This window comes from Budorcas taxicolor, chromosome 10 (genome assembly GCF_023091745.1).
Source record: "Budorcas taxicolor isolate Tak-1 chromosome 10, Takin1.1, whole genome shotgun sequence".
Lineage (NCBI taxonomy): Eukaryota > Metazoa > Chordata > Mammalia > Artiodactyla > Bovidae > Budorcas > Budorcas taxicolor.
Genome location: NC_068919.1, coordinates 5,625,730 through 5,769,610, shown reverse-complemented (window position 1 = coordinate 5,769,610; position 143,881 = coordinate 5,625,730). Strand labels below are relative to the sequence as shown.

At 49.5% G+C, this 143,881-nt stretch overlaps 1 protein-coding gene across 1 annotated transcript; it reads left to right on the top strand.

Moving 5' to 3' along the window:
* The first annotated feature begins 99,110 nt into the window (after nucleotides 1–99,110).
* HRH2 (histamine receptor H2) lies at nucleotides 99,111–101,356 on the top strand. Its single transcript, XM_052647259.1, has 2 exons — nucleotides 99,111–100,186; nucleotides 101,320–101,356. Exons 1-2 carry the CDS (start codon nucleotides 99,111–99,113, stop codon nucleotides 101,354–101,356), a joined length of 1,113 nt encoding a protein of 370 aa, XP_052503219.1.
* The last annotated feature ends 42,525 nt before the right edge of the window (nucleotides 101,357–143,881 follow it).

Sequence of the window (143,881 nt, the reverse complement as noted above, 5' to 3'; positions counted from 1 at the left end):
CAGTCCTCCTGGTTCAAATCCCTCTCACTGCAGGTTCAGTCACTGGTGCTGGGGGAGGGAAAGTGATTGCACAGAATCACCCAGCAAGTGGCAGACACTAAGTGTGACTTCTGGCCACTGCCCCCAAGTCCTTTGCAAATTCCCTTGGTCACCTCCAGCCATAAATCTTCCCAGGCTCCAGTTTCTGAACTGGGCTGAGAAGTGGCCCCAACTTGAGAAATCACGGGGCACACAACCACTAAAATTCCCTTTTACTGATTTGCAACAACTGACACCAAAAAACGGACTAATTCACACACGGTGAGAATGCAGCATGCACACCCGCAGTGGAGCGCAGCCTCCGTGGCAGACATTGCTAATCAAACCCTGCTCTGCTTCCCACTGATTCCCAACCCAGCTCTCCAGGCAGCCGATTAGGAAAGCATCATCACTTACATGAAAGCTTTTTCCTGCATACACATTTAACTCTGCCAGCTGTTACCATCAGTCGAGCAGTTAAGGAGTGAAATAATAAAGAGAAAAAGAGCTAATATTGAGGACAAATCATAAAAAGCCAAAAGAGATCCGAAGCAGTGCCCAAGCACTGAGTGTGTGGCAGCCACGCCACACTCAGCAGCAAATGCGGGTTTCAGACTTGATGGCTGCTGCTTGTATAGGGCCCTCTGTCACTCCCTCCACAAGAGGAAATCGGCTCGGGTTAACTTTAGCAGGTTACTTTAGCAGGAGACGGGAATCCGTCGGCACGCTCATGCTGGAGTGGGCCTGGCTTTGAGGCGGGGGCTTAGAGGGTGTCATCTGATGCTTCCTCAGCCTCTTTTCTCTCAGGCCTGCTTTCCCCCATGCTGGCGCCCTTCCCAGGCAGAACTGCCCTTTGAAGGGACAAGTTGGCCCAGGCGACATCCCCACAGCTCCCAGCCAGGGAGAAGAATGTCCTCTTTCCCCCATGGTTTCCAATCAAGTTCTCAATACAGGCTCTCGTTGGGCCACCCTGGAGCACTGCGCCTGTGGAAAGCATGCCCAGCAAAGGAAAGTGATGATAGCAGAAGCAGGAGGGATAGACACCATGAAAACTGATAGCATTTAGACAGCATGAAACTGGGATCACCCATTACGATAATAACTGCCCACATAAAGGGGAGGAACCAGCCTCAGAGAGTGAGCTCGGCCCGGGGTGGAAGGGAGGAGGGGAAGCTGGCATGAGCACTCTCTTCCCCAGGCTCGCTGTCAGTCCCTCCCCTTCTCCGCTGCTAACTGAAATAGACAGTTAAGGGAAGATCCCTCTGTGCAGCCCAGGGCTAACCGTGCGGCAGGAGATGCTCAGTGGCCCCCAACTGCCTTTGATAGAGAGCCCTGTAGGGGCCAGCAGCCTCCTGATGAAAGAGCTTCTGCTCACTTTCTGCCTCCCCTGGACAGCCCAGGGGAGCAGACTCAGGCTCCCACTCCCAACTGCACGGCTCGTGTAATGCCCGCACTCCCAAACTGAAGTGTTCAGAAGGCCCTGGAGAGACTGCTGAAATGCAGAGTCCTTGGTCCCACCTAGAGAGCTTGATTCTGCCGTTCTGCAACCCGGGCTAGGAGTGGACAGTTTAAACACATTCCCCAGGAAGTCTCTGTGCCACCCTTTGAGAGAAACACTGGTAAAATGGGGTTTGGAGTGCAATAGCTGCGGCATTCAGTAGATACTCAGAAAAGGGTAGCTTAAGGCTCTGGCAGCTTAAGGCTGTCTGACAACACTGCCCAGGGTGCCAATGAAGATGAAGTCTCATATGCGACAGACCGACAGCACCAAACCTGACCTGGAGAACCGCCCGACGGCCATGGCCGCCAAGCCCTTCTCCCAGCGGCCGGCAGGGCTGGGCCAGGAGTGGACACTATTCCAGGAGATCTGGGCCCATCAACTCCTCCCTCAGAAAAGCTGGAGCTCAAAGTCACACAGCCTGCAAGTAACCCAAATGGGTGGAGCAAACTGGGCTTTAAAAAAAGGGGGTTGTCAGACTTTCTGAGTTTGTCTTTTTTTAAGAGAGTCCAGAAATGTCAAATCTTTATAGTATTAAAATATCTGCTCATGTTTTTGAAACATTCCAAATTGTCAAGAGTAGCCAAACTACATCTACAAACCACAGTGTAAGTATCTAATTTAGGTGTGGTCATTGACTCACTTCTGGCCAATTGAAATCTGGTGTGGTCAATAGAAGTGTTATGTGGGTCTTGCTGGAAGTTTTTCTTTAAAAGGAATCCTTCTCTTCCTCACTCCAGGTGCTTGGAATACAGAAATACTGGCTGGAGCTTCAGCAATCATATTAGACACTGAGATGACTTTGCAGTTGGAAGCATGCCAAGGATGACAGATGGTGACTGCAGCCATGAAATTAAAAGACGCTTACTCCTTGGAAGAAAAGTTATGAGCAACCTAGATAGCATGTTCAAAAGCAGAGACATTACTTTGCCAACAAAGGTCTGTCTAGTCAAGGCTATGGTTTTTCCAGTGGTCATATATGGATGCGAGAGTTGGACTGTGAAGAAAACTGAGCACCGAAGAATTGATGCTTTTGAACTGTGGTGTTGGAGAAGACTCTTGAGAGTCCCTTGGAATGCAAGATCCAACCCATCCATTCTAAAGGAGATCAGCCCTCAATGTTCTTTGGAAGGAATGATGCTAAAGCTGAAACTCCAGTACCTGGGCCACCTCATGCGAAGAGTTGACTCATTGGAAAAGACTCTGACGCTGGGAGGGATTGGGGGCAGGAGGAGAAGGGGACGACAGGATGAGATGGCTGGATGGCATCACCAACTCGATGGACGTGAGTCTGAGTGAACTCCGGGAGTTGGTGATGGACAGGGAGGCCTGGCGTGCTGTGATTCATGGGGTCGCAAAGAGTCGGACAGGACTGAGCGACTGAACTGAACTGAACTGAAGAATGACAGAGCAGAAAAATAGCAGTCTGAGTTTTTTATGACATTGAGAAGCTGTCATGCTAGATCTGAGCTTCTGAATTTTATACTTCTATTTCTTATGTATTTTATCTCAGTTATATGCAGCCAAACTTAATCCCCTACCCTCTTCCTAATTTAGATGAGTCCTGGCCATTCTGCTTACCCCTGGGTTTCATAAGAGGACCCTAGATCTTTCTAGTTAAACTCCCCTTAGTTGGACTAGTTTGGATAGGATTTTATCCCTTGGAAACCAAACATACTTTCTTTGCTGTGTCTCTATTCCCATCCCCATTCTTTACTTACCACCACTAGCCATCATTTTCAAATTAAACAAGTGTTAAAGGATCACTTCTTAACAGGCAAAATCATGACTTTCATACAAATGCAAAATGAATTTGTGTCAAAGATATGATTTAGTTGATTAATCATGAGGGAACGAGGAAGATATCAAAACAGGTTCAAGGAGAATCCAAGGAGCAGACTTAAATTGGCAATCAGGAGCGCTGCCATGAGTTTGTTGGTGGATGCAAACCCGCCTTCTCTGTGACAGAAATCAATTGCGTCTCCACAGCAAAATCCACTTGCATCCATGTGGACAGGAATCATTTGCTTTACTGTCTGTTTTCTACAGCTTACAGAGATATAAAATAACTCAATCAAAGACCATGAAGGGCACAGACCCTACAGAATCAGAAAGCCCCAAAGGGTCTCCCAGACACAGTTTCTAAACCTAACAACAGTCATTTTCCGAGCGTCCCTGGCTACTGAAGAATAGAGAATGCCATGTGTCTTCCCAGGGTCACCCTCCTCTAACCCCTTCCTCTGTGCCCTTGACTTTCCTGCCTCAAAAATACCTACAGAAGTTTCTCAGCTGAACTGGACTTTGAAGGAGAAGCAGGAGTTTAGTGGGCAGAGAAGGTTCTAGATTAATGGGGGTGCTCGTGGAAACGCCTGAGCCAAGACAATTGTGCTCAGTCATGCCCAGCAGTTTGCAACCCCACGGACGAGAGCCCGCCAGGCTCCTCTGTCCGTGGACTTCTCCAGGCAAGAACACTGGAGTGGGTTGCCATTTCCTCCTCCAGGGGATCTCCCTAACCCAGGGAAGAAACCTGCACTGCAGGAGGATTCTTTATCCTCTGAGCCATCGCCTGAGGAGCAGTTGAAAGTGGTGATGACCAGCTTCTATCCTAAATTTCCTGAATTTGTTGTGTTTACAGAACTGGCCCAGTGTTTTTACTGGGACTGTGCAGGGCGTACGAGGTGAGGAGACGGTTAGCTGCTGATGGAGATGTGAGAGTGAGCCTCCTCGCTGCCCCTGGCCACACACACACACCCGCCACAGCGCTTGCCTCCCCTGGGTGCCATCACCACTAACTCTGAATGTCTGGTTTGCAAATACCCACACGGTACATAGATCTCATGGTTTCCCTGAGAGCAGTTGGTAGAGAATCCGCCTGCAAGGCAGGAGACCCTGGTTCAATACCTGGGTTGGGAAGATCCCCAGGAGAAGGGAAAGGCTACCCTCTCCAGGATTTGTGGGCTTCCTTTGTGTCTCAGCTGGTAAAGAATCCACCTGCAATGTGGGAGACCTGGGTTTGATCACTGGGTTGGGAAGATCCCCAGGAGAAGGGAAAGGCTACCCACTCCTGTATTCTGGCCTCGAGAATTCCACAGACTGTATAGTCCTGGGGGTGGCAAAGAGCTGGACACGACTGAGTGACGTTCACTTTCACTTCCACTTTTTACCCAGATCTCACCGCCTGCACCCTGTCTCGCCACCTCCACTGCCTCTCTTCTCTGTTTCCTCTTTGCTGTGAGAGTCACGAGGGACCTGCTATCTACGTTTGTGGTTTCCATCCTCCTCTTCACCTTAAAGCCACTGTGGTCAGGCTTTTGCCCCAGCCCTCTGCTAGCTGTTCTGCCACGGTCAACACCGTCCACACGGCCAGATCCACACTTCTCCTCCTCCATCTGCCCCTTGACAGACGGGCGTTGTGCATCCCCCACCTCCCGCGATGCTCTGCTCTCCCCGTCCCCTTACCTCTGGTCTCTCCTCTCAGCCTCCTTTGCTCTCCCTTCCCTCTTCTGAACGTCCCTGGTGCCCAGGGCTCAGCTTCTTTTCTACCAACATTCTTTCCTGTGGAGCTGTCAGCCTGAAGGCTTTAAATGTCTCAGTGTCTTTCAACTCCCAAGTTCACATCTTCCAAACACTTTGCTGAACTCTGACCTCTTTTTCTAAACGTCCACTCAACAGCTCCACCTGACTACCTAGAAGACAAACCCAATCTGTCTAACCGTAGCTCAGATCTTCCCTCAAAACCCCATTCACAGCCTTCCCTGCCTCCCTTTGCACTCACCCTCATCTTCCATCAGCTCAACCACGACCTTGGAGCCATCCCTGACTTCGTACTGCTGGTCACGTTCCTCGGATCCAGCTGTCAGAGAATCCTAGTGCTTCGCTCGAAATCGACGCAGGGTTCCACAACTTCTTGCCCTAGGGCCACAATCTTTGACTTGAATCTTCAGCAGTGTCTAAGGCGCCCGCCTGCCATTGCCTTGGAACCTACACAGCACTCATTCAACACGGTGACCACGGTGAGTCTTTTCAAACACAGCCAGGCCTCAGAGCTGTCTCCAGCTGGGTTCCAGATGGCACAACAAAGCAAGTATGTCAATAAAGTGAGTCACATGAGCTTTTTAAAAGGTTTCCTGGTGCATATAAAAGTTATGCTTGCACCGTCTTGAAGTCTATTGCGCTTGGTGGCTCAGACGGTTAAGACTCCACCTGCAATGCAGGAGATCTGGGTTCAATCCCTGATTGGGAAGATTCCCTGGAGAGGGAAATGCCAGCCCACTCCAGTATTCTTGTCTGAAGTCTATTAAGTGTGCATACGTCTAAAAAATGCAAAGCGCATACCTTAATGAAAAGTACCTTATTACTAAAAAAATACTTATCATCATCTGAGTCTCCAGTGAGTCCTAATCTTTTTGCAATGTGAAATCAAAGATCACAGGTCACCATAATAAATGTAATAACAATGAAAAAGTCTGAAATATTTCGAGAATTACCAAAATGTGACACGGGGTCAGGAAGTAAGCAAACGCTGTCAGAAAAATGGCGTCAAGAGACTTGCTCACCGCACGTTTGCCACAAACCTTCAACTTGTAAAACACATAGCATCTGGGAAGCACAAAAAAAGCAAAATGCAGTAAAAGGAGGTCTGCCTGTATAAGTCTGATTGATGTCGTTTTTCAGCTTAAAACTAAATTCCGAAGAGCTCCCCTTGCACTCAAAGAAAACTCAGTCTAATTGTAGCGCTACCAGGCCCACGAAGGGCTCCCCAGGTGGCGCTAGTGGTCAACAACCCATCTGCACTGGGCTCTGTGGATTCCATCGCTGGGGGTCGGGAAGATCGCTGGGGGTCGGGAAGATCCCTGGAGCAGGAAATGGCAACCCTCCAGTGCTCTTGCCTGAAGAACCCCATGGACAGAGGAGCCTGGCGGGCTGCAGTCCACGGGGTCGCTAAGTCACAAAGAAGACGGAGCGTCTGAGCATGCAGGCCCATGAAATCTGTGCCCTTTCTGAGGCCCTCTGGGCCAGGCGCCCTCTCCTCGCACCCTTGCTGCAGCAGCCAGCTGTGCCGCTGCCCCTTCCGAGGGCCCCTGCTCTCCCTTGGCGTCTGCGTCTCAGGGCCGTCCTCCCCGGATATCCACAAGCGATGCCCTTCCTCCTTCAAGTCCCCGCTCAAGCGTCTGCGTCGCTGACCTCCCTGATTTACGGTGGATTTTTCTGCTTGTGGTCTTTATTTCCCCAGGGTAGAACATAGGCTCCCATGAGGGCAGGGATCTTTGCTTTGTTCATTGATTTACCCCAGTGACTCAAACAGCGCCTGGCACGGAGCAGTCATTCAATGAATAGTCGTTACCGAATCGCTCCGCGTCAGGCCGCGAGCCAGCCACATTCCACTGCGATCCAGTTTCAAGGCTAAGCACTCCTGCTAGGGACCGCTGAGGCAGAGAGGCGGGGCGCCAGGACGCTGGAGGGACTTGCCCAAGGACAGGAGTAAATGCCAGCCCAGAAGCTGCCCCGAGTCTGGTTGGAGTCCAGGGCAGAGACGCTGCCACGCTGCAGGCAGAGAGCCCAGTGCCAGACCGGAAGGGCGCTGCGTGCCCAGCTGATGAGGCTGGATGTTGTCTAGGCCAGGCGTTCTCCCCCTTTCACAAGCATCAGAATCATCTGGGGAGGCTGATAAACACAGAGTTTTGAGTACCATCCCCGAGTCTCTGAGTCAGTAGAACTGGAATGGAGTCAAGAAGATGCTTTCTGGGGACGACCCTGGTGGTCCAGTGCCTAAGACTCCTCACTTCAGCGCATGGAGCCCAGGTTCGATTCCTGGTCAGGGAACTAGATCCTGCATGCCACAACTGAAGATCTCGTGTGCCACAACTAAGACCCAGTGGAGCCAAATAAATAAATGAATATTTTTTTAAAAAAAGAATGCACTTTTTTAACCTGTTCCTGGGTGATGCTGCAGCTGCTCTGGGGACCTCAACCCAAGAACCGCTGGTTAGGCCCTGAGAACCACAGAGGGGCTTTCATCAGGAGAGGTGGAAAGGGCCGTGGGCAGGCTGGATGGGAAGGAAGCACCCCTTGCCAGGGGCAAGACCAAGCTGCAGGCAGAAGTGGAGCGGAGGGTGGCCAGGCTGAAGCCCCAAGCCCCCTTAGGCCCCCTCCTCCAGCTGATGACTACATCTCCTAAGAAGAAGAGGCAGCCTCCTGGCTCCTCGCTCACTTGAAATTTCAATTATCTGCCAGAGCGTGATTGCCACAGCCACCCCCACTAGAGGCGGGTGTGAGACAAGCCAAATAACTCCAAAACACATGATTTCAGCAAAAAAAGAATCACAGTCTCCCTGGCAGCGCCTTGGCAGCAGAGTGGCGATGAACCCAGAGGCAGTGGAGGGAGAGGCAGGCAGGGGCCCTGTAACCGCCCCGGGACTGCGCCGCCTCACGTGTCAGATAAGTTACCCAAGAACTGCTCAGGAGTGTCTGCCCCGCCTGGGCCCTGGGGGCTGAGGACTCGAAACGGGCCTTCCCTGCGGGCATCGGAGGGACCAGATCTATCTGCCATCCCAGGGTGTGAAGTGCGTACTGGAGACTTCACTAATAGTTGTGTGGCTATTCAGAAGTGAAAAATGTATAACTAGCACATTCAATCTGTGCTGTTATGGAGAACTACTTCTTACAGTGGAGCTACACAAGTTGTTTGTTTTTTTTTTTTTAAGAGAATTGATCTCATGAAACTGTTAATTAAGCCATGCTGCTGCTACTGCTGCTGCTGCTAAGTCACTTCAGTCGTGTCCAACTCTGTGAGACCCCATAGATGGCAGCCCACCAGGCTCCCCCATCCCTGGGATTCTCTAGGCAAGAACACTGGAGTGGGTTGCCATTTCCTTCTCCAATTAAGCCATGGGTATCCAGCAATTCTATAATGCTTACTCACTATTCATGGATGAATTCATCAAAGTTTTATAGTAATCCTACAAGGTAGGTGCCATGATTATATCTATTTTACAGATGGAGAAAACAGAGGTACAGAGTGATTAGTCTGCCCAGTAGGGAGTAGAGGGGAGCTGAGATCTAGATTCTGTGCTCATAACAGCCTCTTGGTGACATAGGCAGGATGTGATGCTGTTCTCTGGACAATGTTCATCCGAACACTGATGGTTAGGAAGCACCCAGCAGTCATCCTTCCTGCCTCAGCCATTGTACGACTTCAGTTCAGTTCAGTCACTCAGTCAAGTTCAACTCTTTGCAACCCCATGGACTGTAGCACGCCAGGATTTCCTGTCCATCATCAACTCCTGGAGCTTACTCAAACTCATGTCCATCGAGTCGGTGATGCCATCCAACCATCTCATCCTCTGTTGTCCCCTTCTCCTCCCGCCTTCAATCTTTCCAGCAACAGAGCCTTTTCAAATGAGTCAGTTCTTCACATCAGGTGGCCAAAGTATTGGAGTTTCAGCTTCAGCATCAGTCCTTCCAATGAATATTCAGGACTGATTTCCTTTAGGATGGACTGGTAGGAGCTCCTTGCTGTTCAAGGGACTCTCAAAAGTCTTCTCCAAGACCACAGTTCAAAAGCATCAATTCTTTGGTACTCGGCCTTCTTATAGTCCAATTCTTGCATCCATACATGACTACTAGAAACACCGTAGCTTTGACTAGACGGACCTTTGTAGGCAAAGTAATGTCTCTGCTTTTTAGTATGCTGTCTAGGTTGTTCATAACTTTTCTTCCAAGGAGCAAGCATCTTTTAATTTCATGGCTGCCATCACCATCTGCAGTGATTTTGGAGCCCCCTAAGATAAAGTCTGTCACTGTTTCCACTGTTTCCCCATGTATTTGCCATGAAGTGATGGGACCAGATGCCATAATCTTAGTTTTCTGAATGTTGATTTTTAAGCCAACTTTTTCACTCTCCTCTTTCAGTTTCATCAAGAGGCTCTTTAATTCTTCTTCACTTTCTGCCATAAGGGTGGTGTCATCTGCATACCTGAGGTTATTGATATTTCTCCCAGCAATCTTGATTCCAGCTTGTGCTTCATCCAACCCAGCATTTCACATGATGTACTCTGCATATAAGTTAAATAAGCAGGGTGACAGTATACCACCTTGATGTACTCCTTTCTGGATTTGGAACCAGTCTGTTGTTCCATGTCCAGTTCTAACTATTGCTTCTTGACCTGCATACAGATTTTCCAGGAGGCAGGTGAGGTGGTCTGGTATTCCCATCTCTTTCAGAATTTTCCACAGTTTGTTGTGATCCACAGAGTCAAAGGCTTTGGCATAGTCAAGAAAGCAGAAGGAAGTAGATGTTTTTCTGGAACTCTCTCGCTTTTTCAATGATCCAATGGATGTTGACAATTTGATCTCTTGTTCCTTTGCCTTTTCTAAATCCAGCTTGAACCTCTGGAAGTTCACAGTTCACGTACTGTTGAAGCCTGGCTTGGAGAATTTTGAGCATTACTTCCTAGCGTGTGAGATGAGTGCAATTGTGTGGTAGTTTGAGCATTCTTTGGCGTTGCCTTTCTTTGGGATTGATTTTCAAAGTGTACCAAAGCAGTGATACAGGACGCATGATGTAAAGAGCTGCCTGTAACCCTACCAATCACTCACCAAGCCTCGTGAGAGGACAGAGACAGACTGCATCTGTTTGTTCCAAATGTGAAGGGCCTGTGGTCTGTCTCGAAAGCCCCTCCTTTCTGTGGGTGGGCAGAGAGGAGCCTGTCCCTGAGGGGTGGGGGTGGGAGGTGGAGTGAAGCAGGAGGGGGCAGCAGGCACAGCAGGGTGGAGACCTGGCCTAGGGAGACTTCAGGCCATGATAGGAGTCTTCAGTCCCACAGACTGGATGTGATTTGGAATCTTCCAGGTCCTAGGCTCCCAGCCCTCATACACAAGAGCCTTCCCTTTTTATAATAAATATTTAAAGTGAATCCGAAATTTGTGTAACTGGCAAATCCATGTTGCTATGGAGAGTTCTCTTTTAAGCTAAATTTGCTTAAGTCTTTTTAAAAAAGTGTTCCCTTTACTATCTTGGAGTTTTTAGGTAGTAAAACATACCAACATACATGATTTTAATATATATGCACGTATATATGAAAGCTCCCACCCTTAGCATAAAGGAAAATAATTCATAATTCAATAGCACAGATTTCAGTATGTCGGTGCTCTGGCCTGACAACATTAGATGAGGTAGTGAAGGGACAGACAGTGAGACACTGGCTCCTATTTATTCATATAATGTATTAATTTGTCTTAAAGAAGAACAAGGCACGATACCTGATGCAAAAAGGCATAAGAAGCCCAGGAGAATGAAGAGCCAGAGGCTGAGTGGACCCTACATTAAAAACCAGCATCAGGGTTAGTATAAACAGATCTAGCTTATTCACAAGTGATAAGAGAAAGGGAAGTAACCTGAACTGAAGTGTGCTGACTATGTCAAGGCAAATAGAGAACAGCCTCACAGAGAAGTTGGGCCTTCTCTACAAGAGTGGCGTCCAGATAATTCCTGCGGTGTGACCTACGACAGGGCAGCCCAGAGTACCCCAGAAAACATATCTCTTGCCCTGAAAGTTCAGTACCTCCTGAGGCACACAGCCAGGCTCGAGGACTGTGTCCTTGGAGGAAAGACAGGACGTAGCATCTAGATGGAGAAAACTGATAGCAACAACGCTAGAGGCTTTAGAAAGTCCATGTGGTCAACCGAAAACTCTATCATCATAAAAATGGAAAACAATAAGCAACCCCCAAATAAATACATCTAATGTGTAACTTTCAGAACACGAATCTCTTATCATTAGGACAAGAGAAAATATTAAATTATTTTGAATAGCCAGAATTTTGAATATTTTGGAAACTTTTAGTTATGAAATTTAGCGAGAGTTCTGCGTGTCACATAGCACCACTGATTTAATACAGCTTTGTTCTAGAAAGATGCAAGGTTTGTTCAAGAAAGATGCAAGAAGTGATTGCTTTTACAGACTGTTGTAAGCCCTTTTCAACTAGTAAATATGGAGTTGTAAACTCGGTGGTAGAAGATGAGTTGGATGTATATAAGAGAGAAATATTGAAAAGCAGAGACATCACTTTGCCGACTAAGGTCCGTCTAGTCAAGGCTATGGTTTATCCAGTGGTCGTGTATGGATGTGAGAGTTGGACTGTGAAGAAAGCTGAGTGCTGAAGAATTGATGCTTTTGAACTGTGGTGTTGGAGAAGACTCTTTAGTTCCCCTTGGACTGCAAGGAGATCCAACCAGTCCATTCTGAAGGAGATCAGCCCTGGGATTTCTTTGGAAGGACTGATGCTAAAGCTGAAACTCCAGTACTTGGGCCACCTCATGTGAAGAGCTGACTCACTGGAAAAGACTGTGATGCTGGGAGGGATTGGGGGCAGGAAGAAAAGGGGATGACAGAGGATGAGATGTCTGGATGGCATCACGGACTCGATGGACGTGAGTCTGAGTGAACTCCGGGAGATGGTGATGGGCAGGGAGGCCTGGCGTTCTGCGATTCATGAGATCACAGAGTCGGACACGACTGAGCGACTGAACTGAACTGAACTGAACTGAAGAGAGAAATTGGTTATAGTCATACCACCCTGAAGGCACCAGATCTCAGAAGCTAAGCTGGAGCGGGCCTGGTTAGTGTTTGAGTGGGAGAATTGGTCAATAATCTCAAGACAGAATGTTTCTTCTATTTAAGCCTCTCTCACTGTAAAAACCCTTTTTTTCCCCCTAAATTACTGGGATTTCATGCAACGTCTTGTAAAAAACTTGTCCTTTAAACTATTGAAGCATTCTTGATTGCATTTGTGTTCTTTAGCCCGGGGAGATGTTTTAAAGCCTGGAGAGATGCAGACAGCTCTTCCTTGTGCCTTGCTCTGCAGGACCGCCCCACCCGGAACAGGGCTCAGGCATTCTGGCCCCCTCCCCGACACGCCAGCGGCATGCACGGTTCTTGGGACAATAAAAATCGCTGCTCTCCATTTCCAAAATGCCCCCCTAGCGGGTGTTATCAATCAGGGAAGAATCCCAGATCTATACCGTAAAGGGAAGCTTCTCATCTCTGGCTTTATTAAGTCCCTACTTTGTGCCTGGTTCTCAGGGACTCCTCACAGCAGACTTGGAAGACCATTTCACTATCCCCATTTTTACACATAAAGAAATGAAAATGCAGGGGGATAAAGGGACGTGGCCAAGGTCACCCATCTGGTGAGGACTTGGCTGTGTTACACCGCTGTCCTCATTTGTCAGACAACTGGGAAGCAAACACTCAGTAAGTATTTATGGAATAGGAGTACAAAGAACAGCCTGGGAGATCTGTCTGGGCAGTTTTCTTCATTCTAGCACCCAATCCAGGATCTTTCTGAAATGTGTAAACTAAAAAATGAACTTCCTGAGTCTGATAAATCATGGAATAAGAATTCCTATTAAAGACTGTAGAGATTAAACAAGATCCACATTTTGAAAGCACTTGGCATAGAATACTTTCATCCCTTCCTGCCCTCTTTACTCCACTCTCACCCTTCAAGGTCAAGATAAAAATTCACCTTAATGAAAAAGAGCCTGCCCTTGACTGCAGCATTTCACAGATGATGAAAGCACTTCCATATACGTGATCTCGGTTGGTCTTCTGATAATTCCAAGCGTTCAAAGAGTTGGTTTTGAGCCCCCACCAGATATCCAGGGACACCAGCTCAGGCAGGAAGCCGGATCCCAGTTCTTAGCCCCTCTCAGAGTCTCTCACATTTCCTCCTCCCAGTCTGCAAGGATTCTGCTTGATTAGCATTGCAAGCAGGTCTTTGGCTAAGCCCAGCCCTGCACAATCTGGGCTTGGGTGAAAATTTCACTGCAACCAGCTTTGCTGGAATACTTCCCTTCAAGCTTACATTGGCTCTTCAAGGAACTTTTCATCTCCCCACCTGGAAATACCTTGAAGATGCTCTGAAAGCTCCTCTCTAGAGGGTTTTCTCAGCAGAACCCTTTCCAGCCTCCTTCCCTTGGGGAGGCAGGTGGGAGCCACCTCACATCCTATTTTAAGGAGAAGTGACTGGTAAACAGAGGGCAGGAGCTGGAGAGGGCAGGACCAGAGTCAAAGCTGCTCTTGTCTGGAGCTGAGATGGAGTCCACCTGCCCGCCAGATGTGACGTCCAGCATCTGAGATGGGGAAGGGATGGCAAGTTAGAAATGGTGGAAATAAGGGCAAAACACAGCCTCCAGCAGCCACTTGGCTATCTTTTGGAGAACATTTGCATGGGAGGGACGTAGGTGGGCAGGAGCCAGGGACTGCCAGTCCTTCTCACAACGAACCACTGTCCCTGATGCTGCTGAATTCAGCCACGTGGTGGGAGAGGGCCGGAGAGGGGATGGTGAGCCATGTCCAGAGCAGCGCCTGCAGCAGCAGGGGCAGAGGCAGGGTGAGGTCTCCTGAGTCATCAGAGGAGGCATGCTTTCCTCCAGAATCCCAGCCTGGACTCTTCCTAACGCATGCCCCAGCAGCCCTGGCCCAGCCAAGGCTGTGCTTTTGTTGTTGTTGTTCACGCCACAGAAAAATTCAGGGCAAGAGAGAACACAATTTGTGACTGAGCTGCAGGGAAGGGGTGGGTCCATTCTGCAAACAGGATCTTCCCAGCTCAGTCCTTCCCAAGTGCTAGATCCCAAGTACCTCAGACCAGATCCAGTACCTGTAATAGCTGCTTAGAAAGTACTTGTTTACAGAGCAAAGAAGGAAAAGAAAACAGAAAGACCACCTTTTTCTGTCTGGTCAGCCTTTCCCATTGTGTTTGTAGTAGGCTATGAAATGCATGAATTTCAAGTATATATTCTCTTACTACTTTGCAAAAGCCAGCAGAACTGAACTTTTAACTAGAGATTTTGTGCTTTAAACGAGTTTAAAATATCTTTGCAGAGACTGCAATGGATAAACCCTTAAGAAATGCTAAAATTTCCAGCCCTTTGAGGCGTTAACTCTTAGAAATGTTTACTTAAAAGGGAAAAAAATTCCCAGTGAATTAATGGATCCAGGCCTTCTTCGTCAGTGTCTGCTCATTTAAAAAGAGAAGTAGTCTTGCAAAAGAAAGGAAAAAGGATCCATTGTCATACTGACCCAGCCTCAACTGGATCCAGACAGCAAGGAATGGGAAATGAGAACCATGTTAAACCATGCCAGCAGGCTGCAGTCAGCAAACGGAGAGGGAGACAGGGGTGAGGGGGGTGGCGGGCGGAGTGAGGAGATGCAACGTGACAAATGAGCATGTTTCCTCAAAAACAAAAAGTTGCTTTTAAAAACAGAGAGAGAGAGCAGGAAAGCCTTAGACGGGTTCTAGGATAACTCATTGACCGATGGTTACAGTGTGATCCATGCCATACTCGGCCCGTTGGAGCGTGTCTGGCTTCTGCTTTCCTGTTGTGTTTGGTTGCTTGCTTGTTTTGCCACACCATGTGGCTTGTGGGATCTTAGATCCCAAAGCAGGGATCAAAACCGAGCCCACGACAGTGAAAGCCCAAGTCTTAGCCACTGAACCTCCAGGGAATTCCCATAGCACGTGTTTTTAATGAAGGAAGAGGGAGGCAGTCACTCACGAAGACAGCAACACTCATTTCTTTAGGGAGTGGAAAAATCTTAGCTATTACAGTGATATGTGGTCTCTAAAAGCCTGCAGTATATAAAGAAATATACAGTCATCTGTGGTATTCAAATTTCATGGAGTGGGATGGGAAGCGTTTTGATTGGTGGAGGGAGGTCTTAAACAAGGGGGCCATGATAAAAAAAAAAAAAGGTTTGCAAACACACTTACTGTGAAGTACAGCTCTGTGTGGCAACGGGAAATAGTGACAATGTAGTGAGTGTCTGATGAAGTATTAACTGATATTAAGTATTAAGTGATAGTGGTATTGTGGTTACATTTTTAGAGTCCTCATCTTTCAGAGACAACAGCTGACAGAGTGACAGACAAAACTGAGACTAGGAGAGACGAAGACAGAGATCAGCACCCGAGATAACAGAGGAGAGTTTCATTGGTGTTTCTCAGAGCAGTAGAACTTTCCTGTTGTGTTTGGGGACCCGCTAACTAGTTAGTGGGCCATGGATCAAACTCAGCCCATAGTATGTTTTATTTGACTCTGGCAGTGTTTTAAAATTATTTGAGCCAACAGTTTCAAATAAGGGATTTCACTTCCCGTTTCCAGCTTCTTTTGAGAAACCAGACTCTGGCATTTGGACCTGAGCCCTTAAACAGAGCCTCTGTTCTTCTGGAAAAGCCACCCCGGATCATACTGGAAATATCCATGCTCACAGTCTCTTCCCTTCCCGTCTTTCCCTTCCCTGCCTGCCCTCAGTGTGTGGAAATCATATCAGGAGCAATGGCCACTGACCCCTGTTCACCAAAGGCAGGCCAGGCAGAATTTAGCCATATGGTCTCAATCAAAGCAGGAGGTAGGTGCTAGGTCATCTTTATTTTACAGATGATGACAAAGGCTCAGAGAGGTTCAGCAACTCACTCAAGGACACACAGCTGTGTAAAACTTCTCCTTTGATTCCAAAGGCTGTGCTCTCGTTTGTCATACCAGCTGCTGCCTCTTTCAGGTCACACAACACAGCGGCTCAGTCTCCCAGACCCTTGGGCAGTCCTGCTCTGGGGTGGGAAGGCGGGGGTCAACCCAGCTCCCGCAAGGACCTGACCCAGCCTGACTGGTTCCCTGGCACGAGTGCACCTACCATATTTGACACCCAGAATGGATCCGTTTTTGCCTCTTTTCCCTCTCTATGAGGGAGGTATTCCATTATAATAATCTGAAATAAAATAATATTGTAAAGTGAAATCTGTGAAGCCCTATTCTGAGGTCGTAGGGCAATATTTCCAGAATAAGCCAAGCTCCATAGCATCCGTGGTCAGGAGGCATTTTGTCTGCCATGAACCATCCGGTCCCTAACCAGCCAGCTCCCATCCCCACATAAGGCAAGGTGGGCACCAAGAGAGCTCTGACCAATGACTTAACACCACCCTTCCCCACAGGAGTTTTCTTTGTCTCGAGACTATGAAAACTGGCCTCAAGCCCCTGAAAGAGGTCAGCCCTCCCTGGGCTGTCAGGAAGTCGGCCTGCTGTCTTGGCCGTGCCCCCTCCCTCACTACCTTTAGTTCTCAATAAATTCTTTCTCTTCTAAAATACTCTGTGTCTGGAAATTCTTTTCCATTTGAGCTTGGACTGCCTCAACAGAATTGACATATTTCATGTATAAACTGAAATTTGCACTATCAAAAGAAAATATTACACCTCACAGTTGGTATTTCATTCTACTGCTTTAAATTTTAAACATAAAGACAAGCTCTAAGTAGCCACTTGGAATGAAGGAATTGAAGAAACTCAAGTTCAGTTTCTTAGTCTTTGGGGTTGCTGTGCTTCTACTTATTTCAAATCTAATGCCCAAACATGGGAATACACAGCAACATTAACCCCTCCCAGAGTGAACTTGACCAGTTCCAAATCGGTATGAACTTCTTTTCCAAACGAGAGCTTAAAGCTGAGCCTGAGTGTATGGGGAGTTCTCAGAATTAATTTGCATGTAGAATGATATACTTTTAAAGAATATATAATAAAAAGGTGCTAACAGGAAGCCAACATGTATTATTAAAACTCTCAACAAGGACAAAGCCAAGTACCTAGAACTTACATCAACAAATGTATTTTTAGGGAATAATATTTTACCACTAACATTATTTAGAATGTCAGCCATAAGGTGATAATAAAGGCATTGTCCAGTTCTCAGACAATGTACCCCTTATCGCCTGCCTGGTCAGCCCCTCCAGGACATGCTTGCTTGAGTCCAGCAGGGACCCGCGGGGCTGCCCCCTGAAGTAACAGAATGGGGGAAAGCCCAAAATCTGTTGTCAAATTTGGTACCTCAAGTGAAAGTTCTTTATAAGCCAGGCAGTAGCATTCTCAGCTGTGCTTCTGAAAGGCACAAGCTTTCCAGAAGGCTCTAGCATAGTCTGAAGGGGCGTATCTCCTGCTTACTGAGCACTGGGCTCTACGCTCGGGGGACTCCCACAACCTCCTCCTCGAGTTTAAGAATTTGTCAGAACAACTCATGCACCCGTGTGCTCAGTCATGTCTGACTCTTTGTGACCCCATGCCCTATAGCCTGCCAGACTCTGTCCACGGGATTTCCCCAGGCAAGAATACTGGAGTGGGTTGCCATTTCCTCCTCTGGGGAATCTTCCCGGCCCAGGAATCGAACCCTCGTCTCTTGCACCTCACATCTTGGCAGGCGGGTTCTTTATCACTAGCACCACCTGGGAGGCTCACAGACTTCAGGAAAGTGCTTTACTGACTAGTTGCTGCTGCCGCTGCCAAGTCACTTCAGTCGTGTCCGACTGTGTGACCCCATAGAAGGCAGCCCACCAGGCTCCCCTGTCCCTGGGATTCTCCAGGCAAGAACATTGGAATGGGTTGTCATTTCCTTCTCCAATGCATGAAAGTGAAGTCGCTCAGTCGTGTCTGACCCTCAGCTCACTATAAAAAGATATACCTCAGGATCAGACAGATGGACGAGGTCCATGGAAGAAGGGCTGAGGGAGGGGCCGGGAGCTTCTGCGGTCTCTCTGGACATTCTACCCACCAGGCTCCTCAATGTGCTCACCCACTCAGAACTCTGCTGTTCAGGGGATTTTATGGAGGTCTCATTCCACAGGCACTAAATTATTGGCCATTAGTAGTTAACTCAGTCTTCTGCCCGTCAGCCTTCCCCAGAGGTTAAGGGAGAAGCTGAATGTTCAGACCCTTTAAATCGTGCTCTGGTCTTTCAGCAACCATCCTCTTCCGGAAGCTATTTAGGCACCCCCAGACAGCAGTCATTACATACAAAAGACAACCTTTTTAATGAAATAGAGTTGATTTACAACATTGTGCTAGTTTCAGATGTGCAGAATGATGACTAGGGTTTGGCTTTTTTTTTACACATTATATTCCGTTACAGATTATTACAAGGTAAACTCCGGGAGTTGGTGATGGACTGGGAGGCCTGGCGTGCTGCAGTCCATGGGGTCGTAAAGAGTCGGACACGACGGAGCGACTGAACTGAACTGAACTGAACTGTAGAGCACGGGTATAATTCCCTGTGCCATACAGTAAATCCGTGTTGTTCATCTTTTTTTGTATTGTTGAGACCAGCTCGACAAGCAGGGTTTCCGAAAGGGCGATACAGCGAGAGAATGAGAAACGAGACACAAGAATTCAGAGAAAAGCAAGGACCAGGGAACCAACACCGCTCCAAGGTGAAGGTGCCGAGACTATCCCAGCCAGCTTTATTATACTTTCAGCCACAAATGAAAGAATATGCGGGGAGTTAAACTGTAACTCACGTGGCCTTCAGGGCCAAAGAACAAAATGATCATTAACCACTGAGTAATTAGGAAACGGTAATCAATAACAAATTGGTAACTAAGACTAACATTCTTATCTATAGATTTTCCACCAGATACGTAAAACATGTGACTCTGAGATGCCAGTTGAGGAACAGTCTGGGGTCGGTCTTCCGACCCCAGGATCATATCTTGTTTTCAAGATTATGAACTGTTCCCTCTGGACTTGTCCCAAGAGTCTCATGCCTTATAGCATCCAGTGTATCAATAATTATAAACTTCTTTTGCGGCTCTTGGTGGGGCCTGCTTTTCTTCTATTCTTCCTGTCTCCCACAATGTATAGTGGTTTGTATCTGATAATGCCATACTCCTGATTTGTCTCTCTCCCACTTCACTGTCCCCTTTGGTGACCATAAGTTTGTTTTCTCTGTTTTTGTATATAGATTCATTTGTATTATTAAAAACATTCTTGCCACTCCCAAATGTTCCAAGGGTTTTAGGAGCTCTGTGGTGGGAACAAGGGACAAAGTGCAAATATACAGTTGTCACAATCGGCCACTTCTATACCATCGCATTTAATGTCTTCCTCATTATAATTCTGGGAGGTGGATACCACCATCTCCTACCGATGATTAGGAAACAGAAGCTCAGAGAGGTTAGCAAACTGGCCCAAGGCATCACAGCCAAGCCAGGATGCCAATCCAAGCCCTGGACATTGCTAAGTCTTCTGGATCCAAAGAAGGGAGGGCTTTACCCTGCTTGGCGTGGGGTGAAAAGGAGACAGGTCCTGTCTGTGCATTGCCCTGAAGCCAGGGTCGTGAGAATCCAGTCCCAGACGGAGCAGGGCCTGTGGACCCTTGGGGAGAAGTCACCGGGAAACTTGAGCGACAAGGAGGGAAGATGGGTGTGCCTGCCTGTTCTTGCTTATTTAAGGGACGTGTTAGCAGCTGAGTAAAAGAGGGATCAAAGCGACCTTGTGCTTTGGGGCATGCAGCCAGGCCGCTTCCAGACCAAGTTAGAATGTGCCTCGGGGGTCCAGCTGGCAAACAGCCAGGGAGACAGACCAAGCGATCAGCCCTGGGGAGACAGAGCGACAGGGGGCAGGCCTGCATCCCTATTTCAGGCTTTGAAAGCTAAAGCTGAGAGAGGCAAAAATGACTTGACCAAGGTCACGTAGGCCCCAAGTACCTGAGTCAGGTGCTGAACCCCCGTCCACGTGACTGCGTGGTCAGTGGCAAGTCCACAGCCTGGGGCTGCCCCGGGAGGAACGGAAGGCTCCGGGGACCAGATTTCTTCCTCAGAAGCCACAGACTCTTATCTCTCACAGCAAGAAGTTCCCAGAGCAGTGATGGCCCTGCAGCCGCTGCCTACGACATTTTCTATTCTGAGCGCAGGGTATGCAATTAGCATAAATCTGAATACATTTCTCATTTCTAACAGGAAATAGAAATACATGAGGAAAGAGATTAAAAAGCTCATGTTAACTAGTGAAGCTCTGTGTCAGCCCTCTTGAGATTCTACCTTACTTTCCTCCTTCTGCCTAAGGAGCCCATTCTCAACAAACGCCCTGTAACAGACTCCTCTTTATCCTCAAGGCCCAGCTGAAAGGTCCTGTCTGTGGTAGAGCTTTGGTGGAGCCTCCAGGGCAGAGCTGATGGCTTTTCTCCTCACACCTCCCTGGACTGTGATAGCCTCCTCACACCCTACTCCCTGTCTTCACCACCTGAGGCTGCCTCAAGTCCATGCACCTCAGGGGACTGGCTGGACTGAAAAGCCCTAGAAAGTTCTCTTAGAGCTGCAGGTGCCTCGGTGCTCTGTCTGCAAACCCCAGCTTCAAACAGAGGAACCCCACACCCCAAAAGCCGTCAGGCTGACTTCAGACCTGTTTGCACCACTTCCTTCTGACTTTGTGGCGTGCTCTGAGCGTCTGTCAAGCTCAAAGCTGCTCTCTACCAAAGCACCAAGGACACAGCTCTGTCTCAACACCAGGCCAGTGGTTAGCTGCAAAGGGCCTGCCGCAGAGTCCCCAGTTATCCCGAATATGCCCCGAATAAAATTCAAATGGCAGATCCCTGGAGATCCCTGGGCCTCCGGGGATCTGAGCTGGGCCTACTCTTGGATATTTAAATAAAAATAGCCCATACCTCGCATCTTAGACAGCTACATTTCTCCTAGGCAGCCTTTGCTCTTATCTCTGGTTTCCTCTGCGTTCTCACCCTCCACACTGTCTTTGCCTCCCTGCACCACCCCACGCTGGACTCAGGCCTGATAGCTTCACTTCCCCCAAATTACCACAAGCACAAGGTTCTGTGTGTAACAGATTTCCACTCAAAGTTTAGGAGGCGGGAAGGTTGGTTATTGCACATCACTCAGTGCAGGTCACAGCTTTAACTTGAATATCATCTTAAAACCCCACCAAGAGGAGTCTTTCACTGGCCACTTGGACCCTTTGATACTAGGTGCTTGCTTCTTAATATTTTCCAGGTCTTTGCCTTCCAAGGCAGCCCCTCAGGCCCTCATTTTCCATTTTAAATCTCCCCTCAACTAGGAGACTTCAGCTCTCTACTCCCTAATCTATTAGAGGCTCAAGGAACACTCACAGGCCATCCAAGGGCCTTCCACACCTGGGGACCGTCCTTGAGCTGCATGGAGAGAATGCAAGTCATTGATTTAACCATTCCTCTTCCTGTGACCAAATTCCAGGTCAGGGGCCTCATCTAGGAATAAAGGAAATCTCAGGGCTTGTATGTTGCTATTTTTCCTTCCGGTTCATCTCACCAGTCTCATTTTCCCAGAACCCAGGATGGATGATGAAAAAGAGAAGAAATGAATGGATGGATGATGACACAGCACACAAATCAAGAGAAGGGCAGGAGGGAGCAAGGGAACACTTTGGAGTTGGAGTTGGCTGTGAATTTACTGATAACCACACATTTCTGGAAGGGTCCAGTCATGTGAAAAAGCACCTGTCTCTCTGGTATGGATCAGATCATCTAAATGGTCATTGTGGTCAACTGCATTCACCCCTGTCCTGCACCGCATGAACAGAATATACATCCTTAACCCATGGACTTGGACTTGGCCATGTGACTTGCTTTGACCAATGGAACCTGAGTGGAGTGGACAGTGTGGCCATCCTAAGCCGAGGATTTACGATGTGTTGCCTGTTTGTGTTCTTGCTCTCACGCTTTCAGTGCTGGCTGTGAGAAGAACTCATTCTGGGAAGATCAAGAATTGGAAACACGTGGAGCAGATTTGAATCCAAACCCAGCTGAGTCACAGCTGACCTAAATATCATGGAGTGAAACATAACCATTTATTGACTGCAAGCCACTGAGTTTGGGGGGAGGTTGTTTGTTCCCAGTACTCACTAACTAACATGGACATCTAGTTCAACCTCTGCCCCAATGCCTAGTTCTACCACTTGGAAAACAAGCCTCAGTTTACGTACCTCCAGTGGTGGGGAGCTCACTACCTTACAAGGCTGCTTAAACCCATCTCTCGATAGTTAGATCCCAACCCACCTCCACCACTTGAGTTCACCTGTTAGTCCTAGCTCCTTCTGTTCTTCCTTCCTGGCCTCACAAAGCAAGACCACCCCGGTACAGCAGAGACTGTGTGGCAGAGCCCGAAGCAGCATGGTGTTGCAGCCCCACCCCCTACCTCCTTAGACCTCCCACCGTTCCTACACAACAAGGTCCCCTGTGCCTTCCCCTTCCTACCTGCTCGCCTTGCCAACTGTCTTCCACAAATGCAGAGACTGGAACTGACCACTGCACAGTAGCCAGTTGGCCAGGCCCTCGTTTCTATTGGTCTAGACAGTTCCTGAGGTTATTGATATTTCTCCCGGCAATCTTGATTCCAGCTTGTGTTTCTTCCAGTCCAGCATTTCTCATGATGTACTCTGCATATAAGTTAAATAAGCAGGGTGGCAATATACAGCCTTGACGTACTCCTTTTCCTATTTGGAACCAGTCTGTTGTTCCATGACCAGTTCTAACTGTTGCTTTCTGACCTGCATATAGATTTCTCAAAGGCAGGTTAGATGGTCTGGTATTCCCATCTCTTTCAGAATTTTCCACAGTTTCTTGTGATCCACACAGTCAAAGGCTTTGGCATAGTCAATAAAACAGAAATAGATGTTTTTCTGGAACTCTCTTGCTTTTTCCATGATCCAGTGGATGTTGGCAATTTGATCTCTGGTTCCTCTGCCTTTTCTAAAGCCAGCTTGAGCATCAGGGAGTTCACGGTTCACGTATTGCTGAAGCCTGGCTTGGTGAATTTTGAGCACTACTTTACTAGCATATGAGATGAGTGCAATTGTGTGGTAGTTTGAGCATTCTTTGGCATTACGTTTCTTTGGGATTGGAATGAAAACTGACCTTTTCCAGTCCTGTGGCCACTGCTGAGTTTTCCAAATTTGCTGGCATATTGAGTGCAGCACTTTCACAGCATCATCTTTGAGGATTTGAAAGAGCTCAACTGGAATTCCATCACCTCCACTAGCTTTGTTCGTAGTGATGCTTTCTAAGGCCCACTTGACTTCACATTCCAAGATGTCTGGCTCTAGTACATCATGAGAAACGCTGGACTGGAAGAAACACAAGCTGGAATCAAGATTGCTGGGAGAAATATCAATAACCTCAGATATGCAGATGATACCACCCTTATGGCAGAAAGTGAAGAGGAGCTAAAAAGCCTCTTGATGAAAGTGAAAGAGGAGAGCGAAAAAGTTGGCTAAAACTCAACATTCAGAAAACGAAGATCATGGCATCTGGTCCCATAACTTCATGGGAAATAGATGGGGAAACAGTGGAAACAGTGTCAGACTTTATTTTTGGGCTCCAAAATCACTGCAGATGGTGACTACATCCATGAAATTGGAAGACACTTACTCCTTGGAAGAAAAGTTATGACCAACCTAGACAGTATATTCAAAAGCAGAGACATTACTTTGCCGACTAAGGTCCATCTAGTCAAGGCTATGGTTTTTCCTGTAGTCATGTATGGATGTGAGAGTTGGACTGTGAAGAAGGCTGAGCGCCAAAGAATTGATGCTTTTGAACTGTGGTGTTGGAGAAGACTCTTGAGAGTCTCTTGGACTGCAAGGAGATCCAACCAGTCCATTCTGAAGGAGATCAACCCTGGGATTTCTATGGAAGGAATGATGCTAAAGCTGAAGCTCCAGTACTTTGGCCACCTCATGCAAAGAGTTGACTCATTGGAAAAGACTCTGATGCTGGGAGGGATTGGAGGCGGGAGGAGAAGGGGACGACCCAGGATGAGATGGCTTGATGGCATCACGGACTCGATGGATGTGAGTGTGTGTGAACTCCGGGAGTTGGTCATGGACAGGGAGGCCTGGCGTGCTGTGATTCATGGGGTCACAAAGAGTCGGACACGACTGAGTGACTGAACTGAACTGAACTGAGACAGTTCCTTCCTGGGAGCTACCTGGTTAGAAGCAGACTCAAGCTGGACAGACCCAGGGGCAAATCCCAGACCTGCTGTGTCATCTTGAACACACCACTTCATTCTTGGAACCTCAATGTTCTCATCTGTATAATAAGGACAATACTTGCCTCTACCTTATAAAACCAGTAATATGCACCATACACACTTAGCGCAGTGCATAAAAAGCACTCAATCAGGTCAGTAGTTGCCCAATATGCTACTGGAGATCACTGGATAAATAACTCCAGAAAGAATGAAGAGATGGAACCAAAGCAAAACAATACCCAGTTGTGGATGTGATTGGTGATGGAAGTAAAGCCCAATGCTGTAAAGAGCAATATTGCATAGGAACCTGGAATGTTAGGTCCATGAATCAAGGCAAATTGGAAGTGGTCAAACAGGAGATGGCAAGAGTGAACATCAACATTCTAGGAATCAGCGAACTAAGATGAACTGGAATGGGTGAATTTAACTCAGATGACCATTATATCTATTACTGCGGGCAGGAATCCCTTAGAAGAAATGGAGTAGCCATCATAGTCAACAAAAGAGTCAAAAATGCAGTACTTGGATGCAATCTCAAAACGACAGAATGATCTCTGTTCATTTTCAAGGCAAACCATTCATTATCACAGTAATCCAAGTCTATGCCCCAACCAGTAATGCTGAAGAAGCTGAAGTTGAACAGTTCTATGAAGACCTACAAAACCTTTGAGAACCAATAGCCAAAAAAGATGTCTTTTTCATTATAGGGGACTGGAATGCAAAAGTAGGAAGTCAAGAAATACCTAGAGTAACAGGAAAATTTGGCCTTGGAATATAGAATGAAGCAGGGCAAAGGCTAATAGAGTTTTGCCAAGAGAATGCACTGGTCATAGCAAATATCATCTTCCAACAACACAAAAAAAGACTCTACACGTGGACATCGCCAAATGGCCAACACTGAAATCAGATTGATTATATTCTTTGCAGCCAAAGATGGAGAAGTTCTATACAGTCAGCAAAAACAAGACCGGGAGCTGACTGTGGCTCAGATCATGAACTCCTTATTGCCAAATTCGGACTTAAATTGAAGAAAGCAGGGAAAACCACTAGACCATTCAAGTATAACCTAAATCAAATCCCTTGTGATTATACTGTGGAAGTGAAAAATAGATTCAAGGGATTAGATCTGATAGACAGATTGCCTGAAGAACTATGGATGGAGGTTCATGACATTGTACAGGAGGCAGTGATCAAGACCTTCCCCAAGAAAAAAAAAATGCAAAAAGGCAAAATGGTTGTCTGAGGAGGCCTTACAAATAGCTGAGAAAGAAGAGAAGCAAAAGCAAAGGAGAAAAGGAAAGATACAAGCATCTGAATGCAGAGTTCCAAAGAATAGCAAGGAGAGATGAGAAAGCTTTCCTCAGTGATCGGTCCAAAGAAATAAAGCAAAACAATAGAATAGGAAAGACTAGAGATCTCTTCAAGAAAATTAGAGATCCCAAAGGAACATCTCATGCAAAGATGGGCACAATAAAGGATAGAAATGTAGGGACCTAACAGAAGCAGAAGATATTAAGAAGAGGTGGCAAGAATACACGGAACTATACAGCAAAGATCTTCATGACCCAGATAATCATGATGGTGTGATCACTCACCTACAGCCAGACATCCTGGAATGTGAGGTCAAGTTGGCCTTAAGAAGCATCACAATGAACAAAGCTAGTGGAGGTGATGGAATTCCAGTTGAGTTATGTCAAATCTTCAAAGATGATAGTGTGAAAGTGCTGCACTCAATATGTCAGCAAATTTGGAAACTCAGCAGTGGCCACAGGACTGGAGAAGGTCAGTTTTCATTTCGATCTCAAAGAAAGGCAATGCCAAAGAATGCTCAAACTACCGCACCATTGCACTCCTCTCACACGCTAACAAAGCAATGTTCAAAATTCTCCAAGCCAGGCTTCAACAATATGTGAACTTCCAGATGTTCAAGCTGGATTTAGAAAAGGCAAAGGAACAAGAGTTCAGATTGCCAACATCTGCTGGATCTTGGAAAAAGCAAGAGAGTTCCAGAAAAACATCTATTTCTGCTTTATTGACTATGCCAAAGCCTTTGACTGTGTGGATCACAACCAATTGTGGAAAATACTTCAAGAAATGTCAACACCAGACCACCTCACCTGCCTCCTGAGAAATCTGTATGCAGGTCAAGAAGCAACAGTTACAACTGCACATGGAACAACAGACTGGTTCCAAATCGGTAAAGGAGTAGGTCAAGGCTGTATACTGTCACCCTGCTTTTTAACGTATATGCAGAGTACATCATGTGAAATGCTGGGCTGGATGAAGCACAAGCTGGAATCAAGACTGCCGGGAGAAATATCAATAACCTCAGATATGCAGATGACACCACCCATATGGCAGAAAGTGAAGAGGAACTAAAGAGACTCTTGATGAAAGTGAAAGAAGAGAGTGAAAAAGTTGGCTTAAAACTCAACATTCAGAAAACGAAGATCATGGCATCTGGTCCCATCACTTCATGGCAAATAGATGGGGAAACAGTGGAAACAGTGTCAGACTTTATTTTTGGGGCTCCGAAATCACTGCAGATGGTGATTGCAGCCATGAAACTAAAAGACACTTACTCCTTGGAAGAAAAGTTATGACCAACCTAGGCAGCATATTAAAAAAGCAGAGACATTACTTTGCCAACAAAGGTCCATATAGTCAAAGCTATGGTGTTTATAGTAGTCACATATGGATGTGAGAGTTGGACTGTAAAGAAAGCTGAGCACCAAAGAATTGATGCTTATGAACTGTGGTGTTGGAGAAGACTCTTGAGAGTCCCTTGGACTGCAACCATTCCATCCTAAAGGAAATCAGTCCTGAATATTCATTGGAAGGACTGATGCTGAAGCTGAAACTCCAACACTTTGGCCACCTGATGTGAAGAACTGACTCATTTGAAAAGACCCTGAGGCTGGGAAAGATTGAAGGTGGGAGGAGAAGTGGACAACAGAGGATGAGATGGTTGAATGGCATCACTGACTTAAAGAAGATGAGTCTGATTAAACTCCAGGAGTTGGTGATGGACAGGGAGGCCTGGAGTGCTGCAGTCCATGGGATCACAAAGAGCCTGACACGACTGTGGGACTGAACTGAACTGAACACTCTTCTGCAGAGATGTTCAACTTTCCATGAGACAAGTGCTACCTCTCACCTTCCTCACCCCGTCCTGAGGAAGGAAGCAGAGGCAAAAGCATGGAAGAGCCTTTGGGGCCATGCAAACCAGTCTTGGATCCCACCGTTGTCTCTCACCGGTGTGCAACTGTGGGTCAACACATTCACCTTCCATCTTGCATCTTTGGGATGTGAAAGGATTTTTTTTAACAACTTTATTGACATATAATTCACATTCCATAGAATTTGCCTTTAAGGTATACCATTCAGTGGCTTCAAGGATATTCAGAGAGCTTCGTATCCATCACCACAATCAATTTTAGAACATCTTCATCAAAACATTACATCAAAAAGCAACCCTTCCCTCCTTAGCCATCAAGACCAATCCACCTGGATCTCCTGGCTACTACTAGGCTACTTTGTGTCTCTGTGGGTTTGCCTATGAATCCTGCCTTTTATGACTGGTTCATTTCCTTATATTAATGCTTTCAGGATGCATCCCTGTCATGTGGAGAATTTTTTTTAATTATCAATCTGGACTTTTTCACATGCCACTTTCGTTTCTAGGAATCAATATTAACCCTATCAGCCCACATGGATACTAAAGGCCATTATTTTCCATCCTTTCTCATTCAGTCCTCGTAGCAAACCTATGACGGGCTTGGAATGTCTTGCTGATGGGAAAACAGAGACTCCCTAAGTGAGGATGCAAGGAATTCTTAGAAAGGATGCTCCCTGCTTGCCTACTTCGTGGTACTCTGACTGCAGCAGGCAGCATCTCCAGAGTCCCCAGATGATGCTCCAGCAGACTCATCTACAAAACCTCCCAGGCCCCAGACTCTGGGCTCTGGACCTCTGGGCCAGGATTCCAAACCACACTGAGACATTTTATATGCTAATGTCCTTTACTGGGCTTTTATTGGTATTTTTAAACAGCCCAGGACTATAAAACTCTTAAAATAAAATGGGAAATTTCAGCGGCATTGGGTGTGGAATGATTTCTTGGGTTATGACACGAAAGGAACACACAACAAATGTAAAAATAGTTACATGGGACTAGATCAAAATTTAAAACTGCACAGAGTGAAAGGACAACATAGAAGGAGAAAACTGTTACACGTCCTGTATTGGATAAGGGCTTAATATCAGAATGCATGGAGAGCTAATAGAACTCCACAACAACAACAAACTCAGCCCAGTTTAAAAAATGGGCAAAGGATTTGAACAGATATTCCTTCAAAGAATACAATTTAGAATGAAATCTTGCCATTTGCTACAGTATGAATGCACCTTGAGAATATTGTTCTACATGAAAGAAGCCAAAGACAAATATTACATTGTTTCTCTAAAAGACAAAGCAAACGAACAGAGGAAAACAAAACTCATAGATACAGAAAACAGAATGACAGTCGCCGGGGGCAGGGGTGATATGGGGAGATGCAGAGAGCCAGTAGGCATAAGCTTCCTCCCGTTATAACATTAAAAAGTCACAGGGATGTGTTGTATTAATACAAAAGTAGGATTCCGAGCAAATAAAAGGTAAAAGAATATGTTTTTAAAAGAAGATATACAAATGGCCAGCAAGCATATGAAAAGATGCTCAACATCACTAAAATGCAAATCGAAACCACGATAACACTTCACATCCATTGTGATGACTACTATCAAAAATAAGCAAATAGGTATTAGCAAAGATGTGGAGGAACTGGAACCTTTGTGCACTGTTGGTAGGGATGTAAAATGGTACAATGGCTGTGGCAAGCAGTGGTGGGGGGGTGCCTTAGAGCACTAAAAATAGAATTACCATATGATCTAGCAATTTCACTTTTGAGTGTGTACCCACAGGAACTGAGAGCAGGACCTCAAAGACATATTAGTACAGCCAAGATCATAGCAGCAATATTGACAGTAACCAAAAGGTGGAAGACACCCAGATGTTTATTGATGGATAGATAGACAAGCAAAATGTGGTGTACACATACAGGGAATTCAAGCCTTAGAAAGGGAAAGAAAGTGAAAGTGACTTCGCTCAGTCATGTCCAACTCTTCGCGACCCCATGGACTATATCCTACCAGGCTCCTCTGTCCATGGAATTTTCCAGGCAAGAGTACTGGGGTGGGTCGCCATCTCCTTCTCCAGGGGATCTTCCCAACATAGGGATGGAACCCAGGTCTCCCGCACTGCAGGCAGATGCTTTACCCTCTGAGCCACCAGGGAAGGAAATTCTGACACCTGCTACAACACAGATGAGCCTTGAAAACATTCCACTAATTGAAATAAGTCAGTTACAAAAAGACAAATACTGCCTGATTCCGCTTACATGAGGAAGAGTAGTCAGAGTCCTAAGACAGAAAATAGAATGATGGTTTCCAGGGGCTGGAGAAGGGAGAAGTGGGGAGCTGTTGACCGGTACAAAGTTTGTTTTTCACAACCGTGTGAATGTGCTTAATCCTGCCGAACTGTACACTTTAAAATGGTATGATGTTCAGTTTCATGCTATGTGTATTTTAACCACAATTAAAAGCAGAAGTGCGTGAACGAATAAACGAATGAATGAAAAGAGCCCAGAGTCTTCCAAATTTCCCGAAGGCCACAGTCCTGCAAACTCCAAGAAGACCCAAATGGGTTCCCAGCTGGGGAGAAGGAGTCCCTCCCATCCCCTGGTGGAGGGAAAGTTGTTTTTAGGCAGGAAAAGTTTTAGGCTGGTAAGTTGGTTTTTGGGGTTTCCCTGGTAGTGAAGTGAAAGTCTCTCAATCATGTCCGACTCTTTGCTACCCCAAGGACTATACAGTCTATGGACTTCTCCAGGCCAGAATACTGGAGTGGGTAGCCGTTCCCTTCTACAGGAATCTCATCAACCCAGGGACTGAACCTGGGTCTCCCGTATTACAGGCGGATTCTTTACCAGCTGAGCCACCAGGGAAGCCCAAGAATACTGGAGTGGGTAGCCTATCCCTTCTCCAGCGGATCTTCTGGACCCAGGAATCAACCAACTGAGCTATCAGGGAAACCCCCAACTGTCAGCTTGAAACATGGTTAATATGCTGGATCTTTTATGAAATCAGGCTTCCCTGATAGCTCAGTTGGTAAAGAATCCACCTGCAATGCGGGAGACCCTGGTTCGATTCCCAGGTTGGGAAGTTCTCCTGGAAAAGGGAAAGGCTACCCACTCCAGTATTCTTGGGCTTCCCTGGTGGCTCAGATGGTAAAGAATCCACCTGCGATGCTCGATCCCTGGGTTGGGAAGATCCCATGGAAGAGGGTATGGCAACCCACTCCCATATGCTTGCCTGGAGAATCCCATGGACAGAGGAGGCTGGCGGGCTACAATCCATGGGATCACAAAGAGTCAGACATGACCAAGCACACCGCACATTGTTCTTAGGCAGGTACAGAGTCTGCTATAGCTAACACCCTTTGGCCCAGGCCTGGGAAGGCGGCACAGGGCTAGGGACAATAGGAGGGTCCTCACACCTCCGTTAGCACACAAAGCACTCACACGCACTCATCAGATTCATTTTGCAGAATGCTGCTTAGATGACAGTTTTCCAGATAAGTAAAGAGGCTTGTTCAAGGTCACACAGCTAGTAAGCCATAGAGTAAGTCCTCAAGCCCACACTCCTTTTCCAAGCCTGTGCTCTTTCCTCAACCTCTCAGCAACGTGCCCCAGGGCCTGAGTGATGCTACCAGCTCTCTCAAAAAAGCTCTCAATATAATCTCTCCTCCCAGGCCTTCATCCTCCTCTTACAGAAAATGAAAGTTCCAGGGTTAAAATGTCTGAGCATGTCACTCATTCAGTCCTTCAGCAGGTAGCAGTGACAGCATTCTGCACTCCAGGGACTTCCCTGGCCCTGAGGATGCAGCAGGAATCAGGTGGATCAGGCCCCTGGCTTCAGGCAGCTCACAGACAATAAGCATCTAAACAAATGCGAGACCCCTAGAGTACAAGTGCCCCAAAAGACAAGGCCAAGGGTAAAGCATGTAAACAAATGGGAGACCTCTAGAGCACCAGTGCCCCAAAAGACAAGGCCAAGGGTATCTGGGGAAGACTGCATTTAAGGGCAGTGGGAGAAAGCAGGGCGGCTTCCCTCGTGTGTGTGTGTGTGTGTGTGTGACCCCATGGACTATAGCCTTACCAGGTTCCTCTGTCCATGGGATTCTCCAGGCCAGAATACTGGAGTGAGTTGCCATTTCCTTCTCCAGGGGAGGGCTTCCCTCACAGCTCAGTTGGTAAAGAATTCGCCCGCAATGTGGGAGATCCCGGTTCGATTCCTGGGTCTGGAAGATCTGCTGGAGAAGGGATAGACTACCCACTCCAGTATCCGGGCCTGGAGAATTCTGTGGACTGTATAACCCAAGGGGTGGCAAAGAGGAGGACATGACTAGCAACTTTCACTTTCACTTTCTCCAGGGGATCTTCCCAACCCAGGGATGGAACCTGCTGCTACTGCTACTGCTAAGTCGCTTCAGTCATGTCCAACTCTGTGCAACCCCATAGACAGCAGCCCACCAGGCTCCCCGTCCCTGGGATTCTCCAGGCAAGAACACTGGAGTGGGTCGCCATTTCCTTCTCCAAGGCATGAAAGTGAAAAGTGAACGTGAGGTCGCTCAGTTGTGTCCGACTCTTGGTGACCCCATGGACTGCAGCCCATCAGACTCCTCCGTCCATGGGATTTTCCAGGCTAGAGTACTGGAGTGGGATGGAACCTGGGTCTCCTGCATTGCAGGCAGATTCTTTACCACCTGAGCCACCAGGGAAGCCCCTAGCCGCTCAGCGGGAAGCCTCCACTGGCTGGTAAAAATCTGCCAGCAATGAAGGAGACCCGGGTTCCATCCCTGGGTCTGGAAGATCCCCTGAAGATGGAAATGGCTACCCACGCCAGTATCCTTGCCTGAGAATAAACTGAAGGAGGAAACAGACAGCGCTGGACTCCGTCTTAGGCCAGGCTGTGAACATTAGGCTACCCGCATGGTTACCCTCCCAGTGGACTCTGAACTTTGTGCCCAGTGTCTATAGAAATGGCATACCAGTGGAAAACCAGACCCCCAGATAAAAGAGCCTCAGCACTTGGACTCTCCGTTGCCCAAAAGAATATGCTAATTATCTCCGTAACAGAACAAAGTGGTAAATTCCATTACGTTGATCGGAATATGACCACAGGCCTGTTGACAAATAGCCACGGTTCATCTAGTCCTGTGACACATGAATCATGGGCTACCTCTGATCGTATCTCTCTTTTACCTTGTCCAGACTAGTTTCAAGGAATTTGGGGAGGTGGGTTTGAGCACGTACACTTAGGGTATATAAGGTTTTCAGAAAAACTGGTCGGGGTCCTTGGCTAAGAGGAGACCCTGCCTTGGGCCCGCCGGTGTAATAAGCTGCACGCCACTATCTGCATTGTCCTTCTGAGGGAGTTTGTTTCCCGGAAGGCACGGCTACAGCAAAACAGTAACAGCAGAGCAAACAGGCCTCCTAGAAAAAAGTGGCATTCCAGTTGAAAATTAGAAACTCGAAAGGAGCCAGCCGTTAAAGAGCAGCAGAGAACACTCCAGGCCTAAATAGTGCAAAAGTGGTGGGAATAAACGTGCCCTTTCTCAGGAAAACAGCGAGGAGGCCAGCATGGCTGGAGGGTGGTGAGCAAGAGGCGGGCGGGTAGGAGACGGGTGGGGCGGGAGGCAGGAGGCAGGTGCGAGGGTGGGAAGCCAGGGAGCGGGGTTCGGATTCTGTTCCGGTGAGGAGTGCCTTGAGCCAGCGACAAGAAGAGAAGAGCAGCCTGGCCCTGGTGTGCGCTGTGGACTCCAGAGGGCTGTGCCCTTGTGAGCTGGGACACCCTCACTCTTCCGGGCCCCCTTCTGTGCCAAGGGAAGGGTCTGTCTCCCAGGGGCTCTTTTTCCCCCTTCAGGTCTGTCCTGATTCTCTGGACAAACGGACACACCTCGGAGCTAAGCAGCGATGGTCGCCCCTCTCATTTTCTTCCCTGTTTATGTTTCCCAGCCCCGACGGGCTCTGGGCCTGGGTTCACCTTTCCCAGGAGCTCCCTGTCTGAGCCTCTAGTGGGCAGGCAAGGGTGACCTTCACCGTCGGAGCAGTGCAGCCAGGGCTGAGCGCTACTCTGGGCCGAAAAGGCTGGAAGGCAGAGATCAGTGAGGAGGCTCCAGAAAAGGGGGAAATTCATGCTAAGTAGAACCTGGAGAATGCCTGGGGAAACCTCGGCCTGGAGAGAAAAAGCAACTGAATTAGATTCAGGTTGTACAGCAAGTTAACTCCTGCAGGACGTTCTTCCACCACACCCGGTAATCTGATGGTCCTGGTGCATAGCAATAATAATAATGACAATAATGACTGCAGTATAGCTATTGGTGATAATCATTAAGCTCTCAGCCAGACACTGGCTGAAGGCATTTACATGTTCAACTTTTATGCTTTTCGCAGCAACAGTACGAGGTAGGAGCTACTAGATACACAATTTCTAGAGGACAGAGACAAAGAGATTTAGCCACTGGATCGGCTTCAGACTCACACCTGTTGCCTCCAGAACCCCAGTCTTTCTTTTTACAGAAGTATAGTTGATTTATAAAGTTCTGTTAGTTTCCAGTATACAGCAAAGTGATTCAATTATAAATATATATTATATATATATGTGTTCTTTTTCAGATTCTTTTCCACTATAGAGTATTTTAAGATATTGAATGTTAATTCCCTGTGCTATCCAATAGGTCCTCGTTGTTTATCTATTATATCTGTTAATCCCAAGCTCCTAATGTATCCCTCCCCATTCCTTTCCCTTTGATAACCATCGTTTGTTTTCTATGTCTATGAGTCTTTTTCTATGTTGTATATAGACTCATTTGAATTATTCTTTAAGACTCCGCATGTAATTGATATCACATGGTAGTTGTCTTTGTCTGACTCCACTCAGTATGACAATCTCTAGCTCCATCCACGCTGCTGCAGACCACAGACTTTATTCTTCTTTATGGCTAATATTCTATCACACAGTGTGTCTGTATGTTTGTGTGTATGTCGCATCTTCTTTATCTATTCATCTACCGATGGGCGCTTAGGTTGCTTCCGTATCTTAGCTATCGTAAATAGCACTGCTATGAACATTGGGATGCATGTATCTTTCCAAATTTGAGTTTTCCTTTTTTCCAGAAAATTACTCAGGAGTGGGATTGCTGGATCATAAGTAGCTCTTCTTTAGTTTTGTGAGGACTCTCCATACTGTTCTCCATAGTGGCTGTACCAATTTACATTCCCACCAACAGTATAGGAGCAGGGCCCCAGTCTTACCAACTGCACTACCAAATGAAGGCTCAGAGCAGGGAAACCCCTTGCCCACGGCCACCCCAGCTCACTCACTCTCACGCTGCAGTCACTGCCAGTCACTGTCCTCCAAAGGGGCTGTCATATGCCTTTTTATATTGATGGCACCAAAAATACCGGTTGAACAAATTTTGCCTAACTGTTGCAGATTCATTCAGTACATACAGGGGCAAGAGAAAGACATCTCAGGAAGGAGGCAGATGGAACAAGCCCAGCTAGTGGTCGTAGTAGAAAGCGCATGGGCTTTCTGAGAAGTCACAGCTCATCTGTGGGATATTCAGCAAGTCATTTAGACACACTCAGCATCTGTTTCCTTATCTAGAAAAATTAGGATACAACTCACAGCCTCACAGAGCATGGACTAACTCAACTGATGGGCATAGAGTAGGATGTGGCCGCTTTTTTCTGCAAAGGGCCAGGTAATAAATGTTCTCAGCTTTGTGAGCCATAGAGTCTCTGTCACAGCTTCTTCATTGCTTTTGTGGTGCAAAAGTAGTCATGGACAGCACCTACTCACAAAGACAGGCAGCAGGCTGATTGGCCCGCAGGCCATGGTCTCCTGATACGAAGCGCCCAGCCGAGACGGGGCACACACGGAGCTGGGTATGGCTTTCATGGGCCCCAGGAACTTGTGCCTTTCTGGATCTCTTCCACCATAATAAAATTTTGTGAGGACTGGAAATTTTCTTTTTAATGTGAATTTTTTTTCCTTATGACTTTAAAATAAACTATTTTCATAGGATAGGATACCAAAATTATTATTGTGGGCCCTTGGCATTGTGCTTATGTGCCTAATGGATGAGTCAGCAGTTGGCAGGCCACAGGCACTTAGCAACTGGGACCTCCCCTCCCACCCTCTTTTCTTTGCTGATTGGGACTGTATCTTTGTTGTCTAGAAGTGCACAAGAAAATGTCAGAGACTGGGTGGCTTAAATCACACAAATTTATTTTCTCCTGGTTCTGGAGGCTAGACATGCGAGATCAAGGGGTCAGCATGGTAAGATGTTAGTGAGGCTTTTCTTCCTGGCTACAGACAGCCACCGTCTCACTGTGTGCTCACATGACCTTTTTTTAGTATGAAGGAGAAGGGCTGGGGAGAGAGAGAGAAGCAGCTCTCTGATGTCTCTCCTTATAAGGCAACTAACCTTATCAGATCAGGGCCCCACCCTGATTACCTGGTCTAACCTTAATTAGTTCCTTAGTGGCGGAATCTCCAAATACACCCACACTCTCGGTTAGAGTTTCGACATACAAATGGGAGTGGGGAGACAAATGTTTAGTCCTTAACAGCCTGAAATTGGGCAAAAGGGAAGGACAGCTTTTATGAGCTCAGGCTTTGCAGTAAGGTCAACTGGGTGTTAGATCCTGGTGCACCCTCCCTGGCATTTATCAGAGAAATCATTTCCCTTTTTCTGTCCCCAAGTTCTTCTTCTACAAAATGGGGATAACTTCTATGTCATTGGGCCGTTGTGGGATATGTAGCAAGCATTCAACAGAGACTCACACTTGGTAAGCACACAATCAATGTTAGTGACAGTGAGCCAAGTGCTGACCCATTCATCAGGCACAGCACATGGGGCCCACAATACTTTCAGTGTCCCATGACAATAGTTTAATTTACTTTAAAATCATAACACACACACACACACAAACACAAAAATTTCATATTGAGAAAAGAACATTTCTAGGGTCTGCAGTATTCTACTATGTTAGAAAGTGAAACGAAAATCACTGTCATGTCCGAGTCTTTTGGACCCCATGGACTGTAGCCCGCCAGGCTCCTCTGTCCATGGGGATTTTCCAGGTCAGAATAGTGGAGTGGGTAGCTGTTCCCTTCTCCAGGGGATCTTCCCAACCCAGGGATCGAGCTCAGGTCTCCTGCATTGCAAGCCTATTCATTACTGTCTGAGCCACCAGGAAGAGACCCATAAAGGCGCAAGTTCCTAGGGCCCACAGAAGTCACAGACAGTGCCGTGTGTGCCTGGTCCTGACTAGGCGCTGTGTATCGGAGGTCAGCAAACCATGGCCCACAGGCCAAGTCAGCCTTCTCCCTGTTTTTGTAAATATGTATTGTCTATGATTACTTGTGTACTACAGAAGCTGTTGAGAAGCTGTAACCGGGACTGTATGGCTCACAAAGCTGAGAAACTTATTACCTGGTCCTTTGCAGAAAAAAAATGGCCACCTCCCACTTTACATCCGTCAGTTGAGTTACTCCATGCCCTGCGATGGTGGTGATGCTGTTTGTAGTGAAGGTGAAGGGATGCATATGAACATAGTGGTGATGATGTTGATAAGGCTCATCTTATTAAAAAAAAAAACAGAACAGAGTGATTGGATGGCCGCAGTGGCTGGGAATTTTCAGCTGAGCATAAATCCTTGCCATCACCAGGGCAAGGAAGACCCACGTGAAGGAGTGGATCCTAGCATTCCTGGGTGGGGACTCAGACGCACTGAATCCCTTTCTCTGGGCTCCTTGCACACAACCTTTCTGTTCAAACTCTTCATCCAGTTGAACTAATACTTGTGGCCCCATTTACACCCTGACACCAATTCTCTGAGATCAGCTGGATGTTTTGCAGCTAGTGTCGTGCCCACAGGTCTAAGATCTCTTCTGTAAGACTGCCTCCACTTGAGATGCCAGCCACCAGTCTCAGGAGCCACCCACACTTCTCACTGGCTGACTATAAATTTCCAGGTTCCCATGGCTCCCAGAGGCTTGATAATTCTTTAGAATGACTCACAGAATGCACTGAAAGTGCTATACTTATGATTACAGTTTTATTTTAAAGGATACAGATCAGCACCAGCCAAGTGAAGAGACACATAGGACGAGGTCTGAAGAGAAGGATGCAGAGCTTTTTCATCCTCTGTGGAATAGAGACACATCGCCCTCCCAGAACACCAATATATTCACCAATCAGGAAGCTCCACCGTGCCACGGTGTCAGAGTTTCTACTGGGTTTCCTTAGGCAGGCATGACTGAGTGAATCATCGGCCACATAACTGATCTCAGTCTGCAACCCCTCCCCTCCTTTGAAGTCAGGCTGGCCCGAAGTTCCAACCCTGGTCGCAAAGAGTCGGACACAACTGAGCGACTGAACTAAACTGAACTGAACTGAATGATAGATTTACCATGATATTGAATGGTTTGCCTTGGAAACGAACAGAGATCGTTCTGTCAAAGAAGCTGAAGTTGAACGGTTCTATGAAGACCTACAAGACCTTTTAGAACTAACACCCAAGAAAGATGTCCTTTTCATTATAGGGGACTGGAATGCAAAAGTAGAAAGTCAAGAAACACCTGGAGTAACAGGCAAATTTGGCCTTGGAGTACAGAATGAAGCAGGGCAAAGGCTAATAGAGTTTTGCCAAGAGAATGCACTGGTCATAGCAGACACCCTCTTCCAACAACACAAGAGAAGACTCTACACATGGACATCACCAGATGGTCAACACTGAAATCAGATTGATTATATTCTTCACAGCCAAAGATGGAGAAGCTCTATACAGTCAGCAGAAACAAGACTGGGAGCTGACTGTGGCTCAGATCATGAACTCCTTATTGCCAAATTCAGACTTAAATTGAAGAAAGTAGGGAAAAACCACTAGACCATTCAGGTATGACCTAAATCAAATCCCTTACGATTATACAGTGGAAGTGAGAAATAGATTTAAGGGACTAGATCTGATAGACAGAGTGCCTGATGAACTATGGACGGAAGTTTGTGACATTGCACAGGAGACAGGGATCAAGACCATCCCCAAGAAAAAGAAATGCAAAAAAGTAAAATGGCTGTCTGAGGAGGCCTTACAAATAGCTGTGAAAAGAAGAGAAGTGAAAAACAAAGGAGAAAAGGAAAGATATACACATTTGAATGCAGAGTTCCAAAGAATAGCAAGGAGAGATAAGAAAAACTTCCTCAGTGATCAGTGCAAAGAAACAGGGGAAAACAAAGAATGGGAAAACCTAGATATCTCTTCAAGAAAATTAGAGATACCAAGGGAACATTTTTTTCAAAGATGGGCTCAATAAAGGACAGAAATTGGATGGACCTAACAGAAGCAGAAGATATTAAGAAGAGGTGGCAAGAATATAGAGAAGAACTGTACCAAAAAGACCTTCACGACCCAGATAATCATGATGGTGTGCTCACTCACCTAGAGCCAGACATCCTGAAATGTGAAGTCAAGTGGGCCTTAGGAAGCATCACTACGAGCAAAGCTAGTGGAAGTGATGGAATTACAGTTGAGCTGTTTCAAATCCTGAAAGATGATGCTGTGAAAGTGCTGCACTCAATATGCCAGCAACTTTGGAAAACTCAGAAGTGGCCACAGGACTGGAAAAGGTCAGTTTTCATTCCAATCCCAAAGAAAGGCAATGCCAAAGAATGCTCAAACTACCGCACAATTGCACTCATCCCTCACGCTAGTAAAGTAATGCTCAAAATTCACCAAGCCAGGCTTCAGCAATACATGAATATGAACTTCCAGATGTTGAAGCTGGCTTTAGAAAAGGCAGAGGAACCAGAGATCAAACTGCCAACATCCACTGGATCATGGAAAAAGGAAAAGAGTTCCAGAAAAACATCCATTTCTGCTTTATTGACTATGCCAAAGCCTTTGACTGTGTGGATCACAAGAAACTGTGGAAAATTCTGAAAGAGATGGGAATACCAGACCACCTAATCTGCCTCTTGAGAAATCTGTATGCAGGTCAGGAAGCAACAGTTAGAACTGGACATGGAACAACAGACTGGTTCCAAATAGGAAAAGGAGTACGTCAAGGCTGTATATTGCCACCCTGCTTATTTAACTTATATGCAGAGTATATCATGAGAAATGCTGGGCTGGAGGAAGCACAAGCTGGAATCAAGATTGCTGGGAGAAATATCAATAACCTCAGATATGCAGATGACACCACCCTTAGGGCAGAAGTGAAGAACTAAAGAGCCTCTTGATGAAAGTGAAAGAAGAGAGTGAAAAAGTTGGCTTAAAGCTCAGCATTCAAAAGCTAAGATCATGGCACCTGGTCCCATCACTTCATGGAAAATAGATGGGGAAACAGGAGAAACAGTGTCAGACTTTATTTCAGGGGGCTCTGAAATCACTGCAGATGGTGATTGCAGCCATGAAACTAAAAGATGCTTACTCCTTGGAAGGAAAGTTAAGACCAACCTAGATAGCATATTAAAAAGCAGAGACATTACTTTGCCAACAAAGGTCCATCTAGTTAAGGCTATGGTGTTTCCAGTGGTCATGTATGGATGTGAGAGTTGGACTAGAAAGAAAGCTGAGCACCAAAGAACTGATGCTTTTGAACTGTGGTGTTGGAGAAGACTCTTGAGAGTCCGTTGGACTGCAAGGAGATCCAACCAGTCCATCCTAAAGGAGGTCAATCCTGAGTGTTCATTGGAAGGACTGATGCTGAAGATGAAACTCTGATACTTTGGCCACTTGATGCCAAGAGCTGACTCATTTGAAAAGACCCTGATCCTGGGAAAGATTGAAGGCAGGAGGAGAAGGGGACAGCAGAGGATGAGATGGTTAGATGGCATCACCAACTTAATGGACATGAGTTTGGGTAAATGCCGGGAGTTGGTGATGGACAGGGAGGCCTGGCGTGCTGCAGTCCACGGGGTCGCGGAGAGTCAGACAGGACTGCAGGGCTGAGCTGAACTGAACGATAAGTTTGACCTTTCAGGTGACCAGTCCCCATCCTGAGGCTGCTAGGGTCCCACTGTGATCTCTTCATTAGCACAACAAAGACACTACTAGCATTCAGGAAACTTTAAAGGTTTTTAGAGATCCACAGCAGGATGAAAACCAGATATATTCTTTGTTGCACCCATCTCCCTTGCGAAGCACCTCCTCCTCTGCCTCTCCAAAGCCTTGATTGAGTTCCCAGGCTCTTCACTTTCTGTTCTCAGCCGGGGAGACATCTTGCCTGTGGAAGTGACCTCTGCAGGGGCTGAGCCCATCTTTCAACCATGCGTGCTCATCCTGCTCACCTCGAGGTAACCAAGGGCCCTCCCTAAAACTCCTTTTGACCTGGATCCTGAGCTGCACACCTAAACCCCACTTCCCCAGCTGAGGCTGGGATTCCTCACTTGCTTATGTCATTTCCTGGATCTGCTCAGATTCTCTATCTCAACCGACCATCACCCAAGAGCTCTCTTATTTAAAGTTAATTTTTATTGGTGTATAGTTGTTTTACAATGCTGTGCTAATTTCTACTATACAGCAAAGTGAATTAGCTATATATATACATATACCTCTTCTTTTTTGAATTATTTTTCCATTTAGGTCACCACAGAGCATGGAGTAGGGTTCCCTGAGCTATTAATATATAGTAGGTTCTCTTGCTGTGCTTTCTTAGCTCATTCCAACTTCAGACCCTGAGATTACCTAGTTTTCAAGAGAAGCCTAGAATTCTGGCTTGAAATGAGTCCTAAAAAGACATTAAATCCGATTGCCAATAGCACATTCCCAGTTTTGCCATTTCTTAGTTGGATGACCTTGAGCAAGTCACTTCAAGCCCAGAAGGTTACATTTCCTTATCTGGAAAAGAGAAAAATAATTCTCCATTAGTCAGGATTTGGCTAGGATTTGCCACAATGACAAATGCTTCCTCACATAACAAAGATGCTTCCTCACTCACAGCACAGCTTTGTCCCATAACTGTATCATATAGAGCACATGGTCTCCAGGGCCATCAGGGCAGAGGAAATAAAGGGGATGGAGGAGGTACGCTGGCTCTCAGTTGTCCTGACCCAGGGTGACCCACATCTACTTTGCTCACAAGCTCCCAGCCCGCAGTTGTCATGTGGCTCCCACATACCTGCAGGGATTGCTGGAGGATGTCTATGTGCTATTTGGCAGGTGCCCACAATCTCTCCACAAGCTCTTTGACTCAGTGGGAGGTGGGGGAAATGAAGAAAGCTCATGTGTGTGAAAACTCCAGCCACAGAGCAAGTGATTGCTTATCAGTTTCCTGATTCCACAAAGGGCTCTGTTTGGCTTGGTGAACCCTTTGGTCCTGATAAGACATGTGGGTCCTGTTTGTGCTGTTTCACCGTACAACCTCCTGGCTTACAGGCTGCCAGGACAGGACAGGTCCTAGTGATCTGGGGGCTGGGGCTGTTCATTCCGGGCTGGGATAAGCCTTGCAAAGATGACCACCTTACTTCTCCCAGCCCCTCACCTCCACCCTCACCCTGGGATCAGAGATCCTAATTTCCTCAAATCAATGACAGAGACAGAGCTTATCTCAAATATCACTGACGTCTACCTTGGCAATCAAAGATCGAGAACAGTCTGACTGAGTGCTGTCACTTCTTAGCTTAGTCTGTAGCTGTAACCAAACTGGTTAGTAGAATGGAGTGAGTGATGTGGAGTCGAGACAGCATTTGCAATAACCGCAAAAATAGCAGCAGACATTTATTGAGTATTTAGTGTATGCCAGGCTCCTGGCCGAGAATTTTATGAGAATCATCTCACTGAACTCTCAATATCTCTGTGACGAAGATCCTATTGTCCCCATTTGATAAGTGGAAAGATGAAAAACTGTCCCTGTGTTACAGCTGGTCGGTGGCAGAGCCAAGATCTGTCAGATTCCATGGCCTAAGAGATAGATGCCCCAGCTCCATGCCTAGGATCAAACAGGCTTTGCTGCTTACCAATGGTAAGCACATTTACCAAATGCAAAGGATTTCCAATGCCTAGGGTATATGAGGATTAAATTAATTCATCTTTCAGCAACTGTTTACAAGTGCATGCCAAGTCTAAGGACCTGGCTAGGTTCTGAGGTTGAGGAGATGGGTCAGGTGAGGCATTCTTAAAAAGCTCATGGTTCAAGATATTGTTAATTCCCAAAGAGCAAGAGAGAGGCCTTGGGAGAATGCGAAGGAGGAGTGTGAAAGTTGGAGACAGGAAGAGAAAAGATGAAGAAGGGCTGAGCCCTGATGGGCGGATAGGCATCAGGAAGCTAAGACAGAAGGGCACTACAGGCAGAAAACGGTGCGTGCGATGGCAGAGAGGCATGAAAGGACATTGTCTGGGAACTGCAAATGGGCTCTTCATTGTTGGAACATAAAATCTAGGATGGGGACAGGGGGATACTGTTAGGGGATGCAACTAGAGAGGTCGCTGGGGCCATCCTCATTCACCCATTTATTCATGCATCCAAGGGCTATCCACTGAGCATCAGAGGATTCCAGGTGCTGTGAGAGGCACTGGAGATCCAACAGAGATCTTTAAGCAGAGCTTGAAGTGTACAGGAGGGACATACGCAAGACACCAGCAGGTGAGTGAATGAGACGGTTTCAGAGGGACACAAGCAAGGGCAAGGGTCTTCAATGCCAGGCCAAGGCGGGGGCACAAAAGAGTTGTAGGCAGAGGACAAACGAGGTGAGATCTATATTTTGGAAGCTCACTCCATGCAAGAGGGGAGGCTGGTGTACCACCTGGGCAGACACCCCCAGCCCCGGGCTGGGCACATGGTGGGTGCTCAGATCAGGCTAGGATCTCACTGTGTTGCACTTCTGGATCTGGGGCCTATACCCCTCCCTGCCTGGCTTCTTTGTCCCCAAGGACATCTGGGAGATGCCTTCTAGTCACCCCGCTGGCTCTGTGCCCAGTGAGGACAGTACAGAAGGGCCATCTTGATAAGCGTCAGAGCTTCAGCTCTGGCCCCGGGAGGAGGAGACAGCCTGGGTCCCTTGTGTCCCCTTGCCGAGGATTCAGCCACCTCTCCCCAGGGCCTCATCCATCCCCTGAAAGGATGGGGGACAGGGATGCGAAAACCAAGAGCCTTGAGCTCAACCCTTGTCTCCACCTCTGACTTGCTGTGTGTCCCAGGCAGATTGCTTCTCCACTGTGTTTCCTTCTTAGCAAAACAGGGACAGTATCCAGCTTCCCACCTCAACAGGCCTGTGATGGGAACAGGAGTAACAAGCCATTTGCTCCTCAACTAAGTACTTCCTGGGGCTCTCCATGTCAGACACCAGGAGGGTGGGGGGCAGTGGTGCAGCCCACAGAACCAGAAGAATAAGTCACTCCTTTCACTGGGCGCTGCCCAGGACCCATGTTCTGCTCTAATAATATTACATGGATTTGCTTCATTTAATGTGCACAGCAACCCCATGAGGTGGCTCCACTCCTCAGCCTCATTTAACAGACTAGGAAAATAAGGCAGAAAGAAGCTGTAAAACTTCTCCTGGGACAGGTCTACAAAAAGCAGCAAACTAGGATATGAACTTGGTCTGAGTTCAGAGACCATCCTCCTAGCCACTGGTCCACACTGCATCACTGCCCACGTGGGGCTCACAGCCGAGGTGAGGCCTGAAACGACTCAGAATCAGATGGAGAGTCACACAATGAAAAGCTGTGCAGTGTAAAGTCAGGAGACAGAGACAGGAGGAGTTGGCGGGATTGAGACCCAAAGGAGGCAGGTGCCTGGAGCGGGGCAGTGGGAGGGCAAGGCTTTAATTGTAGTGAGGAAGGGGGTGGGGTATGCGGAACTCAGCAGGGACTGCAGGCCAGAGGCCTCACGGGGAGTTTGCGCTTTCCACCAGGAGTGAAGAGCTGCTGGAGGGATGTAAGCAGATTGTGTTTTAAAAAGAATCTTCTAGATTTGAGGGACCGTGGGAAGACATGGGAAGGCCATTCATAGGACCCTGCAGTGACCCCAGTGAGGGAGTTTTGGCCTAGACAGATGTTGGCTTGGGGATGGGGAGGAGGCAACTTTGGGAGGATGTCAGTCAGTTCAGTCGCTCAGTCGTGTCTGACTCTTTGTGACCCCATGGACTGCAGCACACCAGGCTTTCTAGTCCATCACCAACTCCCGGAGCCTGCTCAAACTCATGTCCATCGAGTCAGTGATGCCATCCAACCATCTCATCCTCTGTCATCCCTTTCTCCTCCCACCTTCAATCTTTCCCAGCATCAGGGTCTTTTCAAATGAGTCGGCCCTTTGCATCAGCTGGCCAAAGTATTGGAGTTTCAGCTTCAGCATCAGTCCTTCCAATGAATATTCAGGACTGATTTCCCTTAGGATGGACTGGTTGGATCTCCTTGCAGTCCAAGGGACTCTCAAGAGTCTTCTCCAACACCACAGTTCAAAAGCATCAGTTCTTCTCAGCTTTCTTTATAGTCCAACTCTCACATCCATACATGACCACTGGAAACACCATAGCTTTGACTAGATGGACCTTTGTTGGCAAAGTAACATCTCTGCTTTTTAATATGCTGTCTAGGTTGTTCATAGTTTTTCTTCCAGGGAGCAAGCATCTTTTAATTTCATGGCTGCAGTCACCATCTGCAGTGATTTTGCAGCCCAAGAAAATGAAGTCTCTCACTATCTCCATTAGGAGGATATAGCTAAGCTGAATTAACAGGAATGGATAGTTGACAGAGGGTGATGGCAGGAAGCATGAATCATGGAGAAGCTTCAGGTCTCAGAGAACACCATCTCAACAGGCTGGTTCTCCAAGAAACAAAGACTGTAAGAGTCATTATGAAATGCCCAGCTGGAGAAAGAAGGCTCAGATAGACTCAGCAGACAGGAAGCCCTGACTCCACCCCCAAACTGGCCATGTGACTTAGGACTAATCTCTTTACCTTCCTGACCCTTAATTTCCATCTTCCAAAAGTAGAGATGTAAACACCCACCTCACAGAACTGTGGGGTTCACAAAGGTGACAGCTCCTGCCATTTGGGTTTAGAATCACAACATATCCTTTCATCAAGAGGCTTTTTAGTTCCTCTTCACTTTCTGCCATAAAGGTGGTGTCATCTGCATATCTGAGGTTATTGATATTTCTCCCAGCAATCTTGATTCCAGCTTGTGTTTCTTCCAGTCCAGCGTTTCTCATGATGTCCTCTGCATATAAGTTAAATAAGCAGAGTGACAATATACAGCCTTGACGTACTCCTTTTCCTATTTGGAACCAGTCTGTTGTTCCATGTCCAGTTCTAACTCTTGCTTCCTAGCCTGCATACAGATTTCTCAAGAGGCGGATTAGGTGGTCTTGTATTCCCATCTCTTTCAGAATTTTCCACAGTTTCTTGTGATCCACACAGTCAAAGGCTTTGGCATAGTCAATAAAGCAGAAATGGATGTTTTTCTAGAACTCTCTTGCTTTTTCCATGATCCAGTGGATGTTGGCAAAAAGCCTCTTGATGAAAGTAAAAGAGGAGAGTGAAAAAGTTGGCTTAAAGCTCAACATCCAGAAAATGAAGATCATGGCATCCGGTCCCATCACTTCATGGGAAATAGATGGGGAAACAGTGGAAACAGTGTCAGACTTTATTTTTGAGCACTCCAAAATCACTGCAGATGGTGATTGCAGCCATGAAATTAAAAGACACTTACTCCTTGGAAGAAAGGTTATGAGCAACCTAGATAGCATATTCAAAAGCAGAGACATTACTTTGCCGACTAAGGTCCATCTAGTCAAGGCTATGGTTTTTCCAGTAGTCATGTATGGATGTGAGAGTTGGACTGTGAAGAAGGCTGAGTGCCGAAGAATTGATGCTTTTGAGCTGTGGGGTTGGAGAAGACTCTTGAGAGTCCCTTGGACTGCAAGGAGATCCAACCAGTCCATTCTGAAGGAGATCAACCCAGGGATGTCTTTGGAAGGATGATGCTAAAGCTGAAACTCCAGTACTTTGGCCACCTCATGAGAAGAGTTGACTCACTGGAAAAGACTTCGATGCTGGGAGGGATTGGGGGCAGGAGGAGAAGGGGACGACAGAGGATGAGATGGCTGGATGGCATCACTGACTCGATGAACATGAGTTTGAATGAACTCTGGGAGTTGGTGATGGACAGGGAGGCCTGGCATGCTGCGATTCATGGGATCACAAAGAGTCAGACACGACTGAGTGACTGAACTGAACTGAACGTATTGGAGGATGTATCAAATTCTACGTTGCAAAATGTTACATACGCAGTCTCTGTAATCCTCCTATCAGTCCAGTGAGGTAAGCAAAGTTATTCCCTTCATTTCTCAGTAAAGAAATGGAGGATCAGAGAGGTTAAGGGTTTGCCCAAGGTTATGCAGTGGCTAAAAGAAGAGGTAGGATTTAAGCCCAGAAAGATCTTGTTTCAAAGCCTGTGTGTTTCATCATCACACTAGGCAGCATTAGTTGGGATGAGGTCAGTGGCAAGTAACAAAGCGGAGACAAAGGGGCTTGTACAGTGGGGGTTTGTTACTTCTGCATATCAAGGAATCTAGTCATAAGTGATTCCAAGCTGGAGGCGGTAGTTCAATCATGTCATCAAGGACCCACATGCCTCCCAGCTTCCGAATCTATCCCTACCATTCTATCACCAGTATCTTCACTCACGCTTGCAATACGGCTGCCACAGCTCCAAGTATCATAAAGGTATCCCAGGAAAGAAGGGAGATGACATAAAGGGAGTGTTCTTTCTTCATCACGAAAGAAAAAAATGTCCTCAGAAACTTTATTTCTCATTGGCCGGAAATAGGTCACAAACAGCCCTAAACCAATCTGCGGTAAAAGAAAGGAGAGATAACATCACGCAGCAGATTTCAAGAGTGTCTGCATATTCTTGTCACTCTTCTCATCAAGAAGCGGGGTTCCCTGGAATCTGAGCCAACTTTAGGAACTTCTTCACCAATAGAACATGGCATAAATGACATCGTATGACTTCGGAGGCTAGGTTATAAAAGGAGGTTCATTTTCTACTCAGTTCACTGGAGCCTGTGTGCTGGAATCCTTATTACATCAGTCCTACCATGAGGCTGCCGTATTGTGAAGAGGCCCAACTAGCCGCCGCCGAGATTCCACACAGAGAGGGCCTGTCTGAAGAGAGAGATGCCCGGCCGGCCCTAAGTGCGCCAGTCACACGCATGCATGTTCAGTCGCTTCAGCCATGTCCAACTCAACGTGACCCCATGGACTGTAGCTTGCCAGGCCCCTTCTCTCCATGGGATTCTCCTGGCAGGAAGACTGGAGTGGGTTGCCATGCCTTCCTCCAGGGGATCTTCCCTAACCAGGGGTGAAACCCACATCTCATAAGACTCCTTCACTGCCAGGCGGATCACTAGCGCCACCTGGGAAGCCCAATCCCTGATGTCTATCAACGTTTCTGAGATGAGGGATTGATAGCCCAACTCCGAGAATGCTAGGAGGTTTCTCACTGGCCACACATAGCCTGATGCTCTGATGGCTTGAGTGGTACAAGATTCACACGAGAGCTGGAAACATTAGTGTTTCTTGACACAGGTTCCTGTGTTATTAACACTCTCTGCCCTGCTGTGACAGCTGATTCAAACACTCAGTCAACTCTGAGAACTTTCCTGTGCCCACCAGTCCCTGGGCCCCGAGACAGAGAGAGGAAAATATAATGCTTGTGATGCCCTCGGGGAGCTCTCAGAGTCGGACGAGCCCAGAAATAACTTCCAAGTCAGAAAGTGTTTGATGTACACGAGAGAGTGCAACTCAAACGTGGAAGGAGTTCAGAGCCAAGCAGTCTCTTCTGAATTTTGGGAGGCAAGGGATGAGTGAGGAGGGGCCTTGCAGTCGTGGCGGCCGTGCAAAGCGCGGCAACTCTCCTGCCCACCTGTCCTCCTGTTCTTTCCCTCTCCCACTGCTTCCCCACTATGTAGCCTTCTTTCTGTTCTTGGAACTCCTTAAGCTCATTTCTGCCCTAGGACCTTTGCACTTGCAGTTTACGTTTGGGAAACAGGGAAACATGAAATCCATATCTAAGGAGTATAGAAATAAGGGAGAGAAGGGAGTAGGCCCTTGAATTGCCCTGCCTCTGGCAATGGGCTTCTCGTCCAACCTCAAGTGCTTCAGTTCAGGCCCATGGCCAGGGTTCCTGCACAGATAGCAGACCTACCTTGGCCCACAGCCACCCTGTATATGTCTGGCACTGTGTAGGGAGTTTTATAAACTTCCACTTGCCTCACAATAATCCTGTAAGGTGGCTTTTAACATCCCATTGTACAGATGAGAAGCTGGAGGTCTAGGGAGATGGATGAACGGTGTGCCCACTGATGCATGGCTCCCAAGGAGAAGAGGGTCAACCCCAGGGTCCACACTGTTCCTTCTGCAGGGTTTATCAGAAATAAGGGGGATCTTAGAACTACAGGCCTCAGAGTCACAAAGAAATCCTCCCCAAGCTTGAGTATTTCGGCTTGAATATTCACAACCACAAGGAACTCAGCCCATGAACTGCCGAATTCTCAGCTGGCGGATTTGGGAAAGAGCAGATCCAGGAAGAAGATCCTAGCAATGGACGGAAAGGCCTGGGAGTGGCACTCATGGGAGAGAGAACAGCTTTGATCTGAGCTTTGGGAACCTCTCCAGAGACAACAGGCATCTCCGCTGCAGTGGAGTTTGAAGGGCTGAAGGCCATGGAGAGCAGTGCAGACACATCGTCATCACAAACACTGGGTGTGGGATGCTGCTGGGAGACGACAGGCCACCTGCTCAGCAAGGCCAGGACAGGCAGGGACTGGACAAGGGGGCCGTCTTCTGGCCGCACCAGGCCCCCGAGGACGGCAGTTTGCGTGTGTCCTAGAAGCAAAGCCACTGTGCGACTGGTGTCCTCCTGTTGCAGATAAGATCAGTGGGTGAGGTCACAGGGGGGCCCATTGCTTGTTTAGTCTGGGGCCCTGGCAGCCACGTCAATCATTAGCTGGTAATTAGAGGCCTCCAGAAGCCGTGCCTTCTGCAGAGAGCAACCTGTGTCCAGCAAGTGCCCAAATACCCCTTCAACCTCCGCTGCAGGAATCTTGGTTCTGGTAGGCTCCCAGCTGTGGGCCTGAATAACTTTCTCCCCACATGCGCTGGAAGAGGGCAGATCATTCGAGCTCACAGTCACTGGATCAGAGAGGTTCCATCATGGCCCCTCAGGTGGCCTGATGCATCAGAAGTGTCTGGCTCTGGCCTCCCCTTGACCTGGGTTCAAATCTTGTTTTGAGTGGTTCCCTCTATCAATCAGAAGACGCATTGTCATGAGGGTGTTACTGCAAGAGCTCAATGGATGGTCATCTTCCCGATCCTTCAGTTACCTTTTACTGTTCAAAAAAAAGGTAGTAGGTGTTTTGAAAGAGACAAAACCTCACGCTGGCTATAGTCCTTCTAATCTAGTTACGGAAAGAGATGTCACAGACAGAGCCACAGTTGTGTGTCCATTCATAGGATTCTCATGGGAATGGGAATTCCACCAGGCAGTCTGGAGTGTTCTTTGATCATTCAGCAAACCGTTGCTGACCGTCCATCCTACATTCTCAGAGCTGGGCACACAAGATCGAAACACATGAGCCCTGCCAACAGAGACGCATCCCTGTGAATAAACAATTCCAGTCAACCCAGTAATCGCCATCCCCAACGCGTGGACCATTTTCAGTGGCAGCCCTGGAAAAGCAGTCCTGCCTGATGCTGCCTCTGGATGTAAATTGAAAACTCATGGTTCCTTCATCCCAAGAGTTTAGAATTTAGAACAGAAAGAGATGCATGGATAAAAATATCAATATAGCCAGATGATGGCATTCACAGATTCATGGGCCATTTTCAGCAGGAGCCCTGGAGAAGGAGTAGCTAATTCTGCCCAGAGGAGGTAAGCCAGGCTCCCCAGAACAGACAGGAACTGAAAGGTGGGAGACTTTCGAACATCCACAGCCTCCCTCCCGTCCTCCCGGGGCGTCCTGCCCCAGGGAACTCCTGGAGCCAGCTCCCGCCTCGCTCACTGGGCACCTTCCTCACTTCTGCTGCAGGGGGACCTCCAGGGCCGGGCTCTTCCACTGTTCCCCAAGGTGCCTACTGGCTCAGGCTTCCAGGAAGGTGCGGCCGAGTCAGCTTCTGTGCCCACAGAGGCTTTTTTTTTTTTTTAATTCACTTTTCTGGCTCTCAGTCTGCTTCAGGAAGCTGGTTACTCATACTCTCCACCCCCTCCAGAGTTCACAAACACACCAAAGATTACTTACCCTCCCCCTAAGAGCAAGTTCACAGCCTGTATGGTTAACTCATTGTACATCTTTTAGAGAAGAGAAAACAGAGCCTCAAAGCATAAAAAAAATGGCAGCGGTGGAGTGAACCCCAAGTCCAAAGCTTTGTCCAGCACAGCACACCTGCCACGCTTCCCACAAGAGATCAGTTAGGGACAGGCGGCTGTGAACTGGCCCCCAGTGCAAAGGATGAAAGGGCCACCATTTATTCAACAAATAGCTATGAAGCTCCTACTATGTGCCAGGCACGATCCTACACACTGACAATTTGTCAATAATCAAGACAGACAAATGTGAATTTCAGTGAAAAAGGAAAAGCAATAATTGACCATAAAAAGAGTAAATGGAACCATTTCAGAGCATAACATGTGCTATGAAGAAAAGTAAAACAGAGTAATAGGATAGAGAGTGATGGGAGGTGAGAGGGGAGACTTAATTAGACAGAGTGGGCAGAGAAGTCCTGACTGATGAAAAGTGTCCAGGCTTATGAAGAGCTCAGGCCAAGAAAGCAGCAGGTGCAAAGGCCCTGAGGTACAATGTGCAAAGTGTGCTGACAAAGCAGCCAGTGTGGCTGGAGCAGAGTGAGGAAGAGCCCGCAGGCTATGAGATGAAGGCAGAGAGGTAGATGGGACTCAGTCATATCAGTTCAGTTCAGTCGCTCAGCCGTGTCCGACTCTTTGCAACCCCATGAATCACAGCACGCCAGGCCTCCCTGTCCATCACCAACTCCCGGAGTTTACTCAAACTCATGTCCATTGAGTCAGTGATGCCATCCAACCATCTCATCCTCCATTGTCCCCTTCTCCTCCTGGCCTCAATCTTTTCCATAATCAGAGTCTTTTCCAATAATTCAGTTCTTTGCATCCGGTGGCCAAAGTATTGGAGTTTTATCTTCAGCATCAGTCCTTCCAACAAATATTCAGGACTGATTTCCTTTAGGATGGACTGGTTGGATCTCCTTGCAGTCCAAGGGACTCTCAAGAGTCTTCTCCAACACCACAGTTCAGAAGCATCAATTCTTCGGCACTGAGCTTTCTTTATAGTCCAACTCTCACACCCATACATGACCACTGGAAAAACCATAGCCTTGACTAGACGCACCTCTGTTGACAAAGTGATGTCTCTGCTTTTGAATATGCTGTCTAGGTTGGTCATAAGTTCCTTCCAAGGAGTAAGCGTCTTTCAGTTTCATGACTGCAGTCGCCACCTGCAGTGAGTTTGGAGCCCAGTCTCATAGAGCCTTCTCATTCGGGAAAGAAGCCAGGACTGACCACACAGAGAAAAGTCAGCTGAGCACTTGTCACAGAACTTAGGTGGACTGTCCACTTGCTGAGATAAGAAAGCAGGTTGCAAAGCCTGAGGTCCCAGTTATCCACTCGGTGGCCTAGAGTCTGTTTACTGGAGGCTGCCCGGCCTTCCAATAAATGCTACTACCTAGGGCTTCCCTGGTGGCTCAGACGGTAAAGAATTCCTTTACTGCAGGAGACCCAGGCTCAATCCCTGGGTTGGGGGGTTCTCCTGGAGAAGGGACTAGCTACCCACTCTGGTGTTCTTGCCTGGAGAAATCCACGGACAGAGGAGCCTGGTGGGCTACCATCCACGGGGTCACAAAGAGTTGGACACAACTGAGCAACTAACGGGCTTCCCTCGCGGCTCGTCTGGTAAAGAACCTGCCTGCAATGCGGGAGACCTGGCAAGGCACCGCTGTTGAACCCAGGTCTTGCACAGTCCTCTGGACACCTGTCTACTGCAGCAGCTTACTCTGGCTGGTCTGAGCCTTCCTGTTGATACCACAGATGTGCCTTCTGCTTGACACCAAATTTCAACTCCCCTGGGGAACATCCTCCACTCAGCTCTTCTTTCTAAGCACTATCCCAAGCATGGCAGTTGGATTCAGAGGGGCTTTCAGCCATGTGAACTCAGCTCCTCCCATAAACCCAGATTTCCTTTCCTTTACTATAAATTTCTATGAGGGTGACTAGCGTACGGGGTCTCTATGCGGTCAGGAGCATCACAATGAACTTTCCTAATTTTAAATATCAGAGGGCAGGGCAGGGCTTGAGGGTTTCGGTACCTTCTTTATCCAAAAGATCCTGGTATAATTTGTTTTGGAAAAGAAATTCATGTGAGCTTATTGTTGCCAAATCTTCCCCTTTTTACTCAGCAGAAGCCAGAATGTATTTCATGTGAAACTTTCAGACCTTAAAAATACCACAAAGGCTTGTCAATTACTAAAAAAAAGAAGATGCACTGTTAATAAATCATGATTTGATTTCTGTCATACAAACACATCATACACACATATATACATATACATGTGTGGTGTGACGCACATACACACACACACACATATACGTGTGTGTGTGTGTATTTTTCCAAATTTAGAAATCAGATTTTTTTTCTTTTATCAATGAGGAAGTGAAAACTGGCTCTGCTGTTGGCCAGACCCTGATGTTCCCATCTGAGTATAAATAATACTCAGTGTTCACAGAATACAGACTGAGTCCAGTGAGGCTGGACTCAGCCAGGGTCACGCCGCATCTGTGTTTTGAACATGGCAGAGAAAAAGCCATTCAGAACCACAAAAATAACTGAACACCCCCTCCTTTTATTAATGTGAATGATTCCTGCTTTTTTATTGTCTCCTTGGTAAAGCGTGTTAAGACACCCCGTGAGCGAACTGCCCTTGCTCCTTGACAATATCCAATCCAGAACCTGCTTCCTTAATCCCACCACAGAATCACCCAAGGCCAAAGTCTCTAAGAAAGCTTCTCAACCCCCACCGCCCCCCATCCCGCCTCGTGGTTCCTCTGGGCAACTCTCCCTTACCACTGCAAGATAAACAGACCTAGCTTTGACAACCTTTGACAGCCTACATTTTGCCCCTGGTGGTCTTTGGATGAGGCCCTTGATAATAGCTTATCTTCAGCACCTTTCCTTACCCATCACTAGGGTTATCAACCCCCCGTTCATGGCTGCTTTGGATGGCAACACCTATATTACTTCAAGCATTTTTTTTTTTAACTTAAAATTTTTTTTAGCTGCACTGAGTCTTTGCTCCAGCACATGGGATTCTTTAGCTGTGGTGTTCTCTCTAGTGTTGGCATCCAGGCTTAGTTGCCCCGTGGCATGTGGAATTTTAGTTCCCTTGTTGCTGAGTCACTAAGCTGTGTCCCACTCTTTGCGACCCCATAGATGGCAGCACGTGAGGCTTCCAAGTCCTTCACTATCTCCTAAAGTTTGCTCAAACTCATGTCCATTGAGTTGGTGATGCCCTCCAACCATCTCATCCTCTGTCACCCCCTTCTCTTCAATCCCTCAATTTCCTCCTTTCCCAGCATCAGGGTCTTTTCCAATGAGTCAACTCTTTGCATGAGGTGGCCAAACTATTGGAGTTTCAGCCTCAGCATCAGTCCTTCCAATGAACACCCAGGACTGGTCTCCTTTAGGATGGACTGGCTGGATCTCCTTGCAGTCCAAGGGACCCGCAAGAGTCTTCTCCAGCACCACAGTTCAAAAGCATCAATTCTTTGGCGCTACCAGGGATCAAACTCTCGTCCCCTGCATTGGAAGGTAGATTTTTAACCACTGGACCACCAGGGAAGTCCCATTTTCGTTTTTTAATACTCCCCATCACATATTTCCTGGTCATGGTATCTCATCACATGCTGTAACTGGCTTTATTCTATTTATTTGTATCATTTGGCCTTAGGAATCATTACTATGAATAAAGCTAGTGGAGATGATGGAATTCCAGCTGAGCTATTTCTAATCCTAAAAGACAATGTTGTTAAAGTGCTGCTTTCAATATGCCAGAAAATTTGGAAAACTCAGCAGTGGCCACAGGACTGGAAAAGGTCAGGTTCATTCCAATCCAAAAGGAAAGCAATGCCAAAGAATGTTCAAACTACTGCACAACTGCACTCATTGCACATGCTAGCAAGATTATGCACAAAATCCTTCAAGCTAGGCTTCAGTAGTACATGAACCAAGAAATTTCAGATGTACAAACTAGATTTAGAAAAGGCAGAAGAACCAGAGATCAACTTGCCAACATATGCTGGATCGTGAAGAAGACAGTGGAATTCCAAAAAAAAAATCTACTTCTGCTTCATTGACTACACTAAAGCCTTTGTGTAGATCACTACAAACAATGGAAAATTCTTAGAGAGATAGGAATACCACACCACCTTACCTGTCTCCCAAGAAGCCTGTATGCAGGACAAGAAGCACCAGTTAGAATCGAACTGGAACAACGGACTATTTCAAAAATTGGGAAAGAAGTACGTCAAGGCTGTATATTGTCACCCTGCTTATTTAACTTATATGCAGAGTACATAATGCGAAATGCTGGCCTGGATGAATCACAAGCTGGAATCAAGACTGCCAGGAGAACTATCAACAACCTCAGATATGCAGATGACATCACCCATACGGCAGAAAGCCAAGAGGAATTAAAGAACCTCTTGATGAAAGTGAAAAAGGAGAGTGAAAAAGCTGGCTTAAAACTCAACTTTCAAAAAACGAAGATCATGACATGCAGTCCCATCACTTCGTGGAAAATAGATGGGGAAAAAGTGGAAACAGTGACAGATTTCATTTTCTTGGACTCCAGAATCACTGTGGATGTTGACTGCAGCCATGAAATTAAAAGACGCTTGCTCCTTGGAAGAAAAGCTATGACCAAACTAGACATTGTATTAAAAAGCAGATACATCACTTTGCTGACAAAGGTCTGTCTAGTTGAAGTCACGGTTTTTCCAGTAGTCATGTGTGGATGTGAGTTGGAGCATAAAGAAGGCTGAGTACTGAAGAACTGATGCTTTCAAACTGTGGGGCTGGAGAAGACTCCTAAGAGTCCCTTAGACAGCAAGGAGATCAAACCAGTCAATCCTAAAGGAAATCAACCCTGAATATTCATTGGAAGGACTGATGCTGAAGCTGAAGCTCCAGTACTTTTGCCAGTTGATGTGAAGAGCTGACTCATTGGAAAAGACCCTGGTACTGGGAAAGATTGAGTGCAGGAGGAGAAGAGGCCAACAGAGGATGAGATGGTTGGAAGGCATCATTGACTCAATGAACATGACTTTGAGCAAACTCTGGGAGATACTGAAGGACAGGGAAGCCTGGCGTGCTTCAATCCATGGGGTCGCAGAGTCAGACGTGATTTAGTGACTGAGTAACAACAATTTGCTTTTTGACAACTCTTCATTTTCTGTCCTTCCCACAGGACCATAAGCTCTATGAGGGCAGAGACCCCCATCCAGCCCCCAGCTGAAAGTCTGAGAAGAGCTTAGTGAATGGCGAACAGAATCAGATGGGGCTTAGAAGAGTGTTCATCATCAAAGGAAAGAGAGTGAGAGAAACAGTACCAGTTGCAATCTGGACCGCTGGCCTCAGCAGGCAGATGCGGCCCCGGCAGGAGGGGAAGTGAGCCGGGCAGGCTTTGGCTGGCTGCCTGAAAGCTGAGACCTCTCAGAGTCTATGAATAGCTGTCACACAGGGGAACCCAGCAGAGCTGGAGGTCCTGGGACTAGAATCAGTGCTCAATAGACAGCTCAATAAGGACAGCAATGTGGTTGGGTCAGGAATGACCTCCAGCCCTGGGACTGAGCTTTTCCTCTGCGTTCTTATCAGCAACTCTGAAATGGATTAAGTCAGACGGCCTTCTTTTAGCTCAGAGAATTGCAAAATGCCAATGGTCCCCAAAATCCTTGCTTGCCCAGGTTATGTTATTAAATGTTCTAGAAATCCAGAGAAGCTCCCCGAGTCTGCTCCAAAATAGAACTCAAGAGGAATGTCACTAATAGCTCAGCAGGTGCTGACTCCCATGTCAAGTGGAATCTGAGGGCCTCCTGAGGGAGCAGTGTCCTCTGTGCTGAGTCTGGAAAGAAAGACTCAGCTCTTTGGAGCTGAGATGGGAGTAGAGTCAGACAGGGAGCTCACACTTCTGCTGTGGGCAAGACATGAGCCAGAATTTGTCTGTAGAAAAAGAGATTGTGAGCCCTAAACTAGACGTTAGAAGACCAACAGCTGTCCTTGAGCCAGCTCCTGCTCCCCGAATGCACTGCTCTAGAAAACAAGAGAGTGGGAATTCACGGTCACCAAAGAACAGGTTCTTTCTGTCCTCTTTCTAGTCTGTGACATGTCCTTTCTGACCCTCAGTTTTCCTGCCTGTAGGGAGAAAGCGGGGAAGAGAAACAGAACGGAATAAATGCTGAGTAGAGTCACGTAGCCACTGGGCCAGACATCACGCTGGGCACTGGGGAGGCGGAGATCAAAGACTCCCTCCGTGCTCGGGAAGCCCATTGTCTGGAGAGGCCACAAGTAGACAGCCGATCGTAATGCTTGAGGGGCAATCAGAGGCACGAAGGAAGGAGGCTCCATCACGGTGTGACAGCGAAACCTCAAAGAACAGTAGGAGTATCTCCAGGGAGAGAAGCAGGACATGTCGGGGAGGAAGCGGTGGCTGGGAGGTGTCTTTTGTTTGGTGAGTACCTAGCAGGCAAGGACTTGCGTATGCATGCTGGGTATTTGCAGCAAAAGTCTCAGAGTCCAGTGCCTGCGGGGGCCGGGTAGGTGATGCACGTGAGTGAGGCAGGCAGGTGTCTGAGACCAAAGGCTGTGTGGGAGCTTTCGTGGAGTAGAGAACTCATGCCCCGTGGAAGGAGAGACATTACTCAGGCCCATCAAATGCCGTCTTGTAAGAATGAGCCCAGTGTCTTCTGAGAAGACAAAAACTGGATTTTTATGTGAAGCAATAATTTGTAAATACTTTCTAATTTGTAAATGTCAACTCCAATGTGCCAGACACATGAAACGGGTTGCACACGATTTCTTGGTTCCCCAGTTTGCAGCCTCTGGGCAAGGTAGTCCCTGAAGTCCTTCCCAGCATTTCTTTTAAAAAAGAAGGCCTGTAGCAGAGTGATTAACAGCATGGGCTGGGGAGCCAAGTAAGACCTCAGTTCGAATCTTAGCACTGGATCTTACCAGCTGATTCACAGAGTTCACGAGTGCCACCACCTGGGGCTCTGCAGGACACAGCCTGAGCAGCTGTTGATGGTTGCCTCATCTGTAACTGTAAGCAAAGGCCTTCTCCTCTCCAAGTCCCATCACTTGTAGATCAGCATACGTATGAGGGTAAAACGAACTGAGGTGGGTATATGTGCTTAGCTCAATGTTGGGCAGACTAAATACTCAAAACAGGACATGTTTTTTACCCTAGTGTCATTCTGAAGACTCCAGCTGAAAGTACGGGCTCCCTGGGGAAACACACTTCTTTGTGCTGGAGAATGCTAGCTGATGGTTGGAAGGGAAGACCCCTCTCTTCGGAGCTGGGCTGAAGCAGAATCAGGGAAGCTCATGCTTTCCTCAGTAAGACAGGAGCCAGGATTAGAACTTAGGGAAACAGACTGTAAAAAACCCAGGCACCAGATTCAGGTTTTGAGAGAATGTTTTTTCAAGAATTTATTGAGAGAATCAGTTTGGAATATGTTTGGAAGACTTACTTTTTTAAAAAAAATTTATTGTTCGATAAGGAAATAGGAAGCCCTCCTCTGCACCCCACTCCACCCCCTCATCTCCCCCTACCCCATCAAATGCACGGCAAACGTGAAACCAGTGACTTGGACAATAAGTGCGAGTGGATTCATGGAAGGTTGGTTTACACAGGACTTAAAGTGATTCTTGGCATCCCCCGTCACCCCCTAACTCTCTCCCAGACCACTCACCCCTTCTATCTCTTCCCTCCTGTTAGCTGTTCACGGGTTTGCCTCCCTGGGCTAGGAGCATCTTGACCTCAGAGAACCAGTCCTCGGTGTTGATGTCTTTGCATCTCAAAACATCTGGGGCACAGCACACACTGCAGGCATGAAGGGAGCAAATGAAGCACTGAGTGAATGTCTCAGCTCTTAAGGTGGCTGGAGTGACAATGTCATCAGCTGAAGTGTGTCCCCCCAAAAGATGCTGTTCACCTGGGAATGGGCACTTATTTGGAAATAGGATCCACAGACGGTCTAGGATGGCCCCTAACCCAGTGTGACTGTTGTCCCTATAAAAGAGGGGAGACTGGCGGAATTCCCTGGTGGTCCAGTGGTTAGGACCTCATACTTCCACTGCAGAAGCCACAGGTTCAACCCCTGGTTGGGGAACTGGGATCCCACTGGCTGAGTGGTGCAGCCAAAAAACGCTGTGTGTATGTGTGGGGGGGGGAGGGGGATGACAGGGGGCGGGGAATGATTTGGACACAGAGAAATCTATACAGAGGGAGGAAGACAGGGAGAACAGCATTTACAAGTGGAGGAACGGGACAGCGGCATGAACAGATTCTCCTTCACAAGGCTCGGAGGAACCGAGCCCGCTGATGCACTGAGATGCCCAACTTCTGGCTCCTGAACTGTGGGAAATAAACCTTTGTAATATCAGCCATCCAGTCTTGGATATTTTGTTATGACAGCCCAGACCCTGCTGATAAGAAGTGTTGCTGGGACTCAGACAGGGCATCTGGTCACCCATCCGGCCCAGAGATACAGGGCAAATACACGGCTGAGGAGGGCTTGGGGGCAGGGTTCTCACTGGGACTGGGGAGCTGAAATGCTGATTTTAACACACACAGGGCTGCAGGCCGTCAGCTGATGCAGCCAACCTGATTGCTCTTTTCATCTGCTGCCAGCTCGATCTCTCGCCGTCAGCTCCCCCTGAGTGAAGTTCTTGAGTGTACCTTATCTTACTAGGGGTCCTGCCTTCCGATTAGGATCCGGAGCGCATTTCACAGTGCAGAGCCATGGGAAGGCAGCTCTCCTAGGGACCCTGATGTGGGAGTTGGGGGACAGCACATGGCTGTGTCCCGGACCTCAGACTCTGGGCTGGGCTGCCTGGATCCGGGTTCCAGCTCTGCCTCTTGGTAGCTGGGTGACCCTGGGACAGGATCTTACCTCTCTGAGCCTAGTTTCCCTGAGAAATGCTGACAATAATAGCATCTACCTCAGAGGACCGTAATGGGGATTAGATACGTTCATACAAATGTAGCTTACAAGAGTCTGGCTCGCGGGCCTTCTGTGTGTTTACCATTACTTCCCTGGGGACTGATGTGTGACTCTTGGCTGGGGTGGCCAATCTCACCCTGGCAATCCACACCTCTCCAGCCCCAAGACCCAGTGTTTCAAAGAGCTCCATCGCCCCCTGGCTCCTCACTGTGCGCAGCCAAGGGGCAGTGCTGCAGGAGAATGGGGAGAGTGCACTTGGGTCTGCACCCTCAGCTTCCCACTGCAGGGCCCTGAGGGCACGACTGCTGCCCTCTGCTCAAGGATGCAGCTCCTGCTAGGTGGTTCTCCCCCTCCCCCTGACCCCTGCTTGTGTCCTGGTGTTGGAACCTGCTAGCTCTCTTGTCCCTTCAGCCCTAGAGAGAAAGGTGCCCAGTTACAACCAGTTGAGGGCGCCGTACCATCTTTTGGGGGCTTCCCTGCACCCCATCTTCTCCTTTGTAAAAAGTCCCTTTGCTTCATTCTTCAAATTACCCAGTCAGAGTGTGCCATCTGCTTCCTGCCAGGACACTTCCTAGTGCATGCGCCCTGTGGGAGTTCTGTCAGGAAACTCACTTGGGGCCCAGCAATAAGAGAATACACTTATTCACACATGGTGTTGGTAAGAAATAAGCTGTGGCATCAGAGGGACTTGATGCTGAATTTCAGACTGCGTGGACACAAGGGTAGCGGCAGGGCTGCAAATTGCTGGGGGGTGGGGGTGGGTTGGGTCGGTAACGTGGGGAGAGGGTGATGGTGGTAGTTAAAGTCTTCCACTCCTGATAAACTCGCTGAACTGTGGAAATGGTGCCCAGCTGACAGGAGCAGCCAGCGGGGAGGGCTCTGTCCCCACACCCAGGCCAACAGGGCTGCAGGTCTCCCCCCCACCCCCACCCCCACCCCCACCCCCAGGCAGGGCCTCTGTGGCCAGGCCGGGCCCAGGACCAGTGAGCCGAGTCCCCACTCCTGCTGCGCACAGCACCCCCACACCCCAGCCCCATGCCACTGGGGACCTGCACGGCTTCCGGGTGGGCTCAGGTCTCTGCAGGGCCAGAGGGCCTGGGGACCTATTGTAAGCAGGTAAAGCTCAGAGGCAAGTCAGTTGCTCTGTCTGGAGACAAAAGGGCCCCATGGAAAGACCCAGACAGATATCTGGGCCAGGGAGGAGGAGGCTCAAAACTTCCTGCTTTTCCATTATGATTTATAATAAAAAATATGTGTTTCTTCCTTGTCCCCAGCTTCTGGTACAGAGGCCTAAAATCCTTGGAATTTCCTAGGCATTAAAAGCAACCAAAGTGTCCTTCTCTTCATAACAAACCTCTTTCAACCACACCTGAATTTATGCTAATGAGGTGACTTATGGAAAGCCCCTAAGGATGGGGGCTGGTTGCCAGGGAAACCAACATGATTAAGGTTGGAACTTCTGGTCCTGCCCACCTCCCGGAAGGGAAGACGGCTGAGAGGTTGAATCAATCGCCAACAGCCAAGATATAATCAATCTTGCCTATGTAATGAGGGCTTCATAAAAACCCAAAAGGACTGGATTTGCAGCGCTCCTGGGATGGCACATGCGTGGAGATCTGGGGAGTGAGGCGCACTCCTGGGGGGCACATAAGCACAGCACCTTTTCCCGGTACCTTGCCCTGTGCTTCGCTTCTATCTGGCTGTTTCTGAGTTACATCCTTTTGTAATTAACTGGGGATCTAGAAAGTAAAAGGTTTCTCTGAGTTCTGTGAGCCACTCTAGGAAATTCACTGAATGTAGGAGGGCATTATCGGTGCCTCTAAGCTCTACCCATTCAGCCACAAACAGGGATGACAACTTGGACTTGTGATTAGTATCTGAAATGCGGCAGGGGGATAGTCTCATAGGACGGGGGTGGGATCTGATGCCACTTCCAGATAGACAGTGTCAGAATCAGTTGAATTGGTTTCAGAGAAACACTTACTGGTGTTGGGGGAAAAAAACCCCACTCATGGTAGCCATGAAGATGAGTAGGAGTGGAGGAGATAAGAGGGGGTGCAGATTTCCCTCCCAAATCCTCTTGACATTTGATATTTCTGCTCTGCCCTTCTCTCCCTGGTCTCTCTCACTCCCCAGAATCTTTCTCCTAAACCCTCCTCATCCCTCTCAAGATTTCCTGTCCCCCACCCAGCCCTAGTCTCCATCTGGTCTCAGGCAAAGCAATTTCATTCTTACAACATCTCCACATCAGCTTCATCTTTAAGAATCTGGAAAGTCATTTGACTGACTACTTGACATGTATGCTTAGTGAACCGAAAGATCTCCCAGCAACCAAAGAGATGAGGTGGGGAGAGTAATTGGAAATATTTTTTGTCTATAGTAATAGTAAAACACCCAGCATGATAGTACATTGCTTAGAGTTATGAAATATTTATGTCATTAAAATTACTAAGTAACCATAATAGCAGATATTTATTGCATATTAGCAGCATCCTAAAAGCTTTACCTATAATATCTTATTTGATCTTCACAGTGAGCCTGTGGAGCAGACTAGGAAACTGAGACTAAGGGTGGTAGGTGATTTCTCAAGGTCACACACTGTTTAAGTGGATTCACACTCAGATCTCCTGAACACCAGAGCTAGTGCTCTGAACCACTGATGCCAGCAGAAAGGAATATAACCAAGATCCTAGGTGTTCAGTCACTATCACAGATGAGATGGCTTCAAAAGAGCAAAACGAATGGCAAAAATACCCAGGGATGAAGTTACAGGCAACCAGGCAAGGCCAACACAGCTTAGCAAAACTCAACAAAGGAGATCTGGGATATGGGAGCACAGATCATCACGTTTCCTAGGTTGCAAGGTCGATGCTCCTCAAATTACCCCATTCACTTGTTGTAATGCCAATAAAAATCCCATTAGTGCCTCGGAGAAGACCTTTGCAAATTAATTAAAATTAATTTGAAGAAAAATATACTCAAGAGGAGCCAAGAAAATGTGCAAGAAATGAGAGAAGGAGGGGAGCTCATACTACTCATTCTTCTTTCAGTGGGTATTTATCGAGCACCTGTTCTACACGCCTGAAGATAAAAAGATCATCTTTGTCCTCAAGACGCTTACAGTCCAGTGGATATAAAATATGCTGTAACCAGGGGCATGTAAATGGTGTGACTATGGGGCAGAAGTGGACAGACACAGTGGGGGCCCAGATATAGGCTCTTGGAAAGCAGGAGGTGGGGACTTAGGGAATGATAATTCGGATGGTGTTTGTTAAGCGCTCTGAATGTGTGGCATCACTGCATCCCCCAGAAGTCCTGTGACTCAGGAATCCTGATGATCCGCACTTTACACAGCAGGGAACATAAGCCCAGAGAACTTGACCCACTCAAAGTCACATGGCCAGCATGTAGCGGAGCGGAGCCCAGAACCCAAGTCCGTCCAACTCCAAGGCCCTGCTCTGGAGCTCTACAGACAGTCATGCCACGGACAGCAAGACTCAGAGTCAGCGTGAAAGTGACTTAGTCAACTGACTGTTTTGGGATAATTATTTGAGAGATGATTAATTTGATTTTAAGAGCAAATTTGACAAGGATTATATATTTAAAGACAAGGCAAAAATTATGAAAGCAATAGAGAAAATGAAGGGAAATGGATCAGATATTTCAACGTAGGACAGACGCCATAAAGGAAGTAGAGAATATAAAGGCGGGTGAGAGGAGAGGAAGGGTTTACAATTTTGAGTTGACTTTTAAAAGGTGTTTTCCCGGCACGACGTGAGGATCGCTAATGGTAAGAGAAGACAACACAAAGGAGAGAAAGGCTGTATAACTTGCGTTGAGAAAGGGGTTTCACAGCATGACATGAAAGTCAGTAACGATGAAAGAAAAGATCAGTAGATATAATCACATTGTGCTTTAAAACTCCGTTGCAGTACAAGGAACGGAGACAAAGAACAAAATGAGAAAATGCATTCACAACAGTTGCTATTCAAGGAGCTCATGGAAGTCCATAAGGAAAAGAAAAGCACCTCATAGAAAAACAGGCAAAAGACACAAACAGGCAACCACGGAAGGAGAGAGAAGGTGGCTTGCCGTACACACTGCCCGTTCCGCACAATGAAGTAGGATTTGTAATTAGTAAAATGGGATTCAATCTATACATTTATATACATGAAAAAATGCAGGAAATGAACTGTGATATTTTAAACTGTATTAAAACCGTTTTTTTAATTTGTAGTGTGTGTATGTGTGTGTGTGTTTCAGATTCAAATTGCCTGGATTGGAATCCTGGCTCTGACATCATTAGGTGTATGGCTTTTGACAAATTATTTAACCTCAGTTGCCTCATCTATAAAATTGAGGAATAACTGTATTATCTTCAACTGGTTGTCTTACAAGCATTATAACATGTGATATCTTGGAACAATGCTGTGTATATGATGAGCTCAGTTGCTCAGTCGTGTCTGACTCTTTGCCACCCTATGGACTATAGCTTACCAGGCTGCTCTATCCCTGGAATTTTCCTGGCAAGAATACGGGGGTGGCTTGCCATTTCCTGCTCCAGGGTTGGCGGGGGGCATGGTCTTCCCAACTTGGGACCGAACATGCTCTCTTGTGTCTCCTACATTGGCAGACAGATTCTTTACCACTGCGCCACCTAGGAACATACCAAATGCTCAGTTCCCGGGAGCTACCACCACCATCATCATCATTCACAGAGCAAAAAAATACAAAAAACTAAAAAGATACGAAAAATCAGTTTGCCTCTGAGGGAAGGGATTGGGGTGGGTATGACACTATTACATTTAAGTATGTTTTCTTTGAAAATGAAAGCAAAGAGGGCGCTTTCTAAACCTCTTAAGTGGAGGAGCTTCAGGAAAGGAGGAGGAGAGAGTGGAGCCAACGAGTGGAGAGACACAGACCCCTCCTGGTCCCCAGAGGGTGAGCAGTGAAGGAAGTAGCTGTAGGGAGTAGGGATGGGTGATGTTCAGCTTCCCGTAAGGCAAGGCAGTGATTTGTTTACATAACTGCTCTGTGCTATTATAAAACAAACAAACTCTTCCTTTTTTTTCGCCCCCTTTTCCTTTTAAATTTAAGCTAGTTCAAATAGCTTTTTGCTCCTGGTAACCAAAAATTTCTGACCAAAACAAGTAGCTGATAACATAAGAAAATACACTCAACCTTACTGAGAAACAAAGAATTGCAAACTAGAACGCTGAGATACCCATTTTCGCCTATCATATTGAGAAACATTTAACAGATTGTTAAAAGCTCAGTGTTGGTGAGGGAGGTGGGAAGAGTCAACACGCACACACGGCTCCTGCTGAAAGTATATATTTGGTCAACCTTTGGGAGAGCACTTACCCATGAATCTATTTGCTCTTAGATTTAGAGATTCCACCTGGAAGAATTTTCCAAAGAACATCTTGGACCAGTTGAGGAAGATTCAAGTTCAAAGATGATGACATTGTTTGCATTGGTGAGAACACTAGAAACAGCCTGGGAGAACTGAAGAGAATTAAACAAGTGGGTCAGCATGTCAGACGGCTACCCAGCGAAGCCTGGCTCCTGCTTTTCACACCGTTGTCTAATCCCTTCCCCTTGAGTGTGGAAGGACCCATAACGTACTGCTAACCACCAGAACATCTCAGCGTTGACTGCATATCACTCTGTGATGGATTACAAAAGATCCTGACTTCTGTCCGGCTAGCAGAGTCTCTGCCTCTCCGGCTTTGATGAGACAGGTTGCCATGGTGGGGAGGGTCATATGGCAAGGGACTGAGAATGGCTTCAGGCCAACAGTCACTGAGGAACTCAGGCCGTCAATTAAAAAGGAACCAAATCCTCTTAACAACTCTGTCGGTAAATTTAAAAGCAGATCCTTCCCCACTCAAGCCTTCAGAGGAGAACCTAACCCAGCTGACATCTTGGTTACAGTCTAGGAAAAGACTCTGAACAGAGGACTTGGCTAAGTTGCACCCAGAGTCCTGACTCACATAAACAGTGAGATGATAAATGTGTGTTGCTTTGAGTCACTAGGCGTGCAGTTCTTTTTTTCACATTAACAGAGTACAGAAACGATGTCACTTTTCAGAAGAGTTACATTAGAAATTTTTGCATAAATATGGGGAAATATCCATGCTACTCGTGTTAAAAAAGTAAGTGGCAGAGTAATATATAAGATCCCATTTTTACAAATAAATGTCTAAAAACATTTGTATGAATAGATAAAAATCTAGAATGGGATATAGATCAAATTATCCATAAGCTTATCTCTGGGGGAATAAGATTTCAGGAAACTCATTAAAGCCATATGGTTTGAATTTTTTTTTTTTTTTACAAGCTTTATTGCTTTGAGAATCAAAATAATAATAATAATGGAAGTATTTCCATTTAGAAGAAACAATAATAATACCTGGATTAAAATATCAAAGAACTTTAAAAAGTATGTTTTGTTGTGTGTGGCAGATACTGCTTAGTGACCAACCCAATCCTTCCATCCCAGGCCTCTTCTTTCCCTGCATCCACATAGAGAGTAGAAGGGCACACTGTCACTTGGCAAGTCTCCCTGTAGTGAGGGATGGCCACAACAGGTCTGGGCAAAAGAGCCATAAGAAGAAGTCCAAAAAGGGGCGAATATTGCTGGCTCCCTCCCATTTCCCTTTCTTCCTGCCTCACAAAGCACACGCTGGTGGAAACAGGCCATTGGAACACCATGGGACATCTGCTCTGATAGCGAAGGGGCATCAGTCAGATGAAGAAGACTTCAAGGAAGGGCATGTGATCTAGCCTGGGAACTTTCAGAGAAAGTTGATACCTAAACTTAGCAGGGGAGCAGGAGGAGAGAGAAAGGGAGAATGTCCCAACAGAGGAAAATTCAGTCACCATATCCTCAAAGAGCAGCAAATTAAGGATAGGATCATATTTTCTGCACATGTGAATATTTCCTCCTTAAAGCAAGATGTGTTCAGCTATAAACTGTAAAAACCTGGACTCATTTGGTTACATCCTTTGGGTGTTTCATTACTTCACAAGGGAAAAAGTTGGCAAGTCGGTGTTTCCAAGGTTGGTGCGGGAGCCCTACTGTGTTTGGGTTCTGAGTCCATTTCTTCCATAGTTTTTCCGTCACGGGTACCACATGGTTGCCTCAGCTGCAAGATCCAAAGAAGGAAGTGGCAGAACAAGCAGGCCTGTCATCAGGAGAAGGCATGCCTCTGTCCCTGTTTCCTGGTATAGACAGGAAATTCCCCATCCCTGCCCCAAAGACTAACCCTTTGTCCCATTAGCCAGGCTGAGTCACATGAGAGTTTCTATCCAAAACGGAGGCAGGCAAAGCAAGCCTCTAACTTTCCAGCCTTGACAGTGAGTGAAGCAAGGACAAAGGGTGGTGGAAATCATTGTGGCAGACAACAGCTCTGGCCATTCTGCCCCTGCCTGGACCCACGACAAGCTCCCCGTGATTTCTTGAGCTGGGCCCAGGCTCACCTCCGAACTCCTTGCCTCCCAACACTCTGATTAATAATGCAGCCAGGCTCCCAGAGGATCATCCTAGCATGGGTCCTGGACTAGCTTTTTCTTTATTGCAGGAGTCCCCAGTTCTGGGCTGCCTGTGTCCACCTGCTCTAAATATTCTATCCCACCCTCGCTTTAGGATGTGGCTAATAGTTCCTCTTCTGTGCGTTATTAGTCAGGGCTCTCCAAAGAACAGAACCAATAGAACGTGGATAGAGAGAGAAAGAGAATTATTTTAAGGAACTGGCTCATGCCATTAAGGAGGCTGACAAGTCCAAAATCCACAGGGTGGGCTGGCTGGCTAGAGACCCAGGATGAATGCATCATCTACTTTGGATTCCCACGAAACAGTCTATTTTCTACTGGAGTGGGCCGGCAGAGCCAATTAGTTAAGAGCAGGAGCTTTGGAGGTAGTTACATGAATCCCGCAGCTAGCTGCAAGACCTTGGAGAAAACTCTGACTTTCAGAGCCTCAGTTTCCTCATCTGCAATCTGGGAGAAATAATAGCATTTACCTTACAGGGCTTTGATAAGAATTATTTGAGTTGATGTGTTATATAAAGAACACAGCATAGATGCAGAAGATGGTACCTGCTCTACAAATTATCTTCCTTCCTATCTTGTGAGTGAGAATGGGCACGTAATGCAGTCTTAAAGTCACCAGAGAAAATAGCCAAGTTCAGGCTCCTTGGAGTTGCCCAGCGGGGTGGGAATGTGTTGCATCTGTCTGAGGACTCCAGCCCCGAGACCCTTCCAACACCTCTCTCAAGACCCAGAGCACATGACGGCCAGGAAGTGCTGCACCTCACACACCCCAATCAGTCTCAGGTGTCATGCCACAAACCCAGAGCCACCTCAGGGCTCAGGATAGAGACAAGAAACGACCGATGACAGAAACCGGTGGGGTTTCCCTGGAATTTTCCGCAGACCGTTTCGATAAATGTTATCACTATGCCATTCGTCATCTTAATTGTTGTGATCTTTCTTTTTTTCCAATTTTAAGCTGTCAGACTCGTCAGAGATTACTCATCCAAAGAAGGTACTTTTTTTTTTTTTTTAAATCTATTTTGGTCAAATAGTGGTTTGGGTTTCCTCAGAATAAGAAGGTTCTTCCGGCTTCCTTTGAAAGACAGTTCTTACACGTTCAGAGCCAGGAGGACTTTGAGGCCATCAGATCCAGAAGCCCTCTAGTGAGGTGGGAGGCCATTTGTAATAATGACGACTTCAATGATCAAAGTGCTTAGTTACCAAAGGGCTTCAGATCATTATTACAGAACTGGAGACGTTTAGAGCTGGAAGGGGTTGCAAATGTCATCCCAATCTGTTGGGTGGCCAACCATGAGTTGCCTTACTTTACAATGTATGAAGGGTATCGGCTGTCTATGAAAACCCTCCAGTGACTTCATTTCATTTAAAATGAAATCCCCACGCCTCACTATGACCTTGTACCAATACTATCTGAAACCATGCCCCCTCTCCCTCCTACACTCAGTCATGATGAACTTTGTTCCTTGCCAAGTCCAAGTCTGTGCCTACCAACTTGCATTTGCGCCTACTGCTCCTACATGGGACACTGTTGCCCCTTATTTTCCTATTCCTGGCTCAGCTCAAATGTCACGTGCTCAGAAAAAGTTTCTCCAACTGTCTTCAAGAAAGCGCCTCCCCCAGTCATACTCAGCTACATTACCCCACTTTGCTTTCTCATAGCAATTCTCTTTAGTTAAAATTATCTGGCTTATTCTTCTTCAATGTCTTTCTATACCTTCTAGCATGTCAGATCTTTGTCTATCCTGTACATCACTGTGTCCCAGAGTCAACTCAGTGCCAGACACATAGTAGGTCCAGTATCATGTGCTGAAAGAACGAATGCATTTAATATTCATTTCTTCCATGTGAGCCTTTTGAGGCAGACCTTACTGTTTTGCTTATTTAATGGTGAGTTGACATTGTTGAAATAAAGACCTCTTACACTGATATTCAAGGAAAGTATAGGTAACCCTTTCAGTAAAGGTCATAAGATTAATGTCTGTCCATGTTACTAAATAATGAGCTTCAGTTTTGTAAATCATAAAAATTGTAACTCTCAAACAATAGTATCAGAAGAATGAGAATGTTTCCGAATGCTTGTAATCTGTATTTTGATAAAGGATCCTACAGTAGATTTTGAAAGGCTTTATTTAGATTATGTGTGAACTTAATATATGTCAATTAACAAAGCAATGGTTTTAACGTGTATTTTCTTTAAAAAAGAAAAGCCCATTTTCTAAATGGGCTTATGCCATGCTAAGTTGCTTCAGTCATGTCCGACTCTGTGCGACCCCATGGATGGTAGCCCACGTAGCTCCTCTGTCCATGGGATTCTCCAGGCAAGAATACTGGAGTGGATTGCCATTCCCTTCTGCAGGGGATCTTCCTGACCCAGGGATCAAGCCAGTATCTCTTACGCCTAACCTGCATTGGCAGGTGGGTTCTTCACCGCCGCTGCCACCTGGGAAGCCCAAATGGGCTCAGAGATGGGAACTGATTCCCACGGCCGTTTATCTAGTAATTCACTGTTTTGTAACAAACCAGCCCAGAGCTCACTGACTTGAACCGACAAGAATATATCATTTCTCTCAGTTCAGTGCATGCCTGGGTGGTTCTTCTGCTGGGCTCACCTGCGCTTACACATATGGCTGTAGGAGTTGGGACGGCCAGCTCTTGCCCACCTTGTGGTCCTTCAGATGTCTCCACAGCCTGGCGGCCTCAGGGATGATCCCAAGGGAGTAAGAGCTGGGGGATCAAGGCCTCTGAAGGCTTAGCCTCGGAAATGACCCTGCATCACTTCTTCTGGGTTCTGTCCATCCAAGCAAGCCATAAGACAGGCCCAGACTAGGGGGAGGGACATAGACTCCACTCTAAACGGGAGGAGCTGTCACACTGCAAAGGAGCAGAGGGCCATATGGTGGCCGACTCTGAAAATCTGTCGCAGATAGTAAGCGCTGGAACCAGCTTGACTGAACCTCTGACTCAGCAAGGAAAATCAAGGACCAAGATGTTATCTGTGACTCCAGAAATCTAAATGGCCTAAATCACACTTATCTCTCAGTGACATCATGTGTCCACCACGTGGCTGACTGGGCTTCTGAGACCTCACTCTGGGACTCAAAGCAAGGGAGCAACCTCTCCATGGCATATCTCCTGAACAGTCTCATGACAGAGAGAAAAGGGAGCCGGCAAGGACTCACCAGCCCAGAGCCTCTGCATAGACGTCACACAAATCACATCCACAGTTACATCAGTGGCCAGGCAGGTCACAGACAGTTCCTCCTCTCCTGGGAGGGACACCGAATGTGAAAAGACAATAGTCTCATCCACGTGGAGCCCATTTTCCTCTTTGAATCCTTTAGAAAAAAAAAAAATCCTTCAACAGAGCCAAAATCTGTCTCATTTTAATTCTCCCGTTGGCCCAAGTGCTGTTGTCTCACCTGCTTCCTCTGCCCACAGAGCAGAGACAAAGGTCGTTGGAACCATCTCTTCTCTGGGAGCCACCCAGTGTGAAAACCGGCCACAGCCCCTCCATGGCTCACAGGATCGAGTCTAAGACCCCGCGGGCATCCTCGTAAGCGCCCCCACGTTTTGATTCCTGCTGGCCTGAATGCTCCAGGCTGTTTGACAGCTTGTGCCGCTCACCGAGCTGTTTCCTCCGCCTCTGTGGCCCTTCTGCTGTTCTCCACCTTGTGAAGCGTTGTTTTCCTTTTAAGATCTGCCTTAAAAACCATGCCTCTCTATAGACAATTTTTGTTGTCTTTGGCAGGGTCAACCAACTTTTCCATTTTCTAAACCTCTTCATTATAGCATCTGTTCATTCACTCATTCAACCTGTATTTTTAAAGCATTTATCACTGCTCCAGGCTCTGGGGAGACACAGGGAATTATACAAACAAGTTTCCAGGTCCTTCACTGGTTACATCCTGGCACGCTAGAGCAGGCAATAAGCACATAAACAAATGAATAAACAAAATAATTTGACACAGTGATACATGTTTTCATTACAATAAGAAAGGGGTGATAGAAAAAACTGGTAGCAAGAAAGTGACTGTTCTAAGTAGGATGATCAGACTTTGTGGTCTCACTGACTTTGGGGCAGCTGCAAAAAGATGTAGGGGAAGGAGAGAGAACAGCCAGTTCAAATGGTCTGTGGTGTGCTCCAGCTGGGTTGCTGTGGGCACAAGGAGGAAGGTACTGTGGCTGAGGAATAGAGAGAGAGGCAGAGAATGGTGAGACATGTGCTCAGAGAGGTGGGTCATGGCCAGATCATGGGGATGGTGATAAGGAGCCTGGATTTTATTCTAACGCAACACAAAGCCCTGAAAGAGTTTTCTTCAGGGAAGTAGAGAGGCATGATCTAATTTAGACCTTTTTTTGAGATAACCTATGTTGCTTTGTGAGGCTTCCCAGGTGGTGCTAGTGGCAAAAAACCTGCCTGCCAGTGCAGGAACCATAAGAGATGTGGGTTCAACCCCTGGGTCGGGAAGATCCCCCGGAGGAGAACATGGCAACCTGCTCCAGTATCCTTGCCTGGAGAATCCCATGGACGGAGGAGCCTGGTGGGCTACAGTCCAGAGCTGCAAAAGAGTCACACATGACTGAAGAGAGTTAACACACACACACACACACGTTACTTTGTGAATTGTTGGTGAGCAGGAGTAAAGTCTGTGAGACCAACTTGGTGGCTTTTGCTGTCTTTCCAAGACACTGGTGACTTGGATACACCATCTACAACAGCCTCCCCCAGAAGCTGTGACCTCTGAGCTCCAGGAACTATAACCTTAGTCTCTGCACCTCAGCACACACATAGCCCTGGGGCGGGGGTGGGGGGTTCACAGTGACAGAATGACTTGGGGTGGTGTGTCAGTCAGCAGCAGCACATACCTGAAAATTAGACGCAGCCGAATCAGCTTTCTTTCCCCCTGCTTTGTCAAGCTTCTGCAGAAACTCCCCTCTACGCATCAGATGGGGCAGCCCATCTGACTGCCTGCCTTGCTTACACTGGGTTAGCAACCCAGGCCTGGCACAACCCTCACCATCCTGCCCACCCAGGCTCTGCTCCACCGAGGTCTGCTGGGTTAGCATAGCAGCCGTGATACCTGAATCTGTAAGAGAGGCTCCCTCCCACTGGGCCTCTATGTTTTCATCTGAAAGGCGGGTGTTATTTTCCCTACTCCAAGGGCTCTTTTTCCCCAAGACCCTCCTTCCTACCTTTTCTCTCTCTCCATCTCTCCCTTCAACTAGAACAAGTCCACTCTGCGGATTTCTGAAACTCCACTGATTTTTTTTTTAAATTAATAACCCCTTAACTGATTTCTCTGTGCCCTTAAGCCTCAGGCCCTCTTTGTTTCCAGTCTAGATCGCAGAATTATCCAGACTTTCCCCTCGAAACCAGTTCTTCCTCTCTCTTCTAGCATGATTCCAGGTGGCTGAGAGCTGGACACGCAAGGGTAGCGGGTGCCACCTGATCCCATGGGTCCAGCCTCCCCAGGGCAGGCCCTCCAGCTGTGTCAGGAGTCCCCCTCCTCTTAGCCAGGGAAGGCACAGCTGGAGGCTGGGTCCCAGGCCAGGCAGTGGGGGGAGCGGGCGGGAGGGAGCGGGGAAAGCGAGGGAAAGAGGGGGGAGCGTGACCAAAAAAAGACAAAAGGGAAAGTGTCAGAGGCAGAGAGAGAAGGAAAGCAGGTCCAGAAGAAAGCAAAAGACAGTGTGGGAGAGTGTGGGAGAGGCAGGAGAGCCAAGGAGGAGAGGACGTGAGTGTGTGCGTGCGCCGTGGGGGAAAGGGACGACAGAGAGGGAGAGAAGGGGACTTGGAGAGGGAAGGAAGGGAAGGAGCGAGCGGGAGCCAGGAGCAGCGAGCTGGGGGCGGAGACGAGGAAGTGGGTGCGAGGCGCAGGGCGCGGGCGGGCGGGAGCGCCGCCCGCTCCATCCCTGCCCGGAGCGCAGCCGGCGCGGGCGCAGGACGGAGGCGAGCCCGAGCGGAGCCACCTCGGCGGCAGCAGCTCCAGGTAACGCGGCCGCCGTCCCCCCGCCGGGCCGGGGCGCGGGGTGGGGTCCCCGGGCAGGCCCTGGTGGAGAGGAGGGGCGCCCCTGGCGGCTGCTCCCGGTTCCCCGTCGCCGGCTGGACCCTGACCCCGGGTTCGAGCCCCGGCCCGTCCGCGTGCGGGCTGTGCCTGACCTTGGACCAGTCCCTTGGCCGGCGAGACTCAGTTTCCCCTTGTGACTCGCGGGGGGTGGCGCCCTGGGAACGCGGCAAGCGCGGGATGCAGCCCCGGTGGGTCTGCGGTGGTGCTCTGGGCGCGGGATCGCGCGGAAGTCCCCGCTGCCCCCGTGGGGATGGGTTTGGAAAACCCACTTTCGCAGAAACAGCCCATGTTTTGTCCCTATGTCTGGGCGCTGGCGTTTTCTCAGAGCGTTGTCTGTGGGCGCAAGGCACGACCTTCTGCTTAAGGAAAGCCGATAGAGGGCAGGGGCTGGGCCGGGAGGAGGCTCCCAGCTCCTTAGGGAGCCTTCGCCCTCCTGGACTGTCACCCGGATGCCTGGGAGCGAGGACCTGGAACCAGGAGCTTCTGGAGAGCAAGCCTCTAGGATGGAGCCGGGCAGGTGGCCTCGGCTTGGAGGCTTGGAAACGCAGTTCTGCCGCCTAAGGCGTGCAGCTGACCTTGAGCATGGGAGCCTCAGTTTCCTCCCCCATGAACAGGGCCAGACTCAAGGATAAGAAGGTGGGGCAGCAGGTACCTGCGGGTCGTGGTATTCCCCAGTGGCAGCTGTCATATCCTAACTCGGGCGCCCAGAGTCCTGGCTCCGGTTGCCTCCTGGAAACTCATTTGTATGTGCCAGGTCCGTCCTGGTCTCCTTTGCCAGAGCTGGTTAGTGGTCCAGCTGGGCATGAAGCAGTGCCCAGAGAATGAGGAGGGGGGTGTTGGGAGCCCCCCTCCCTAACCCAGATACAACATCCTGGTGGTTATTTTAGACGTGCAGCTTATATCCAGTAAAGACTCCTGAGGGAAGCTCTCAGAGCCTCAGTTTCCTTATTTGCAATAGAAAGTCATGAATTCCTCCCTATTTGTGAGATTCCTGTTGCTGGAGGTTACGAAAGGTAATTAGTAAATGATATTTATTGACACCTCTGACTCTGAGTTATGAGAAGAATTGAATAGAATGAAAAAAGAACATTTCTTTGGCACCTGCCAGGCCTGGTAACTCAGCGCGTGATATATATGGTATTGACTATAGTTATTGCAATCATCAGGGGAGCCAGTGCCATTAAATCCCAGTTTACAGAAAACCAGGGCTCACAGGGTCTGTGATTTTCACAGGGTCACACTGGTGGGAAGTGCCTGCCCTGGGGTTGGCCCCAGTCCTGCCTGACTGTAGAGTGCTTCTCAGAGCACCAAACTGCCCCCCAGATCTGGTGGTGGATGGCGTTCCTGGCACCTGGTTCGTTGCGTGCTTGTTGCCTGGTTTCTTGTGACACCTGTGTTAGGAAGAGGTGCTACATAATCACTGGAGAAAGTGAGTCTGAACTCTGGCTGTGGTGTGTGGTGGGGGGGGGGGGTGCCTTTGCCAGGTGATTTCTCCAGGAGTCTGGAAGGAAGGAAGGTCACGACCCAACTCCACACGGAAAGCAGACACCAGGCTGACTCACTCTATCCCGCCAGCTTCTCTTCCTTTTCCTGCCGCCTCACCTCCGTTCACCACAACCTAGGCTGCCTCTCCAGGTCGCAAGAGCAATCTTCCTTCTGCATCCTCTCATGATGACTAATGGGACTGACCATCCAGGCTGAGATGTCTGAGGGGAAAACAAATCCAGCTGCAGTCCATCTCCGCGAGGGCCCCAGAGAAGCAGAAACAGGATTGGGTCCCAGTCTCAAGCATTTAGCTCAGCTTAGGGAGAATGTCTGTGATGATGGGAAAATGGACACCCTGCTCTGGGAAAATGGGTGTTCCAGCAGGCTGGAGAGGTTCCTTTGCCAAAAATGTTCTAAGAGAAGAGGAGGACATCCAAACAAGATGATGGGAATATAAGCCAAGGCTCCACTGGAAAGAGATTCATCAACAGAGAAGACCTAAATGTTCGAAAGTGGGGAAACAGTCAGGGGGCTAATAAAAACGGACAGGCTTTTTTTTTATGATAAATTTTATGTTATCTGTATTTTACCACAGTATAAAAACACTTCAACTTAAAGTATAGTTGATTTATAACATAGTATTAATTTCTGCTGATATAGCAAAGTAATTCAGTTATATGTTGGAGAAGACTCTTGAGAGTCCCTTGGACTGCAAGGAGATCCAACCAGTCCATTCTGAAGGAGATCAGCCCCGGGATTTCTTTGGAAGGAATGATGCTAAAGCTGAAACTCCAGTACTCTGGCCACCTCATGCAAAGAGTTGACTCATTGGAAAAGAGTCTGATGCTGGGAGGGATTGCGGGCAGGAGGAGAAGGGGAAGACAGAGGATGAGATGGCTGGATGGCATCACAGACTCGATGGACGTGAATCTGAGTGAACTCCGGGAGTTGGTGATGGACAGGGAGGCCTGGCGTGCTGCGATTCATGGGGTCGCAAAGAGTCGGACACGACTGAGTGACTGAACTGAACTGAACTAAACTGATATATATATTTAGAGAGAGAGACATTCTTTTTTCAAATATTCTTTTCCATTATGGTTTATCATACGCTGCTGAATACGGTCCCCTGTGCTGTGCAGTAGGACCTTGTTTACCCATTCTACATGTAACAGCTTACACCTGCTAATCCCATCCTCCCACTGCTCCCCGCCCCCAGCCCCCTTCCTCTGGGCAACCACCAGCCTGTCCTCTATGGAAAATGGACAGCTCTTCATGGAGGGGGACATGCATATGTGTATATGTGGCATCACAAATTGGTGGCAAGTACTTAGAAAAAAGACTGGAAGGATATAAGGCAAACGGCATTAACAGTGTTTGCCCATGGGAGATTTATTCCCCCTCTATAATTTATGAACTTTCCAGATTTTAATCAGGGAACATATACTACAATAATTAGTGGACATAGAACTGTCTGATTTTTAAGGACCATCTACTCCACCCGCTCCCACCTCTTCCTGGCCAGCACCCAGGACACGGCTGGGGTATGGAGGCCTGTCGGCAATAGGGACATCTCTGTGTTGAGGCCTGGCAGGCACCTTAGAAGGAAGAAGGAACACTAAATTTTTAATACCACCAGCATCTGGCATCAGTTACATTTTTACTGTGTGCTCGTGGTAAGTGTGCGAGGCAGGTGCTAGTGAGAGCCCCGTTTTTCAGAGAAGACACCGCACCTTCTGCCACTTCCCCAGTCGCACGGGACCCAAACCCAGGCTCCCCAAATTCAGAGTCTCCACTCCTAGTTGCAGTCAGGAAGGGCCAGCAGATGCCATTGGCGGCATTTTAGTACTTATCACAGAAACCCTGGGGGAGGCAGGGCCCCTCTGCACTTTTCAGGGGAAGAAGTGGCTCAAGAAATTCCCTGGCGGTTCGGTGGTTACGCCTCAGCCTGTCACTGTGGGGGCCCAGGGTCAGTCCCTCTTCGGAGAACGAAGATCCTGCAAGCTGTGGGGCATGACCCCCCAAATTAAATCAAGTTCCTTTTTAAAAGAAAAGAAATGGCTCAGCAGTGACCTCTGAAGTGCCAGGCCTTGTGGTATGGGCCCAAAGGTGCATGAGGCGCCATCCCTGCACAGACGTGGGAGGGCAGCGCGTAAACTGTGTCTGCGAGGCTTTCCTGGTCGGGGTGGGGGATTGTTTCAGGGACTGTGGGGCCTCAGAGGAGGGAGAACGGAGGCTCCCAGACAAGGTGGTATCTGAAATGGTTCTGGAAGGATAAGCAAGAACCCACCAGGTGAGCAAGACACGCTAGAACTGTGGTTCTCAACTGGGCACAGTTTGGCTGCCCGGAGACACTTATCAACATATGGAGACAGTTTTATTATCACAGCTGGGCGTGAGGAGGTGTACTGGCATCTAGTGGGTAGAGGGCAAGGATGCTGCCAAACATCCCACAACGCACAGGACGGCCCGCACAACAGAGAATTTACCTGTCCAAAACGTCAGCGGTGCTGAGTTGAGAAACCCTGGAATGGAGAAGGGCCTTCCTGAACAGGGCTGGCCCGTGCAAGGCGTCCACGGACATTCAGCGAGTGCCACCTTGGAGCCCGTGATGGCCCTCCTGGCCTCCCTGCTGCCACTCTGCCTCCACCACCAGCCAGAGTGGTCTCTTTAAAAAAAAAAAAAAAAAAAAAACATGAAAGCTTTATAGAGATATAATCCACCTGCCATAAAATTCAAAATACAAGCCAGTTGCTTCGAGTATATTCACAGAGCTGTACAACCATGACTGCTATCTGATTCCGGAACATTTTCATCATCCCAAAGAGAAACTTTGGACACATTGGCTGCGGCTCCCTATCCCCGCCCCCACCCCCACAAATCACTGGTCTGCTTCCTGTCTCTGTGGATGTGCTGATTCTGGAGACTGTGCGTCAGTGGAATCATGCCACATATGACCTGTTGTGTCTGGCATATTTCGATGAGCATAGTGTCCTCAAGGCCCATCTTTGTTGTAGCGTGTGTACTTCACCGCTTTTCATGGCCCAAATCATATTCCATTGCATGGATAGACCAAGTTTTGTTTATCCATTCATCAGTTGATGGTTGATGGGTAATTGGGTCGTTTCTACCTTTTTGTCTATTATGAGTAACACTGCTCTGAAGAGTTGTGTACAGGTTTTGTCAGGACATAAATTTTCATTTCTTTGAGGTATATACCTAGAAGCAGAATTATCAGGTCGTACGATAACACTAGGTGTAATCCTTTGAAGAAACACCAGAATGTTTTCCGAAGCAGTGGCACCATCTTACCTTCCCACCAGCCCTGTCTGAGGTTTCCAGTTTCTTCCCATCCTCACCAGTGCTTATGATCTGACTTTTGGATCCTAGCCATGCTGTGGGTGTGAAGTGATATCATTGTGGGTTTGATTTGCATTCCCCTGATGGCTAATGAATTTGAACATCTTTTTGGGTGCTTCTTGGCCATTTGTGTATCTTGTTTGCAGCGCTGTCTTTTCAAATCAGCTTTAAAAGTTGGTTGCATGCTTCCCTTACTTAGACCGAATGACAAACCCCACAGCGCAGGACCAGGCCTGCACGACAGGGCCTTGCACCCATCTTTGAGTGCATCTGCCCTCACTCTGCTATGGCCAAGCCGACCTCAAAGCAGCAAGCCCGTCACTGTGCAAGTCCTTTGCAGGGGGTTTCCCCTACTCCTGGCTGCCACCCCATCCGCCTTTGCATAGCCGGTCTGGGGTCAGCCTCAGAAAGAGCTTCCCTGTTCTCTTAGTCTCAAGGGCCTTCCCTGACACCCCCCGCCCCAGGGCTTTTCTACCCCCCTCAAGGTTTCTTTTGAGTATCCTTTTTAGTATCTCATAAAATCCAGAAGAACGGGCCTCCTGTGTGACCCTGGGCAAGTGGCTGCCCCTCTCTGGGTCCCGGCTGCCCCGTCTGAAAACAGACACAGGTATATGAGCTGGCTGACCTCACAGGGCCTTTCTAACTCTGCCCTTCATTGATGCCAGCTTCCCTGTGGTAGCTCTGCCAGGAGGCGCCGGCCTGGCGCCATGGCAGCGAGAGAAAGGTGGCTAGAGCCAAGTTGGTCACGGATCGTAGCAGGCAGCGTGGCTGATTATCGCCAGCCCCATGGGACAGTCTCCAGGAGCATGTGGCTGCCAGGAAGAATTGTCAACAGCTCTGCCCAGGTCTCTACCTTGGCCACTTTCAGCTCTAGAGTCACCCACTTTCCCCTGGAGAGTAATCTTCTAACCTCCAAACCCTCTCTGAGCATTAGAGCCATCCAGCCCCCTCACTCGGTCACTTAACAAACACTTCCTGGTGGTCTGCTTGTGCCTCGTCCTGGGTGCTGCCCCGAAGACATAGAGACAGATGAGTGCCGCCCCTGCACAAAGACTCAGGTGTCGTGCGGAGGCAGGCTTGTAGCCAACAGCAGGCAAAAGCAGCCCTGAAGTTGCAAGCAGACCTCAGAGACTGGAACACCCACTGCCCTGGGGGGGAAGTGGGAGGACTCGCAGAGCTGGGTGGGGCGAGCGGGAGTGCAGCAGGCAGGCAGAGTGTCAGCGTAGCAAAGGCATAGAAAGACGTGTGTAGAGACACGGCTGCAAAGCCTCCAGGTGTGCTCAGGGCCTTCAGAGCAATTAGGTTTTGCCTGAGGCTCCGGGGACAGTGGAAGGAGGTAACAGAGGATTCGATTTGCCGAGATCCTGATCATGGAAAGCCTGCAGTGCCGAGCAGAAGAGTGTGGACTTAGCCCTGGAGGCTGCAGGAGCCGGGAAGAGATCAGAGGCTGAGGATAGAGGCCATCAGGTTGCACTTTTGAAAAGTGCCCTGTCCCCGGACAGCCCAGAGGCCAGGGTGCTAGGGAGCGGAGGGGAGACCAGGCACCCCGTCTGGATGCCCTTGTTCTTTCCAGATGAGCAGAGATGAAGGCTGGAGCAGTGCCGCTGGAGGGAAGGGGCAGAGCCTGAAGCCGTTTGGTAGACAGAAGCCCCTGAAGGAGATCGGGGAGTCTAAATAATGAACGACACGGGAAATGCCAAGGCCAGCCTCCCAGGCTGCTGTGACGGGGAGGCATGGGAGCTGTGCGAGCTGGCCCGTGAGGGTGGCGTTTCCCTGGTGGCTGAGACGTGACCGCAGAGGCAGAGGCAGAAGGTGTCCAGACCAAGGGACTGGGTTGTGCAAAGGCACAGAGTTGTGCGACTGTCGAGAGTGAAAGGAAGGGTGAAGGCTTCTGGGTGGTTGAAGCACAGGGCGTGGTAAGAGGGGAGGGGAAACTGAGGCTGGGGAGGGCAGAAGGGGCAGAGACTCTGGCTTCTGAAGGCTGCAGGAGTCCCAGCCATGGCCGCACTGCCTGTCCCTTCCAGACACAGAGCACTCACTACCCCGGAGAAAGCCCATTGCTGGACTCAGTCACCCCTCTTCTGGACTCCGTACCACATTCCCCGGGCAGAGGTGGGTAAATATCAGAGGCCCCACCTCCAACCCTGAAAAACTGACCAATGGATTTGGTCTAGGGCAGAATTCGCAAAGCTGTATGGAAGGCGGGAGGGTGGTTAGAAAAGCAGCCAGATCCTGGGGGCTGACCTTGCTCTCGGAGAGCCCCAGGAATGTGCCAAGGTCCTAGACGCCTGCTGGTGGAGGACTTGAGCAGAAAACTGTAAGATCTTTTTTTAAAGCCATTATTTTAAAATGAGATTTCATTGAAAAGTTTGGGTCTTTTATTTATTTTTTTCAAAGACTGCATATATTTTCAGATCTTCCTTCCTTCCTTCCCTTCTTTTTAAATGTTTATTTATGTATTTGGCTACTCCAGATCTTGGTTGCAGGGCTTGGGATCTTCAATCTTTGCTTCTAGGCCTGCAGGGTCTCGTTCCCTGGCCAAGGACTGAACCCAGCGCCGCTGCGTTTAGTGGTAAAGAACCTGTCTGCCAATGCAGGAGATGGAAGAGACACAGGTTCAGCCCCAGGGTGGGGAAGATCCCCTGGAGGAGGGCATGGCAACCCACTCCAGTGTTCTTGCCTGAAGATCCCCACGGACAGAGGAGCCTGGTGGGCTACAGTCCATGGGGCTGCAAAGAGTTGGACGCTGAAGCGACTTAGCATGCACGCACCCTTGCCTTAGGAGCACGGAGTCTTAACATTGACCCACCAGGGAAGTCCCCTACATGTTTTATTTTAAAGCCAGAAGTACTCACTTAAGGGTTTCCCTGGTAGCTCAGCTGGTAAAGAATCCGCCTGCAGTGGGGAAGACCTGGATTTGATCCCTGGGTTGGGAAGATCCCCTGGAGAAGGGAAAGGCTACCCACTCCAGTATTCTGGCCTGGAGAATTGCATGGACTCCTTAGTCCATGGGGTCACAAAGAGTCGGACACGACTGAGCGACTCTCACTCACTCACTCACTTAAACATCATATTTCCCATTTCTCCTACAGAATGTGGTGATCCCGTGGCACTGGGCCCTTACTGACCACGGTGCCCCTCCCTCTGGCCCAAGTCCCAGTCCCCTCTCTGGGTCACAGTCCCGGAGGATGTGCACTGTTCACACACAGCCTGCCTGGGTGAGGAGGCCTTCGGACCTAGGAGGTCTGACCAGCCTCCTAGTTTTCTCTGCCCTAGTGCCTTTCCCTTGCCCTGCATTCCCTGACACGTCCTGGGAGCATCATTGTCAGGGAAGGCTCTATGGTAAAAGTAGGGCTGATGGAAAGAGGGTGGGTCTGGGATCTGATTTGGCTTTTTGGAAAGCCCTGCAATCCACAGGGCCTGTCAGTCACAGCACATGCTGGTGGACTTGGTCCAGTAAGACCCCAGCTGACTTGATTCACCCCCAAGTCATTCCCAGTACAGATTCCTTTGTTTAAGCAGTACCCTGCCCCTATCTGGGGAAATACCGCCTTTTTCTAAAGGCTTATTAGATAGCTAAAGGTTTATTAGATAGCTAGGAGAAGGAAATGGCAACCCACTCCAGTGTTCTTGCCTGGGGAATCCCAGGGACGGGGGAGCCTAGTGGGCTGCCGTCTATGGGGTTGCACAGAGTCAGACACGACTGGAAGTGACTTAGCAGCAGCAGCATTAGATAGCTAAGACTTTTTCTTCTCACTTTTTCATTAAATAAAACACTGATATGGCTCAGAAGTACAATATACAAAGGTGTGTGCGAGTTTAGTCACTCAGTCATGTGCAGCTCTTTGCAACCCCATGGACTGCAGCTCGCCAGGCTCCTCTGTCCACAGGGATTCTCCAGGGAAGAGTACTGGAGTGGGTTACCATGCTCTCCCCAGGGGATCTTCCCAACCCAGGGATTGAACCCAGGTCTCCTGCATTGCAGGCAGATTCTTTACCACCTGAGACACCAGGGAGGCCCATACAAAGGTGCGTGATATAATATACAAAGGCCCAAAAGAGGGGGTCAGTTTTACTTTGTTGCAACATATCTTTTCAGATTTTCTTCATGCAAAAACATACACACTTGATATTTAAACACATGCATGCGTACTAAGTCACCTTAGTCGTGTCTACTCTTTGCAACGCTATGGACTGTAGCCTGCCAGGCTCTTCTGTCCATGGAATTCTCCAGGCAAAAATACTGGAGTAGGTTGTCATGCCCTCCTCCAGGGGATCTTCCCCACCCAGGGGTTGAACCCATGTCTCTTCCATCTCTTGCACTGGCTGGTGGGTTCTCTACTGCTATCACCACCTGGGAAGCACCATACATAAACCCACGTTTACATATCTATGGTGTATTCTCGCCTTTGATGTAAGGAGAATACATTAGGCACACTTCTGCATCTTCTTGCTGCTTTTTAGTCCCAGTACGATTAATTCTCAAGTGTAGAAGATTTTGAAGGAGATACAGAAGAAAACAGTAACAAGTGATTGTATCACCATCCAAAGAAAGCCGCTATTACCATCCAGCCTGCCCTTCTAGACATAAACTTTATTTGTTGTGTCTCTCCCCGGCCGGCTAACAGGGAGTTCGCAGTTACAGTCATCCTCTGTATACAATCTGAATCCTGCTGTTTTACTGCTTAAATATAAGCATTTCCCCTTATTTCATAGTTTCCAAAATGTGATAGCAGCAGCTCTAGTAATTCTATTAGGACATAATTTACGCCACTGTTCTTCCAGTTTTGAACATATAAAAGTCATTTGCAGCATCACCTGTCATAAATAATACAGTTAAGCCTACAGTTTTGTGTGTACTTGGAATTGTGTTGGGTGAGCATCTTCAGAGAGCCTGCATCCGGAGTAGAAGCCAGGCAGCAGTGATTTGGTCTCCCAGGGCTGGGGGCTGGGCGTGTGTAGCTGAGGGAGGGGGTGTGGGAGGGGCCTTGGGGGGTGAAGGGACCCAGAGGCCAGCGGGCTCTGGTCCCCGGGTGGTGCCGAGTGTTTGTGCATCTGTAGAGCACTCACTTGAGCTCAGCACTTAGTGGTCTCTGGAGCTTCACACACGTTTGCCCAGCTACTCCTCACAACAGTCAGATAACGGGAAGATTCCTGTTATTTCCATTGTGCCAGGTGAGGAATCTGAGGTGGGAGAATCCAAGTCCCTGCTCCCTATGGCCGCATAAACAAGCGGTGGGGCCAGAACGTGGCCCAGGTCACTGGTCCTGGAGGTGCCTTGCTCTTAACCCCCCACCAGCCACTCTACACCCTTGTGTGTTTGGGACTAGTATCCCCATTTTGAAGAAAGGGAAACTGAGGCTCAAGGCAGAGCTGCCTGGCTAACAGTGCCTCCCTGGCAAGTAGCAGAGCTGGGATTCGAACCTGTGGCAGCTGCTGGGAAAGACCTTATTTTCAGCAGGGCTGAGCTGGGGAGAGGTGAGAGGCAGATTGGGAGGAGAAGCCCTCTGACCCGCACACAGTCCCAGCCAGCCGTGAAGACTGTGCAGGGCTGCCCAGGAGCTGCCCCTGTGCTCAGACCTTCCAGATGAAGACGTGTTTACCTGGGTGCCTTCTCTTGCAGGAGGGTGGGCAAGAAGACCAGAGAATGCCAGGGGCGGGGAGAGACATTTACCAAGGGGCCAGCATGTCTCTAGCATCCCGTTGCCTTCACGTTTCATCTTGCCGGCATCGCATGCTGTGGTTTCATGCTCACTTACAGATGGGAAAACTGAGCCTCCGACAGGTTCCTGGTTCCTCTCCACTACACAGTGTTAGCTTCCTGGGTTGAGCGAAATACTTCAGTGTGGCAGGTGGCCCTGGGTGTCCTGGGGTGGACCTGGATGGCCAGTTGTCTCAGATAACAACAACCATCCCATCACACGGTGAATAAATTGGCTCTTTATTTCTCCTTCAGACTTTCTTCTTTATGCAAAGAAAGTCATCAGTTAGGTGCTAATGTGTCTTTAACACCTTTGCAGCACAGCCTTTCTAACTAGGAGAGGGTTAGGCTGGCTTTTCAGGCAGCAGCAGCTACATGGAATTTAATAACATCAGCTCTGTCTCCACTGCCTTTGTTTTCAGGGTAGCTTATTTGAGGGAAAGTGATCCTGGTGGTTATTGTAATAATAATACAAAATTCTTTTTGCAATTCATTCCATCACTTTAAAGAAAAATGTTAAGTACAAAATAGAACTGGTATATTTTCTGGGTTTGGCAAAATCATGGAGTTGGTCCATGAATGCATGAGGTTTGGAAACACAGGAGGCTTCAGACAGGGTATGCGGTTTGCAACTGGAAACCGAGAGAGCTCTTCCCTCCTCTGGCCAGCTGTGTGACCTCAGCCCAGGCACTCGGCATGTCCGAGCCATCTTTGCAAAGTGTAGTAATAGTGACTGCCCTGGCAATCCCACAGGGAGTTCTCCTGCAGGGCTGGAGGGTGTGGAAAGTGAGGGAGGGCAGAGAGGATTTCCTCAGATAACCAGTGTGTGAATGTTCCTGGCAAGCCTTCGCTGTTTGCTGTGGATATCTTTAAGGTGACCCAGTGAGCTGCAGGACTTTCGCCTTGTAAGAGCAAGCTACACGCCCTGCTGGGAAGGCAATGCCTTGCTGAAGTGAGGCTGCGGGGAAGAACAGAGAGGAATGACCATGCGGACTGGGGGGTGGTTCTGGTGCCCAGCTCTACTGTCACCACTGACGGTGGTGCCCGTCATGGTGATATGACGGTGGTGAGGGCAATACTGGCAGTGACAAGGGCCGTGAGGTGTTCAATTGGAGGGCTTGAGGACTTTCGTATCACCAAGAAGCAACAACTCAGAAGTTCTGTGAGGCTGTCCAGAAAAAAGGACTTAGATTTGTCCTCTGGGGCTTCATAGCCTTTCAGGAGCCTACAAAATTGTGTGCAAACACACATACACACATACACACACACACATACACACATATACACACACACAGGTACACACACACACACACACACACATAGACACACACAAATACCAGATCTAAAATGCAAAAAACCCACCAAATTACAAATAATATTTGTTTAATTGACAATTTATGACAGCTAGTCAGTGGCAGCTCCTTATACTAAACAGCTAAATATAAATCCTGTTTTCGATGGAATGTGTTCTAGGAATACTGCAATGCATTCGGTATGCAATATAGGGGTATGCTTCCAAATGAAAGAGTAGGTGGGATTCTATAAGGTTTTTTAAATGGCCACGATTGGCAAATAATTTATAAGCTAGTAAGCCACCATCACTGGAGGTATGCAAGGCCATCAGGGATGATCGCCTCTCTGGAATGCTATTGAAGGGGTTCCTGAGCACCAGATGACCACTGAGTGTTGTTTCTACCCAGAACCCTCTTATTTTAATTAGTCTGGGAGTTTGTGATTCTTTCTCTCCCACCCCCTCCAGACACGCACACACATCTAATTGCTACAAGAAACTTTTAAGATATTCTAAGCCCATCTTCCCTCTTTTCTGCTGAGGAAACTGGCAGTATAAAACCTGTGGGAGGTAACAGAGCAAGTCAGAGTCACACCAGGGACTCAAACTCAGGTTCCAAATTCCTTGCCCAGTACCCTCTCCACCCAGCCTCTGCACCCCACGGAGTTTTGTCCTGGGTGGCAGAGATTTGGATCCCCCTGCAAAAACTGGCAATCCAGGGTGTAATCTCCCCCAGAAGAATCAAGGTAGAATTTTCATTGGCCCCATCCAATGCCCGTCTTAGAAAGTGCCCCCACCCAGATCTTTCCCACACTTGTTACCTCAAGTCTGGTCATGGGCTTTGGTCAGGTTACAAAGCACAATAAACCTCAAGTTCCTCATCTATAAAGTGGAGATAAATAATGGTGTCCTTGTAGGAAGGCTGTTGCAGAGAGATTAAATGGGATAAAGTATGTAAACATCAGTTCTTAGAGCATTGCATACACTTTCAAAGCACCCCCACAAACGGGGTATTATCTTGCAATGATGGTTGTTTTCAGTATGCGTCACTCAACCCAATAAATATTCATCGAAGCCCCATTAAGTGCCTGTTAGGGAACAAAAAATTGATCCTGGCCTTCATGCTGCCTATGTTCTATTTAGGAGAGAGATATAGTGAACAAAGAGGGAAAAGAAGAAAAAAGTGCCTAAAAAAATTGGCTCTGCCTGTGGAGAGCCAAATGGAGGAGATACGGTGAGGTCCAAGGAGCTGCTCCAGGGGTCAAGAAGGATGCCCTCCACAGAACTGATATTTGAGCCAAGATGCCAATGTCCACATCAGCAGCAGATCAAGGCAGAGGCCCGAGGAGGAGACTGTGCATGTCCAAGGCTCTGGGGCAAGGTCAGAGTGCCGGGTACCCAGTGAGTCCTGAGGCTGAGGAAGGAGGTCAGAGAGATGGGGCACGGATCCCAGGGGGGCTGTCTTGTGAGCCAAGGAGCGTGTGTGAGGCACAGTGCGGATGAGACAGGAGCAGGAGGGCAGTGCTGGAGACCAAAGGGAGCAGCAGAGATGCCTGGTGACAAGTGTCGCGAAAGTCCACACAAGAGATGGTGCTGGCCTGGACTAGGGCGGGATGGCAGCAACCACAGGAAGTCACCTCATCCAGGAGGCACGTGTTTCAGAGGGAAAAGCCATCAACTTTGCTGATGGGTTGAATGTTGGGGATGAAGGAAAGACAGTGGTCCAAGATGATGCTTGAATATGTAGCCTGAGCCCCGAGGTGGATGAAGGGGAAACAGAGGCTAGAAAAGAGACTCAGAGATCCTCCTTCCCTTTGTGTCCCCAGTGTCCAGAACAAGCAAACTCTATGGAGCCCAAAAGCATGTCGGTGGTTGCCGGGAACCGGAGTCAGGTAGCGATTGCTTAATGGGTGTCGGCTTCCTTCAGGGTGATGACCATGTTTGAAAACCAAGTAGAGCTGGTAGTTACACAACATCATGGGTGGGCTGAGTGCCATTGAACCGTGCACTTTGATCTTATGTGCCCTTCACCTACATGGAAAGAAAGGGAGAAATAGAGATGCTCATAAACAGCAATGACCAAGGGAATTTGTTGTCACCCGATGTGGCTTCAGCTGCCCACATCAACCGTTGGCAAGGCCAGGCAGATGGCCTGGGGTCTCTCACTGAAAAGAAAACACCTCAGCAAAAACTGGTCACACAAATAGTCAGCAAATGAACTGAATTATATGCAGGTCTTAGTTGGCGGAGGGCGGCATGGTGGTTGGCTGTAGACACTCAGAGACAGTGGAGTTAGATCTGGTTCAAAGCCCTGCCTGCCTCTTTACCAGCTGTGCACCTTTGGACAAGTGACTTAATGTCTGAACCTGAGTTTCACAATCTGTCAAATGGGACTCTGCCTCACAGAGATATCTGGGGCTTCCCAGGTGATCCAGCGGTAAAGAATCTGCCTGCCAAGGAAGGAGACACTGGAGATGCGGGTTCACTCCCTGGGCTGGGGAGACCCCTGGGAGCAGGAGATGGCAACCCACTCCAGAGTTCTTGCCTGGAGAATCCCATGGACAGAGGAGCCTGGCGGGCTGCAGTCCACAGTCCAGGAAGCTGCAAAGAATCGAACACGGCTGAGCAGCCTAGAGCTACTAAGCTACCTGTGGGTGCTCAGCAGATGGAAGAGGTCAGTGTCCTGGCTTCCAGCCCAGGTCACCTTCCCGGCACTGTGATGCCCGAGTGATGGCAGTCATCCCAGGAAAAGGTCTGCTTTGCTGCCTTTCTGGGCTGGTAGACACACACGGCGGAGAAGGCAATGGCACCCCACTCCAGTGCTCTTGCCTGGAAAGTCCCATGGACAGAGGAGCCTGGTGGGCTGCAGTCCATGGGGTCGCTGAGAGTTGGACATGACTCAGTGACTTCACTTTCACTTTCTTGCATTGGAGAAGGAAATGGCACCCCGCTCCAGTGTTCTTGCCTGGAGAATCCCGGGGACGGCAGAGCCTGGTGGGCTGCCGTCTATGGGGTCACACAGAGTCGGACACGACTGAAGCGACTTAGCAGCAGCAGCAGCAGACACACATGGGTGGGGCTCTTCTTTTGGTTGTGCCAACAGCAGCAGTTACAGAACCTGCCCTAAATTCCAGATGATATTTAGGTCCATTCACCTCTCAGCCTGTGAAGAGGGGGACACTCTCCCCCATCAAGTAGGCTGCAGTGTTTGGGACAACTTGGACTTAAGAGCAGAAGTGAAAACAATCCCAGCTTCAGATCCCTGTCAGCTCGGAAGACATGAAAGGGTGGTAGAAAAACTCAGACCACCAGGAGCCCAAGGCCTTTCTCTCTAATGAACAACCAGAAATTGTATACTGCCATAAGAGGCTTTTACCAAACATCAAGCCCATTGTGGGGAAAGAGTTAGAAATCTACAACCACGAAGATCAAAGACAGTAAAAGAGGAAGCATCTTCAGCTGCGGAGCCCGGGGAACTCACACCATGTCTTTGGAAAGCCTGAAGGGTGTAGTTTCTTTCTCTGTAGGAAAGCTGAAATAACAGCAACTGAGAACCAGGATTATGGAGTCAGACAGTCGGGGGTTCAAATTCTGACTTTCGACTTGGTGATATTGAGACTTTGGGCAACCTCACTTTCCTGAACCTGGGTTTCTGCGTTTTTAAAATGAGGAAAGACCTCTTGCCACAAGATGTTGTGGTAAAGCGTGAGTGAGAGGATGTTCAGAAAGCAGATAGCCCTAGGCGTGTTGTGAAGCAATCATCGGATGTATGTTCATCGGTCAGAAGTGCCTCATTGATTGACAGCTGACTGGGATCAAGAGGGTGGTGTCCCACATGCCACCAGTTCCCTAGGCAATCTCGGACCTGTTGATGGAAACTCCAGGGCTGGTCTGCTGCCCTTAGAACTAAATGCAAACTCCTCAGCACTCCCCCCACAGCTACATTTCCCTCTCCACCCTGAGAACTGGCTGAAAAGGTTGGCAGAGGCCAGATCATGCAGGGCTAGGGCTTGGCAGCCATTGTCATCTTTATGCAGATGACAGGAGAAGCAATTGGAGGGGCCAGGCCTGGCCAGTCCTATGCAGTGACTGCGGGAAGAGAGGTCCCTCAGGGTGAGCTTGGAGCAGAGGCTCTTGACTCAGTCGTGTCTGACTCTTTGTGACCCCATGGGCTGCAGCACATCAGGCCTCCCTGTCCATCACCAACTCCCAGAGCTTACTCAAACTCATGTCCATAGAGTCGGTGATGCCATCCAACCATCTCATCCTCTGTCGTCCCCATCTCCTCCCGCCTTCAATCTTTCCCAGCATCAGGGTCTTTTCTAATGAGTCAGTCATTGCATCAGGTGGCCAAAGTATTGGAGTTTCAGCTTCAGCATCAGTCCTTCCAATGAATATTCAGGAGTGATTTCCTTTAGGATGGACTAGTTGGATCTCCTTGCAGTCCAAGGGGCTCTCAAGAGTCTTCTCCAGCACCACAGTTCAGAAGCATCGATTCTTCTACTCTTGACTGAGTAGGCTGAGTGCCAGCCCTGGCCTGGAGCCCCGATGCACCAGGTCCGGCTCTTAAGCAGCACCTGAGCACACAGCCGCCTTTCCTTTGCTGTTGTTCCTTCCACCTGGGTGCCCTCCCTCTGCCCTTCTCTGCTGGTCAAGCCCTGTGGCCTGGCTGTTACTTTGGCCATAGATGATGTCTACCTACGGTTGTCATTGTTCAGTCGCTCAGTCGTGTCCAACTCTTTGCAACACCATGGACTGCAGCATGCCAGTCTTCCCTGTCCTTCACAATCTCCCAGAGTTTGCTCAAACTCATGTCCATTGAGTCAGCGATGCCATCCAACCATCTCATCCTCTGTCACCCACTTCTCATCCTTCCCTTGATCCTTCCCAGCATCAGGGTCTTGTCCAGTGAGTTGGCTCTTTGCATCAGGTGGCCAAAGTATTGGAGCTTCAGCTTCAGCATGAATACCCATGAATATCCCAGGTTGATTTCCTTTAAGATTGACTGGTTTGATCTTCTTGCTGTCCAAGGGATTCTCAAGAATCTTCTTCAGCACCACAATTTGAAATCATCAGTTCTTCGGTGCTCAGCCTTCTTCATTGTCCAACTCTCACATCTGTACATAATCCTGGAAAAACCATCGCATTGGCTATAGGTAAAAAGATTCCCAAGGTCCCAAGGGACATATGGTGAAGGAAGTCTTTCCCGCACCCTTGGCTCAGCCCTCATCAACCTCCACGGAAGCGGTCAGTCCCTTTTCATACATGCCCTTCCTGGACCAGCTGCGTGTCAGTGCAAGAGCACGGAAATACACACACGTTCCCCCTTTAGTACGTCACACCCCACACATGCAGAAAACATTCCACATCAGCCCCAAAGCCTGCGACAGCCCTTTATTTAATTTTTTTATTGAAGTACAGTTGATACATGGTATTATGTAAGTTACAGGCATACAATATAGTGAATCACAACATTTACAATATAACCTTGCCGCTTATTTCTCCATAGTAGTTTGTACTTCTTGGTCCATCACCTTTATATTGTCCCTCCCTCCCATCCTTCTCCCTACTAGTAACCACTGGTTTGTTCTCTGTATCTGTGAGTCTGCTTCTTTTTTGGAAAACAGCAAGGAAGTTTCTCAAAAACCTAAAATTAGAGCTACCATATGACCTAGCAATTTCACTGTTGAATATATATCTGGAGAAAAACCCACTAATTTGAAAAGAAACATGCACCCCAATGTTTGTAGCAGCGTTATTTACAGTCGCCAAGGTATGGAAGCAAGCTAAGTGTCCATCAACAGATGAATGGAGAAGGAAGCTGTCGTACATATATACCATGGAATAGTGTTCAGCCATAACAAAGAAGGAAATATTGCCATTTATAGCAACATGGATGAACTTGGAGGGTCTTATGCTGATGTGAAATAAATCAGACACAGACAAACAAATACTCTATGATATCACGTGTATGTGGAATCTAAGAAATATGAGAAGCTGGTGCAATTGTCCTTTTGATGATTGCATTGCATGCTGTCACAGGGACTTGAACAACATTTCCAGGTCATATGATGAATTCCTCAAAATGCAACTGCTGGGTCAGTTTGTTTTTTTAGCGTTCATGGGATTTTCCAGGCCCCATAAGATGTTGCCTTCTGCACACACACACAGCTGTCACCTGCCACCACCCACAGCATCACCACAGCATCCTCCCAGTTCCCATAGCCCCTTGCTGCTCCCCACACCCTCCATGGCCCTCGCCCCCATTGCTAGGCAGTGTCTGAACTGCTGGGGGTTGGACCCGCCTCACCCTTTGGGTGCGCCCCTGGGCCCTGCCCCGCATCCCGGGCTCCCAGTGATGGAGTCCCAGAGCGCCGCCAGCCTTTCTGAAGTGGCGTGGCCCCCGCCACATGGCCACCAGTCGCGCTGCTCAGCACCTTTGTCTGCAGCCGCAGCGGGGCTTGGAAGGCCCGTCTTCCCTCCTTCAAGAATGAGTCACCCTGCTGACATAGCTTCCACTTCTCAGGCCCCTCTGGGACTCCAGAGCGGGCAGCGCTCCTGGGGGAGCTGACCCTGGGGCCACCCTCTGATGCCCGCAGCACCCAGTACCCAGAACATTCGGACGACGAAGTGACGGGGCGATGTTCTGGGACATTATGGCTCGTAAAGATGAGGAACTGCCTGCCAGGGACCCAGGGACCCCTGCATCTCATTACCAGCAGTAATAGCTGGGGGTAGCTGGCAGGGCCAAGTGAGGCCCCCTGCCACCCTGAAGCCACCCCTCCCACCGCCCCCTGAAGTCCCCGCAGGACTGCTGGACGTAAAGCCACCTCTGGCCTTCCGGTTGCGTCAGCCTCCACTCACCCCTCACCCCCAAGGGTTCCTATGGGTCTGCGGACATCCCCAACTCTCTGCCTCCCAGAGTTTGGAGCAGCTGTCCTCTATTTGGAGCCCGCCCGCCCCCTGTTTTCACTGAGTGACCCTTTTCCTTTCTGTTCAGACCTCAGATCACATACCCTCCAGACCAGGACGGGTCCCCCCACTGTATATCACTGTGGCCCCTGTGCCTAGTCACTCAGTCGTGTCCAACTCTCTGCAACCCCATGGGCTGGAGCCACCAGGCTCCTCTGTCTATGGGGATTCTCCAGGCAAGAATACTGGAGTGGGTTGCCATGCCCTCCTCCAGGGGGATCTTCCCAACCCAGGGATTGAACCCAGGTCTCCCGCATTGCAGGTGTCTAAGCCACTAGGGAAGCCCAAGAATACTGGAGTGGGTAGCCTGTCCCTTCTCCAGCAGATCTTCCCAACCCAGGAATCGAACCGGGGTCTCCTGCACTGCAGGCGGTTTTTTTACCAGCTGAGCTACCAGAGAAGCCGGTGGCTCCTTACACTCCCCCTTTATAGAACTGTCGACATACTGCAGTTGAATCAGCAGCTCTGCTGTGGGTTACTTCATGTTTGCCGCCCCACCCCCACCACGCTGTCACAGAAGCTCTGAGCTTTGTCTTCCGTGCTCACCGCTGTCCCCAGGCACCCAGCACAGTGTCTGCCCTCGGATCCACTCCCTACACATATAGCGCACATGTGAATGCAGTTTCCTGGCTATGGGGCTTTTGACAATAATAAAAGGTTATATTTCTGTTATTATGAAAAATTATTCTTATACTATTATTATACTTAATGTAACCTGCCATGTGCCTGGCACAAAGTGTTTTACACACCTTTGCTCTCTGCATTTTCACAACCACCAAGTGAGGAAGGACATATAGCCCCTGTTTTACAAAAGAGAAAACTAAGGCTCAGAGAGGTTGCAGTCATCTGCCCAGGGTCACCAAGCTCTTAAATGACAGTTCTGAGATTAAAATCCAGATTCATCCCATGTCAAAGTCCTTGTCTTTCAGACCCTGGATGTCCTTGCACTTGTAGGCATGTCAATTTTTGCACAATAAGGGTCAAATGACCTACTCCGAAGACTTGCCCACTGGTTCCCCCAGAAGCCGTTGTATGCCCCCCTAGCACACAATGGTTGCCTGCTGAATATCATTTTCTTTTCCTATTGTAAATGACTGCTTGGAGAATTGGATTCATCTTCCAGGTTGAGTGAGAAACCCAGAGGAGCTTTAACTGATTCCCCTAAATTGCTAGTTACTCCCCCAGTGGCTTTGCCTGGGGGTTTAGGTACTTAAACTGCAAAAGGGGAGCCTCATTTCACCTCTCAGTGAAAAGGGAAAGAAAAGCGTTGGGCTCAGTTTGATAAAATTTGATGGGAGAAGACCCCAACCCCCAGACTAGTTAATCTTCTAAATGGCTTCTCTCCTCTGTTGGCAAATAGAACAGACTGTCGGTGGCATCTCTTGCAGGATTTTGTGGGTGGGCAGCAGTGAGAGGGGAGTTGGGGCCTTAGGCAGACCTGGTGGGCCTTTGGGCTGTACCTCTGCTGGGGGGGTGACCTTCAACGCTTCAAGCCCCCGTTTTCTTTGCAGTCGCAGGAGAGGATTGAGCAGGGTCATGGTGTTCCAGATTCCACCCACCACAGCGCATTCCACACACACACTTTGGTGAGGAGACACACTGTGATGAGGAGACACACTTTGATGAGGAATCACCAAGGACCACATCCAGAGGAGAATTTTCCAAGGGCCCTGGAAACTCAGATTTCTACCCAGTGGAAAGTTAAAGAACCTCTCTCTCCTGTGCACCCCAGAAATCACAAGCCTCTACCAGAGGTAGGTATAAGTGGGAAGCAGAAGTGAGAGAAGATGAAGCAAGTGCTGCTGGAAGACTCTGAAAGACTTCCTGGAGGAGGTGACAGAGACAGCCAGGTCTTCAGGGAAGAGTGCGAGTTCCCCAGGCGTGGAAGGGAAGAAGGGCATTCCAGGCGGTGGGAATAGCATGTGCAAAGGCACAGAGTCATAATGGGCCTAGGACTTTTAAAACCAGGAGGAATCAAATGCCACCAGAGCTATTTCTCCAAATGTTGTCCAACTAAAGGGCACCAGGCAGGCAGGAGCTAAAGCTAAAGAGAAAAGACAAAACCAGGTCACACAGAACCTTGAAAGTCACGTCAAATCTGTACTTAGAGGTGACCGAGGCTGGTCATCGGAGGTGATCCAAGCAGACTTCCCCGTGCAGAGCCCAGCACAGTGGGTTTAATACACATCTGTGAGCTCACCGAGTGCCCCTAACACACTCAGCTGTGGCTGCTCTTGAAGGCTGCTTGGCCACCATGGCCTCCCAGAGGTGCTTGATGGGATGAATCAGACTCTGAGCAGGCCACTGCTTTTTGTTATGGCTGAATATGCCAGGTGACGACTGTAGATGAAGGTCAGAAACCTCCCTGGGGGCAGTAAGAGACATAGCAACCCATGAGCAAATTCTTCAGAAAGTGCTTTTCTCAGAGGCTCTTAGGGTGAAAACTGAGATGACATCAGAGGAAGCGGGGTGACACACACAACTGCAATGTCTGTGGTCAGCCTGCAAGACGGGGACAGGAAGTGGCTGAAGCCGGTTTTAGTGAAAATTCCTTATCATTTTCACACTCTCTCTGTGTACCCTGGGCCTCTCCCTTAGACAACAAGAAATGCTTGCTTGCTGGCTGGCTGGCTGGCTGGCTGGATGGATGGAAGGACAGACAGATAGGTGGATGGAAGCTGGAGACAGGTGGTCTAGATCCAGGCCCTACTTGCAGACAGATACTGAGCCATATTAACAAAGCCAGGCGCCAACAGTATGAAGTGAAAGTAAAAGTGTTAGTTGCTCAGTTGAGTCCGACTCTTTGCAAGCCCATGGACTCTAGCCCTCCAGGCTCTGTCTGTGGAAGTCTCCAGGCAAGAATCCTGGAGTGGGGTGCCAGTCCCTTCTCCAAGAGATCTTCCCGACCCAGGGATCAAACCAGGTCTCCTGCATTGCAGGCAGATTCTTTACGGTCTGAGCCACTATAACTCAGTACAAAGTACAGGAGAGGGTGCCCCCGCCTGCAGGCTTCAGGGAGACAGAGGTACAGGGATCCCTCTGCTTTTTGAAAGTTTGCTTTACCTCACTTCTCTTTCATGAAAGACCTACATTAGTACCTGTTGTACCGAAAGAAATCTAAGGAGGATTTTTGCTTTTACGAAAAAAAAAAAAAACATGAAAAGCAAAAATAGTGTTCAGGTTTGTTTGGCGGTGAGCTGTTATAGAGCCAGCCTGCATGCACGCACCCCGCCCCCCCCCCCCCCCCAAAGCTCCTTCCCTGGGAGCTACATTCAGCATCTCAGCATCAAGCTGTGAACTGTATCTGAGCATCTGTGCTTTATCTTGATTTATTTTGTGCATCCGTTAGCAAGATGGGTCCTAAGATAACGTCTTCTTCACTTTATACCATGTTGGCTTTCGAAAGGTTTCAAAACAGCACCATGCTTTCAGATGGTGGAGGAGGGTGTGGGGACCTGTGTTTGAGCTAGGCCTTGAAAAGGGCATCATTGACTGCAGATAAGGAAGAACAGGACTCCAAGTGCAGAAGACAGCAAAGGCCAGATCAGGGGGGAAGAGGCGGGGTGCATTTGGGCCAAAGTCGGGCTGGATGGCAGAGTGAGGGGGACAACTGCAGGACTATCTGCTGAGATCCACTTAGAAGGACAAGTTGAAGTCTGTGCGAGAGTGGGCCTGAAGGCAGCTGGAGGGACGTGAGCTGAGTCTGAGTCCAGGCTCTCCAGCCACTTACTAGGGATGTGACTCCACTGGGCCTTTCTGAGCCTCGCTCTTCTCTGTTAAATAGCAACAGATTCCCCTTGTGAGCAGTCATTGTGAGGCCGAGATCTTTTATTCAATATGCGTGAAATCACCTTGCCCAGGACTCTGCTGTAGTGCAGACGCTCCATCTTGGGTTGAACCATCCCCCTGCTGATTGATACTCAGATCGTCTCCCATCGTTTGCCACTTGCAAGCCTGCTAACGCAGACCTCCTTGCTCACGGCTCTTCTCATGATTGGTGGTGGTTTATTGCCACAGCCTAGGTTCCCAACAGAAGGCGTCAGATCTGTGATCGAGAAGGGTGTCCACTATACAGGAGAGATTTTGAAAGAAATGAGGAAAGGAAGTATCAGAACAGTGTCCTACAATGTGTCTGGTGTGGGCAGAGCCTCGGAGAAAGAATGGATGGTCCCCGTAACACCAAATGGTCCGCAAAGGTCACCTTCCCAGTGTGAGGGCTTGGGTATGCAATGATCCAAACAGTTGGCCCCTTCTGTATACCTCAGCGCCCTTGGTTTACTACAATAAGCAATGTCATCGCTTTGAAAGTTTGAAAGGAAGGTTCAAGAAAGTGTTTTTTATATTAGCTGTGATGGTAACAACGATGGTGATCGTGAAGACAGTGATCTTGGCGTTGTGACCCCAAGGGCCATCGTTCTACCCACAAAGCTCCACACGAAAGCTCCTGCCTTCACAAAGGTCACTGGAAACGTCTGGGACTTGGGCTGTAAAATAGAAACGCGACCGAAGTGGTTGTTCTTTGAAACTCCAGGAACTCCATGAAGAAGGGAACCGGCGCTTTCTTTGTGGTGGTTGTGGCCGTGGCCCCAGCACCTCAAACAACACTGGGCACGTGGTCAGTTCTGAAAGGAATATTTGCTGAAAAGAGCAGGGAGAGGGAGGTGACAGAAGGAAGGAGGGAGGGAGCGAAAGAAGAATTAATTTTTAATTATATGAGAGGCCGGTTTATTCAGATTTGAAAGTCTTCAAATGTTAACTAAAACATCGGTTCAAAATAACTAAACCTGGCTATTAAGGAAACTCAGAGGAAATTTTGATCAGAAATAGGGGTTCTCAAAAAAAAAAAACCGAACCAAACAGTCTTGCTACCCCCTCCAAAGTTAATTAAGTGTGGCAGTAACAGCCGTACTGTTTGGGCTATTTATGTAATGAAAAAATCTTCTAAAAATAATACTTGGAGGCCCAGCCTGCTAGGCTAGGTGGCTGAGCCAGCTGGAGTGGCAGAAGGTGACCAGGAGCCGTGATCCCTGTGCCGACATAGTGGTTGCGATTCAACGATGCCTCTCTTATTCAGAATGCAAAACCACTCCCGGCCAAGAGCCAGAGAGAGACTTCGTCTGTGTCAAATGGCATTGAGCTGCTTCCTGAGAGGAGGTCCTCTGTCAGCTTGATTTTCTGCACACTCCCAGACCCCAGGAGACTGCTGCTGGCTGTTCTCTGGAAAACCAGGATCCACTTGAAAGAAAGCATCCAGGAATCAAGCAGGGCCTTAGCTTGTTTTGCATGGATCAGAATCATAGAGTATCACCACTAAGAAGGAATTTCACCAGATACTTAACCAAAAGAAGCATGGCGTCTGCAGATATTCCTTTGGAGTGATGTTTGATGTGGGACCAGAGGCAGAAAGGAAGAAGGGATGGAGGGAGGAAGGAAGAAACTAGAAACCACCAAAATACCTACGTTAGAGTGGTGATAAACCACAGCCAGCCACCCCACAGACTGTTACGCAGCCGTTTGAAAGACTGAGTGAGGTCTGCGCCCACTGACCTGGAAAGTGAGGTTTAGAGAGATGTACAGAGCAGGGCTGGGGCTGCAGTTGGCAGACTGGGACAGCAGGCTAGATCTGGTCCTCTCTTTGGTTTTGTGCATCACGTGAACTAGCAATTTTACATTTTTTGCCCAGAAGTTTGCTTTAAAGAGTTTGAGAAAAATTCAAGAGATTTTGCCACCCATGAAACCGACGTGACATTCACACTTCAGTGTCCATAGTAACGTCCAGGATCACTCACCTGCACACTGTCTGTGGAGGTGCCTTCACACGAAACAGAGTTAAGTGAATTGCAGCAGACAGCTTGCAGGATACAAAGTGGAACATGTTCACGAGCTGGCCCTCTCCTGAAAAAGCTGGTTGGCTTCTTGTGCAGAGTGTGTTGACGTTGTATGAAGCTAGAGTGTAGAACACTGTTCTCAGCACTTGGCAGAGTCAGTGTATTAGTGTTGGCTATTTTTTTCATTCATTTTATCATTTATCCATCATAGGCGTAATGCCTGCCGGTGGAGCCAGGCCCTGGGAACCAGCAGTGACCAAGCAGATGCAGCGCCCGTTTTCTCAGAGCGTAACGTCTGTGTCTAGAATCTCTAATATAAACAGTATAAACATGAGCCCGTCCTCCTGTACCTCCTGTGATGACTTGGTGGTCAGCCCCTCGCATCCCGTCTCCCTTCCTCCTCTCACTGTGTATCCTGCTTGCCCTGGTCCCTTCTAAGGAGAGATGCCGGACTGGCCTCCTGGCGTCTTGAAGTGAGGTCAAGGTCTAGAAGTGTTCATTTTGAATTCTCTCGGTCTGGTTTCAACATGCTCAAACCTCCATCTTTGTGTTTCTAGCTCACGCTCTCCAGTGGACCCTAGAGGGCAAGGCAGCCATGCCGGACCCCCATCACGTGGATTGGGGCAGCCATCCGTCATGGAGAAGGCTGCAGCCATAGCGCCGCATGAGACCTCCCCAATAAAACCAAAGCCACCTCCAGACTCACGCCCCAGTGCCTCAGTTTCCACGCAACAGCCTGAGAGTGGAGCTGCGTTCAGCCCTGGGAGGAAGCCGGCTCTGTTGGAGGCGGTTTGAAGACTGTGGCTTGAACCAGGAAACTCGCTTCGAGACCTAGATGTCCCTCATCTTCCTTCCTACTCATGCCCCCCACCTTCTTGGAGATCATTTTATTTATTCTAGAAAAAACAGCACTAGCTTGGTCCCTGGAGCCTCCCCACATTTGGATACTTCTCTCAGCTCTGGTGGGCAGCCCGGAGCCCAGCGGTGGACATAATTGATCTGCTGGGGAGCTGGAAGAGGAGCAGCCACGGGCCCGGGGTGGGGCGGGGGTGCACAGGGGAAGGAGCTGTAGGGACCCAGGATGGCGTCCAATGGCACGGCCTCTTCCTCTTGTCTGGACCCCGCCGCGTTCAAGGTCACCGTCACCGTAGTCCTCACGCTCCTCATCCTCATCACCATCGCCGGCAACGTGGTCGTCTGCCTGGCGGTGGGCTTGAACCGCCAGCTCCGCAGCCTGACCAACTGCTTCATCGTGTCCCTGGCCGTCACCGACCTGCTGCTCGGCCTCCTGGTGCTGCCCTTCTCTGCCTTCCACCAGCTGTCGTGCCAGTGGAGCTTCGGCAAGGTCTTCTGCAACATCTACACCAGCCTGGATGTCATGCTCTGCACGGCCTCCATCCTCAACCTCTTCATGATCAGCCTTGACAGGTACTGCGCCGTCACGGACCCCCTGCGCTACCCCGTGCTGGTCACCCCGGTCCGGGTCGCCGTCTCCCTGGCCTTAATCTGGGTCATCTCCATCACCCTGTCCTTCCTGTCCATCCACCTGGAATGGAACAGCAGGCCTGAGAACCACAGTGACAGCCACGCCATCCCCAAGTGCAAAGTCCAGGTAAACCTGGTGTATGGCCTGGTGGATGGGCTGGTCACCTTCTACCTGCCGCTGCTCGTCATGTGCGTCACGTACTACCGCATCCTCAGGATCGCCCGGGAGCAGGCCAGGAGGATCCACAACGTGGGCCCGTGGAGGGCAGCCACGCTCAGGGAGCACAAAGCCACGGTGACGCTGGCTGCCGTCATGGGGGCCTTCGTCGTCTGCTGGCTCCCCTACTTCACCGTGTTCGTCTACCGGGGGCTGCAGGGGGACGGCGCTGTCGACAAGACCGTGGAAGACGTGGTCCTGTGGCTGGGCTATGCCAACTCGGCCCTGAACCCCGTGCTGTACGCCGCGCTCAACAGAGACTTCCGCACGGCCTACCAGCAGCTCTTCCGCTGCAGCCCCGCCGGCCACGACGCCCGCAGGACTTCGCTGGGGTCCAACAGCTCTCAGCTGGTGAGGCATCCGGGCCGGGAACCCAGGTGGCCGGAAGAGAGGCCCCTGAGGCTCCAGGTGTGGAGTGGGACTGAGGTCACGGCCCCCCAGGGCGCCGCAGACAGGTAACTCCCCCGGCAGTTTGCGTGCGGGAAGGAACGTGGTGGAGGGGAGGGTCTCGTTTGCGTGCGGGAAGGAGTGTGGTGGAGGGGAGGGTCTCCATCAGGGTGACAGCCGTTCCCCAGTTGCTGCCTCGGATGCTGCGTGCTGGGAAGCCTTCACGAGCACTTTGCAAACCCTGTGTTGCTGCATCCTTCTGAATGCCCCCTCAGGTAGAACTTTTGACCTCCGTTTTCAAAAGGAGCAAGTCAGGCCTCAGGGAACTTTGCCAGGGCCCCACACAGAGCTGGCATCTGCACAGAGTGCCCCTGACTCAGAACTGGTGGGTCCTCTCTTCTAGCTACCTCGTCCTTACAATCAGGGGGCCTAAGTGTGAGGCTCAACTCCGCCCACTTAGTTAGTAGTCATAGGTGTTCACTTAAATCCACCAACAGCCCTCAAATAGCCGTGCACTAGTGCTGCCACCGGGGGCTTAAATCGGAGACCCCATTCAGCCCAGTCTTGAGCACCTGTTACGCACCAGCTCTTACTTTGTGGAGTGCTCAAGTGGGAGAAAAAAGAGGCTTGGCTGCATCGGGAAGACGCAGCCTTGAAAGCCAGGCTTGGGCACTGTAATTTAGGTCTTAGGAGAAGATAGAAGGGTTAGAAGTTAGGATGGGGGTAACCCAATCACCGCTGTGCTTTGGAAAGAGGATTCTGGTTGTCCCCTCAGACGTGGACCTGAAGAATGAGATGGGGACATCGGTGAAGAGGGATGCGTGACTGCTCCGTAAGAGGGAAGAGAATAGAGTAAGATCTAGAAGGCTAGTAAAAAGTGGGCTTGGAGACCACTGCATGTCTGAGACACAGGGCATGCAAGAGAGAGGAGGCCCCAAGACTCCACCCTCGAGAGGTACCCTGGCTGGAAAGATAAGGTCAGAATGAGGCTGAGATAAACTCACCTGTGACAAAGCCCCTGAGAGGTATTAAGGGAAACCTCCCCAAAGACTTGAGTGGCTCAAGGAAGCTCACACTTGGAGAGAAGTTTCACAGGGCTTAGTGACCCCCATCTAGCTGTTGAGGGGAGTGAAGGATGCCGGTAGAATCCCTGGCATGTACAAATGTTCAGGAAAAGTCACCCTCCTTTCTCTTCCCACAGACCACGCCTTTGCCCCCCAGAATGCTGGTCTGTGTGAGTGATCCATCCATCCATCCATCCACCCATCCACCCACCCATCCATCCATTCATTTGCAAATGTGTGTCAACTTCCCATCACATGCCAGGAACTGTGCTGGGCAGCAGGGATGCAGAAGCGACGTTTTGGCATCTGTTTTGACAGACAGGTTTGGAAAGTGCGCTGCACAGCCTCGTCTCGGCTCTGTGGCTTGAGCACACCTCTGCCGCTCTTGGGCCTCAGCGTCCTCTTCTCATGGATTATGGGTTTTGTCCTCAAGCAGCCTGCCCTGCTCACCTCCCAGAATCACCCGAGGCACATGGGGGCCGAGGGATGCGAACAAGCTCTGTGAGCGCCCTGGGATACTTGTCTGCTCTTGAGCACTGAGCACTGGACTCGAGAAAAAAGCCTGGATGAGCACCGCACACCTGCACCCTCTGGGAGCTGGTATTGTTGGGGACAGAATTGCCCAACGGGACTCCTTGGCCTTGTGTCCCTCTGGCCCTTGCAGCAGCTGGGTGTGCAGTGTCCCCGCTTCGATGTGGGTCCCAGGCCCTCCCCTGTGCCCTGCTATCCTTCCAGAATGAGCTTCATTGCTCCTGCCTCCAGCCTCCTCCAGGCCTCCCAGCCTCTAGATTCTCCCTGTCCAATCCATCCTCCAAGCCGCCCAAAGACATCTCTCCAAAGTGCAGATCGAGAGGTCTGACGCGGGGCGAGTGACCCTGTCCTGCGCACTGCTCCACTCAGGACAAGCAGTCTTCAGTACAAAGCTAGTTTAGCTCACAGAGCAAAGAACAAGGCATGGAGTGCACACTCGGGAGAAAGCCGTCGGCACAGTTCAGTCTGGCCATCATTCCACTTGCTCTTGCGCTAACCAGTGGGACCCGGGTTAACAGGCTGCCTTTACCCCCAGGTCCTCAGGGAGACATCCAGGAAGCACTGCACTGGCAGTGACCAGCCCTCATCCAACACCCGTTAGGTGCCAGTTTCACCTCGGCTGTTATTTCTGTATATTGACCTTTCTGTGACAGCGTCTTATCCCCACCCCTCCCAGGTGCTGGGTTGCAAAGGGAGATAGAGCCGGTCCCCCTCGCCTGCTGCCACCCTCGCCACCTGTAACTGTTCACAGTCTGGTTGAGGAACAGATGGCATGGTTCAGCGCTGCGTGTGCTAAGCCTTGACATCCAGCGTGCAGCACACCCGGAGGGTGCAGTGACGGCCCAGGGAGCCTGGGAGCAGCCCTCCCAGCTGAGCCCTACGTGCAGGTGGGAACGGCCCTCCAGGCGGCAGTGCCAGGGCCCCATGAGATTCAGGGCCGCAGTAGTTCCCCGTACTGCCCTGTGAAGTAGGTGTTTAGCTCCCACGTTACAGGTGGGGGGAACGAGGCTCAGAGAAGTGACTTGTTCAAGGAACTCAAGCTAGTGACGCAGCCAGAGCCAAGATCTGAGCAGAAGCAGAAGTAGCAGCCCCCCTACTGATTGTCCTCCAGGTGCCCGGCACGTGGCGGGCAGTGAGTGGCCACCTCCTCTTCCGATCGTCAGCACCACCCTGGCCGCCGAGGCCAACTGAGAGGCTGGGCCTGCCTGGGTCACACGTAGCAGCCGCGGAGCACAGGGGTCCGGCGGAGGAGGTGGTGAACCGGCTGGAGGGCCTCGTCTATGGTTGTGGGAATATGTTCAGGAAGCCAGGGACAGCCAGAGGTTGCGTTTCCCGCGGAGGCTGCCAGGGTGATTGGGGACTTGTGTGACCCTTCGTAAGGTTGGCTCCCAGCTTCCTCGATGACCGATAGTATGTCCTTTCTGCTCCCCATTTGGGCGCAAAACCCAGCATTGACCTGGCAGAAAACCCTTATCACTGCCAAAGGGCTGGGTGCCCTTGGCTGGAGGTGGGGGAGGTTGGGATGGGGGGTGGGGCAGGGGCGTGGCACAGTCAGCCAAGGGGATACTCCAGGAGAGAGTGGCTGAGCCGGACGGTCCTCCCCTCCCTGAGGCCGACCTGCAGCCTCCTCCCCAGCAGGATGCTTTGTCTGCCCTTTCTTGACCCGAGGTGGCCTTCTTCAGCTCGCCCTTCATCACCTCTCCCCATCTTTGACCCCAGGTCCCCAGCCTCATCCCCTCTGCTCCACTGACCCTGCTCAGTAAACTCCACTGCTTTTACTTGAAACAGGCCTGGGTTAGCTCCCAAGAGAAGGCTGCTGTAACAAATGACTGTGAACTTGGTAACTGGAAGCAACACAGGTTTCTTCTCTGCTAGTCCAGAGACCAGGAGACTTGAGACCAAGGTGCGCGTAGGGTGGGTTTCTTCTGGAGGCTTCAAGGGAGAACCCCTCTCCCTGCCTCTTCTGGCTTCTGGGGGCCGCTGAGCTCATTGGCTTGTGGCCCCTTCTTCATATCACTCTGACCTCTTGCCTCCATGGCCACGTCTCCTCCTCCTCTTCTCCGCCTGCCTCCTTCCTTTATTAAGAGAACTTGTGATTACCTTTAGGGCCCACTGCGGTAACCCAGGATAACTACCCTATCCTAACGTCGTTAACTTAATCACATATGCAGTCTTTTTTGCCACATAACGTTCTCAAGTTCCACCATGAGGATGTAGACCTCTGGGGGCCCACGTGCAGCTGTCAGAAGCCCCAGCTCCCTGACTTAGCATGAGGATTAGAGGCCCTTCATGGTTTACCCCTGACCACCTCCTGACCCCATCCCCAGGCCCACAGCCACCTCCAGCCCCTTCTGCCCTCACCAGAACAAACCACTCTATGAGTTCATTCACACGCACTTACCGAGAATTTGCTACATGCCAGCACTGTTTGAGGGTGTCACGTTGAGCCAGGCAGAGGCCCTTGTCCCAGGGGGATGTTATTCTAGGGTAGTGGTTCTCTGAATGTGGGCCCTCAGCTAGGAGCAATGTAGCTGACATTGGCCACGCTGCCTCATCTGTCCGGAGCTAGGATTCCAGCCCAAACCCATCTGACCTCAAAGCCAGGGTCTTTCCATGATGAAACGCTGAATGGACTTGAGTTCAGCCCAGACTCAGTGCTAGTCCCGTAGAGAGCAGATGGGAAGCAAGCAACTTGAGGCCCAGAGCAACTTAGGGGAGGGGCTGGAAGGAGACCCTGTTTCTCTGAATCCCTGCCCAGGGCTCTTGAGTCCTTCCCCATATACTCAGCCACCCTATGCTGTCTCCCAAGGCAGGGAGATGAGCTTTCTGAGCATCAGAGTATCTGCGTCTCTCTAGAGACGGAGTCTTCCACCTCCTTGCAGGGTCCCTGTGCCCACTGCCCTTCTCCCTGCGGCCCAGAGGTAGGAGTCAGAACTCAGGAAGGAGAAGAGGTGCGGAGGGAGGCAGGGAGCCACAGGTGCCCCCTGCAGCCAGCCCTCTCCCCTCTGCCTCCCATCCGCCCTCCTTCCTTCTGCTGCTGGCGAGAATGTTTCCTCCGACAGGATGACCTTCAGCTCTGCCCCTGGGCACTCATCCTGACCCACGAGGCCCTGCCCTCCAGCTCGGCCCGCTCCCTGCCTCCTCTTCTGCACCCCTCAGCTCTGTCCCCAGGCTACGCCTCCCCCCAGCCCAGGACAGCTTCTCACCCCTCTTGGCACATCCTCTCTGGGTGGTGCCTGCTCCCCTAGACTGTAAGCCCCCTGAGGGCAGGCCCACGTCTGTACTGGTTCCTGCCTAACACCTAGCACTGGGCCTGGCAGTGTGCTCAGCAGTGCTTGTTGAATGAAAAAGTGAATGACTGAATGCGTAAATGTCTTATCGTAGGTCCACAGGAGCCCAGAGAGGTGACTAACACCACCCCTGCTTAAGAGATCAGGGAACCCAGTCTCAGAGGGAAGTTGCTGGAACCTAGTGGAAGCTCAGAAATTCCTGGTTCCTTTTTCTAACTCTGACGTCACTTAAGGGCTTGCCTCCAACTAGCAGCATCAGCAGCAGGTCTGACTGGAGGATCCACAGCCTGCTGTGAATCACGGAGTCACCCCACATGCCCCCCAGGAGTGGTGAGAGGATCCTGGACTTGGGATGGGGATCCAGAGTTCGGACAGCCTGGATGTGGTTTATTGTGTCTCCACGCTGCTGTGACCCAGTTTGACCTGAGGTTGGGAGCTGGGGGAGGGCGGAGCTGGCTTTATCTTCTGCTCCAAGTCCAGTCTGGTCTGGCAGAGGAGGCTGGGATCCCATTAGCAGTAAAAAGTTTGCATGACTAATGTATACACGCTTCTTCTTAAGAAGCAGCTTTGCTCAGAAAGGAAGCATTGCATAATTTACCCCGAACTTGTCCACTCATATCATTTGGGTTCTGAAATAGACTAACCTTTGTCACGTTGATTCCAGTATTTCTTTAGGAGCCTTCCCAAACACTCTTGGCACAGGTGCCCAGAGCAGCTGGTATCCTGCACCCTGCTCCCCATCCCCTCCCCACCCCCACCCCACCGTACCAAGGGGCCTCCCTACCCCCCTGCACTGGAGCCCTGCTGCCAGCTGCCTTGTCCCCTGCCCTCTGCGCCTGACAGTCACACTGCAAGGCTAATGGGGTATCTTCCTGCCTCGGGGTGGAACCTAGGGAACCTGATAGGAGCCCTGGTCTTCCCCTAGTTAGGGGTTGGGTGATGTTAGACAAGTCACAGACAGTCTGAGCTGCAGTTTCCTTACCTGTAAAATGATGGCTGTTATCAGACCTACTCTGCAGAATTGTGAGAGTAAACTGGAATCAAGGATACCGGCGTTTAGGACAGTTCCTGGCACGTGGCAGGTGCTTTAACAGACATGAGTTTTCCTTCTTTGCCATCCATCACTTTTCCTTTCTTCTCATTTTGTCTCTTTTCTGTCATTTTCTAGCTTTCTTGTGTATAACGCTTTTGTTGAGACACGCTTCGCGTACGGTAGGACTCACTCATTTCAAGCACACTTCCCTGGCTTGGAGTTTGTTCACCGAGTTACGCTGCCATCACCACAGTCAATTTCAGCACGTGTTCATGACCCCAGAGAAGCTCTGTAGCCTTTGGCCATCACACCCCCAATCCCTGCGTTTCCCACCCCGCCGCGAATGTCCTTTCTGTCTCCATGGACGAGCCTGTCGTGGGCATTTCAGATGACCCATGGTCTCCCGTGCCCGGCTGCTGCACTTAGTGTGTGCTGCTCTGGTGCTTCCTGCATTTTCTGTCTTTCCTCACTTCCTTTCCTTTTCCCATTCTGCTCTGTGCTGTCTTTCCCTCTGTTCCCCACTCCCTGCACGTCCAGGGTCCCTTCTCTCTTTTACCGAGTGCTCGGGCTTCCTGGCCGCTCCAGGTCGTTCACGGCCCTGGGGGTAGGGGTCCAGGTGTGAGGCTGCCTCCTGGACCGCATGGAGGCCTGCGTCCCTTCTCCTGCCTGGGTGAGCTGGGAAGGCCCTGCTCGGGCCTGGGCGGAGGGGTCTGTGCTGCTACACGGCGGAGCACATGGGCTGCACCGAGGCATTAATCCTTTTCATCTTCTGTCTCTTCAGAGAGTTTGGGGAGTGAGACCCCCTCCCAGCCCTGGAGTCAGGGGAAGGAGAGCAGAGGGAAAGGAGGTGGGAAGCCTTTTACAGCCTCACAAGTCAAGGAGAATAAACCGTGGCCCCCCAGGAGTCACTTGAAAGGTAGAGAACCGCTCATTTCCCGCCCTCTGGGGACGGCGCCTTTGAAGCAGGCTGGAGGCCCCAGCGGTACCCGGCCACCCTCCCTCCCTCCTGCTGGCTTGGCACAGACCCTGGCGCCTGCCCTTTCCTGATCCTCCCTTCTGGCGCCTTCTGTCACAGGTCTGACAGGACTGCTATGGGGCTTCCTTCTCGGGGGCTGCAGTGCAGAGGGAGCGGGGCCCACCGCTAGCAGCTTTGCACCGACGAGAAAAGGGTAAACACACTAGGTGAACAAATTAGGAGAAGGCCTTTTCTCCAGGGCACCCAGCCCCAAAGTACATGGCTTGGCGAGCAGAAGGAGGTCTGGATTTCAGCCCTGATACCCTCGTGCAGAGAACAGAGTCACAGAGAGGTCCTGCACGCCTTCCAGACCCCTGGGAAAAGGCAGGGTGGAGGGCAGGGCTCAGCAAGCCTCTTCTTCAAAGGGTATAAGGTATAAGACAGGATAAGTGCGTTAGCTCTTTGGTGCCTATGTTCCGAGGTAACCACTACTCAGCCCTGCTGGCATAGCAGGGAAGCAGCCCCTGACAATACAGAAATGAATGGTGCTGGCTGCCTTCCAATAAAACTTTATTTATGGGCGCCAAAATAGGAATTTCATATCATTTTCACTAGTCACAAAATATAATTCTTCCATTCACTTTTGTCAACCATTTCAGGCTAGTGTCTGCCAACCCCTGCGTGCTGTGTTGTTAAGTACCTCAGTCGTGTCCGACTCTTTGCAACCCCATGGATTGTAGCCTGCCAGGCTCCTCTATCCATGGGGATTCTCCAGGGAAGAATACTGGAGTGGGTTGCCATGCCCTCCTCTAGGGGATCTTCCCAACCCAGGGATTGAACCCAGGTCTCCTGCATTGAAGGTGGATTCTTTACCATCTGAGCCATGAGGGAAGCCCAAGAATACTGAAGTGGGTAGCCTATCCCTTCTCCAGGGGATCTTCCTGACCCGGGAATCAACCCGGGGTCTCCTGCATTGCAGGTGGATTCTGTACTAGCTGAGCTACCAGGGAAGCCCCCAACCCCTGAGGTGGGGGAAAGGAAAGGGTGCTAGCATTTACTGGCTTTGTGACTTTGGGCAGGTGGCTTGCACTCTCTGAGCTTCAACTTGCTTATCTGCAAAATGGGGATTAAAATACCTCCCTGTGAGGATTTTGATGAGGCTCAGCACCAGTTGATGCAAAGTGCCGGCACAGGGTAGATGCTTGTAAATGCTGGTTTTTCTTTCTTTCCCGTTCTTTCTCCCTTCCTCCTCTCTTCCTTCCCCCCCACCCTGCCTCTCCTCCCTATCCTCCTGCAGCTCCCCTGTAAATGAGCAGCTGGAAAGTCCAAGACAAGCTCTGTGGACTTGTATCTCAGCTGTGCCACTGAAGCACTCAATTTGGACCCTGATCCTGAGCCTCGTGTCCCTTCTCTGAAAATGGGGGGCTTGGATCCATCTCAAGGGACCATTCCAACACTAATTATATATAAATACTAACAAGAGAGAGAAATTATGCCAAACCCCCAACGGTGTTTATGTCAAGAATCTTCTGGCAAGGGTGGGGAGGAACCTGTTTTTCATACTAATGAATTGCTCTGAGGATGAAGAGGCAAATTCAGTAAAATGTGTCTTTGTTGCAGCCTGAGCTTTGCGGGCAGGGTCATACGCAGGTAGGGGTGCAGACGGGGTGCAGGATGGGGCTGCCAGGAGGGCCTCAGCCTGGCAGACGGGGGGCCTGGCTTTCTCACTGCCTCTGGCATGGACGGCTGTGTGGTCTTGAGAAGATCGCACCTCTCTCTGGGCCTCTATGTGCTCATCTGAGAAAGAGGGCTACAGCTCCTAGCAGCTGTCCCTGCTCCTGACAAGACAGCAATGGGTCACAGGCAATGCTGTGTTCCTTAAACGCACAGCAACTGTTTGTGGCAGCATGGGGGACTGGGGCAAGGTGTGTCTGAGACCCGCTGGCGTTTTAGGGAGTCCAGAGTCCCCGAGGCTCCCCTGGGATGTGAGGACCATTCCTTTCCTGCCCGTTTTTGTGCAGAAAGATGGGGGCGGGGGTTGTCCTAGCTCCCCAAACTGGCAAGTGGCTCTGCTTGCCTTCGTCTCGTGTGGAAGGCTGCAGCTTGCGGTGAGGACCGCAGGCGCTGGGACGTGTGGGCGGGCGGGTGAGGCCCGGGCCTTCCTCATTCTGGGACTGAGCGTGTGCCATCGTCCTCTGGAGATGGGTGCTCTGTGTGCACAGCGGGACATTTCCCAGCACCCAGAGGTCTTGAGGAACTTCCCCTTTCCACATTGACTCGGGAGGCACAGAATATTTATAAATACTTCATCATCATTGAAATGGAACATGAAAGTTAAAAGTCAGAGAGAAATCCCCTTCATGGGGCCATCTTCCACACGCCCTGAAGTCACGCTCTGTACTTGCTTTCTGTCTCTGTGAGCACATGTGGTCCTAGGGTCACAGCGACAAGAGGATCCATGCATGGACTTCTCTAAGATAGGTCTCTGTCTCAGGGGCTGCTGAGTCTTCCTGGTTCACTCATTCACTTGCCCTTTAGAGCCCCTGCCCTGTACGGTGTGGGGGGGGGGGGGGTGGTTAGAGGGGGTGCAACTAATGGAGCTCTCAGATGAGCTGTCAGGGTGCAGACACGTTAGGTAAGTGCAGGTGGGGGCCAAGAGGGCCCCGGAGGGCTCAGCAATTGGGCAAAGCCTCCTGGAAGGAGTGATGGCTCAGCGGACTCCTGAAGGACAGGCAGGAATTTTCTAAGCTGAAGGGAGGAGGTTGGAGGTGCCATTCTAGGCAACAGAGGCTGGAAGTTGGGGAGGAGAGGAGACAGGGACTGGGATTCACAGGGTCTGGGAAGCCCACCAATGCGCTTGAATAGAAAATGTACTTTCTTTTCTAAAATTTGCCCCCATTTGAAAAGCAGGACTGATCACCCCAACCCCTCCCTCCTTTCCAGGGCTGGAAGAAAGACCAAAGGCATTAATATCTGGCCTAGGACAGAAGCTTAGAGCACAGTGCTGAGGTGTAAGACTCTGTTTCATTCTGCTCTGCGTGCCCGTAGGCCACCACTTAACAGATGGTGGGGAAACGTACATTTTCCAGGTCAGGGGATCTCAGTCACTTCCAGTGGTAACCATGGTGACTTTGGAAGTGGAACCCCACCCACGCAAGAGTCCCTTCCCTGCCCGCTCCTTCCCTGCAGGGTAAGCTAAGCTCCCGGGGGCTGTCTGGCCCCCACAGAGTCTGTCTTCATCTGTGGCGCCCACGCCATGCCTGCTCCAGGCCCTCCGGCATTGCTGAGGACCAGCCACATCCTCCCACGGGCCTTGGCCTCTACCACAGGCCCCCACATCACCCGGCAGGAAGGCCCCAAGGCCCAACTGCACACTGAGACTCACTGTAGGTCTGGGGGATTTTAAGGGCCTTCTGCACCCCTTGGGAGCAGAGGAACTGGGGTGCAGAGCTCCGTGAAGCCCCCTCTCTGCCATGTCTGCAGGGGACCCCCCCTCACCTCACCTCCAATGAGCATTCTGACCCCAAAGGAGGGGCTGGGTGCAGGGCCCACTCTAGCAGGGAACTGACACCCAACCTCCTCTCTGGGTTGGGGGAGCTGCTCTTAACAAGGCTCCTGAAGGCTGGATGCCCTCGGACACTCCCACATGGCTCTGTTTCCCTTCTGGATCATGGCCTGAATGGCGGGACAGCCAGCCCAGGTGAGAACCCAAGCAAGCCCAGTGCGTCTCCAAACAGCGTCCCCCCTGCCCTGCCAGAGACACAGCGCCCAGGTGCCAGTGCGTCTCCAAACAGCGTCCCCCCTGCCCTGCCAGAGACAACAGCGCCCAGCCGACACACCGGCCTGCAGTCAGCAACGGGCTGCAGATGGTGATGACCAGTACCCCCACTGCCCTGCCAGGGGCTGAGGCTGATAGCGCCTGACAGCGCCTGACTGCCTGGGAGCTGGCTGACCTCAGGCAGGCTACCTCTCCATGCCTCCATTCCTTCAAGTGTTAAATGGGCACGGGGCAGGTGCCCACTTCAAATGGGAGTTGCAGGGGTTCGCGGAGAGAACAGACCCACAGGCCCCGAGAACAGAGTTGCTCACGGCCATCCTGGTGGGGGAGGGGTTGCCCGCAGAGCCTGAGACAGGCTGAAATGTTCCCCCGTGTTTGTATTTTGCCCTTGTCTAGGCATTATTTTTGCTATTATAAGCAATCCTGTGATGAACATCTCCATGCAAAGAACATTTTGTTTCTTTCCGATTATTTCCCTAGAAACTGAATTTCTGGAACCAGAATTACTGGTGAAAGGGGAGGGATATTTTCGGCCTGTTACACTTTGCTTAATTGTTTTCTAGCTTGGCTGTGCAGTGCGGGGGAGGGGGTCGCTGTCAGCTACTTCTGACCATGCAGCGGGGAGGGCCCTGGAGCCGCTGTGAGGGGGGCTCACGAGGACAGAGGGCATCCTCAGCAAGGAGGAGAGGGCTCTGCCATTTAGCCTGGACAGGGGCGAGAGAAGAGGGGAGCAGAATGGGCTGAGGAGGAGCCATCAGGGTGCCCACATCCAGGGCTCAAGCTCTTCAGAGACTAGAGATTGTGCAGCGTGTGAGTTGAGAGCTGCGTTTTATTCCAGCAAAATGAAGACTGTAGCCAGCAGGACAGCGCTTCAGACAGCCCTGAGAAGCTTCTCCAAAGAGGCAGAGGGGGCGGTCAGAATGTGATTCTGGTAAAGGGAGTGCACCTGCAGTCAAGCACATATCTTTTTTTGCAGAAGGTTCCTGCTAGTGACGAGGAGCACTATCACCACGAAGGATTTCAGGGCTTTCTAGACATGAGGAGATGCAAGAATGAGGCTCACGGAATCGGCTCCTGAGAGTGTCCATCTGAACACCTGTTCTGCCAGTTTTTCCCAGTCCAGTGCCTCTGCCCTGGACTCCTTCAGGGGCTGTTGAAAGTCAGCAGCTGCAGCTGCCCGTGGTTTAATCCTTGTAGGCGGTTCATAGCAAGTGCTGATTTGTCGTTGACAGGAGCAGATAAGTCTCAAATCTAAAGGACTGACATGTGCCAGGAGCCAAGCCTGGGATATAATGCCCGACTGGCCTGGAGCAAATGGCCTCAGTTTCACATCTGAGAAATGGGTGTGACCCTTCGCCTGCTTCCCAGTGGGGGCGGACATCTGTGAAATGGGTGTGACCCTTCGCCTGCCTCCCAGCAGGGGCGGTGGCGGGTGGTGGTGGGTGTTGGGGTGTGGGCTGGGGTGGGTGGGGTGGGAATGGAATGAATGATGAGAAATGACTTTGAGAGTTGCCTCGGGTACCATGGATTCTTTGTCCATGGCGTCCACTGGCGTGTCGGGGGGAAGGTGGGGGAGGGGGTTACTTCAGTTTTTAATAAAAACGCCAGTTTCAGGCTGAGGATTGAGCCAGCCAGTCAGTCTCACATGGAGGTTACTGGAGGGCTGGAGCGCCTGGGCTGGGTGAACACCAGCTCCCCCCAGGACTGGGGAGGCCTGAGCAGGGCCCATTGGACAGGGCGGATCCAAGGCAGGGAACTCCAGTGGGCGGCTGAGCTGCGCTCTCTCAAGCCGCCTCCACTTACTTGCTGTGCGAGTGACTGAAGGGTTTTGGGAACTCCCTCCGCTGCTGGAGATAAGAGTATCATAGTATCAAACATACCACATGGATACTATGAGAGCTGTGTTAAGGCTGACCTGTGATCACTCCCATCCTTTATTATTCTGCCACCTCATTTATCAGCAGAGGCAGAGGAAGGGTTGAGAGGAAGTAGGGCTTGCCACGCCTTTACATGTCCTCGAAGCAGCAAAGCCAGTGTGCTGTGACATGCCCAGCGCCCCTTACCAGCTGTGTGGCCTCAGATGGGTGTCCTAACCTCTCTGTGCCTTTGTTTCCCCCTCCATCAAATAGAGGTGGATGTGTGAATTAAGCTGAGGTGGATGTGTGAATTAAACTGAGCCACTATTGACAAAATCCCCAGAGCTGGGCCTCGCTGTCAGCCGGCTGCCCTCAGGGCCCAGAGCACAGGCTTCGGACCTCGCCACTGTGGCACAGAGCCCTGTTCCTCCACCCACTGGCTGTGTGACCTTGGTTAGGTCGATTGCTTAACCCTACAAAGAGCCAGTCCCCTCCTCTGTAAAGATGTGGGTCGTGGGGCCCCCGTGGCACGCCAGACTGACAGTAAGCACTCAGTGTGACTGTTGGCTGAGGGCCTTAAAGAGGACCCCAGGGAAACCAGCAGAGCCTGGCCCTGGAGCCACGCCTCCCCCAGTGGGGGTGCACACTCCCTACCAGAGGGGAGCACTCCCCCCCACCCCTGGGGCTCCTACACCCACGGGCAGGTACAGTCACACTAACGCATGCAGTCAGCAACTCCTGGAGACCAGCCAGGCCACGGTATAGCTGAGACCGTACCTTGGTCAGTTCAAAACACTTCCCAGGCAGAAAGCCCTCAGCGGTGCTCAGGTGCCCCAAGGCCAGGCTGTTCCAGCCGCTGAAAACCTTTCCACTCCCCTCCACCGCAGCTTCAAGTTCCTTTTTCTCCAGCTGACCTAGACCACTCCAAGTTCTCAGAGTACGACGCACAGCTCGTGCTGCCTCCCTGGGCCTCGAGAAACTACCCACCTTTCTAACCACCTGTTCAGTTTCCACTCATCGCTCCAGACCCGATTCCAATGATGTCTGCTCCACGACACCTCCCCGGATCCCCAGGGCCAGAAATGGCTGCTGTTACAGACCGCCTGCCCACGCACACTTACTCACTGATGCATACACTGCCATGCACACTCAGGCACTGTCATACACGCTCTTGGGTGCACACACGTGTGTGTTCACACACACATACCCACTCACATTCTTGAGCACCTCGAGACCAGTGACCTTGCCCTGACCATCTCTGCATCTCTCATATTAGCTCTCCGTCGTACTGACGTGGTCTGGCCCTCAGAAAGGGAGTGGGAAGGGATCAGAGTTGGGAGTCCACCGCTGTTGGTTCACATTTGAGCTTTGCTCCTGAGTAATTTAGGGGCATCACTTACTCGCCTGGAGCCCCAGTTTCCTAGTCTGTGAAATGGGACACCTGCCCTTACCTTGGAGTGCCACTAACTAGAAAAAGGATGCCAAGCACCCCGCTCAGGACCCAGCACGTGAGCACTCAGTAAAGGCTCACTTGTCAGTCACTTACTTACTAGTCATTCACCAGTACAACTCATGGATGCTGGCTGTGTTACCAGGCCGCGGGGGTTGCCGCCGGGGGTGAGTCACCACCAGCCCTTCCCTTGAGCTCTTAGTCTGGTCCCAGGCTGTGGCCTACCAGCATTTAGGGGTGTATGTTCTGGGAGGTCTCTAATCAAGATCACTTTCAGGAGCCTAAAGTAACCCTGACCCTCACCATCCTTTTCCTTGTCACAGGAAAAAACTAAAAAGGGATAATAGTTTGTGACTCTTACTTATTATCTCAACTTAGTCCCGGGGAGTTCTGTGGGTGTCTTATCTGTAATGAAAATGAACGCTGTGTTTGCAAGGCTCCTGCAGGAAGCCTTTGCCCAGCTTGCTCTTGATGCTTGAAGGACAGACAGAAAGCTCCATCTGTGGACTCAGTCTTGAGGGCCCACTACCCTGGCCTGGCCCTCCTCTCTTCAAAGCAGACTGGGTTTACTTCCAGAAAATTATGAGAATGCACTGAAAAAAAAAATCAGTTCTTTCATGAGCGAAGGGGGGATGTTTGGTCATTTCAGCCAGATATTGGGTAATACTGGTTTGTGATAGTAAACAGTTCAAGGAAGATAACACTCATGCGAGTGGGCTCTGGTAACTTGGCATCTGGGAATTTCTGCCTCAAAGCTTATTTTAGGACAACCAGAAATTAAGTCTCCATGGAGAAGAGGGTCCCCTCTGACTTTCGTAAAAGCACAAGGCAAGGAGTCAGACACGTGGTCTGTAGTGACTCCCAGGGTACTAGAGGGTCACTTCCCCTTTGTAAGCTCCTCCACTTCCCTCTTCTCAAGAACGAGATAAGACTTCCCAGGGAGCCGGCTCCCAGGATGTAGGTGAAACTGCCCACCTGGGTGTGCCGGCTCCCCCAGGTGCTTGTGTGTGGGATCGGCAAGGGTCTGGGTTCAGGGGCCAGCCCAGCCTTCAGCACACAGACCCTCAGTCACCAGTCCTTGCTGACCCTCAGGGCAAAGCAGCTAACGGCTATACCCATCGCAGGAAAGAGAGGAAGAGGGAGAGGAGAAGAATCTTCTAGAATTCGCCAGCCTTTCCCTTCTCCCATCCCTTCTCCTGGCTTCCACAACCTTCCCCTGGGATCATGCCCATTTCACAGATGAGAGGAGTTTCAGCAGGAGGTGGAGCTGTCTGAGACCGGCAGCCGGGGAGTGAGGCAGCCTCAGCCCGAATGCAGGACTCCAGCTTCCAGATCTCGCATTTGGTCCCAGTCAGCCCAGCACAGGGCTGGTGTTCAGCAGGGATTGGCTGAAAGGCTGCCTCTCAGTCCCGAGGCCCCGGCTCAGAGTGCTCTTCTGGGCTGGTAGCGGTGGGAAGGTAGAAACGAGACCAGCAGGAGACACCGCCCAGAGGGCTGCAGGCTGCCGCGCAGCCAGGGGCAGAGCTGCGGCCCATCTGTGAATCGGAAAGTCGGAAGGCAGGAGCGCCACCGTCCAAACTGAGAGTGACTGGGCCTTTCGTTCATTAGCTCACACACACAACTGAACCCTGCTATAAACTTGGACAGTGGGGTAGACGATGACAGATCCTACACCTGTCTGTAGTCTGGGAGACATGTAAACTGATCGTTAGCCCAAGAAGGTTAGGGTCTTGGCAAAGGGGCTCTAGGAGGCAGGAGGGAATCAGTAACCTTGGGAGACCTCAGAGACAACTCCACAGAGGAGGCTATGCCTGAACAGAACCTTGAACCACTCCAAAGTGCACAGCAGGGAAGACAAAGGAGTTTCAAACGATGGGGATGACACGTATAAAGGGGCAAGTATTCATAAGAAATAGTGGATTCTCATATGGGTATGGTGGTTCTGTGTGATAACTTGTACTCTAAGAGGCAGAGGGTAATGGGAAAGGGCAATGACATTCATTGTCTGTAGTCCTCACAGTAGTCCCGTGAGCTTGCTACTGTTAACATATTTCACAGACGAGGAAACTGAGGTTCAGAGCAGGCCAGAGCACAGCTTCTCACTGAAACTGAGTTCTGACCACTGGTGGCTAAACATATTATAGTGCCTTCATGAGAAAAAGATGGAGATTCCAAGGACTTTCCTTAGGAATGCTGTTAGGACACTTAAATGCCATTAGCAGCAACCCAGTTATAAGAGGCTGGGATTGGTGGAGGTTGGGAACTGGCTTAGAACTGAAGAGGTCAAGAGTAGCTTCAAGCTGGACTCAGCCACTCAAATGTCATCATAACTTTGTCTTTCTCCAGCTTGTAACTAGTTTCATCCTAGGCTGCTTCATTTTCAGTTAAAGTCTCCCTGGGGTGCCACCAGAAGCTCCAGCTTTACATCTTGCCACCTTAGTACCCACCCTCCATGCAAAATATGCCCCTTTCCTCCTGTTCCAATGGAAAGTTTTAGGCTTAAGTTGTATTGGCTGGTTTGGGTCATATCTCTACCGCTGCACCCAGATCTGGAGCCAGGGCAATGAATAAGAGGTAAATCTCACCTCACCCACATGGATAGAGTAAGGGAAGTTTGGATCCCAATAAACAATCCAGGTACCATTACCAAAAGAAGGGGAATTGATGAGGGGAAGGTAAAAATGAGATGTTTCCATAAGCCATTACTAAATGGCAGATACTTTGTTATGGGCTCTGCTAAAACCCCATTCATGTTTTCTAGCTTCACCTGTCAGGGCAAAAATGGGCCATGAAGAAATATTAACCCCACTAGGATCTCTAGACATGTGTAATGTTAAGAAAGTCTACATAGGATGGGAACCCAACTTCTCTGGCATGGATGGCAAGCTAAGTAAAGGCGGAAGGGCTGCATACCACCAGACCTTGTGAAGTGAAATGTGCATGGTAACAATCTTTTATAAGAGGATAGAAATTCTATATGGTGAGGAGCAAACAGAAGGAGGACAAAAGGCTATTTAAAACAAGCCAAACAAAAATTAAAAGACAGGAAATTTTAGAAAGGATGGGACAAATATAAAACACAAAATCTCATTGAATAAATTAGTCAAAATCCATCAGTAATCATAGGTAATATAAGTGGGATAAGTTGTGCCAGTGTTTAAAAAGTGAAGGTTGTCAGATATGATTTTTTAAATCCAAACAAATATTTTTACAAGAGATAGACTTAAAGGAAACAAGAATGTAGAATGTATAAGGAAGGAGGAAATATAAGATATACTAGGCAAATAGTAACCAAAGAAATCTGGGTAGCTGTATTAATATCAAAGTGAAGTGTAAGCAAAAATGATTACTAAACATAAGGATGGTCACCACCTTTTGAAAAAAAAGATTTAGTTTACTAGAAGGATTAGAATTCCAGACCTGTATATACCAAATAAATTTGCTTCAAAAGGTAAAATTGACAGAACTATAAAGAGAGATTAATCATTAACATGAACAATATTAAGAATGAAAGGGAGATACTATTATAGATTTTGCAAAGATTAAGAAAGATAATAAGAACCCCTGATTAATTTTATGCCCCAAACTAGGGAAAACTCAGATGCAGTGAACAAATTCCTAGCAAAACAGAATTTGCCAGAACTAACTTGGGAAGAAATAGAAAAGGTGAGTGATCCTACAACCTCTGAGTAGTACTTGGCTTTGCTAAGGAGTTCCGCCAAACACTCGAGGGAGAGATCATTCCAGTGCTGCTCAGACTCTTCAGAGGGGAGAAAGGAGGAAACTCTCCTGCCCGTTTAATGAGACCAGCAGAGTGTAAATTGAAAAAGACATCTGCGAGGGAAGATCATAAAAATGAGAAACAACTCAGATGTCCATCAAAAGGGGAACAGATAAATAGATTGGAGTATCTTCCCATGCTGGGGTACCTTATGGCAGTGAAAATGATCTGCAGGTCCACGTGTCAACACAGCGCAATCCCCAAAAGATAATGTTAAACAACCACTTTAAAAAAAGGTAGTACATTGAAACCAAACCAAAACAAAAAACCCCTAAACCACGACTCCATTTATATAAAAGTGAAATGCTGGCGGAACAACACAAAGTATTATTTACCAATACATACAGAGATTTGCTGAAACAAGTCAGAGGCTGGTAAATTCTGCTACTTAACCTGAGAGGTGGTTACGCTGGCATGCATTTTAATATTTTAAGCCACACCTATGTGTTTTTTATATAATCTCTTTGATGTATTTTATTTAAAAATATTTAAGGGCAGACTCACCATGTAGCAAAAAGATCTACCTGAGTAGAGGAGTTATTTGAGATGTTTGTTCTCCTCTTCTTGTGAGTCTCTGTGTTCTGAATCTTTTACTATGAACATGTGATACTTCACAATCACATTATTTTAAGGGATTTGTAAGCCTTTTAGGAGAAGGGAGGTAGTTTCATAGCCTAGAGCTATCCTGTCTTCCATAATCTCACTAATCTCAGTGAAAGTCATTTTATCACACTTCAGGCTCCATCCAGTATGTTAATCCAAGGTTAGAGCCCTGCCTGCTTGGTCAAATATGTACCCTGCTGGCATGGAGAACTGGAGCCTCTGAAATGCCAGGGATGTGACCTTGACAGGCAGGTGAGAGTGGGGCTGGCCAGGCCTGTGGCGAGAGGCTGGGCCACGTGAGGCCTCCAGCACTGGCTGAGCCGGGACACGCCAGGCGCTGAGGGAGGCTCGGGTGTCGGCTGTGTCCCTGTCCATGACGTCTTACAGAGTCACAGCCGTATCACAGCGCCACTCTGAAGGACTCCAAGAGGAGCGATGGTGCTCTTCTTTCTCTCTCTGGGGAAGGCAGTGAGTTTGCTTCCTCTGGTGGCCAGAATCCCTTAACAGATCATGGCTAGAGCTGAGGCCAGGCACGAGCTTCTATAAGACATTCAGAGAGGACCTGATCTCAGGACCAAGCGAAGGCTAGCTCCCAGCTTGACGCTGGACGCGGAAAGCCACTGCTCCAGCAGCCTAGGCAGGGACGCACGAAGCTAGGCGGCAGCCGCTGCCTTAGACAGAGCTGAAGCCAGATTTTGCCTGCTCTGGAGCTGCAGAGACCTAGGCAGAATCTCCAGGGGCCACGGGTGAGCCAAGGTGGGCCAGGACTTGCAAGGACACCCCCAGAACCACAGCTGCTGGCAGATCCCCTTTCCTGTGCAGCCCACGGTCCTCTCCCAACTGTATTATGTGCACCTAAGATCTCCACACCCCTGGCTGTTTTCACCAAAATAAATTGATAGGACTTTATATTATCGCCATAAACGGAAATCCAGTATCACTTGTGGAAAATGGAAGTGCTTGTGCACGCAGAAACAATGACACAAGAAAATGCCCCCCAAGTCTGTCCAGATTTCACTGCCTGATTAAAGCTCCGAGCCTGCCCTTGCTCCGGGCTATAAAGCGAGACCTGCATGCTGGGTGCTGAAAAACAGGCCCGCCGTGTGCAGCCGTTCTCTCTTGACCTCAGAAGGCTCGAGATAAAAACGATAAAGGAATTCTTACTCACTGAACATAGTGGAAGGAAAAGGCAAGGTCAGCCGTCCACACTAGCATGCAACAGGCAAGGGACTTTTGTATACCTGGATGTGGGGGACATCCTTTCTGAAAATGTACATCAAACACTGTTACAACCTTTCTTCCTGAGTGTTTGGCTAACTTTCCTTCAGGGACCTTCAATCAGCTTGACTCAGCAGATATTAACTGAGGACCTACTATGTGCTGGCTGCTCAGTAGGAGTTTGAAAGGCAAGCGCCTTTCCTTCAGGGACCACACGTTCTAATGGGGAGGCAGACGTATTCACAACTGGTTTTAATGCAAGGCTGAACAAGTCTTCGTGTCCTCTCCCAGCCTTCCCCCCGACTCATGCAAAACAGGATGTAGGTGTTCAGGAATCATTTTATTCAGACACAGAAATAGCAAACATTCATTGGGTTCAAACTATGAGCCAGGCAATGTATGGGATACTTGTAGACATATTTTATAACTCTAACTTGACCAAGGGTACACAGCATCTTAGAAGCCAAGTTGGGAGTTGAAAGCCAGTCTCCTGAATGCTCCCCCGTGTTGGAAGCCCTGTTGACGTGGGAGGTCCCACCATTCCCCCACCGCAAATTCTGTCCCATCTCACCCCACCCTCCCCAGGGCCCAGCTGAGAAGAAGCAAAGGCCAGAGGCCAGGTCTGGCCCACTGGCCTTGCTGTGGAGCTCACCTCAGCCCACCCTGTGCTTGTATGCCCCCAGGAATCCAGCACGGTCCCGCGCTGCGTGCTCCAGCAACCTTCTCAGCTGCTGCAAGAGCCTTTGGGCGCTTAGGTTCCTCCAGAGACACGGGGGAGGCCCCTGGGAGGAGCAGCCAGGGGCGCCACTGTCAGAGGAGCCGCCAACAACACCTGCCCAGGAATCGGTGAGGACACTGCCCTCCGAGACGGCTAGACCCGGCCCCAGGATGCTGAAGATAACTGCTCCCCAGCACCATGATTTGACTCCCGGAGCCACTAAGGACCCCAAAGCCCCACAAACCACAGAGAACACACCCTGGCTCCAGTCTGGGGACTCCCAGAGCACACAGCAGGTGGGTGCTGGGGTCCTTGGCTGAAATGGAGCTGACCCGCCCTGCGCTGGGACTCCCCTGGGTCCAGGTCTGCCGAATCCCACGGGTTCAAAGCTGGCGTTGGTGCTGGCCCTGAGTCACCAGCAGAGACGGCGGGACTTCTGAGGACCTGTGTGTGTGCAGAAACACGGGTGCCGTCTGGGCACCGCAGAGGGTGTTGCCATCCCAGCGCCCTGTGGGATGCAGGGAGGGAAGGGTAGGGAAGGGAAGGACGTCCGTCTTTAGTGAACACCTTGTGTGTGCCCGGTGCTTCCCCTGCGTCGGCTCACGTCGTCCTTAGTAGGCGCGCCAGGGATCAGGGGTGGAGACAGGCTCAGAGAAGCGTGGGGCCGCTCAGCTAGAAGGTGCGTCTCGCACAGGACGCTTGAGAATTGCTGTGGAAGGAGGGAACAAACAGACGAACAGGAGGATGGGTAGAAATCCAGGCCTCCAGCCCATGCTCTCCGACGGGACCCTACCCTGCCTCTGCAGAGAGGCCTCGGTAGTTCCTTGACTCAGCAGACCCTCCTGGAAGCCAGGCTCAGATCCAGAGCCTGGGGTGGGGGGGTGGGGGGCGCCCTTCATGCTGCAGTTCTGACTCTCTCTGGTGCTTTCCATCAAGAAGGAGTGGCGTGGAGCAGATTTGCTGGGGAAAACGTGAGGGGCAGCAAGGCGGGTCAGGTTGGGGGAGGGGGACCCAACAGGCTAGAGTCAGGAAGTTGGCCCCGTCGCGCCTTCTGCTGGAGGCGGGGAGACCTGCGGCGGCCTCCTCCTTGGAGCAGCCCCTTACTCACTCTGTCCCGGGGGCACCGCTCCCCTTTCCTACTTTCAGGGTTGTTGAAGAGACCCAAGGAGGTGGAGGAGATGAGGGTGTCCATGGGCTCCCTGCAAGACCACTGCCCCTCCCTGAGCCCCCTCTTCCCCTGGTTGCAAAACGCCCTCCTGGGGTCCCCCTCCCCACCCACTCATGCCGTTTCAGTCCCCCCCCCCCGAGGCTTCACACTGGCCATCGCCCAAGGCTCAGTCCGGAGCCTTTGCCTCTCACTGCCGTTCCTCACTCTCTGTGGCCCCATCAGCACTGCCGAAGCTACCAGGAGGTTTAGCTCGAAAATTCCTCACAGACGGGTACCTTCCAGGTTCCCCTCTCGCTGTTTCTCAGCCTCGCCTGGAGCATGTCGGCCTCTGCACCTTGACCTTTGCCCTGCACCTGCTCCTGCCCCAGAATCCCCCTCCTCAGATAGAAATCCGACCATTGGCCTCAAAGGTCCGTCTTGGCCCCACCCTCCTCCTGGCTCCTCAGGCTCCACACTCTCGATGGACTTAGCTCCCACGTGTTTCCACCTGGTTCTCTCACCTGCCCGGCCCTCACTTGGTCCCGCTGCCATCCCCTCCATCAGGAAAACGGGAAAGCTTCCCACATTCCCCACTGGCCCACCCCTCCCCTCCTCCAGCCAGAGTGGGCTGTGCAAAACGCAACCGCGCTGAGAAAGCCAGCCCACAGGCCCTGCACGGTGGGCCCTGGTGTGCCCTCCAGCCTCCTCCTTCCCCCGACCCTCTTTTCTACCTCTTCACCCCAGCCCCACCGGCCTTCTCCTTTGGGTTTATTTATCTCACTGCTCCTTCCAGCTACACCTGGCACAGAGCTGTTTCCATCACTTGAAAAGCTGCTCTTGTCCTTTCAGCCACGGGATCTCAGCTGAAATATCGCTTTTCAGGGAGTCTTCCAGAGTCTTCCTTGACTGTCCCTATTGGGTCTGGCCTCCCACCCACACCCGTGGAACTGTCCTCGGAAGCCATGGGCATGCCTGTCATGCCTGTGTGGTCCCCTGACCCTCGTCTGTCAGTGAGTCCTGCCTGTTTCTGTTGACCATTGTGTGTCTAGCTCCTCAGAGACTGTTTGGCCCACATAGTGGGAGCTTTAAGCAATTTCTCTGCCAATACACCTGAAGGCACGATTTGCCCCAGGGTTCTCCAGAGATACTCAGTCTGTGGGCTGGATTCCTCTGGATATCTCAGAATCCCTCTCTTGGAAGTTTTCCCAGGAACCTGAGACAGCTGGGTCTCTATGTCACGGCCCAGGTAGATGGAGCATAAGACGGGTCTGGCTGATCACAGACTCAGCTGGTCAGGGCTGATGTCAGGGTGCCTACGTGCCGCCTGCCACTGCAGACCTTCCTCTGAGCTGCCCCGCCCTCCTGGAGACCCCCTGCATCCCCTGCTGGCTGCAGAAGTGGGGCGTGCGCTGCCCAGAGGAGAAGCATCTGCCCTGCGCCCCCCAAATCCACATTTCGTGTTATCAGGATGTTCCAATAAAGCTATCAAAACAGATGCTGCCTTGTGGTTTTATTTTTTAACTTCCTGGTGAGGAAATACTCCCCAAACTTCATCATACAGTGTGTCTTGATTTAGAAAAAGGATTATGATAAAATGTTGGGGTAGAAGCCAACTGAGAAATTGCCTTGAAAGGTAAAAGAGTCCTCAGCAAAAGAGGCCTTGTCTTGAAACATCGTGTTGGAAATGAAGGACAGGCTGGTCAGAAGTTCAGAGCTTCATCTGTCTCACCTGGTGAGCCAGGTATGTGTTTGCAGAAGGGAATATTTCTGAAATTGCCAGATTCGGCGATGCCTTTGTTAGGTGGGAGAGAAAGACATCTTTAAAATGGAAAACCTGTCAATCAAAGTAGTCTTCTGCAGTGGAGAGTAAGTGAAGTGCAAGTGAAAAACCAGGTCAAGGATTTTATGCAAGAAATTATTCCCAAAGGCACTCATGAAAGGGCTTGGAAAAGGGAGGGAGGGAGCTGACCAGAGTCCAGGTCACTGTTGGAAAAGCGGTATCAGCAGTGAGTAGCGTTTCCTGGTGTGGAAGGAGGAGGCTGTGGAATCCTGAACCTTGGGGGCCTCGCAGAAAGACACACCAAGACATACCTTGATGAATTCCCACAGGAAACAGAGAAGAAATCATTTGAGTCATCACAATCAAAGCTTACAGGAGCTGATCTGCCTGAAATGGATTTTCATATATTTCAGAGCAGAGAAGACAAAGTGTGTTAAGGGGTCCTTGGGGAAGATGAAAGTATCAGAACAAGGCAGTCTCTAGATAATGTCAAACAGTTCTGTGTAGGCGGTGTGAAAAGAGTGAGGAGGTGTCTGCTGAAGGAAAACTCTGTGTGTGCTGAATACTGGGGCACTTTATAGAAGCCCAGCCAGGGCCAGAAGCCTGGGGACCACAGTTTCCAGAATCTCATCCCAACAGGTTCAGATTCCACCAACAGGCAGTGGAGGAGAAGCAAAACCACTGTTGCTAAGTAGGCCAAAGAGGGAAGGGCAAGGGGAGAGGAAGGAGGCGCTGGGAGGCTTGAGCACGGCTGTGGGCCATGGAGCAGAGCCGTTCCAGATGGCGCTGCATCCAGGAACATTGCCTCATCCTGTGAGTAGTGGGAAGGCTTCGAAAGGCCTGCATTGAGAGGGAGCTGATGAGCTCTGTTTTACAAAAGAGACCTTTCAGAGTCCAGCTTGGGAAGGGGTGAAGGCAGAGTGAGCAAGGACAGCCCCACTTTGGGGGTGGGGGAAGGAGGTGTCGATAGTCACATCAGATCTACCCCAGACCCTACAGCAGACTTCAGGCTCCAGGCCGGGTACCTAAAGGAATCAGACCCTTCCCGCCCTCCAGAGAGATGGGCTGATGCCTAAACATTGCCAGGAATCAGAGAAGGAATGGGACATGAAGGCCAGTGTTGGGATCACCCAGAGAGGAAAATGTGTGTGTGTATAGTGTGGAAAGACGTGGACCAAGGCAGCTGTGAACTTCTAAGGGGAAACATTCACGGCGCACATGGGACTGCGTTGAAACTCGGGTTAGACACTTGGTAGGCAGTAGACTGCTCAGAGCCCTTGCCTGTGTGCTTAGCCGTGGCTGACTCTGTGATCTTCTGGACTACGCCCGCCAGGCTCCTCAGTCCACGGCATTTTCCAGGCAGGAGTACCGGAGTGGGTTGCCATTTCCTTCGGCAGGGGATCTTTCCAACCCAGGGATCGAACCCGCCTCTCCTGTGTCTCCTTCATTGCAAGCAGGTTCTTCCCCCGCTGAGCTATCAGGGAAGGCCAGATGCAGGGCATCCGTCTGGCACCCCACGTCAGACAGGCCGCTAGCAGATGACACTTGGCTGTTCAGGCTCTAGCTGGAGTTTGGGGGAGAGTTTATCATTTTCATTGTCCATTTTAGGGAGCTCTTTCCAGGCCCCTCAAGCAGGGAATGACAGCCTAGGACATCCTTTTCCCACCACAGTTCCCAAATACCACCAGAATCCTAAGAATTCCAGTGATAATTTAAGAGCCATTAACAGTCACCAATAGCCCTCAGGGCCACTGGGGAAAGGCCCTCCTGTGTGCCAGCAACCCTCCAGGGTTCATAATTTTGTTATTGTGAAGAGCATTTTGTGAAGTGATCTGGTCCCATCACTTCATGGGAAATAGATGGGGAAACAGTGGAAACAGTGGCAGACTATTTTTGCGGGCTCCAAAATCACTGCAGATGGTGACTGCAGCCATGAAATTAAAAGACGCTTACTCCTTGGAAGAAAAGTTATGACCAACCTAGATAGCATATTCAAAAGCAGAGACATTACTTTGCCAACAAAGGTCCGTCTAGTCAAGGCTATGGTTTTTCCAGTGGTCATGTATAGATGTGAGAGTTGGACTGTGAAAAAGGCTGAGCGCTGAATTGATGCTTTTGAACTGTGGTGTTGAAGAAGACTCTTGAGAGTCCCTTGGACTGCAAGGCGATCCAACCAGTCCATTCTGAAGGAGATCAACCCTGGGATTTCTTTGGAAGGAATGATGCTAAAGCTGAAACTCCAGTACTTTGACCACCTCATGCGAAGAGTTGACTCATTGGAAAAGACTCTGATGCTGGGAGGGATTGTGGGCAGGACGAGAAGGGGACGACAGAGGATGAGATGGCTGGATGGCATCACCGACTCGATGGACGTGAGTCTGAGTGAACTCTGGGTGATGGTGATGGACAGGGAGGCCTGGCGTGCTGCGATTCATGGGGTCGCAAAGAGTCGGACACGACTGAGCGACTGAATTGAACTGAACTGAACTGAAGAGCATTTTGCAGATGTTGACACCAGGGCCCCAGCCTCTCCACTCAGGGTTGTGGAAACCAGCATGTTTCTCAGGCCCCAAGATGCCACTGTGTGAGCCAGGCCCTTACTCCCTGGGGCTTTGCCAAGACTCTCATGTGCCTGGTGGGCCTGGCAGGATTCCCAAGGAAGTAGGGCCCCAAAAGACACAACTCCCAGATCAACCTATCCTTCACATTCAACTGAACTTTTAGAAGCCTTGTCATGCACCCAGACATTAGGTCAGCCCCTCCACAGAGCCGGTTTTTCCACTGGACACAGGCAGAGGGTAGCATCCCCACCACCTGGGACCTGAAGAGACACAGGGTGCACCCCAAGTTAAAAATCCGAGTGAAATAGCTGGGTTTCCAACCCAGACCACCTTGTCTCCCGAGTCCTGACCTTTTTTTTTTTTTAACCATTCATATTACGAAATTTATGTATAAGGATTAAGTGATAACCAGATATAGCCTCTTTTCAAAATTGTGACATTCCAGGAAAGGCCAGAGTTCCCTGGACCTCGTCTCCCCAGCCCTGAGCAATTTCCAAGGCAACCGCTGCTACAAAGTGTGCCGTACGGTGTTTGGTTCAATTTTGTTTGGTTTTCAACATAAAAGTTATATTGCACCTCAGGGACTGAACTCAATAATCTGTCTTCAAGGTTCAACTACGTTAGCACATAAAGGGCCTCCTTACTTATTTCGTCTCATGGTATTGGTACACACAGTTCATTTAGCTGTTCCCACTAGCCATGGACATCTGAATCATTTCTAGTTTCTGTTTACATAATAGCACACTCTTCCATTAAAGGTTATTATAGGATATTAAATATAGCTCCCTGTGCTATGCAGTAGACCCTTGTTTTTTTTAATCGTATATGTGGTAGTGTGTATCTGTTCATCTCAAACTCCTAATTCATCCCTCCTCTGACCCGTTCCCCTTTGGTAATCATACATTTGTTTCCTATGTCTGTGAGTCTGTTTCTGTCTTGTAAATAAGCTCTTCTGAATCACTTCGGTATATACTTGGAACTAACACAATATTGTAAGTCAATTACACTTCAATTTAAAAAATAACTATATGCAGGTCAACTGAAACAATGTTTCCTCATGTACACCTGCAAGTGGGTTTGTTGTCACTGGTGTGTGTGTGTCTGTCTGTGTGTCTGTCTGTGTCCATGTCTGTGTGTGTCTGTGCACGTGTGTTTAGCATACCTACAAGTATAACTGTGGATATGGAGCATTACATGTTGCTAAGTAGTCCCCCAGAGAGGCACGGCTCATTCAAGCTCCACCAGAAGCACTAGGCGGGGCTTGACTCCTCACAGCTCCATCATCCACTTGTGCCTTTTCTACCATACCCTGTGGGGTCTCCTTCAACCCCAAGAAGTCACAACAGTCCTCCTAGAGATGTCTTACTTCCAGTCAGGGCAAGCAGGGGCTCCCTTGGCTCACCCTGGGTTTCCCACAAGCCTTCCCAAGCCTCATGTTCCTCCTTGGGTTCTCTGTGGAGGACAGCAGACTTGCCCAAGTCACATCACTGGAGAAAGACTGTATCATCTCACAAGAGCCTCAGTAGCGCTGCATAACAAATGTCCACAAACACTCCCAGCATACGACAGTAACGTTTGCGTGGCTCGGAAATCTGTAGGCTGGCTAATGGAGGACGTTCTGCTGCGGGGGCTCATCTTAGCTGCACAAGTCTCTCATCCTCTCCGAATGCCCATCCAGGCGTTCTCTTCTTGCAGAAATGGCAGGGACCTGAGAGAGCAAGCCCAGCAGCACGAGTGCATTTCAGGTTCCTGAGCATCTTGCCTGCAAACACACTGTTAGCCAAAGTCAGTCGCATGGCCCAGGCAGAGATGGGGTGAGCATGTCTACCCCTTCCATGGAATTGAGGTGGAGAGAGGGATGAATGTTACAGGGCGATCTAATCCACTACAGTGGCCAAGCCTGGATAGGAACCAAAGGCTGCCTGGCTCTAGAGCTCGGCATCCCCAGGATGGAGGAGACCTGGGTCTCCCAAGCTACTGGGAATTCCCTAGAGCTCTCTGCACCTCCCACACCACAGTATTGTAGTTGCTTCCATTTCCAGTACCCCACACACCTTTTGCTTGTTCTCTATCCTGGCCTACAGAGAGGTCTCCAAGACTCAAATCTGGGCGCTAGCTGAAGACGCATGTGTGCTCCAGCACCACCATTTTACTGCCCCCTGAAATTATCATCACTTGGGCAGGGCACTCAGGGTCACATTATGGTCTGGCTCTGCATAAAGTTCCAGGCTCACCTCACACCTCTCTCCCTTTGCTCATCCTGCCCACCCAGCCCAAGGGCCCAGCCTCTTATGCAGTCTCACTCAATGGCTATGTCCCCTGCAGAATGTCCTTCTCAATCTTCAGAATTCCCCTTAGCCATTCTTGAAATCTCAGCTTGGGCCTCACCTCCATTTCAAAACTATCCCTGCCCCTTCCTAGAAGAGCTGATCACTTTCTCCTAGGTGCTCACTTTATCACAGGACACATCTCGCTTATCCCAGGGATTCCCAGACTCAGATGTTCTCAGGGACCATCAGAGTTCACTAGCTGAAAAAGACAGAAAAGGACACACTGGTAGTTTTTGAATAATATCCCTGCAGTTGGTTTATGCCCCGCCATACTAATTTTGTGTGCATATATATTCAGATTACCAAGGGGCTGCAGCAACTCCATGCACAGTGATGTCACTTGATGGGGATGTGGAGCCAGAGCCTATTTTTTTAGGAGAAGCCATAGTCTGGATTTCTATTAGTAATTTTTATTCATTTTAATGAATTAATTCATTTTTAATTCATTTTAATGAATTAACCTGTTAAAGATCTCAGAAAAGTGGTGGGCACATGATAAGTTTTGTAGAAGTATTAGAATAAATGGGTGAAGAGACAGATCATAATAGAAAGACAGATAAATTAATAATGATAATAGAAAATAAATTAGATAGAAGGCACTCCAGTGCTCTTGCCTGGAAAATCCCATGGACAGAGGAGCCTGGTGGGCTGCAGTCCATGGGCTCGTGAAGAGTTGGACACAATTGAGCGACTTCACTTTCCCTTTTCACTTTCATGCATTGGAGAAGGAAATGGCACCCCACTCCAGTGTTCTTGCCTGGAGAATCCCAGGGACGGGGGATCCTGGTGGGCTGCCGTCTATGGGGTCACACAGAGTCGGACACGACTGAAGCGACTTAGCAGCAGCAGCAGCAGCAGCATATAGATCTTTCAAAAGATGGCAAAAAAAATTAAAAAAAAAAACACTGTACAGGCAAAATCCAGCCTTTTCACAGGCCACATTTGACCAGAGGACCAGTTCTTGGTCTCGGATACAGAAGTGCCCTGTTTCTCTGCTGGAACCTTTGGACGACAGAAAGGGGACATGGCATGTGGCTTCCCATTCAGAGCAGACCCCCCTGAGGGTGCTCCCCACTGCCCACACTCTCAGCCCTCCCTACCCTTCTCCCTGTGGGTGAGGTGGACAGAGGGGGAGAGAGCAGAGGGGAAGACTCTTGGCAAGAATGTGAATTGCTTCTGTCTTGAAAACAGCTTTCTCTTCAGTGCTCAAAAGATCCAAAGAGCCTCCGGGTCCTCCGAAAGGGTCTTTGCGGTGCCTACTCCTTGCAGCTCCACGGTCAGCACCGTGGATCAGGCCTTGCTTCAGCTTTCTCGGGCTCCTTACTAGCTTTCTATTTCCCATCCTCCCCTCCTCTAATATGCCTGGCCACCTCACTACAACCTCAGAGGAGGAGTAGCTCATGGTCTCGGTCTGGCTTTGCAATCTGATTCTGTGTGAACACTATACCTCCTTGCACACTAGTCTCTTCCCCATAAAATGGGGGTAATTGCAGTATCTCCCAGGGTTGTTGGAGATCAGGCTCGCAAGGTGCTTCGAACCATGCAATAAAAGAACTTAGATATGAGTACATGCTTGATACACGTCAACCATCGTTATTGCTGAAAGGCAAATCATTCTAAGCACTCTTGTACTTAAATGTCTTTGGGGCGTTCATCACCTGTGGATGCAGACCAGGCTCCCTGGCTCGGCTCTCACAGCCTTGCCTGATCTCGGCCATGTTGTCCCTTGGCGCTCCCATGAGGTTCCAGTCTTGAGATACACTCACACCCTACTCTGAATGGCTGTCCGCTCTTGCTTTGTCAGTTCTGAGTCTTCTAAATACTGAGACCTGGCAAACGATCCCTTCCCCAAAGTTGGGGAAATCTACCACCACCCTTGGAGCTTAGCCCAGGATGTCAGGGCTGCCCTAGGCATCCAATATCTCACAGAGATTTAGGGGTGGAGAACATGCTGAGCTTACTCTGAACCCTTGTCCCAGGGACCCAGCGTGCATCTGACCATCACTTTCTCACCCGTGAGACAGCAGTGCTGTGGACCTTTCCTCTACGTTCTCTCTAACCTGCACGGCCTTTCCAAGAGAAGGCCATTATTGTTCACGGAGTCCCCTTGTTTCTGTTGAGCACCTGGATGAGTCTGAAAACTTGTATTTGAAAAATGATAGGAGAAAGATCTGGAGTCCCTGAGGCATGGTCTCGGGTAGCAAATGGTGTGGGGGAGGGATGAGAAAAGAGGAAAGAGACCAGAGGCACCAAGGTGGAGACCACACACATTTCCAAAAGGACACTTCAGTGAAAAGGGAATGCCCAGCATGCAGGTTACTTTCATGAGCATCGATGTGAGGCAACTCCTTCTGCACAATCCTTCTGACAACAAGATCTCCAGAAGGGTCCACTGTCCTCGTGCATAGCTCAGTACATATGGCTCTCAGGGGGCATCGAGGAAGGGGGTAGCCAGGTCCACGCAGAACATAACAGAAGGGACCCCAGAGGGTGTAGGTACCCAGAGGAAGAGAACACCGTGAGGACCTGAGAACTGGAGCTCTTTGGGAAGTCACCAGAGTCCGGGGAAGACTGTGGACTTCCTAGAGGGTAAGGAATGAGTGGGGTCAAACCAAACTTCTCCAGATCTCAAGGGACTGGGGAGCCTGAGATGTCATTTTGGTTATAGAGTATTCATAAAGCCTACCATGTAGATTTAAGAGATATGATTAATGAAAGTATCTAATGGATACATGGAGACACAAGTGTTTGAAGAGCTGTTTCCTCATGGTTACATCCTGCAGAAAGTGGCTGGCCTCACAGCACCAGAAACAATGTAACGGGAATTTCCAATGTGAAGAGCAGGCCTCATACATAAGTTACGAAGGCACCAGATGGATCTAAGCAGATGTCTCATACGGTCCGAAAAAGTTTAGACTCATATTACATGTGAGGAGAGGAGAGGGGAGAGCCCCCTCAGTTCTTGGAGTCTGTCTCCCCAGAAACAGGTCACTAAAGACAGGCTCAGACCAAGCTGAACTCTGGTTTGAACCAGGCAGGCAGGGTAGGGAGCTCTGAAATATCATGGAAACAAGCCACAAATATGTTCCCCCAGATATCCAGACATTCTTTCCTCTTAAATGGCAAAATGTGCATTGACTCCTAAACTTGCAAATGATTTTTGGAATTAAAAAAAAAAAAAAACAAATACCTCTTTCTGTGCTAATTCTGCTCCAGGTCTTTAATTTTTTTAATTGAGATATAGCTCATATACCATAAAATTCACCCTTTAAAAATATATAATTCAGTTGAGAGAGTACCATTGCCATATACACACTACCATGTGTAAAATAGATACTTGACGGTAAGCTGCTATATCACACAGGAAGACCAGCCCAGCCCTCTGGGACGACCTAGCGGGGTGGAATGGGGGTTTGGGAGGGGGGCTTAAGAGGAAGGGGAGATGATAGATAGATAGATACTTACGGCTGGGCTTCCCCAGTGCCTCAGGGGTAAAGAATCCATCTGCAATGCAGAAGACCTGGGTTAGATCCCTGGGTTGGGAAGATCTCCTGGAGGAGGGCATGGCAACCCACTCTAGTATTCTTGCCTGGAGAATCTCCATGGACAGAGGAGCCTGGTGGGCTACAGTCCCAGAAGTTGTGAAGAGTTGGACATGACTGAGCATGCACCTACATACTTAGGGCTGATTCAATACTGTTGTACAACAGAAGCTGACACAGTATTGTAAAGCAATTATCCTCCAATTAAAAATTTTAAAATATGTCTACAATTCAGTACTTTGTAATATATTCACAGCATTGTGCAGCCATCACCACTGTCTAAAGAAATCCCATGCCCACTGGTGGTCACCCGCCTAGCTCTGACAGCCACTGACCTTTCTCTTTTCCATGGATTTACCTCTTCTGTACATTTTGCCACACATACATTACAGTCAGAGAGCAGTAGAATCCACAGTGATATCTGCTGACATTCAGAAACTCAGTCATTTCTGTTGCTTACCAATAAAAGTCACGCTGCTTGCCAATAAAATATGTATGATGTAAAATTAAAACTCTTTGCTATACGTCCCACTAAGCTATCTGATTTGGATACTCTCCAAAGGAACTTAAGGAAGTTAAGTTCCTGACCACACACACACACACACACACACACAAAGGAACTGTTTTGCTGAATGTTTTCAGAACTGACTCCACTGGGATCATGGACATGAATGAGTAAGTGATTTTCTTTCTGTATGTAGTTTTTACTAACAGAAAAATCACTTTTCCACTGATCCATCTGTATAAATGTGGAACAGAGATTGAAAGACATGGATTTAAAGGAGTGCCAAACTACTTCTCTGCCTGGTGTGGATCACAACAAACTGTGGAAAATTCTTAAAGGGATGGGAATACCAGACCACCTGGCCTGCATCCTGAGAAATCTGTATGAACGTCAAGAAGCAACAGTTAGAACTGGACATGGAACAGCAGACTGGTTCAAAGTTGGAAAAGGAGTACGTCAAGGTGGTATATTGTCACCCTGCTTATTTAACTTATATACAGAGTACATCATATGAAATGTCAGACTGGATGAAGCACAAGCTGAAATCAAGATTGCTGGGAGAAATATCAATAACCTCAGATACGCAGATGACATCATCCTTATGGCAAAAAGTGAAGAGGAACTAAAGAGCCTCTTGATGAAAGTGAAAGAGGAGAGTGAAGAAGTTGGCTTAAAACTCAACATTCAAAAAACTAAGATCATGGCATCTGGTCCCATCACTTCATGGCAAATAGATGGGGAAACAGTGGAAACGGTGACAGACTTTATTTTCTTGGGCTTGAAAATCACTGCAGATGGTGACTGTAGCCATGAAATTGAAAGATGCTTGCTCCTTGGAAGGAAAGTTAAGACCAACCTAGATAGCAGAGACATTACCTTGCCAACAAAGGTCCATCTAGTCAAAGCTAGTCATGTATGGATGTGAGAGCTGGACCATAAAGAAAAGTGAGTGCCAAAGAATTGATGGTTTTGAACTGTGGTGTTGGAGAAGGCTCTTGAGTCCCTTGGACTGCAAGGAGATCCAACCTGTCCATACTAAAGGAAACCAGTCCTGAATATTCATTGGAAGGACTGATGCTGAAGCTGAATCTCCAATACTCTGGCTATGTGATGTGAAGAACTGACACTTTGGGGAAAACCCTGATGCTGGGAAAGATTGAAGGCGGGAGGAGAGGGGGACGACAGAGGATGAGATGGCTGGATGGCATCACTGACTTCACAGACATGAGTTTGAACAAGCTCTGGGAGTTGGTGATGGACAGGGAGGCCTGGCGTGCTGCTCTCCATGGGGTTGCAAAGAGTCAGACACGACTGTACAACTGAGCTTAACTGACCTGCCCCTAGGTCCAGACCTGCCCCTGGCAAGACTTGCTCAGAAAACCCCTTTTCTATTGTTAGAAAAATTCATCAAAACTTGGGAATAAGGCTAACGAATGACAACACATCTTTGAATGTCATATGTGAGTATACCTAGCAGGCCTGACCATGATTAATTCGCTGATTCTCTTGGGACACATCCCTTTATTTACTGTTTACTTTTGATTAAGGACCAGACTCTGCAAAGTTACAGGTTAACTTGTATAAGAGTGCGTGCATGCATGCTAAGTTGCTTCAGTTGTGTCCACCTCTTTGTGACCCTGTGGACTCTAGCCCTCCAGGCTCGTCTATCCATGGGATTCTGCAGGCAAGAATACTGGAGTGGGTTGCCATGCCCTCCTCCAGAGAATCTTTCCCACCCAGGGATTGAACCCAGCTTGTAGAAGAGTAATTTAAGCTGCAAATAATTTTCTTCTGGCCCAGTAGAAACGCAGAGGACTTCTGTCCCATAGAAAAGACAAGGCTAAAAGTTATGGTTTATTGTTCTATGGAACACCAACCAGTTTGGGATCTAACTTAACAATCTTATTTCAAGATTCTTCCTTTCCAGATGTCTAGCTGTCTCTCACACACCTGTTTGAGCTGGTTCTACCTTCTTGCTTATTCCCTTACTAATGGGATAAATTAATCTGTCACATGTTGACTATCCATTTGTATGAGTCATGTTTTTAATTGTTCAAAAATTATGCTTTAACAGAACATTAGGTTTCTCACGACAGCTAGTGAGCAGCAATGCTGCTGGTGGGGTTGTCGTATCCTTCAGACACTATGAAAAAGAAAGTGAGAGTGAACGTCACTCAGTCGTGTCCAACTGTTTGCAACCTCATGGACTATACACAGTCCATGGAATTCTCCAGGCCAGAGTACTGGAGAGGATAGCTGTTCCCTTCTCCAGGGGATCTTCCCAACTTAGAGTTCGAACCCAGGTCCCCCACATTGCATGCAGATTCTTTACTGGAGTGGGTAGACTATTCCTTCTCCAGTGAATCTTCCTGAGCTGGAATCAAACCGGGGTCTCCTGCATCATGGGCGGATTCTTCACCAACTTAGCTACTAGGGAAGCTCCAATGAGCACAAGCTTTTCCAAGATGTACAAAGATATTTGCGGCCTGAAAAAATTCAGAGCCTCCAAAATATGAAAAGAAACATGTAAATCAAGGAATCAATCAATTCTTAGTTAAATATTGACAAAATACACTATTTCAAATGTCAATATAAAGTATAGCTTGTTAACCATAGACCACTATCACTCAGGATTATATAGAAACTACTTTTAATATGAGATCTTCTCTGTGGTCACAACTTCTGACGTCAGGAATCCCTGAAGACTGAAGGGGAAGGCAAGTTCTATGTGTCAGTTTTACCAGCAGTAAGATGGAATAAAGATAGCTCCGTACTTGGAGACAATCTCTTAGAGGGACAGCTGGTCCCACTTGCCCTGCTTCTGAGATGAGACTGACTCTAGGCTACAGAACCCTAGGTCTGCATACCAAACCTGCCTGGGCTCCCGGGATCCGGCAGGAGAGGGTGGGCACAGTTCATGCCTTCCCCTGACTTCCTGCATCTCCAGGACGCTCTGTCCTCTCTCTCTGTGTGGTCATTTGCCATGCTTCAGGGCCTCTGGCATAGGCTTGGGTCAAGACACACGTCAGCTGTCCATCCTGGCAACAAGATCCGAGGCCCGCCAGACTTCATGTGAAAGCATCCTAGTAGGAGGCTCCTTCTTCTATGTGGTGATGACACCCATCCAACTGATTTGGCTTCATGGGATCTTTGCTGCAGGCTCTGAGGACCTGGCAATAAGAAATGCTGAAAGTATTCTGGTCTTGAGCTGTCTTCTGGGGAATCCATTCACCACTGGTACCCATGGTAATGCTTAGGGGCAAAGAAGAGGTCTCAACAGGGATTTCACGTCCTCATGTCCACAAGGTCCTTAGCTAATTTTTTTTTTAAGATCCTCATTTCAATCTTTGATCATCTAGAAGAATCAGTTTTGATTCACCATGGATCCACCATTCGCATTACCATCTCTTTCAAGCACAAGAAACGGAATTGCTCTAAAGTCACTCTTAGAACTGTGGGGTGGGGGTTGAGGCTCCCTTTCTCACTTCTCTGAAACTACAGTCAAACCCACCATATCACTGTTGACAAAGCCAAATTCTCTTCTGACCCAGGATAGGAGGAGAAAGCAAACACACAAGTTGCAGGTCTCAAGGTTTTTACTAAGAAGGATACACTCCTCTCTAAGCCTCAAAACCATAAGAGCTGAATTCCTATTCCAGTTCAAGTTCTGAGGGAACTTTAGAGTGTATAATTTATTCATTTGTACCTTGGCTTTCCCCATCCGTAAAATGGGAGTGGCCATTAGTCTAAGGATCAGGTCATGACTGAAGGAGATAATGTTTACCAGTACCCAGCACCTATTTCGGAGAAGGCAATGGCACCCCACTCCAGTACCCTTGCCTGGAAAACCCCATGGATGGAGGAGCCTTGTAGGCTGCAGTCCATGGGGTCGCTAAGAGTTGGACACAACTAAGCGACTTCACTTTCACTTTTCACTTTCATGCATTAGAGAAGGAAATGGCAACCCACTCCAGTATTCTTGCCTGAAGAATCCCAGGGACGGGGGAGCCTGGTAGGCTGCCATCTATGGGGTCGCACAGACTGAAGTGACTTAGCAGCAGCAGCAACCTATTTGGTACCTTGTAAATATTTGCTCTAAAAGTCCCACAGTTTTAAAGTGAATAACTTTCACATGTCACCAGCTGAAACTAGTAAAGTTTTCTGGGTTTAAAATAATCCTGTAGTTTGATGAGTGCTGAAGATATACTAATCTGGGGGATTTTCTCTACATCTTATCAACATATGAGGATGTTTTCAGACCCTACCTTAAATGACTCTATTAGTGTTAAATTCAATTACAGTTCACCAGCTGGCTTAATATTACTGCTTGCAGAATATGTTTAAATATAAACATTGATTGGCTTTGATTTTGCAGTCTTATTTTTACATTCTGGAATAAAATGAGGCAGAAGCTAGACAGGGGGAGGGTGACGAACCAGTGAGAAGGGCAGGAAGTGCTGATCTGGGGGTTATAAACGGCAGCAACTGCCATAGGCACACTCATGAGGTTGTTTAAATACTTACTCAACATTTAAATAGAATGTGACTTGCAAAGAATTGGAAAGGATTGAAATCTTTTATTTGGCAAGATCAGATCCATCCTTCTTCTTCCAGCCAGTGGTCTCCAAAAACAAAAGTGACATGCTATTAGGAGAAAATGTAAACGCTCCACTTCTGTGGATTGCTGGGTTAAGGCTGCTGGGTTCACGGCTGCTCAGCTTGTTCTTCGGTCTATTTAGTCTGTTTCTTGCCCTGGCAGGCAGCTGTCAATCATGGCTGCCCAAATCTGTAAGCATCCTCTCCCTTTTGCTGTAGTTTTCTCTGTTGTGAATCTCTCCTGTCCACTGGAGAATGCACACATCTGCCTTTGCCAGCCTCCTTCACTCCTTGAATGCAGACACATGACTTAGAATCTCGTGATCAAAGGCAGGGAGCACCTTTGATTTAAAAAGAAGCTCCGTGCAGAAAGCCGTGGACTCAGGCTGCAGTGCATCAGGCTGGAGGGCGGGACGCAGTCACAGCTCCAGCCAGCCGGTTCTGCCGCAAACCTGTAAGCTTTCTAATAACGCCTGTGCTGATAAAGCCCTCTCTGCTTGATACCCAGCTCCTAGCATATATTAGGTATTCAGTGAATTCTCACTGAATGAGGGTCTGTCGAACAAAAAGCCTCTGCTGGGCACAGCTTTTCAAGAACCCGTGTGCACGCTCGGGGGAAGCACTGGATCTGCTTCAGGCGTGTCTTCCCCGCTTCACTGAGAAGGTGGCTGCCTCGTCGCCTGGGCCTGAACCCCAGGCAAGGTCCCCTGCTGTGGTTCCTGTGCTTTGGGCAATCCCCCCATGGCCCTCCAGCTGTGCCTCCCAGAGTCAGGGTCTGCGGGGCCAAGAAGATGTGCCCACGATAGCCCACCCGCTCCTCCTTGTCAAGCACACTTGGAGGAATTAGACCCCTGGATTTCCTCAGCCGAACTCACTAAAGCCCCATTGTAGGGTCTGTGCAGGCTCTACGCCAGAAGCCAGCCTCCATGGGACAGACTTAGGCACGTACTCATGCCTGGGCCCGGTGGCTATTTTTTTTTTTTTTTTGCCACACTGGGTCTTCACTGCTGTTCGGGCTTTGCTCCAGCTGCCGTGAGCAAGCAGTGGCAGGGTGCGGGTTCCTCCCTGTGCAGGCTTCTCTTGCTGCAGAGCACCAGCTCTAGGGAGCATGGGCTTCACTATGGCACACAAGCTTAGCTGCTTTACACTATGTAGAATCTTCCTGGGCCAGGGATCGGACCCATGTCCCCTGCATCGGCAGGCGGATTCTTAACCACCAGACCCTACCAGGGAAGTCCCCAAGTGGCTGTTTGCAGGGGGGATATGTGGGGTTTTAACCCTTGAGCGTGTGCAAGACTGGAGGTGTAGGGGGCGGAGCCAGGCTGGGAAGAGAGGAGGGATGGCTTCATGCCAAGGTCCAGCCCTCCTCTCCCGTCATGCTCTGGTGCCCAGCTCCAAGGAGCCCAAAGATTCCAGATTTGAGCCTGACCTTCCAGGTAGTTTTTACAGTATACTTGGTCAAGGTCAAAGGGTAGAACATACTTCATTTTAATGGGTTGTCTGTGTACTGGTTATCTATTGCTGTGTAACAAATTGCCCCCCATTAGCAGCTTAAAACAGCACACATTTATCATCTCACAGTGTCTCATGTCAGGGAGCTGGGACCTTCTAGGCTGGCTTTTCTGCTTCAGTCTCAGAAGGCTGCAGTTACGGTACATGTTGGCCCAGGGGCTATGGTCTCATCTGAAGGCCCGACTGGGCTCACTCAGGGCTTATGGGCAGCATTCTGTCCCTTGCAGGCCCTGGATCAGTTCCTTGCCACGTGGGCCTCCCCAACATGGCAGCTGACATCGTCAAAGCATGCAAGCCAGAGGCAGGAAGGAGTCTGCCAGCAAGCCAGGAGTCACGATCTTCTGGACACTCTGATGGAAGGGGCACCATCACCTCTGTCATTACTATTGGTAAGAAGCAAGTCACCAAGCCAGTCCACACTCAAGGGAACCAGGCCCCAAACGCCCCTCCCCCGGGGCTCCAGCAGAACCCAAACCTTGGCTTTACTTTGAGCCAAGCCCTGGACTGAGTGTGCACCGCTGCTTCCACAGAGCCCAGGGCTCCCGGAGCTCCACCCTGCCCCCTGGACGGATCAGTAAAGCCCCATTCAGAGGCAGCTTCCATGAAGGACAGAAATTACCACCTCCAGTTCCTATTACCAGCTGAGCTAATTGTAAAAGTGACTGCAATTGAAGGATCTAATTACCAGGCTGGGCCAGAGGAGTGCCTCCTCCAACCTCCGGGGAGACTCCTGCTGCCTCCTGGGGACTACAGACGTGGTGGGAACCCCATTCTTGAGGAAACAAGAGGTCTGGCTTGCATCCCAGAGACCAGAAGACAACCCCAGATCAGGCTTCCTGGCGGAGCGCGGCTTCTCCCCTCGGCTTCCTGGCGGAGCGTGGCTTCTCCCCTTGGGTTTCTGCCCAAGGGCTCCTGAGCCATTAGACCTACTCTTGTGCTGCAGTCCCTCGCCAACTGGGAGCAGAGGGTGCTGTGTGCTGGCATCCGGTCCTGGCCCTCGCCCTGCACTGCCCTCCTCCACGGGTCGGCACAGCAGGCACGGTCAGCCCTGAGGCCCTGTCTCCCCTGTCTGGCCTGGAGCCTGTCTGCAGCCCGACTCCTCTAGGAATAAGCTTCCCCACCCCACCCCGCCCCACCCCCACCGCTTCCACAACCCACCCGCAGGGCCCATTCTGGGTGTTTCCCGCCAGTAGCACCCAGGCCTGCAGAGCACGTCCAACCCAGCCGAGTCTGCCCCGGCCCTGCGTCAGCCCAGCACACGGCACAGTGCAGGAGCTCAGAAGTCACCACAGAGGGGATGAAGGTCCATGCAGGGAGGCCAGAGAGTGGCCTCTCCCCCACCTGACAGTGGCTCCAGCTGCCTGCTGGCCTGCATTAGCCCTCCTCCAGCTCCCCCACTATGTCCCCTAAATAGCCATCCTTGAAAGAAAAAAAAGTGAAGTCGCTCAGTCGTGTCCAACTCTTTGCAACCCCATGGACACTAGGCTCCTCCATCCATGGGATTTTCTAGGCAAGAGTACTGGAGTGGGTTGCCATTTCCTTCTCCAGGGGACTTCCTCACCCAGGGATCGAACCCAGGTCTCCCACACTGTAGACAGACGCTTTCCGTCTGAGCCACCACTTGATCTTAGCCAAAAAGCCTAGAACACAAACTGTCAATATGGCCCACCTTCGAGAGACCGCAGCTGGGGCAAGGCCTGAACGGATTCTGGAATCAGATCCCAGTTCCCCAGGGTGTGATCTGGAAGAGGGGAAGACAATGGGCTCCCAGTGGGCACATCCTCTGGACCCACAGACTCCTCGCCTGTAGGGAGCGGCCCAGCTGGAATACCGAGACAGGGTCTTTCAAAGCTTGGGAACCACGGCCCGGGTCCCTCTTGCCTGGGACTAGGCATTGCATTGGGAGAGCTCCTTGTTCTGTAGAAAACTTTCCAACTCAGGAGGGGCCTGACCTGCTCCAAGCTTTTAATAGGCCCCCACTGCCCTTGAAAGGGCTTTCCTGATAGCTCAGTTGGTAAAGAATCCGCCTGCAATGCAGGAGACCTGGGTTTGATCCCTGGGTTGGGAAGATCCCCTGGAGAAGGAAAAGGCTACCCACTCCAGTATTCTAGCCTAGAGAATTCCATGGACTGTATAGCCTATGGAGTCGCAAAGAGTCGGACACGACTGAGCGACTTTCACTTCCATTGTCCGTAGGACAGGGCTTCCCAAGTGGCGCTAGTGGTAAAGAAGCAGCCTCCCAGTGCAGGAGACATAAGAGATGCGGGTTCAGTCTCTGGGTCGGGAAGATCCCCTGGAGGAGGGCATGGCAACCCACTCCAGTATTCTTGCCTGGAGAGTCCCATGGACAGAGGAGCCTGACAGGCTACAGTCTGTAGGGTCACACAGAGTCAGACACGACTGAAGTGACTTAGTGCACACACACACACACACACACACACACACACACACAAACACACACACATGCGTGCATGCACGCCCTTACAGAGACCCAGCCCACCTCTTGCCCTCAGGGAACCCCCAGCGTTGTGGGAGGGTGGGATCCTCAGAGAGACACGAAAGATGCAGGGAGAAGTGGGCACCCTGAAGCCACGCCCAGAGCATGCTGGGAGCCGTAAGCTGGGCAGGAATGGGGAGGGGCGGGGGCGGGGCGGGGGCCAGATTCCACGCTTTCTGGCTGGGCCAAGCTGCGTTCTCTGCTTCTGTCGCTGTTTCCTCTGCCGCTCCCCAGCCCACCCCGCGGCCTCCTTGGCTCCTCCAGATCTGATGGAGCTCCTGAAGCTTATTCAGTCTGGCAGAGGGAGCGGGTGGGTTTCCTGAAAGAAAAGCACACAAAATGATGAATGCAACATGAATTCCCGAGCCCTGGAAAGCGAGGGCCCCCGAAGCTTCGGCCACTGGATCACAGCTGACTTGCCTCTCTCTTGCTGGGGTCAGCTGGACCCCTCTGGTCCCAGCTCCCTTTTAACCTGCACCCCACCTGCTACCTTCCTTGACCCCTCCCTCCACACCCCATTCCAGCCAGCTTAGGGCTCTCAGGATGCTCTGCGCGTGGCTACATGGTGCCCACTTCTCCCTGCGTCTTTCATGTCTCTCTGAGGATCCTACCCTCCCACAAGGCTGGGGGCTCCCTGAGGCTTACAGACAGAGGTCTCTGGAGACCTGAGGAAATGATCTAATGAAGGCACACTTTTCCCACAAATATGGTGATACATGAACGTCTGTTATCTAACCTTGAACCCCTCCAAAAGCAGGGATTGTACCACCAGGAACTTCTCCTAGAATCTTAGGCAAGAATACTGGAGTGGGACTGCCATTTCCTTCTCCAGAGGAATCTTCCCGACCCAGAAATCGAAACCGGGTCTTCTGCATTGCAAGCAAACGCTTTACCCTCTAAGCCACCCAGGGAAGCCCCTTGTTATTGCTACAACCAGCCTGAAATTCTCAAGCTCAGACCTCCCAGACCCCAGAGGCCAGGCACGGGGCGGCCACCAGGGGGCAGTGCGGGAACACACATGCTCATAGCAGCCCCTGAGAACGCCCTTCCCTGAGGCTCCCATCTCCCTGCAGAAACTGTCTCCGCCCAGCCGCGGCCACCCCGCAGCTCTGAGTTCCCGCGCTTCTTTGCACTGTTTAACAAGAAAATCAAGGCTGTGCGATCAGGCAGATCCCGGATCAAACCCAAGCTCTCTCATTTCCCTCCTGGCTGTGTGAATTTAGGCAAGTTCCTTCCCTTCTCTGAGCCTCCGTCTCCTAACCTTTGGGGTTCTTGCTACGCCTTGGAGAGCCTCCAGAAATGGTAAATTGCCACGTGCGGATTGATGATCGGCCAATTATCATTCACCCGTAGTCTCAGTCCACTGTCTCATTCCCAGAGCATGCCACATTAACCCAACTTTGGCTTTAGGGGAAAAATGTTGAAATGCCAAGCCCTATAACAAGCTTATGAAAAGCTCTGATTTAGCCTCTATTAAAGACATTGTGAACAGTTTATTGATTTTGTTTTAAGGGAAATGAGAGGAAACAGAAGCAAACCCTTCGGGGTGCCAATTGAATTAGCAGTTGGGAGTTTATTCCACAAGAGACAGCGGGCTCGGCAGAGCGCTTCCGCTGGTCCCTGACCCTCTCCTGTCTTCTCCCCCTGCCCACAGAGGGGAGCTCCCTGGGCTTGTTACAGAGGAGAACGCAGTGCCCGGCCTTGCAGGCCACAGTCGGTGCTCAATCAGTCCACACTGCATTGCTCTGAGGAAGGCGTTGGGAAACACTTTCTCCCCCGCTATCCACTAGGGTTTCTGATGGCATCCTCAGCAGCACTTGGCTGCAAGCCCTAAACCCTGACTTGAGGGAACTGAATCTGTTGGAAGGATGTCAGCTCAAAAAATGAAAGGAGCTCAGGGGATCGAGCTGAGCAAACACTGGAGCATCTCTGGGGGCCCAAGATGAAGAGAACTCTTCTCCTGGCAGCCCGGCTGCCATTCCTGGGATGAGTGACCTCTCACGGTCTCTCCCTGTGGTTCAAGACTGCTGGAGTGAGCCACCCCCCGCCACCACCACCCCCGGCCTGGCTTGGCCTGAGAAACACATGCATCTTGATGGGCAGTCCCAGGACCACATCCCCAGAGAGCTCAGGAGGGACAAGATCCCCAGAGAAAGGGGCAGAGAAGCTACAGACTAGTGAAAATCCGCAACATCATTTGATACCGCAAGTTTGGGCTGCCAGAACATCCTCTCCTGTCCCTCTGCCCAGCTCTGCAGTGTGGAACACAGAAAGCTGTGGTGTGGGGGAAGCAGGCAAGATTCCTCCTTCTGAGAGTGTGAGAGCTGGCTGAGCGGGTAAGGCTCACAGAGGATGGGGGAGAGAGATAGGCCCCTGGTGCAGACAGTCCTGGGTGTTCACGGCAGCCCACCTGCCACTTGCTGTGCAATGTCAGGCAGGCCTCTGCCTCCTCTGGGCCTCAGTTGTATCGTCAGTAAAGACCTTTCTGCCGCACTGGCCCCACCGTCCAGCAGAATCCCAATAGATGGAGTCACTATGGCCTACAGCGGTGACAGGGTTCCTCTGTCATCCACTACCTCTCACACACACTCACACACACTCACCAGGCCCCAGCGAAACAGAACCCCCTCCATATCTCATTCATTAAACAGCAAACTCCCAGAGATGGGAAGCTGGCCTCGAGCTATAGCCCCTTTGTTCGTTAGCTGCCACTAGTCTTGAATTGAACTGCAATTTTTAATTGAAGCATAGTCAATTTATAATGTGTTAGTTTCAGGTGTACAGCAAAGTGATTCAGTTATAGATATATAGATTTTTTCCATTATAAGTTATTGTAAGATGTTGAATATTGTCCCCTGTGCTACACAGTAGGTCCTTGTTGTTTATTTATTTTATATGTAGTAGTGTGTTTCTACTAATCCCAAACTCCTAACTTTCCCCTCCCCTTCTCCCCTTCTCCCCTTCTGGGAAACACATGCATCTTGATGGGCAGCCCCAGGACCACACCCCCAGAAAG

Coding starts and splice junctions, on each gene's coding strand:
- HRH2 (XM_052647259.1), top strand. CDS start 99,111: ATGGCGTCCAATGGCACGGCCTCTTCCTCTTGTCTGGACCCCGCCGCG. Junction 100,187..101,319: donor CCCCAGGGCGCCGCAGACAG/GTAACTCCCCCG, acceptor CTCTTCCCACAG/ACCACGCCTTTGCCCCCCAG.